Source organism: Xiphophorus couchianus, chromosome 18 (assembly GCF_001444195.1).
Source record: "Xiphophorus couchianus chromosome 18, X_couchianus-1.0, whole genome shotgun sequence".
NCBI lineage: Eukaryota > Metazoa > Chordata > Actinopteri > Cyprinodontiformes > Poeciliidae > Xiphophorus > Xiphophorus couchianus.
In genome coordinates this window covers 22,010,591-22,154,769 of record NC_040245.1, presented here as the reverse complement: position 1 = coordinate 22,154,769, position 144,179 = coordinate 22,010,591, and the positions used below count along the sequence as shown (strand labels likewise).

General features: G+C 39.9%; 3 protein-coding genes across 3 annotated transcripts; 2 read left to right on the top strand and 1 right to left on the bottom strand.

Moving 5' to 3' along the window:
* The first annotated feature begins 30,559 nt into the window (after positions 1–30,559).
* rab4b (RAB4B, member RAS oncogene family) lies at positions 30,560–42,122 on the top strand. The gene is made up of 8 exons (XM_028044626.1): positions 30,560–30,705; positions 33,920–34,000; positions 34,818–34,932; positions 35,609–35,671; positions 36,698–36,852; positions 38,517–38,612; positions 38,722–38,897; positions 39,026–42,122. Exons 1-7 carry the CDS (start codon positions 30,690–30,692, stop codon positions 38,835–38,837), a joined length of 642 nt encoding a protein of 213 aa, XP_027900427.1. The 5' UTR covers positions 30,560–30,689; the 3' UTR covers positions 38,838–38,897; positions 39,026–42,122.
* Positions 42,123–44,527: 2,405 nt separating this feature from the next.
* Positions 44,528–49,145, bottom strand: ap2s1 (adaptor related protein complex 2 subunit sigma 1). Its single transcript, XM_028044627.1, has 5 exons — positions 48,980–49,145; positions 48,403–48,552; positions 47,502–47,615; positions 45,984–46,043; positions 44,528–45,875 (listed from the first exon to the last, which is right to left on the bottom strand). The coding sequence occupies exons 1-5, from the start codon at positions 48,980–48,982 to the stop codon at positions 45,774–45,776; spliced, it is 429 nt and encodes a 142-aa protein (XP_027900428.1). The 5' UTR covers positions 48,983–49,145; the 3' UTR covers positions 44,528–45,773.
* A 4,479-nt stretch (positions 49,146–53,624) lies between these two features.
* Positions 53,625–130,357, top strand: arhgap35a (Rho GTPase activating protein 35a). Its single transcript, XM_028044611.1, has 7 exons — positions 53,625–54,403; positions 100,401–104,239; positions 110,032–110,176; positions 121,482–121,559; positions 123,127–123,255; positions 125,320–125,425; positions 126,823–130,357. Exons 2-7 carry the CDS (start codon positions 100,514–100,516, stop codon positions 127,295–127,297), a joined length of 4,659 nt encoding a protein of 1,552 aa, XP_027900412.1. The 5' UTR covers positions 53,625–54,403; positions 100,401–100,513; the 3' UTR covers positions 127,298–130,357.
* Positions 130,358–144,179: the final 13,822 nt, after the last annotated feature.

Genomic DNA, 144,179 nt, shown 5'->3' with positions numbered 1-144,179 from the left:
AGGCAGCTGACGCTCTTCATACTTACTAAGAAAATTAAATTTAAAACTCACCTTGAACTTCATCAGTTGTTTAATTTTCATCTATATATTGGAAATTCTTACTTAATTTTTTCTGTTTATCAACCTTTGCTCCAATTTTGGTTCTTATGCATTTTTTCCATTTAATATAAATACCTTCATTGATAGTTATATTTTAAATTACGTTTGATGTGTTTTAGATTTCCTCATAACTTTTTCCTTAGCTGACTGATGGAGATGCTTTACGTGATTCATTAACAGAAAACGCTCTGATTCAGTGTCATGTCTGCTTGGTCAGTACAAAGGTACAAACGTCGACAACAGCAGATTAACAAGGGAGTCTGCCATGGCACACGCCTCTGTGTGTGAAAAGGCCTTTTGTGGGTTTGTGCCTGTGAGCGGATGGAAAGTGGGCAGGATGTGATGAGTGCTACTTTACGGGCCGCTGATTGACACAAGCCCCGAGGCTGCAGAGACACAGAATGACATAACTGGGGGAGAGGAGCAGAAACAGTAAATGATGGGTACAATGGTGCAACTCCAGGCAAGAAACAGTGGAAGGGAGACAGAGGAGGATACAAGGGGGAGGAGGACAGGCAAAGAGGGGGCAGAGGGTAGAGATAAGGAAGAGGGAGGTGAGATAAAGTGAACAAAACAAACAAACAAAAAAATTGTAGAAACTTCTGTAAAGAGAGCTGAGAAAACAAAGTGGGGGCAAAGAGGGAAACAACATGATAAATCTTCTGTTAGTGAAAGAGTCAAAGGCTATAAAAACTGTCCTCTGAATCAGTTACTGTGAAATATGCTCCCCGGGCCTGTTGGTACTTTTGTAGCTTTGACTTCAAAACCTCTCAGTGAGAGTGAGAATAGTAAATATCAGGCCGGCTTTGGAGAAGGTTTGTGGGGATTAGGCCCAACAAAGGACACCTGCTTGCCGTAGCTGCTGCTGCAAAAAGGGTATTTACTGGAAGCCAGGCACATTCAAGCTGCCTTTGAAGGGTTGCTACAGAAAAAACTAGTGAACTTTGTTCTGTGGTGGAGCAGGCGAAGGCCCTTCCAGCCCTCCAGATAAGAGCGGGGCGGCCTTTGTGTCAGTGTGATCATGGGACCATGCAATAAAAACAGCTCTGGAATGCTTGTAGATGTCCATTTGTTTGTTTTAGCCCCCTTTAATACATGCACTGCACACCTGAACAACTCCAATACACCCTGACCTCTTGGACTCAACTGTGACTGAAATAATATGTTCAGTGTTTGGAAATTCAGAGAGTTGCGAGTTCAAACAAACTAAACACACTTTTTTTTTAATCTTTATGACACTTAAATCCAATTTGCATAATAATGTGGAACACAGTGTATTAAAAAAATATTGTTTTTACATATTTGTTAAAACTGTCACCATGCAGTGGCAGTATGTAATGAGTCATGTAATCTGTGAAATGATCAATCTCCTCCTCCTTCTCCCTGATTGTGACCGAAGAAATTCTCCGCTCCCGACTAGAAACAACCAATCAGAGCCGGGAGGAGGGTCTTAGAGCTGCCACTCAACGTGACATGCTCGCTGCTACGTGTGATTATGGCGGAGAAACAACTTGTTACAGGAAAACCGTTTATTCGTTATTATCGGCGGCTATGATAACTAGCCTAGCATTCACAATGATGAACACAATTCAGGAAGCAAAAAACTTTCATCAGCTGCTTTAAAATGTTTATAAAATTGAAATAGGCTTAATTTCGAACATGCTAGAACAAAAATAGGTATTCTGAATCTAAGTGTCCCCTTCATCACATTCTGCATATTTATGGTCACTGTCGACCTGAGTTGAAGGCTTTTTAAGATTACGTGGAGTAGGTCTTGAAATGTGGACAGTGTAAGGTGATATGGTCATATGTTGCAGCTGAAGTTAGTATCTGATTGAGAATTCCTTTAAACTAAAGAGACGTTTCCTACTACTCTTCTTTGTTGTTGTTAATGAGTCGGGAGAATATTTGATCATTTCTACTGGTCGCTGGTCAAACTTTAAGTTGTACACTAAGCAAACTTTTAAAAACCAAGTTGGACATTTATGTAGAAAAACATAGATTTCTGTTTTTATCTTTGCCCTCATGGTAACTTTAGATTTAGGCAGCAGTAAAAACCTGTATTCAAGCTCTTAAAGTCTGTTAACAGTGCTTGTGCGGGAGCTGCCACCGACTGAGGTGTGTTTTTGCAGAATGTTGTTGTTCCACACGCAGGCAAAAACATCTACTTAAGCCTTTTAACACGTTTCCCTTTAAAGTCCCAACTTCTCACTTTTATGTATTCCAGACATATATCTGCGCCTGCTGGATCAGAAAATAACACCATTAGTGGAAAACTGTTTTTCATGTGGCGCACAGTTTAACAACTGGGAGCGAGGGTTGATCAGTAATTGATAAAACATGTTGAGCAGCAGTGACAATACATTTTTGCACCATGAGTAAATTGCAAAGTAGTAAACAAGTTTTGGCAGTAGGATAATTAAACGAGACAGGCCCTCCACTGTTCTGGGTCACAATGTTATCTCGTTTATTTAGTCTCAACATGCAGACCATGAATGTGGGCATGATGCGAGTGCACAGGTCTGCATCGGTAAATGCAAAACTATCTATGCTGTGATCGCACAGAGCGTACTTAATTCTCTCTTTCACCAGCAATTGCTCAAGCACAGGCCATACTAAGGCTTCAACAAGTAAAAAGCTTTTTTTTCCCATATATGTAAAGAATGCGCAATGAAGTAGTTACTTTCTGTCCCATCGAAAGGATGCATTCATTGATATCCTTAAACCTCTCCGGAAATCTAAGTAGTAAAAGAACTTGCCTCCTTGGTCTGTAATGTTCATCCTCCAGTTTGTGTCATTCTCCGTTATTAACAAGCTGCTGTCCCAGCCAACTGGGTGGTGATAGTCTCCATTACTTCCGGTACTGCTTCAGGATTTAGGGTGGAGATGCACCACAGCGTCAGGACACGTTCTGCACCAAACCAGAACAAACGCTTTGTCGTCGAGACGAAAGGACATGCATCGGCAGAAATTAGCCATCTCTGTGCAAGGAGATTTATCTCTCTTTTATGGTAACCTGCTCCTGCGACTTTCTGTTTACTCCAGACAGAACTGACTACTGAAAACTACCCTACAGAACCCTAATTGGAAACATCCATGCTATCCCTTTTGGAGCTACCATAAAATCGGTTGCTTTGGATAAACACCTTAACACCAACTCGGCGTACCTAGAGTTGTTTTTTTTCCTACTCACTTACAGATTTTATATACGCCTTTGAGAAGACAAGTGAAAAGAGTAAGTCAAAAAGATGTTTACTCTCAACATAATTTAGTTTAAGCAAGCAGTGCAGCCAAGCATGAAACAGCAAGATTATGCGCCCCTGCTGGGGCATCAGGGCAAATAAATGACATGTTTCCCTGCTGAGAGCAGAGCCCCTTAAAGCTCAGTTTTAAAGGTTTAACTCAGAGCTCAGAGTGGTTGATCATGTAGAAATGATGCAAAATATTAGATTTAGAGCTTGCATCTCACTAAGCGCATTTAGCAGTATGTTTTGGCTACACGTTCTGATCTGAATAAAGCAACCTTCATCAACTAGCGGGATTTTTTTTCTCTTTCCAAATTTGCAAATTCTGACACTTAGAAGGGTTTATAGTGTTCTCCAAGCCCCAGATTAACTCAAAAATGTCCAGTTCACAAGCCTGGCTAAATATGTCGGCGTTGCTTTTGAAATATTTGACCTTCAGGTTTGTAATTGTTACATCCTGCTAGCAAACAGTCACAGATAAATTACTTGCTCTGTTTGGAAAACCAGGGATTTCATCACCACCTTCCTGTTTGCAACGTGACCGTCTTCCAGCACACACTGACTTGTCTCAGTTAGTGGAAATGCATAAACACAGGCACGTGGTGACGGCTGCACGCACAAACAGGAGGAAGGAACAGACGGATGCAAGAAGGGTAATTAAACGTTGGTATCCACGCAGCAGGCTGGGGCAGCGTGACTAAGCTTTGCTGTGTTTTTGGCCACCTATCGTCAGCGTTATGCAAGGTGTTTGAGCTTCTTGTTTCCGTCTTTATCATATTTTCCTGTCACTCCTGTTCAGCAAAATCTTTTTGACATTTTACACGTGTTCGAGCAAACTGTCGGCTCGTGAAGCTGACATCATGAGCCGTTAACGACAAATTCTGAAACCTCAACAGCAATTAAAGCCGTGAAGTTTGCATGAGTGTCACCTGACAGCTGGGGATCTCTGTGCCTTCTCTGTCAAATGTCAGGCCAGTGTGCAACATAGCCTAATATATACAAATATAAGACAAATATCTGTCAGACCATGTTTCCCCAGTCACTTGTTTTTGACCTTTGTCTTCGCAGAGAAAAGCAGAGCTCATCTCCGGTTACTCTCCGACATCTGCCACAACTGAAGGCCTCAGTGGTAAACATGTCCTCTTCTCTTTGGTCCACACACATTTATGAATTGTCTTTGCTCGTGTGAAGCCCCGTCTTCAGTTGTGAAATCAGAATCAGACTCTCTGGCCGGGTAAAAACAAAGATTGGGTCACTTTTCTGCTGTGAGTGGATTTCAGCTGTGTAACATTTTCGAAAGCTAAATAAGCATTGCACAAAGCATAAGGATGCTTTCAGAAACTAGTATTTTTCCCCCCAAAATTTTGTCAACTGATTGAGATGGTTTGTTTCCATAAAGATAAAGAAAAGTTAACCCTTTTTAATACTTTTAATACCTCAAGAGCTTTTTTTTTCTCTTTGTATCCATAAAATAATGATTTCTAAATACATTATCAAATACATATTATTGTAAACACAAATCACTCCATAGTGAAATTGTGTGTTTTTGATATTATAGAAATTATTACTTAGAAAATAAATAAAAATCAGCTCCACTGAGGGGGCCCCTTAGTGACCCTGAGGCCACTAAGGGGCTGCTTAGTTTGCTTATGCATTGGGTCGGCCCTGGCAATTGTAATTCATTTACTATATTTCATCTAGTTACGAAAAATATAGTAACCGATGCGAAAAATGAACTTAATGAAAAGTTCTAGAAGAACACAACCAGTACGACCAGTTTGAAACCACTGGATCAAACTTGTTTGTTGACTCGACTTGGCACATTTATTGGTTTATTTTGTCTCAGCTCGTGTCCGTCTCTTTAGCTCTCTCTGCTATCACCTCTTTGCACCCAAAGCACTTCGTCCAGACTTGTTTTGTTAACACGTCTATATTTGATAGCATGAGGACAAACGGACGTCACTGTTTTTGTGTTTGCTTTTGCGAAGAGTAGAGATAATGTCAATGTATCTTCTGAAGACCTTTAGGTGTCTGTAAACTTAGCCTCAGTTGTGTTGATATTACTGCAGCTTAGACTGAGTTGTATTTTGTTTATCATCATGTGCAAAGAAAGAGACTGATTTAGACATGAAAAAGTGATTCAGTTAAGTTAACGTTTCTTCCCCGAACCTTCATTTGACAAAATATAGAAAAGGCTAGGATAACAAACAAACATATAAAGGGATAAAATGTTATTTCCTTTGCTTGGAAGATGTAACCACATTTGATGAAATATGCTTTCCCGTCTCCAGTTGTTTGTCCTGGGTGGGATAGTTAAATGGGTTTATCTGTCTTTGTATGAGAAAGTCTAAAATAACTGAAAACAAAATTTTCCAAGCTCTCCTTTGTTTCTGCAGGAAAATCCCCTTCTGTCCTGATTCCTTAAAACAAACACAACCCCTTCCTTTAATTTAACGTAACCACAGGGACTCGAGTAACACGAACCATTAAATCATATCTTCACTACCACCTGTAACTACACACGAGGTGTTGTTGTTGGTTTTTTAAAACAAAGAACCTCACAATAGCTCCTCACGGGTTGTCTTCGCTTGTGATTCTTGCGAGATTTAAGAAAAGCTCATTTGAAAGCAACAAAATTAGACCATTTTACACTTTTACCCAAAACTTTAGAAGCACACAAGAGAAGTCAAACACTTGTGTTTGTTTTAAAACGCGACTGACAGAAGTCTGAAAGATTTCCTCCCTGCCTTATCTCCGCATCAATTAATCAGCAACTTGTGTCTTGTAAGAGGACATGCTCTCAGACCTGCATACTTGCATTCCTGCGCTGAGATGAATGGCGGCCATTGATGCGTCTCCCTTTGAGGCCCGCTGCCAGAGTGAGCGTTGTGCCGAGCAGGTAAGTGGTGGTGGGGTAAACTGATCTCCCCGTGCGCTCCCCTTTACCCCACCTCTCAACCCAATAGACACACATACACCCTCCTGGATTATTCCTCCGCCTTCATGTTTTTCCCTATATTCGCTGCTTCCTGGGCCTCATGTCTACCTGCCGGCACATTCTTGCTCCATCCATGTCAAACCATTTTGGTTTATTTTCTTTTTGTATTAGCACTCTTTGTTGTTTTGCTTCCTCTCTGTCACTTTGTCTTCATTACCTAGTTTGTCGAGCCGTCTCTAGCCATGTTACCCGTGTCTTATCCGTTGTGCTTGGGTGACCCGCCTCTCTCCACGATGACACAAGGTCAGGACGCTGAGACAGAAGCTGCACGCAGACTGTGAGAACATAAGAGAAACTGAACCAATAGTACAGTTTCTCTTGCATCGCTCTAATAAATAAAGTCTGTTGCAAACGCATTCATGCCCATTCATTTTTCACAGCTTGTCAAGGTCTCAGAGGTTTGTTAGTCGGCATTAGTGAACAAACAGCATCATGAAGACAACAGCAGGCAGGTCAGGGATGAAGCTCTTGAGAAGCAGGGCTAAGTTGTAAATCAATATCCAACAACAACCAACAGTCTCATGATTACCAACTCTGGAGGAGCATCAGAGACCCACAGCTCAGGTACAGGAAAATCTGTCAACACGTCAACTAAGAGTCAGACAATCCACAAATCTGATTCTTATGGAACATTGTTTATACAGCTTGTTCCATTGAGATTCAGGATTTTATTTACGAGAGAGACCTGTTTTGATCAAATAAAACCAACAAATTGCAAATAATATAAGCAATTAAGAAATCCGACTCAGTGAAATAAGACAATTTTGGCTTAATTTCAATTTAGATTCAAATAATGAACACATTATTCTCATTGCATAACATGGTTGTGGTAGCATCATTATGTGCGGAAGCTTTTTGTCTGCAGGAGCAGGTAGGCTGGTCAGGGACGATGGGAGTATTATTGGAACCTTTTTAAAGCTGTCAAATCAAATTTGACAGATTTTAATTTCTAAAAAAAAAACATAAAAGTTTTAGATCTTTAATCTGTTCAAATTCAAGCTGTGGAGGCCATAAGCTTGAATGGCCTCCCCCCGAGGCCATTCAAGCAAACTAAGGCATAAGCTTAGTTTGCTTATGCTTTGGGCCAGCTCTAAACTAAGACTCTGAATGTTTCAGATTTTTTACTTTTGTCATATTTTTAAAATCATGTAATCTTACATCTCACTTCTTTATGTGGGTCTGCCACATAAAGTCCCCAATCCACTAAGCAGGGGTGTCAAACTCCAGTCCTCGAGGGCCGCTGTCCTGCAACTTTTAGATGTGCCTCTGCAGCACCACACCTGAATAGAATAATTAGGTCATTAGCAAGGCTCTGGAGAACTGATCTACACAAGGAGGAGGTCATTAAACCATTTCATTCCAGGATTTTGTACCTGTGGCACATCTAAAAACTGTAGGACAGTGGCCCTCGAGGACTGGAGTTTGAGACCCCTGCACTAAGGCGTAACAAACTGTAAACTGATTGTAGTTTTGGTCAAACTCTGAAACATAACCATTAAACACTTTTCAGATGAGTAGGACTCCCTGCAGCCCTTGTTTTAATCTAACTACTATCAACCAATCCAACAGCTAGCAATAATAAACATATTTATCAACTGACTATCCAGAAGAATAAAAGACATTTCAGGGCTTGTTCCCCAAGAAATGGTATGTCATATTTTTCATGTCATTGATTGTAAGACATACATTATCCAGCAATGCATAACAGCAAAACTCCTAAACAGGTTTGTCCTTGCTTGTTTCCCCTTCTGTTTGAGGTTAAACATTAAGTCTTCTTAGTCTGTTGTGTGTTTTACTCCACCTTTTGAATGGGAATACTTGTTGAATGCTTTTCCTGCACAAACTGTCTGTGCTGTCATAAAATCGACCATATCTGTCGACCATGGTGGGACGCAGATGACGTTTATTTATTTATTTATTTATTTATTTATTTATTATTTTGACGCAGATGACCTTTACCGACTTGCACAGGAGACAATTTACGTCACGCCTGCTTCACACTCATGCAACAGAAACCGCAGTGCTTCTTGCATAGGCGTAAATCTCTAGACTTGGTAAAGTCTAGATTTGCCCCCCCGCCCCCAAAAAAGGTTTGAAGAAACATTTGCATTTAAATAATATCTATAGGAAAATGCAAAAGAAACAAATAACGAAATAAATCTGCCATTTATCTCAGAAATAAAAAAATAAGAATGAATTTTCAGGCCCCCCCACCATTTTTAGGACAATGGTTCAGTCCAAAGTGTGGGAGGAGCAACAGCAGCTGAGCCGCCGAATCAGGAGCTAGCTGTTAGCTGTTAGCTGTTAGCACGAATAAAAACCCCTCTAGTAAGTAAATACTTACTGCAAAAGACATGTAACGCCTTTTATTTACTTTTACTGCTCAGTGGGAAGAAACACATTAACAATAAAGATCAGACTGCAGTTCGTTATTTCATTACTTTGGCTGAATCATGATAAGCTGCCTCATTTGCAAAACTGCTACACTGCTTTCATAGACCTAAGCTTTTTTGTTAAAGGTAACAGACATCTAATTCATATTTAACTTTTAGTTAATTAGAAGAGTTTGAAACGGGAGGGAGGGGCTGAGCAAGTGGATCCAACTCTGTGTGTGGGAGCCGAGAACAGAGAAAAAAAAAGAAAGCTATGCTTTTATTTCTCACTGTCTTCAACGTAGAGCCTTTAAAACCACAAAATAAAATCTGAATACTTTTCTATATAAACCCTGGTGCTTTAAATGTTATGTTTAAGTTATAATACTCCCCAGATATGAATTTCTATCTACCTGCTGGTTCTCAGTCATCCAGGACATGCCAAAACTAAAAAAAAAAAAAGGATTAAAAATAAAGCAACTTAACAAGTTATAAGTTAAACAGCCCATAACTTGTATTGGGAGCTATTACGATAAATAAATGATTATGAGAAATGTTATTCAGAGGTGTTACTTATTAAAGCTTTTGTATTTAGAACCTTAAAGTTTTGTAAAAGTGTAGCAGAGATTAGATCAGTCAGACTGAACAAAACGTGCATAGAAGCAAAATTAGAATTTTAGTTTTATTTCTCAATAAGTTGCTTACTGAGAAAAACATGTTTGATGTGCATTACTAGTCATTTTTAGTCTTGCAGCTTGAATGTGGTTTAAAAACCTTTTAAACCACATTTTACGTTACATTTCACTGTAACTTTGCCGAGCCCCCCAAAATTGGTCTTAAGAAATTTTTCTGTTTGTGCCCCCCAATAATTAGAGGGGATTTGCGCCTTTGTCTTCTTGTGTACATGTCTGCAAAAAAAATCACTTTGTTTTTTTAGTGCTTTCTCTGCCTGCAATCAAGAAAGTGTGATGCAAATGCACATTTTTTTAAGTAAAGGGAACTCCAGGTGTTTGTGAAAATATTTCAAGTTTTCCTCTGTAAAGCCGTTGTGCATTACCATTCAACCATTCGACGAAGAGAGCACTAATCAGAGTAATGGCCAAAAGGATCTCTGGAGGAGTATCAGAAATCATGAGCTCAGGAGGGACAATCTGTTGAAATAAAAAAGTATTTCTTATAATCCAGTTATTCTTCTTTTGCCGGTACAGGAAAGCTGGTCAGAATTGATGTTGGAAAACATTAGACCGGTGAGGCTGTTCACCTTACAGCAAATACTTAGCAATTCCTCATACCTGAAAGAAAACAGTCTTCCTGTTGAAGTCCCGGTCCACGTTGGCATCTCAGTGAAATCTTTTCTTTTCTGAAATGGCTTCTAGATTCTAGGTAAGCTCAATCTGTCAGATCATTTAACACCCTGAATGCCTCCACTGTGGCTGAGTTCATGTTTTATGTCATCAGAAGACTGGAAAATCAATTTAAAACAACACAGTCTTCGAGAAAATCAATTTGTTTTATTTCATAGAGGTTCAGTCAAATAAAGCGTGTTTAACCCCTTCAGGTAGCAGCGGTGAAACCTGACAGGACTTAAACTGCCTTTGTCCTTTCCCCGGTTATTTACCAAAACACTGTTGAACTCAAGCCTCATTTGCCAAGTTTAAAGCCTCCTTCTGTTTTCCCCCCACTCTTTGTTAAACTGACCCCTCCAACTCCCCACCTACCATCAACAAATAGGTGTCTCTGATCTCGTTCCCCGTTCTTTAACCTGCAATAATGGCGTCCCCCTCAAGTCCTGACCCCACACCCCTCTCCCATACCATCCGCAGGGAGCCCCCTAAGAACTCCACTGGGTGGTCTCCTCCTCCCTCCTCCCCTAGTTACGAGTTTTTTAGGGGTCAGAAGTCAGAGGTGAGCCCCAACAGTGTGTGGGAAATGTGCTGCGCCGTGTGCTGTGTGCTGGGGTTAGGAGCAGGGGGAAAAGAACAAAAAAAAAAAAAAACCCAAAAAAGAGGAAGGAGTCCAGGCTACCCGGTTTCCTCCTTGGACTTTACTAAAGCTGCCTTAATGGGACCCAGCGGTGGTCAGCGGGACAGAGAAACACCAACAGTCTTGGTTACAGTTTTGATTTATCGGCTCAGTTTCTCCCCAAAACGTGAGTGTGTTTGGGTTGGTAGGGAGGCAGGGCAGACTGGTTTAGGCTGAGGGATCAGGAGAGACGCCGTACAGGATAATGGCCGGCGGGGCTCGTTCATGTGCCTATGTGTATAATTGTGTCTGATGTCTGTATATGCATGAGGCAACCTAGATCCCTTGCTGAGTGTGTGCTAACTTGGAAGTATTTATTAGGGACTGTCTAGCCAGCGCTGTGTCAAAGGAGCTTAAAGTGATTTATTGGAGGGGCCAGTAGAAGCTGGTTATTTTTCTGACAAATCTCTGTGTATTTTGGAGGTGATGGCCTTGATTTCTGTCCAGTGGGGGATAACAAGTCTGTTTGACAGCATTTGTGCTGTGCTGTGAAATCTTAAAATACACTTTGAAAAGTCCGTAATTTGTTTGAATTTTTTTTGCATTGCATTTGCCTTATTCTTTATTAGAAGTTATTGATTAAAAACCATCGCTAATTTGAAGACTCCTGGTGACTACGGTGTAATTTGAGGTTAACATATAATGACGCATTGGGAAACAAAAAAGTCCCCCCCACTCCCACTGCAGTGAATTCTGACTGTCTCAGTCTAATAAAATACTGTGAAAACTCTGGAGGAGATGGTTGTAATTTTTTTTAAAGTGGGGTTCTGTAGAGTGGTCAAGAGAAGTCAGTATCTTATTTCCAGAGATACATTTTCGCTGAGGTGCTGAGCTATTTGATAGTTTGATGAAGATTGTATTTCTGTGGTCTTGGTGAGTCAGAGTAGATGGAGAACATCTACTCTGACTTGACAAAGACTCCTAATTGGATTTAGTTCTGATTGCTATATTTGAACTCCAATTACTCCTTCTCATTGTCCTGCTCTTGCACACTGCAGGTTTTCTTTCAGGATTGCTGGACTCTATTCAGTAAAGAGGTGATTGTTAACAGAAATTGGTTGTGCTGGATTTTGTTTAGGCATACCAGAGTACATATTCCTGTAAACTTATATTTTAGATTTGCAAATCTAACAACGAGAATATTTCTAGAAATCAGCAGAAAGATTTGGTGTCAATACACTACTGAGCAACTATATGTCTCAGAAGAAAGGAAGAGAAGCTTTCTTTTTATTACTTCTTAATTGAAGTGAGCTACACTATCAGCCTGATTACAGATTGGAAAAAGTTCAACAATTAAAAAAAAAAAGTATTCCAGCAGAACTTAATCTAATCAATGCGACTTTCTTTGTTTAGTTGTTTAGATTAAGTTTAAAAGCATAAAACGACACCGACCTCCATAACACCAAGAGTTTATTTACACATCACTGTCCCACATTACATAGGACATTCGAAAACACAGGTCTTACTGTAGATGTGCAGACATCTACCGCTACTAATAATACGCTTAGAATGAAAACAGATAGCATGGAGCATGTGTTTGTCAATGCTCCAGCTATAATAACATGATCTGTTCTTGCGGTAAACCTTGGCACCCTGCTGCTTTTGTGTGTTTGTGTGCTTTGTGCCCTTCAGGCAGCAACTAAAACTTCAGGACATTGTGTCTTCATAAACGGATCTCCCTCCAACACAGAGGCTGCACACAGATTAACACTTTTATAGTCCACATTTGTAAGGTTTACCTATTTTATCTGTTGCACATGGACCTACCCTTGCCAAAAAATGTTGAAAAAAGATCCAGTTTGCACACTTTGCATTAGGATATTTCCCGACACATAATTATAAAACTGGCCTCTAAACAGAATAAAGTATTGTATTTACAAGGTGTCCAGGTTTTTTCTCGCTTAAAATTTGCTCAATTGTCCTGTTGAATGGGGTCCCAATAAAACACTGGAGACAGATACAATCCATGGAAGCCCAGAGTAAACTTCCTGAGTTTTTTTTCACTGTGCTCTTTGTCTCTATTGAAGGACACAACTACAAACACTTAAAAATAGAAAGACGTTACGAGACACTGCTGACAGCTCACCTCTGCTCTGACTTATTTTTTTATTTTTATTTTTGTTTTGTTTGAACACAGAGCCTTGCAAAAGATATTGGCTTTATATTTTCAGATTTTGCCAGCTCAAGACTGAGACGAGCTTTAGAACATTTCTTTTGGATTATATACAATCGACCAACACAAAGTCAGACGGTCGCTCAAAGGACTGGATGCATGGATTTAATTTGAAATGAAACTCTGAAAGTATGAAATGCAAATTAATTCAGTCTCTTATTTTTGTTTGATACATCTAAATAAAATCTACTGCAACCAATTACATACAGACGCCGCCAAAATGGTAAAAAGATCCACCTTTCTGTTTAAGCTGTTACATGACGGTGCCAGAGGATTGTTGGATAGAACCAACAGCAGGACTAATATAGCAAACAGGTCAAGGAGGAAACTTTAAAAGGAACAATGCAGAGAAAAAAGCAACAACTCTTGTTTGTACTTTTCCACAAGCCATGTAGGAGACACAGCAAGTATGTAGAGGGTGGTGGTGTGGTTAGATATGAGATCTAAATGGAAACTTTTTGGGAAAAACTACCACTGAACATACCATCCTCCATTTTAAAATATGGTGGCAGCATGATGCTGCGGGGGACAGAGGCGTTTTTCGGAGTTGAGAGCCATCTAAGTACAAGAAGACCATCAAGTACCTTACAAGACAAGATGGACATTTAACTTTACCGTTTACTGTGCTATGTGTTGGTCTGTCATGGCAAAGAACATGTCATATCTCAGACTTGCATAAGATCTACACACACACAAAAAAAAAATCATAAAAACATAAACATTTCAGTTCAGGTCATTCCCGTCTCCAACAGATGACCAAGAACCTTCATTCTGGCCTTTTTCAAGAGATCAAAGTTACAGTTCGGTGTTGTTTGCTTAAGTTCTGGACAGCGTCGCGTGTAGTGGATAATTCTCAGGACGATGGGGGAGGAATTTTGCATTGGGAAGTGACATCATGGAAAGTGACTGCTGTGCAAACTGAGGCTGCAGTCCCTCAGGTGGGCCCTATGATTAAGAGATTACAGAGGAAATGAAAGAGCTTCAGAAAACACACACCTATATGCCTGTGCAATAACTCAGTCAAGCCTCGGTGTGTGTGTGTGTGTGGGCGTGTGTGTGTGTGTATGAATGTCTGGAAAGTAAAGTGCGAGAGTCAGACAGACAGGCCTGGGTTGCCCCTTCCTGCCGAGGAGCCACCCACAGGTGATTCAGCGTAGATACAGGCGAGCAAATCCCAAATAAGCCTCCTTCATCCATTCTGGCGCACAAAAAAAGGAGTTGTCTCTATCCGGCGCTGAGATTACTTGCCTTTGATTTTTTTTTTTTTTTTTTGTGCTCCTCAGTTGAAATTTTGTATTTTTTTTTTGCCTCCAATCAAACATTCGTTACTAAGGTCTAATCAGTTTCACATGCTGTGTACTTTTACTATTAGATACATGTGTACAGATCAAAGAGAAGACCTTACTCACTTTCCACTGCAATCACACCAACCCGTTTTATAATCGATCCCACATTCACGTGGGCGAACAGTAATGTTTGCCTTTGCATGCGAGGCCAAAAAAAATAAATAAAAAAACAAAACCCAGGCATCTTGTGAGGTTCCAACATGTTGTCCATATGCTCTCGGATTGTTTACAGGAAGGTAAAGTCGCACTTTAGGAAGAGAAACAGCAAAAGGTTTTCACACTTTCGACATGGGAATTTGATCAGCACCTCCGACGCTTCCTGCTGAGAAATCCCAGCAGCAGAGGTTATTTGTTTGTGCCCTCGGGGCGAGTCGGAGGGGAGGGAGGGTGTTGGTGAGAGTGTGGTGGTGGGGAGGGGGGGGTGGTTCTCTGGGAAAACTGTCACAGCTTAAAGGCCTGCTTTTGTCCTCAGAGATGAACAGGTTAATTGGACCCCGACCCTGTGAAAATTCCCCTGCAGAAGAGTCGGAAAGCAGCTCAGAGTGCTCAACCCAAAGCAATGACTGAAGTGATTAAAGTGCGTCGCATGTTTACAGTAACTGGACAGATAGTTGCAGAAATTGCAGCTTTCCCATGCAGGTGACATCTTGTGACCCCTCCGCCTCAAAGTGAGTCACTTCTACAGAAGATAATGAACCCCGGGTCTTTAGTGCCTCGATTTAATCTCCTGGAAATGTACCATACAGATGTGAGTTAATCTCTAGTTTCTTCCAGTGCTACTATGGGACTAGGATTTACCTTTGTTAAATGAGTCACTTAAAGTCACCACTGAGATAGAGGTGGAAAAAAAGTGGTGAAATGTAATGAACCCGCCAGTGGTGGACTTACAATTTGAATAGAAAACCAGATTTCAGGGACAGCAAAGAAGATACCAAACTTTTTCAAGCTCCATCACACTGTGTATTATCTTACAGTGTATGTTGACATATTGAGAAATAATAATACATTCAAATGTTAAGCTATGAAGCAGGAGAACAAATCTTTCTTCAGGTTTAGTCTACAGAAGAATAATTACACTCGAACAACAACATGCTAGAGGCTGCAGTGTACAATGCAGCTTTTCTCTGTGGAAGGATTCTCAGCAGAAACAAGATGCACTTTTACTGATGAATTCCTGCGATATACAGTAATGTGTTGTCTGCATTGATTTTGTTGTTGCTGTTGTTTTTCCAGCAAGAACATGTTCATTTTGTTTTAGTGGTTGGAGATAGAAAAATATCATTTCTAGCCCTGCTCTGATGAAAATGCGTTTTTGTGAGCGCGCAGGAGGTGGAATTGGGGACGGAACGGTTAAGCCACGTTTGCGTCTATAGTTAAAGCAAGGTGACATGTCTTTGGCCAGTGTTTGCAGCAGGGACGTGAGGACACAATGAAGAGGTTGTTAAAGGACACACAGACTTACACACAGGCACACAGGTGCACTCCTGCTGGACATGAGATGCAGTTTTGTTTGTACTATCCCCATGATTTGAGGTGAGGAGCAATGGCAAGTGAGAGGAAGCAAAGACAAAGCTGCCTTTAAAATCTCAGGGCAAGCTTATCATTAAAATCTTACCGCAATATGGTGGTTTGCGTCCTCGGTTGGCCTGTAAAAGATGAGGAAAGAGGAAAACATAATTTCATCCAGCATGCAGAGCTGAGAACAAATCTTTGTCCCCTTGCTGATTTGTTCTGCTATTTTGTTTTTCTGTCCAACTTAAATGTTTCAGCTGGCGTGGTGTTGGTACAGGTGGACAGATTTACAGAGACGGTAACACAGTTCTCAATGCAGCTGCTCTCGGTTTGACTCTTGGTCATTTATGGCATCTTTCCTTTAGTTTCCTTGCACCCTTTCCATGTCGTGTTCCCGACAAATAAAGACGACTGCTTAATGAGCTGTATTTGAACTCTCGTTTTGTTTTCTTAGAAAGTCCGGTTCACTTAGGGAGGTGTGAATGCACAACTGAACTCTGATGTTGACCAAACAAGTGAACTGGACTCTGGTGCAGTTCAAACGCATATGTGGATGCCAATGAGACCAGAGACTGCTCCAAAAGCAGGAAGCAAACTATAGCGCAGAGCATTATGGGTAAATACAACAAAAACAAACATGCAACTGTAGCGCTAGCGAGAGAAAACGGCTCATTGTTTTTGCCAAAGACAAAAGAGAAATCCTGAAACCGAAAATAATTTGACGCCATTCCATTTTTGTTTACATTTTGTGAAAAAGGAAGTTAAACTCAATGTCTTCTTCAGAGGTTTTTGTGTCATTTCCTTCTGTGGTTCTCAACTACAGGTGATGGGTGAATAGGTTGTTGAAAAGGTTTGGTATGTGTGATGCAGTGCACTGTGGAAGCGAACTGCAGCAGCTTTTCAAAATACAATTGTTGCATTTTGGTCCTCAACCGAACCGAGTCTGCTGGACTATCAGGTGCAAAAACACCCTTAGCATATTGTAGCAATCAATTAGGTTCACTGCAATATTGTGTACAGCTGAATCTAGAGACATACTAACTCAGTACCGGGACCGTTGCATGAAAAGGAGATGAGGTAAAAAAAAAAAAAAAAGGAGCTGAGTGAGGTGGAGTTTGGGTTTTGTTTGAAGCTTTTCAGAGGGGATGTGGGCTGAGAGCGTAATTAGAGGAGCTTAAAGGAGGACAGAGGGAGGAGGCAGTATGGGCCTGACCCACACGCTCACCTGCACGAGTGGTCCAACCAGACCCCAGGTGCTGCACACCTGCACATCCCCACAAGCCACCCCATTTACACACCAACTCAGCTCAATGACTCTCACTGTGCTTACACACAGGGAGGACATTTTGTAAACTTCATTTAAGATCCATTAGTAGACAAATTTGTTAGGTTTAAAAAATGCTTGATTGTTTGTAAACCTGCTTCTTGTTGAACCTCAAAATTTGCCAAAACCCCAGAAAATAGTTATTTGGGGGTTGGGGGGTGGGTTCTGTTTTTGAGTGCTTAACAAAATACTTTAATCAAACACCTAAATCTTTTGTTAGTATAACGAAAGATTTATACTATTTATAGATTTATAAGAGTATAACGAAGAACAGTTGGTCACTGTTCAGGACCAACTGAACAGTGTTCAGTTGGTCCTGAACACTGTAGGTAGTTTGAGAGGATCCAAGAACAGAGCTGACATCTGGCACTGTAAAACAACTTTAATCTCAAAAATATCATATTGGCCTATGCTAACACCACGTTGTCAATCATCACCTCATTTGCATAGGAGATGTATTAATTTCCTGCGCTCCTACGATTACTTATACAGGAAATGGGGATAGGCGCTTAAATCAGAAGATAACTTCAGGCAAATTAGAAAGTAACTTTGGTGTTGTGTCTTGGTTTTTGAGCACAAAAAGAGGAATTGGGGGTAAAAGTTATGTGAATCATCTGCAGTTAAATGTGTGTCCTTTAACGACCTCTTCATTGTGTCCTCATGTCCCTATTGCAAACACTGGCCAAAGACATGTCACCTTGCTTTAGTTAAAGACGCTAAACTTGATTAAAAAAAAAAGATTTTTTTTAAAACTGACTAAAAGAATCTTGAAAACTGAATTTAAAAAGCCTGGATTTTGGAGGATTTCTTTGTGATTTGACTTGAATGCATGTAAGTGAAACAATGCTGGTTATAATAAACTCCTAGAACTTTACTTGAGAGGTAAAGGAAGCTACCCCTTTAAGAAAATGCAGTGTCTCTTCTTTGATTTGTGACCGTGTGGTTGCTGTGGTCAGTCGGGTCATCCATCAAGGCCTCCTGACATCATCGTTTTTGGGGCGACTGTTATCTCTCACTGACACATGCTGCAGGACAGGCCAGTATTAACTTGCAAGAACACAGAAGCAATCAACAACAAAAAAAAAGAAAAGAGAAGAAAAAAGAAACAATCACTAGTGGAAAACAACTATTCTTCTCCGACTGACTACTAAGATCTTCCACTGCAAGTGTCTCCAGTATTTTTCTTTTCCATCTCACCTCTACTTTTGGCAACTTTGTCTTACAATTAACCTCATGATTTCTCCTCCCGTTAAATTACCTTGCAAACAGACATTGCAGCAGAAGATTTAATAATCGTGGAATTACTCGTGTGCAGAACGGCTCAAGTCTTTTGGCAGATGTGTGAGGAAGGGGAAGGATAGAGTACGTTCATGCATTCATGCCTGGGGGTGAGGTATATAAAACTAAGAGCGCATGAGAAGACCAGAGACAACCTCTGAGACAGGAAACTGGTGACAAAAACGTAAATAAAGGAAGGAAAAGATTACCTCAATGTTTGAAATTGAGTAGCTAATAATTAGTTTGTAATGTTTTTGAGAGTTTTTCTCTAAGGGGAATGTATAGATGCAGCTCAGAGTGACAGATTGCAGGCAATGAGTCTTAAGGAGCAGGGATTTTTCTTCCCCTGTAGAGGTGCAGCATATAGGAGACTTTTCTTGGTGTGTTTATGTGAAGCTTAATATTCTCTGATGCGGTCTTTCTCTGGTTGAGGGCCTGTTGAAAAGAGATCTGACAATTACATCAGAGCAGAAAACCCATAAATTAGAAAATATGAATTCTTCTTCTTTTCGGGGCTTGAGAAAGGAAAACTGAACAAGCACAGACAGTCAAGAAGTGAGAGAAGATATTCCTCCCCCGACTCCGTCCCCCGGGAGAATCTGCATGAATTCCACACATTGGGAATGACATCATGCAAAGATTCCTTAACAAGTTGCATCCAGCATACGTGCATTGCACTCCGAGGCTGAGATTGATCATTTTAACAGGCCCAGAGAGAAGACAGCGGGGACACATCGGGGCATGTTTCTAATCGGGATGTCATGTGGTAATGTTTTAGCCCACCACAATTTCAGCAAAAAGCTCTGCGTGATGATTCCGAGGTTTGTCACATCTAACTGACGCAACGTGGAAAAGCAAGAATTTGTTCTTGGATATAATCGAGGTGAAGTTTGGAAATACGAAGATGTCAAAAGTGAGACCAATTAGCAGCATTATTCCCTTCCCTCTCCCCGGAGAGATAAATCTTTGGTCGCAACTGAAATCTCCCTCTGAGTCGGTCAATGCAATCTCATTTTTACTTATATTTGGATAAACCTTAATGGGAGTCGTAAAAATTACTCTCTCTTTTTTCTTTTATTTTGAAATTGAGCATAACCTTTCCGAAATTTTTGATATCCAGAACTTTTAAAGAGCATCGATACCACAAAGGGAATCGTATAGGGATCATACGTAAAACGATCACAAAGCAGTGCAGTTGCTAAGTGGAAGACATAGGATATAGGTAATTCAAAAAACCTTCAGACAAATACAAATCTGAAAAGTGTGGCGTGCCATTGCAATCAGCCCTCCTCAGTCCGTGTTTTTCCTGTATAGGACCTCCTTTTTCCACAGTTACATCTTTGTAGATCTGAATAGTCGACTGGAGACTGCAGCCCAAGATTAAGTCACAGACAGGAAAACTCCAAAGTGATTTTTGGAGGTAATAATTAAAACGTGTCTCTTTTGAGTCATACAAAAATGTTGAAAACAATCTTTTCCTCCCCATTCACAATTTCACCATTGATTGGTTACAGTTGCCGCTTCAATCCAAACCCCTTGCAGCCATGTTGTCTCCTTTAAACCCTGGACCAGAGTCCACCTCTGTTCCAGTGTGAAAGCCCCGCAGAGCAGAACTAGTAGAGAGAAGCAGAAGGCAGCTGACTATTTGTTTTAGTGGTTGATGCATGGGGAGTCGGTTTAGATAATAATCTGCCACTAAAGACGTAAACTGGATTCCCCCCCCCCCATTCTAGAACTTGACCTACGGCCTCTCCTTCCCACATTTTTACATTCGGCTGCCATTTCCTAAAATTACCTCTTTAAATGACAAAAACGTGAAGAAGCAATGATAAACTTTGGCTTAATTGCTTACGTGCATTTTAGCAATGCAACACTGCATAATTTCGGAGCATAACTTTTATGAGCCTGAGTAATTTTCTCTCCATGTTTTAATTTACTGCGGCAATTCTTGCATCTAATTTAAATGGATCATAAATCCTTCTTTCAGCCAGCCACCTCATATGGAATTGGTTTTGTGCAATTGCCATTAGTTTGTAAAGAGCTAATGTCTGTCTTCTACATCCAGACCTCATCGTTTCCTGCGGGGGTGAAACAGCCAGAGAAGAAATTTGGAGAAGGGTGATTAGTGTTCTAGCCAAGAGATCAACTCACCATGTTCATGTCAGTCCAAGTAGGAGAATCTGATCCTGATCTAATCCCATCTGAGCTTTTCTGCGCAGAGTAAAAGCTTGAGAGACGTCAAGGCTGGCCAAAACAAGCTTTCCATTTGAACAACAATTATACAGTTTGAAGCATAGCTAATGGTGCATTACACAGAAACTGTGCACTGTCGCTGAGGATCTATCAGTGATGAAGGATGCATGGAGCTGAAGTTGCCAACTTATACAGGGAAAATTATTTGGTGCCACTGGCATAAAAAGCCCTACAAAAGCAAGATATACATATATATTTGTATATACATACATATATAATATATTTTTTCATTATAAGAGACAAAATATCCCACATATTTTAGTTTTTTTTTTAGTGTATGATTATGCAGGAGAACATTCATTTATTTTTCACGTTTTGTTTTTTTGCACGTTTTAACAAACGGGTGCCACTTGACTATTTTTCGGGACTTTTTCACTCACTGTCCAGGCTGCTTAGAAAATTCCTTCTCAAATTCCTGTCGATGTGTGCATCAAATTCGGTGTGGTGATTCAAGCTGAATTCATGCTAGCGATGGTCTGACTATCCCTGCTTCTGACAGGATGGTACGTGTTGTCTCCATTTGATGGATTGGTCTCAGTTAAAATATAATTAGTCAGAGGTATTCAAGCCACCTACTCGACTTCTTAAGTTACACAATAAAACGCTCAGTGAATTAAAGAAAATGATGAAATACATTTCTCCTTACTGTTCAGCTACTGCATTCCTTGTAAAATCTAACTGGAAAGATTACTGTCCCGCCTCACACACAGACACCGTTATGCTAAAAGATCTCCAAAAGCAACACATGATGATGTAATATAAAGACATTTAAAAACAGATGAGAAACAAAGTCACTGACCACTTTCTGTCTACTAAGGTTTGCAAAGCCATTTCTGATGCTTTGGAACTGCAGTGAACCACAGTGAGGCCATTATCCACTAATGTAGAAAACATGGAACAGCGTTGTACCTTCTCAGAAGTAGTCGCCTTGCACAAATTACTAAAAGATCAACCACTTGCCCACGACGTCGCAAAAGACCCAAAACAACATCGGAAGCAGTTGTCCCTTGCGTCAGCTACAGTCCGTTTTCATAATTCGACTATAAGAAAGAGGCCAAGTAAAAATGACATCCATGTTTCAAGGGCAAAACCACCGATGAACAAACAGAATCCTAAGGAAAACGTCATCATGATCACCAAGACTATGACCAAAATTTAAAATGTTCTGTAAAATGATGAGAGGAAAGTGTCACTTTGCCAAAACTGTCTTATCTATCATTTGGCATAAAACTAAAGAAGATTTCAGAAAACAAGATCATATATTCTACAAGACTTTTTCAAGTCAATTCAAATTATCAAAAACTTTTTTTTTTTTTGCATTCCAGCATAATAAGCAAATGTTTTCTAATACACTTCTCATGACTTCTTCAAATTCAAAAACGTACAGTACATATATTATGATTATGTGCAACCAACCTTTTGACTGGTTAATAAATAACCTTTGAGTAAATTGGATACAGGTATATTCTATGTCAACACTTCAAACACGTTGATTCCTTGTGTGACATTATGGGGAAATCTAAAGAAATCTACGCTGGTTTTACACTGGTCAAGTTTCTTCATTTGTTTTAGTTTCCATATGTCTGAAGGTGCCACAATTATCTGTTAAACAGTTAAGAACAGTTCTATTCTGTTCTAGTTGAAAAGCAACAAAACAAAAACTACAGTAAGACTGTAAGGATACCAATGTTAGTACTGGAGACGTAGTTAAAACAAATGACCATATTCATGCGAGTCGTCCTGTTTTTCCACTTCTTGCTTGTTGACCCTTCCATAGTTTCTACCAAACACATTTAGGATATAGGAGAAGATGAAGACAAACTGTGGCAAACGACCAACACATTTCTTTAACCACACATTTCTGGCTAATTTGACAATGTTTGAAGTGTGAATTTTACTAGCATGAAACAAGGGAAAATGCTTTGTGTCTCCATTCAGGAGAAACAATAAAGTCAGGAATGCTACAACGTCTTTGTCAAAGCTTTGACATGAAAGAAAGAAAAACAAAATGCAAGTTGACTATTGGTAGTTGGTAGTTTGAAAAAAAAAACACTTTTTGAGCTAAAGCTTCTAGCTGCAGTTAAAAGATTTTGTAAACTGTCAAAAGAGTTGAGAAAACTGTGGCTTAGACGATTTTTGATGGGAATTTGCTATTTCTGTGACTTGATGCAAGGACATCCACACATTAACACTTTTAGAAGGGCCTTGTCTGCTAGTGCGGTGTTAAAAGATCCAGTAATTGTTGCTGCGCAGGGTTTTCTGGACCATTGAATGCACTGACATTATTCTTTTCTTGTATTCACCTCTGTAGGGGCATGCATTCATGGCCACCCACAAAGTCGGCTTAAATTTTCGGGGAAAGTTAACTTGTTGGCTCTGTGTCCATATTGTGCATACATGCAGAATTTTGACTGTTGTTTGGAATTTATTTTCATGACCACAGCATTATTTTAGACAGGTATTCTAAATCGTCAATATATATTTTTTTAGAGGGAATAATCTTTATTTGTTATTTTAACTTTAAAATGTTTAGTGTGTACCTACATTTTTTAAATGACATGTATAAGATGCACAAAGCACAACGGCACATGGAGGCATATAAAGTATCACGTTACTATAGTTTCTCCTCATTGTAACCAAGTAATTTATCAAATAGCCAGTAGTTCACTTTAGAAATGCTCCATTTTAATGCTGTTGTCTACTGCAGTTTTACTAAATTTTCTGTAAAATTTTATTAAAGATCAAAAACTTTAATTAAAGTAACATTTAATCGAACTGGGGGAAAAAATATATGCAAAATACTATAAGTACATTTGTATGGTTGAGCCAAACTTCTCCACAAAATATAATAAACCTAGAATTGAAATTTGAACAACAAATTACTCTGACCAGGTGAAGTGAAGTTTACTTACTCAACCAGTTAATAGTTAACTGACTCCAGTAATATAGACTGAAATCATTCAGTCCTACTTCAGTTCTACAAAAATACATTCAAGTATGACGTGTGTAAACCAAACCAGTAACTTGATTATGGATTTTTTATGTTACTGTATTGTTCTGAACTTGCATACTCCTTTTGCATTATATAGTTGGACCCCATGAACTGCAGAGGATGTCACTGATGTTAAGTCTGTGTACTTTTTGTTGTTTAAGTATGTTTGGATGGAGATTATGTATTATATTTTTGTTTATAAGGTTGTGCAAATGACCAATGTGCTCATCCAAAATGTTTCAATTTGGGCGAAAAAATAACGGATCTCTATTCATATTTTTGTCGATTTTCAACAGACTGTTTACAGTCTTCCTATGATTCTAATAATAAGAGGTCTGACTGCATATACCAAACCACAGATACGTGGTAAACAACACTGTTCTTTTTTTATTTTGGTACATTTTGTGCAATATTCACACATACTGAGGGAAACTGTTTGCACGGCCTGCCCCTGTGGCCCATTTTTATTCACGAAACCGCTCCAGTCGCTTTAACAACGGTTGTTCAAATGACCTCCAGTTCATGTTTTCCTGCCTGTGTGAGCCAACCTACTGCTGGAGCTTAACTGATATTGGCATCGCAAAATACAAATGGGCTTGAGGTAGAAATTAACGTGGGCGGCTTGGTGTACAAACAAACTGTTGCACAAGCAGTCCGGTGAAAAGTAGGTAAGCACATAAATACACCCCCTCAGACTGAGTCAGAGCTGTGTTCTTTGTTTTCCTCATCTCCTCTGTTTTTTTTTCTTTTAAGAATGTGTTCTTCAATAGTCACCTATACTATCTTCAGTTTTTCGAATCCCAAGCAACAACCATTAAATAAATGTGTCTGCAGCCTTTTTCAGTTTTTCATTTATGCTCGAGAGTTTCTATCAACTTCTTATTTGCATTTCTGTGTCCCACAGGTAAAAATATGATGTGACCCAGAGGCCTGTTTCTCTTTGCCACTCAACCAAATGGGAAAGAGAAGAGAGCGTTGAGTACAAATAAACCAGGTGAATCTCGTTCTGCATTAATCAGGACAGGGGTCTAAGAAAATAGCTGCAATCTAAATTTGCTACTGTCTACCATCAGAACAATAATAAAATCAAAGAAAACAGAGACAAGTTTATTTTGCCATCACACACAATGAGGACGATGATAAGAATTCTAAATAAAATATTCACTGTTGTCTCATTTTTGGTTTTCAGCAACAAACAGTTTTGGTATTTTGACCTGAAACAAAAAGAATGTGGGGGGGGGGGGGGGGGGGGGGGGAATCAATGTTAATGAAAATAATCTGAGACTGTGGGCCTGTTCATCTTACAAAGAGAATGGGAAAACGGTCACAGTGTATGACATCATGACCGCTTTAAGATACCAGGTGATTTAATAATGTAAAACATTTTTGCCAAATCAAAACAGAAATGGAAAAAAAGGACACTCCTTTTCTATTGCCATTTTAGATCTCAGACCAGCCCCATAGACACGTCTTTCCGTATGATAAAAATTTGCAAAATGTAACAGAAGACACTAAATGTTGTTTTTCTCAAAAGAGGGAGTTATACAAAGTATTGAAAGCATGGGTGGCAATAATTATTTCTGGTGATTCTGTAAATTAAATGTTTCTTCTAAATGTTTCTGCATGGAATTAATCTGTTGAAATAAATGATAATTTCTCTTAAGGCGTCTTAAAGAGGGGTACACGGAGATGTAGTTAGCGTTGCATGTGAATTGGACCTGCAGTCACCGGAGTCCATACTCGTGACGTTTTTTTGGCACAAAGCAATAATGTGTTGTCCCCCCACCCAAAATTCTCCCACATGTTTCAGCTCATTAACGCGTTCATACATTTCATCTGTTCACACCGTGTGGCATCTTAATAGGCCTTACTTCACAGCCATCGCACCTTTGTTCCCTCTACATAAAACAGCGGGTCATCAACAATCGCTTTATGTTATTGTATAGACCGGGAGTCGCAGCGTGACAAACATCTTTATTTCTACATTCATGTCCTCCAACAAACAGAGCTCACCTGTTTAAAGAGGTGATTCACTCAAATGATGCTCTCCAGAGAGCGACTGTGTTTGCTGTAAACACTGAAAACGGTTTTATGTGGGGTTTCCCTGGTATGCTCATGTGTTGTGATCGTGTACAAAGGTTGTTCTATGCTTCGAAGCATGACATGATGCGATTTCAGCTCCTAACTTCTTTTGCTTTTAATTTTCTTCACGTGTCTCTGGTGTTTGGCTTTCATCTGTTAATCTGAACTGTCAGTGAGTCAACAGACGACTCCCACAGATGCACACAAATGTCTTGTTTGCCACACCAGTCAAACAAATGTCTGCGCTGATGCAAGAAGACAAGACAGAAACAAGAGAAACAAAAACAGAACGAGCATCAAGAAACAAAGGAAAGCACCTAGCGGAAGCAAAATCCCCTCCTTGTTGCACACCTTTGTGGGCAGCCTTTCTTGTAGCCCACCTTAGAAAAACATCCGTGCCCCCACACGACGCTGAGCCTTGTGTTTCCTTCTGTCTTTAATCTTTGCGAAAAGAGCTTTTAACAAGGCCAGGGAGGATGAGTGAATCTGCCAAAGCAGAACAAAGGCAGGGAGGAACTCTGAGGGATAGCAGCAGAAAGGGAGGCTCTGTAATTTATCACCTGTTGCCCTTAGGCTGCCCGGCACTCGAAGCTCTGGGCTCTTTTTTTTTTTCTCTTCTGTTTGTGTGTCTGTGTGTATGAAAGCAGGCATTAAGAGGTGATGAATGGATACAGAAGGGGGACAAAAAGGACACAGTTAACTCGGTTTTCACACAAACAAACAAAAAAATATTCGGCCAAGGACACAACAGTTCTGCAGGCCTCTCTGTAGCACAGGAGGATCCTGAGGTATTTATGTGCTTGTTTTGGGGCCAACAAATGGAAATTAGGTCAAGTAAAGCAAACAGAAAAAAGTTTTCGGAAGAGACTAATATAAATACATTCTAAAAATGACACAAAGTGCTGTTTAAGAGTAATATTTTCTTGCGACATTATACGAAGAGGTCTGGACTATGAGGGGCCGTTTAGGACAAAATTTACGTTTTGTCTCTCACACACTACCAAAAACTCACGCATACTCCAAAAAAATAGCCACGCACACTCAAAAATTACTCACGCACATTCAAAAAATACTCAAATTGCGTATACACACACTACTAAAATGTCACACACACATTCACAAACGTTAACTTTCTCGCTCACATACACTGCTACCAGCTCGCGCACATACACTACTACCAGCTCGCGCACATACACTACTACCAGCTCGCGCACATACACTACTACCAGCTCGCACACACACAGACGTTTATCTCTCACATACACAAGACTAACGTTGAACACACACACAGTACTAAGACTCGTTTTATGTATGTGTGAGAGCGAGACTCTTTATGAATGAGTGAGAGCGAGACTCTTTATGAATGTGTGAGAGTTGTCACGGAAGAGGCGGGGCATAATTTTTGGATCAAACTGCGCATGCGTAGATCCTAAACTATAAGTTTCGATTGTTGACTCACTGTATGTTCTATTACTTAGTATATTTGTGCTTTTAAATATATATAGAACGTTTAACTTTCTTGTAGATTAAATGTGCTATAGAAATAAATGAATCTGATTGATTGATTAAAAATAGCAAAATTGCTGTAGTACAATCTGTCCACTGGGTGGCTAACTCTAATTCGAAACGAGAGAGAATTGGTCAGGCAGCTGCCATTTTAAACAATTAGAGTTAGCCATGTTCGGTATAGCAAACTCTTTCTTCTTCGGCACTAGTTGGCGCCGGTTAATAATTCCTGTAATACTGGCACCCAGTGGACATATTGTACTACAGCAATTTTGCTATTTTTAATCAATCAATCAGATTCATTTATTTCTATAGCACATTTAATCTACAAGAAAGTTAAACGTTCTATATATATTTAAAAGCACAAATATACTAAGTAATAGAACATACAGTGAGTCAACAATCGAAACTTATAGTTTAGGATCTACGCATGCGCAGTTTGATCCAAAAATTATGCCCCGCCTCTTCCGTGACAACTCTCACACATTCAAAAAGAGTCTCGCTCTCACACATTCAAAAAGAGTCTCGCTCTCACTCATTCATAAAGAGTCTCGCTCTCACTCATTCATAAAGAGTCTCGCTCTCACACATTCATAAAGAGTCTCGCTCTCACACATTCAAAAAGAGTCTCGCTCTCACTCATTCATAAAGAGTCTCGCTCTCACACATACATAAAACGAGTCTTAGTACTGTGTGTGTGTTCAACTTTAGTCTTGTGTATGTGAGAGATAAACGTCTGTGTGTGCGCGAGCTGTTAGCAGTGTATGTGAGCGAGAAAGTTAACGTTTGTGTGTATGTGCGCGAGCTGGTAGTAGTGTATGTGTGCGAGCTGTTAGCAGTGTATGTGCGCGAGCTAGTAGTAGTGTATGTGCGCGAGCTGTTAGCAGTGTATGTGCGCGAGCTGGTAGTAGTGTATGTGAGCGAGAAAGTTAACGTTTGTGTGTATGTGAGCGAGCTGGTAGTAGTGTATGTGAGCGAGCTGGTAGTAGTGTATGTGCGCGAGCTGTTAGCAGTGTATGTGCGCGAGCTGGTAGTAGTGTATGTGTGCGAGCTGTTAGCAGTGTATGTGCGCGAGCTGGTAGTAGTGTATGTGCGCGAGCTGGTAGTAGTGTATGTGCGCGAGCTGGTAGTAGTGTATGTGCGCGAGCTGGTAGTAGTGTATGTGAGCGAGAAAGTTAACGTTTGTGTGTATGTGAGCGAGCTGGTAGTAGTGTATGTGCGCGAGCTGGTAGTAGTGTATGTGCGCGAGCTGGTAGTAGTGTATGTGCGCGAGCTGGTAGTAGTGTATGTGAGCGAGAAAGTTAACGTTTGTGTGTATGTGAGCGAGCTGGTAGTAGTGTATGTGCGCGAGCTGGTAGTAGTGTATGTGAGCGAGAAAGTTAACGTTTGTGTGTATGTGAGCGAGCTGGTAGTAGTGTATGTGCGCGAGCTGGTAGTAGTGTATGTGCGCGAGCTGGTAGTAGTGTATGTGCGCGAGCTGGTAGTAGTGTATGTGAGCGAGAAAGTTAAAGTTTGTGTGTATGTGAGCGAGCTGGTAGTAGTGTATGTGCGCGAGCTGGTAGTAGTGTATGTGAGCGAGCTGGTAGTAGTGTATGTGAGCGAGAAAGTTAACGTTTGTGAATGTGTGTGTGACATTTTAGTAGTGTGTGTATACGCAATTTGAGTATTTTTTGAATGTGCGTGAGTAATTTTTGAGTGTGCGTGGCTATTTTTTTTGAGTATGCGTGAGTTTTTGGTAGTGTGTGAGAGACAAAATGTAATTTTTTTGAGTATGCGAGAGTTTTTGGTAGTGTGTGAGAGACAAAACGTAATTTTTTGGAGTGTGCGTGGCTATTTTTTTGGAGTATGCGAGACTTTTTGGTAGTGTGTGAGAGACAAAACGTAAATTTTGTCCTAAACGGCCCCTCATACTGGACTGTTGTCATGCTTATCAAACTAGGTTAATCTGCATTTTGCTGTCTCAAGAAAACTCTGGATGTTTCATTATGTTTTTCTGCCACCCAGTGGCTTAGATACGCACTCACAGAACTGCGTGTCTAAACACTTGTGTTTAGATATGTATTTCACAGTATAGTATTTTATGGTATTTTTTCATAAAAGTACTGAGAAATACCAGTCAGGCAAGCAAGGGTACAAACCAACTCCAAAACAAGTTTGTGTTTTACTTTTACATGCTGCATTTAAACTTGGTATTGTGTCTATTGTTGCATATTTGGCCTTTTTGTTTGCTATCTCACTTTATGATATTCGAGATTGCTCAGGGAGCATGGAGTGTCTGGTTCTATAATAATCAAACAGCAATGTCCCAATGTGGGCCCTGGCCTTTGTGTTTGTACAAATAAGCCATATCCTTTAGCATTTGATATCAAATATCAAAGTACAGTATGTTCTTTGATGCTGCTTTATAATATTGCAATCCATTTATAGTCTTTCACACATGGTACTGTACAACCTCTATTGTTAAACATGTACCTTTTATGTTTCAATTACGAAATTGCAAAGAAATTTAGTTAATGTTGGATTACATTGTAAATTATCTTGTAAAATATCACAACCCATTGGTTTCCCTACCAACTGAAGGTTAAATAAGTTTTTAATAGCAATGGAAAAATCTGGAAAGACAGTGACAGTCATCACATGTTGCATTTAAGATTTTAACATTAACATTAACTTTTCTAATTTCTAATTTCAGCTTGTTTAAGGGCAGTTAAAAGTTTTAAAAAGAAATAATTTTCAAGTCCAATTTTTTTATGTGTCTCATCTGATTTAGAAATGACAGAATGCGTTTTAGTTCACCCAACACATAGGACGTCAAAGGATAAATTAAACTTATAGAAAACCTTGCTTTTAACAAAGCTTGTGAAACTCGACTCCGACAATTCCGCGGAAATTTGAACGCCACGCAACTGGAACGCCGATGACGCAAGCGCGTAAACTGCAAGCGTTCGGTTGTGGTCAGAACAGAGGAAGCCAAGAAGGGGATCAAGGAAATTTATTAGATATTTTGAGGAAGAATTTGGGGAGTAAACACATACAAATAATTATTAAATATTTAAAGACAACTAAATTGTTTCACAGAATTTGATTATAGTAGGTGTGTTTGTGAATATGTGCATGATCTAGAGAGGTATAGTATAAAGTTAAGTATAAAAATGGATGAATGTGTGTGTATATATATATATATATATATGTGTATGATTTATTTATTTAGTTTATTCATTATTGTTATTTGTAGGAGTATATTTAAATTTATATAAATAGATAGTCCATCTCGAACCACACTCCATACCAGTAAGTGGCGGTAATGCTACTTAAAGTTTGTTGCCAACCGCCAAAAAACTCAAGAAGAAGAAGAAGAAGAAGGGGATCAAGGAAACCTCTAGCATCGTAGATAAACACCCCTGAAGAGGTGTGAACCCAGCGGTCACACAGCTGCAAATATACCAGAAAGAACCGTAAAAGGGTCCTTGACACAGCGAGGGTCAAGATGTCTGAGACATACGGTAGGTTTGTGTGTAAATTTAGTTGTTAAACGTCCATGGCTCTGTCCTGTACGTACTCCTATGTGACAGGTTGACTCTTAGCAACGCCGCTAGCTAGCTTGGTGTAAATATAGCCGATGAGACGCTTCATTGCGCTCATAGTGAGCATTTTAAGCTTATATCTACCATTTAACTGAATTACTTTGAGGCCTCTGCGTCTGTTAGCTAACACGCTTGTCCAGCAATGGAGGATTATGTTGCCCCGTTAAGCAGTCGGTGTAACGTGAGCAAACAGATGGAGAGACGTGGTGAGTGAAAGTTGACTAAACTTCTGACGAAATGCAACAGCAGCTCTTTGTCGGGCCGCAAAGATGGTTCTTGCGGAAAATCCGATAATCTGGTTGGTTGAATTTTAAGCCAGAGGAATCCATATTGGCTGCAATAACCTCGCCGCATTTTTTTGAGTGGTGATAGTTTAATAAGAAGTAGCCTTTCGTCCGAGGCCGAGAAAGAGGAAGCTCCGCGGAGCTGCGGTTCATGACGCCGCAGCTACCTGTAGATGTGCAGCAGCTAAACGTGTCGTGCATCAGTTCCCCATCCTGAATCAAAGCAACTGCAAAGTTCTCCTTTTCATAAAGCGGGAGATGCGTAAAAACCCAGCCGCTACTGTTTCAATTTCTTTACTTGTGCTAATATTTGTCAGTTTTCTGTTTACCTCGACTCTGTCTGATGCAAGCTCCAAGAGCACACCGATTCTCACATCACAGATGTTTTGAAATGCCACACCATCAGCACCCTCTCCTGTTGCACTCCCAGTCCCACTCTCGCCGTCTGTATCTACTTGAATTCCCCTCGCCGCCTCACTCCTTGTATGAAACTTTATCCATGGGGGTTGTATATTTGAGGAAAAGTGCCAGCTCTAATGGTAGCTATAATAGCCTTTCATCGATTTCTGCCTCAGTCTCCCTACACTGTCTCCATTGAAGCATCGGTTCTGCAAACAGCGAAAGCATCATGAAGCAGTAGTTGCATGTTAATCGGTTGCAGCTGGAATTTATTTAATATTTAATTTATGTTTGCATGTTACTGCAATGTTGTTGTTTGCCGTACTATTGTGACAACAATAAAAATGGCGATAGGAACTATTTATTACTTATATTTTAGGTAACTGTGTGGCTCTGACTGCATGACAGAGCAGTCATATCCCTGCAAACACAGATGCTGCTTTTGAAAACCATATCCGTCTGTAATACTCCTCTTTAGGACACCAGTCACATAAACAAGTGTGATTTGTACCACTAAGCTGCATGCAATCATATTGATATGTATTGATTCTATTATTGAACAGAAAATAGTAAAGGTAAATAGGTTGAGAAAATAGGAAAAAAATATACAATTTGACATATTTGGGGGGGTTCCAAACATCATTAATTGGACTTTATTGTGACAATGATAAATGAAAATTCCTATAAGAAAAGATAAATGGTGCAATACACGATAAATGCCCATCCCTATTCCTTCATTCCTATCTTCTTTTTTCCTCATCTCTTGCCGTACTTTTGCCTCCGACTATAAGCTCCAGAAATTTGAGTATGGATAAAGTATGGCATTTTAGCAAAGAGTTTTGTAGGAACCCCGGAAATACCTGCTTAGTGCCTTTGTTTAAAGCAGCAGTGTTAACAAATCTGTTTTTGCTTAAGCTATACAAAATGGTTCTGAAATCCAAAATATAGCGAAGATTGCAAATAATTGTGTGTGTGTGTGTTCTTGATCAGTTTTGCAATACTTATTGCTTAATTTAGGCAACATGTGTCATGATGCCAAATTTTATTCATCTCTAATTGAAAGCATTTCATGTACAACTTTCACCGTCTCTTTGACAACTTGACGGCTGTTTGCAGTTCTTATGAGGCAAGATATAAGGTATGATGTCTGAAAAGCTGTGGCAAGCTTTTCGAACGGAAATGTTGCCTTTTGAGTCAATTTTTATCTTATGGAAACTGTGTTTTGCAGCAAAACACTTCAATGCATTCACCACTGCTAATCAGGTGGAATAAATCTGACCTCTAGCTGGTGTTGTTAATGGAACCGCCCGCCTCAACAATGACGCACCATAAACTGAGTTGGTGAAGGTGGCTGCAAAACCACACAATAAGTAAATCTCACAGAAAGACAGAGTCTGCATTATACTGGTGAGCAGGAGCTGGGTAGCCTAAGTGGTCTGCCCTTGAGCCTGACAAGAAAACCTGGTGGAAGCTGCAAAATCATTGAGACTGGGTTTGGCGGGGTCATCTTTCCAGTGAGCGGCAACTCTGACATGATGAAGAGCTACAATTAAATGGTTTAATTCAAGGCTTTCTCAGGTGTTCGTATGGCCCAGTCAAAGTCCAGGCCCAAAGCCAACTGAAAACTTGTGGCAAGATTTTAAAAAGGTTGTTCACTGACACACTTTATCCAGGCAATTGAGTCTGAATTATTTTACAAAGAAAATGGGAGAAAATTTCTGGGCTAAACGGTATTAGAAGTGCTTATCATGCTATTATTGAATATTCCAAGGACAATTTTGTTAACAGTATTTTTTTTTTTTCATTAATACAATTTTAGTGACCATAGTCATCTCAGCCACTGAAACTTATTGATCATAAGTGGGCATCTAGGGCGATTAGACCATCCAACTGGATATATGTAATTGCTATGCTAATTGTGAATACTTGACTGTTTATACAAAATCATGTACTATCCAAGTAGTCCTTTCAGATTGTATTATTGCTAACTTTGATATGACATTTAGAGCTAAATTGAAACCTGACAGACTTTCAGTGAAAGGTGATTCAAGAAAATATTGACTCAATGGTTCAGGTTTTAATCAGCTAAATATTTTGGAAACCATTTATTATGTTTCCCCTTTGCTTCTGAGGTGGCAATTCCTCCGATCAATATCTTCAAAGTTTTTTTCTATGTCCAAGTTTTTTCACCGTGAGACATGAAAAGTTCGCTACACTAAAACCATTTTTAACCTCCGACAAACAACCGTAGCCTGTACAGCCTGAAAGATTACATTCAAGGTTTTCTGATTAGTGGGGTGACTGGAGTTTGGCGGATGCTGTGAAAGTAATGGCTTTAACAGGATTAGGAGTTTATCCGAGGCTCGTCTCTGGTGCAAAGAGCGACAGCCGATCTGCTGCCAACGTCGATGATTCACGTTCAGCTCTACTTCCTCTCATCTTTTCTGCAGACTTCCTGTTCAAGTTCCTAGTGATCGGCAGTGCTGGTGCGGGGAAATCCTGCCTCCTCCACCAGTTCATCGAGAACAAGTGTAAGTCTCAGTTAAAAGAGGTCAGCCGTCCTTCTTCTGAGGGGGAAAAAAAAAAGATTCGTTGACTCACGGGTGCGCAGAATGAAACCACAACAACAAAGTGTATGCCGGTCCTGTTTTCTGACATTTAGTGCAGGGTATTGCTAATTATACTGTACATATTGTGCTCTGCAGCTGAATGGCTTTAACTGTCTTTTACAGACAGTTTTCTACTTTTTAATTTTAGAGCATTTGATGAAAATTATACTTTATGTCATTCTGAAGGTCAACAGTGTCCTGAGTGAGTTTAAATCCCAAAGCTGTTTTGACAGAACTGAACATTATAGCTTCATAAAAGTCAACGTTGTTCAAGTGTATATAATAAACCTGTCATTCAGAGTGAAAGGGACATTTTGTAAAACAGTATTTAAACTGTTTGGACTTTTAAATTGTCAAGTTAATGTAATCAGGACTGTCAGCTGCAAGGATTACGCTTAAATAAAACGTTATATTGTAAATGTTTCAAGTTTTCACATAAATCTCTGGTTTAGTGAATGTTTGGTTTCAGTTTTTCCAGTGAGATCAGGAGAGATGCAGCAGTCTGAACAAGTATTTTTCCCACTTAAAGATTTCAGATGTTTGTCACACTTTTGGATCGGCAAATTTCAAACAAAGTTTGCCGATCCAAGAGTTCCAAACACACAACACAATAACGGCAGTTGATATCAGGATTAAAATGGTGGGAACGCCTATAAAGCTGTGTCCTTCTTTACTGCAGTGTAAACTACATAAATATGACATTTCTTCCTTTTGAAACTGTCCCATCACTCCTGTGCAGTCAAACAGGACTCCAACCACACCATCGGCGTGGAGTTTGGTTCCAGGGTGGTCAATGTCGGCGGGAAGACGGTCAAACTGCAGATCTGGGACACTGCCGGACAGGAGCGATTCCGGTAACGTCTCGTGAATTTTCCTGCCGAGGTTTCGGCAGTCTGTGAGCGAGATCAGGGGTTTTTTTTTTACCGAGCCCACATGCAGAGTGACAGTTAGACTCGTCACAATAGCAGATTGTGCTGGATGATAAATTGTCCCTGAAGTTATTGCGATAAACAATAATATTGTCATTTTGAGACCATTGTCAATTGGTGCAACAATAGGAATGGCATATTAATGTAAATACAAAGTGTTTCATTTTTAAAGAATATTTAGGACATTTAACATTTAAAAATCCAAAATAAATGAACAGAAATAGCTTACAAAGGATCTGTAACCAAAATTTTGTTTTTTCATAAAGTATTTATCTGTCAATGTAGACAGGCAAAAGTGTCAGGTAGGACTTTTGTAAAAATGAAAAAAAATAAAATAAAAAGTGAAACGAACCACATCGTTCTGGATGTCAAATGTTTGCAGCATTTTTCAAAATGTCGGTTCTTCAATGATATTAAAGTGGACCATCTCTTTGACAATTATTCAAACAGAAATGATTAAGCTAATTTCAATTCATCATGCGACTAATTGAATTATTGCTTATTGTGACAATTCGTTTGCTCTCTGAAATAATTTTAGTGTATTGAAGTCGAGTGTTTGCATGAAGAGGGCGTTTTTGTCTTACATTGTGTCTTTTCACAGTTCTGTGACGCGTAGCTACTACAGAGGAGCAGCTGGAGCCCTGTTGGTGTATGACATCACCAGGTAATCACTGCACTCATTAACCTCGCTTCCTGTTTTTTTATGTCCTCTTATACTTAAAATGATCTGTGTTTAAAAAGAAAAGCAAAAACAACTCCGTGATGGTAGCCGTCCAAAACCAAATCATTTTGATCTGTTGCACATACATACGCCCTTACGTATGTATGTGCAGTTGCATCTGGCTGGACTCAAAATTGAAATGTACTGTTGTCTGAAGCTCAACTGCAAATAGTTTTCTGCTTTACTCACTTTAGATCGATCTTCTCTCTGTCTGTTTTTGTAAAATATGAGTAATAGCCCATAACTGTTATAGAGTCCCCATAGTCGAATGACTAAGTAGATACAGTGAGACGTGAAGATGAAGAGTAACGTTTTGTGAAATTGAGGGAGGGGAATGAGGCAGAGAAGGAATGTGATCCAGTTTGGAGTTTCTGTAACCAAAGTGAGGTCTTATCTGTGGGCAGCAGGGAGGCAGTCAGCATTCTTGGATTAAGGGAAGGAGAAAGATCATGGGAAGCAGATTGAGGTCGAGTCGCCTCATTTCATCACTGTGCGGACAAGGAGTTACATCAGCCTGTGCTTGTCAGTGAAAACAGCTGTTAAACATTAATATACAGGCCTACACCCTGTTTTACCTCACTGACCTCATGTTGCCATAGACACCAAGGCACGCAACAGGCTGTTGTTGAGCAATATTATGTATATCACGTACCACTACGTATGTATGTGGTGATTGCCAACACGTCAACATGGGGAAAAGGCTTAGCTGGACCACCAGGTTTGCAGTTGGGCCACTCTAGGATCTTGTTTTCTAACCTTACACTGTTATAAGCTTCTCCACAACATTCCCTCTGTCCTGCCTGCTTTGTTTGTTGGTCTTCATGATGCCGTTTCTTCCCACTCATAGTCATTGTCAAGTTAAAAATGATAAAATGCAAGTTTGTACTTTTAATCGAACGAAATGTGAAAAATACCCTTTGTTCATTTCATATTCCACACTGAAACTTCATTCAACTTGTTGCGTTGCAGCCGTGAAACTTACAATGCGCTGACCAACTGGCTGACGGACGCACGGACACTAGCGAGCCCCAACATCGTCATCATCCTGTGCGGAAATAAGAAAGACCTGGACGCGGAGAGAGAAGTGACGTTTCTGGAAGCTTCGCGGTTTGCTCAGGAGAACGGTAACTAGCGTTGGGTTTATCTCGCAAACATTTCGCGGCTGTGTTTGACAGAGGTGTGACCAAGTCACTGTGTTGCAAGTCTCAAGTAAGTCTCAAGTCTCTGTCCTCAAGTCCGAGTCAAGTCTCAAGTAAAGACAGGCAAAAGTCGAGTCAAGTCTCAAGTCAGGAACCTTTAATTTCAAGTCATTTCGAGTCGTTTTTATTTTATTTTTTTTTTATAATTTGCAATTATACATAAAATTCAAATAATAGACCATTTGTTCTTTTTAAAATATGTATTTGAGGTTCATTTGTGATCCTCTTATTCATCTGGTATTCTTCAAATCTGTCAGAAGTAAACAGATGTCAGAAAATAAATTACAGCCTTTCATGAATTCCATTTACTTCATTTTACTCCTTCTATTCATAAATAAACATCAACACTACAACAATCATAGTTTTCAAAAAATGAAATAAGTATAAATGAAGTTATCACAAGTAAACTCAGGAAGGTCTGGTGCATTTATTTTTCTGCTTTTATTTCTAAGTATGTTAGTTTCAGTCCTCCGTAAGTATGGGACAGATATTCTAAACACAAAATTTATTTGGGACAGTCACTGTATTTGGTCTTTTTTTTTTTTTCCCAGCAAAGCTATACTACTTGGAAATGGGTTCTGTGCGACATGTGACAGTCACGCCGGTCAGTGCATTAAGTCAAAAACAGTTGACTTAATGCACTGACTGCAGTAAACAATATATTGTCAATATAATTTCCCAACGTAGATGTCTTCAAATACACCAACCATCCTTAGATGATACTAGACCCGGCTCATCATCATGATGGGACAGAGAGACTCTGTTCCCTGTGTTCAGGTCCAGAATCTGCTTTCTGTTCCGGCGCCCCGCTCACTATCCACCGGCTTCCTGAGCTAACACGGTGCACATTATTTGTGGAGGCATTTGAAGGACCGGATTTATGGTAAATAATCACCAATTTAACCCGGAGTACACATGCTAACACGAAGTTAGCTAAAGTCAACTATCTTACAGCAAAAGAAAAGCGCCACCTACCCATCTTTGTGAAGCTTCAAATGCCGGACAAAGTTGGACGTCGTGGCATCTCCATCCGATATTCTCTTCTTGCATGTTTTACAAGTTGCAGTTCGTTTTTTAGTCGAAAGTTCATAACCTACATAGCCAAAAGAAATTACTCGCGGAAGCATATTCGAGCGGTTATTTCGTATTTCGTTCCCTGAGCTCTGTAGCTTTGCCGCGTTTTTTTAAACGTCCAAATCCTGTTAATTTGATTGGTTGTGCTGCAGCTACGTACACATACATACATAAGGAGAGAGGAAAACCATAGTGACGGTCTGCGCATATTGATACGGAATGAGTGACATTAATTAATGACGCCACTTTATAAATAATGTGTTTTAAATTTTAAGACTTTGAGTAAAAAATATCAAGTCTTTTCAAGTAAACAGCTTCAAGTCGAGTCAAGTCCCAAGTCAATGGCATGAAAGTCAAAGTCAAGTCCGAGTCTTTGAGCATTTTTTCAAGTCAAGTCTCAAGTCGTGATTTTAACGACTCGAGTCTGACTCGAGTCCAAGTCATGTGACTCGAGTCCCCACCTCTGGTGTTTGACTCATGAAATTCTACCCGCACGTTTTTTGCCTTGTACACAGAACTAATGTTTCTGGAGACGAGCGCTCTGACGGGTGAAAACGTCGAGGAGGGATTCCTGAAATGTGCTCGCACTATCCTCAACAAGATAGATTCAGGTACGCTTTAAGTTGGTTTGGTAAAGACGGGGACCTCTGCCAGAGTTTGGATATATTTAATTTATTTTTTTATGGTGACATTTTCTTTCCTTTTGGTTCCTTTTTAAAGGGGAGTTGGACCCTGAGAGGATGGGCTCAGGGATCCAATATGGAGACGCCTCACTGAGGCAGCTGCGGCAGCCGAGAGGCACAACGACACAAAACAAGCAGCAGTGTAACTGCTAGGGGTCAGACTCCGACCTTACTTGAACCCGCTGGCCCATATGGAGAGACCGCCCCCTACAGGTAGCTACCTACCTGTAGGGGGCGGTCTCTCCATATGGGAGAGACCGTAGCAAGTCATCCACCGAGGCTGGATCACCTCACTGTTCAACACTCTGAAACTGATGAGACAACGTCCGTTTCTTCTGCAGCTCATCTCCAGGTGTTTTTGGGTGTGTGCGACTGCTGTCTCATGCACTTTAGACCACCTGGATCAATGTTGGTGGGTTGGGGGCACTACTTTGACCCCTGACCTCCAACCTCTGGTAAGCCTCCTTACCTGAGTGGTTCAGGTTTTCATCCCATATCTGGACAGCTTAACCCCCTCCCTCTCAGTGCGAAGACGGTACGATCACGAAGAAGGCACGAAGATGCCAGAGGAGGACAAGTCAAGGGTTGTTTGTTTTGAGCTTCTCTCCCGTCGTTTTCCGTCTTCGCTTTCCCACGCTGGTTTTAAGCAACCCTAAGATGTTTTCCTAAGTTTGCACTTCATTGACTGTAAATGATTGTGAAGCTCCTTCGAGCATTTTCATCACTCGGCCTTCGGCTGATTAGTTAATCGAAGCAAATCGTAACCGATAGTGACTCTGTGATAAACGGTCTAAATGTGTACTTTTAAAAGAGGTCATCTTCCTCCATAGTTTGGCTTAAAAATGTCGTATTCAGGTTTCTATCAGACGCAACGTCGGTGGTTTGTCATCTTGTGATACTTCTCATTTGATCAGAAAATTGAAGAGTAGTGGGGCTCAGGTGGAGCTCACTCAGTCCCAGAGTGTTCAATCATTGAGTGTTGAAGTGGAAAATGCTTGGTTTTTGTATTGCAAATGCACTGTAATGATGCAGAGCGATGGCTTTTAGGTTATGCTCCATACTTTAAATCCACAGTTTTGGTCAGAGGTTTGCATCCTTTCATCCACCACATTGATCCTGTTCTTTCTTCTTTTTTTTCCTGCAGTGATTATATACCATACAGTTGCAATGAGTTTTAGATGCAAGAATTGGGAGCACCAATGTGAATTGATTGCGGCTTTTTTAGTTGTTGTTGTAGTCCACACAGCGTCAAAATTACATATGAACCCTCAAATATAAACATACAGTAATATTTGCACAAATTTCTCTTTGCTAGCTGTAGAGAAACTACACGTCTTGTAGCCATAATAATAATTCTGCCTGGACGTTTTTGCCAGTCTTCTCAAATTTGTTTTGGGACGGCTCAAACTGTAGAGCAGAGTTTTCACATTTTCAGTAGGGTTCAGATCAGAGTATGTATATATATATACTGTATATACATATACTGTACGCACACATGTATTTACAATTTAACATCTTCACATGTGTTGTTTTCGAAGCAATTGAAGCTGTATGTTCTATAATAATTTTATACTCCAAAGAACACTTGAAACAACTAATTTCAGCCCAAATTAAAAGGTGACTATTCATTTAAATATCTGACCTAAACTGTGTTTTACTCCAAAGTTTCACTCCCCTCCACGTCAAAGAGGAAATTTGATTTCCAAAGTTTCCAACATGTAAATATTGAGCGATATTAAAAAGTTAAGGCAGTAGGACCTCTCTGTTGTCTAGTCCCAACTCACTGACAGATTAGGAGTCATTTGCCTTTTTATTAAAAACCAGTGTTTTGCTCCTCTTCCTGGGCTTTTCCTTCATGAACTCCCAATGACCCATGCTGCTCTCCAAGCTAATGCTGGTTCAGGAATCTGACAGCAAGTGCAGCTTCCTGCTTTTGGAAGCTTTCATGCTCCCTCAGATTCGTCTTCAAGCTGTGCGGTCAATTATTCATGTGTGGGGAAGTGATGATTCAGAAATCTGTTTGCAGCCTTAAAAGCAACTACTTAAGCACACAAACTATAAGGAAGTATTAGGGTCATTTGGAGGAAAACAAATGACCCTAATACTTATATTAGGGTAGATTTTTTTAATGTATTTTTTTTATTTCCCATTTGAGAATAACGTTGAAATGTCGAGAATAAAGTCGAAGGGGTTGGTAGGAGTGTCAAAAGTTTGATTTGAAAATAGTCAAAATATTGAAAGAAAAAAAACATTTTGGTAAGATTAGAACATTAGAGTTGGAACCGAAAAACCTTTTTCGAGAAAATGTGACGTGTTGAGAAAAGACCGTTTACTTTTTCAAATTGTGGAAAAAAAGTCAGAAAACATTGTCATAAAGAAAGAGAATGTCAAAAGAAAATTGGAATTATCAAAAATTGAGGTGAAATGTATTCTTGACACTATGACTCAATATTTCAACTTTAAAAAAAAATCTGTTTTGTTCTAGTTTGTTTTAGTGAGCCAACTCAGGTTATAAATTACTTTAGGAGGGAGGGGTGTTTCCTCTGTCCTTGGACAACTGGGGCAGACATTCTGGTGATGCTGGGGAGAATCGGGTTCCACTTCAGTACCTTTACAAACCCCCCACCACCACCACCTTTCTACTAAAGAGACAGGCACTGCTTGTGTGAATCGCCCATCCAATGGTTGATGAAAACAGCCAGCTAACGTTTATCTTTATCCTGAATTATGAGGTCTTGTCCCTCCAGGCTCGCTGTGGATATTTTAATCCAAGTGAGTCGGCACACTGACGGGAAACTGGGGAGGACTTTCTGGGTTTTTAGGGTATCAAGAGGGGTGAAAATGTGTTGCTTTACATTGTGTGAGTCTGTCATTTCTGAAAGTGCACTTTTACTTTTACAATTTTGTTTTCTGAATATGCTGTAACTATAGAGATGTAAATGTTATTTTACTTGAAAAGATATACTTTAATAAAGATTTTAATGTAGATGTTATCAGCTCTTATTGAATTACAACTGAGGTTCCTAATTTTGTTCTTCTTGTGTCTCGTTACCCTCTAGTGGAGCAAAATCATCTTGTTCGCTTTGTGAGAAAGCAGCTGATAATTTCTGTTTTATGCACATTTATTATTTAAAACGTTTCAGTTCTGCTGCCTCGCGGTTAAAGCGCATCAATATGTGTGCACAGGTTTAAACGGCAGTCATCAGAACACCAACACAAGCGTCGCTTCTTCACTTGTCTGGACTTCATCACTCGGGAAACGCAATCCTGACTCGGTTGTTTTGTAAATGATGTGATATATTCAGCCCAAATATTACTGTACATTTTAATTATAACCTATGTTGTAAATACAAATTGTCAATTGTCTTATTGAGGGTGAGTATTGCTCATTGTTTTAATTATGCAATTCCCAGTAAACTGCTTGTTTTTCATTTAAAAGGTTCTCTGTGTTTGTTTTCTTCTTTGGTAACACCAGAGGAGTCACTGACTGAGTATAAACCAACCCCTCCCTGCTGCTTCCTATGAGCAGCGACTACAATTCAGATTTATTGGTAGCTGCCTTGGTGGAGCCTGAAACTTCACGCCGGAATCTGCGCACTTGATTGATTTCCTCGTGCCGCCATTCTTCGGTCGAGTTGTTTCTTTTAAAGGCCGTCAGGTTGAGGTCAGGATACCAGAAGTCTCCCGCGGTAAATATAGCATGCGTCCTCTGCGTCCAGTTGTGTGAATTTATGCTCCCGGGTCGATGGAGTAACGACTCGAGGGGCGTAATGTTGCTGATGTGGACACATTGACTGACTGATCGCACGCCTGCTGTGGAGATGACCTCACAACGGAATAGTGGGGTTTACTGCGTGTGAGGTTTGGCCACTAGATGGTGCTAAATGTTAGCCAGAAAATGCTGGCTTACATTTTCTCCTAACGATTTTTAGGAGAAAATAAGGCTTCTCCTTAATTTTTTTGCCCGTATTTCTGTCTTGCCAAAAACAATACAAGTTTTAAGATCAGTGATTTTATGAGGTTTCAGTAGGATTTAATAGTTTATGTCGTGCCAAAGATTATTAATACATTTTATTTGTAAAGCACTTTTCTAAAAACTCAGTTTACAAAGAAAATTAAAAACGAAAAAAAAAACCCATTATGTTCTGGATCATTTTAAACTTGAATATTACTTTATTCTATTTAGGTGTAAGACGCACGAAGTAGAACCTCTGCCTTAGTCTTGGGTCATTTGTGTCTTTTAAATAGTTTTTTTTCCCCAGGTTTGCCCTCCCTTTATTCAGCCATCAACTTTGACCAGTTTTATTCCTTTCTACAGAAGAGCATCTCTGCAGCAGGATGATGCTGCACACCATGTTTCATGGTGGTGATGTGCAAATTTAGTTTTCCACACCACTCAGCATTTTATATGTCAGGCTCATCTGACCAGAGCACCAGCAAGTTCCTCTGGATTTCTTTTTGCCACTGTTCCATAAAAAACAGGATGTGACGTGCATGACTCACTGCGCTGCCAAACGAACCGAAGCTGTTAATCTCAGCAGCTCCTCCAGAGATACAGCAGACTGATTAATGCTCTTTCTGTTAGACCTGTCAGCTTAGGTGGACAGTCAAGTCACTGGTGGTGTGAACAGAACCTTTTATAATAATTTTTACAGCACATTTCAGCAACAAGGCAAGTCAAAGTGCTTTACACTGGAAAAACGCAATACAATGAACAAACAAAAACGAAACATTATAGGGCGTAGAGACTGGATGCTGATTCTCCATGTTTGGTTCTGTGGATACAGAGTAGACTAGAGCCAGAAGACCCAAGTGGTCTGGAAGGTTGACATAGCAACAGGACTTTCATGTATTTTGGTGCTGTGTCGGTCAGTGACTTATAAACTAAAATATTTTAAAGTCCATTCTCTCGGAGCCAGTGGAAGGACTTTAGAACTGGAGTGACGCACTCCATTTCCTAAAGTGTTAGTGAGAACGTGTGCAGCAGTGTTAACATTTTCAGATCCATCGTAGGCTCTGGTCGAGTGCAGCCCGGTACAGTCGCAAGAGGGATTGTCAATCCGTAAACTGTGGTAAACAAGGCACAAGCGATGTTGATGTTTTGGTCAATAATTTCAGCTAAGAACATTTCTCTTGCATGTTTTAGTGTTGAACGGTAGCTTCGCAGGCTCTCTTTATAGTTTTCATACTGAACTGAAGTTTTGCTCCATTTTCACTCAGCCCTTTGACAATGGCCTCCTTCACTTCTAACTAGTTGAGTACTTATCCACTGAGATTTCTTCCTACCAGACTCGACTTTCACTTTAATGGGAGCAATGGAATCAATGATGCTTGACATTTTAGAAAGTTATCTACCAACTCATCTACTGGATTACCTGCTGAAAGGGAGATGGCAAAGTAAACTTGAAGGTTTCAACTGTGCCGCCCTTAAAAAAAAAAAGGCAAACAGGTTTAACCAACACTGCTTTAAACTTCCCCACAACTGTAAACCCGTTATGCTTTTGTGATGCTGTTTGTTCATTGATTTTCTTTGAAGAACCCCTGAGCCCTTTTAAATATAAATATAGCTGTTCTCTGACTAAATTACACTCAGGTGGGCTATGTACGACCTAAGAGACTTGTCTTGGTAAACTGGGATCAATACAGATGTGCCTAACACGTTTTACATTTTTAATTATAAATGTTGACTGTTTTTAGATAAACACTACTTTATGTCTAAAATCCCTTTAAAAATCACTGAAGTATATAGCTTTAATTGTGACAAAGTGTAAAAAAGGTGCAGGTTAATGGATACTCCCTTGGCAGTCCCATCACTGACATCATAAGTCATACTAATAAAACAGTTTGGTCAACTTTTGTTTATTTACACAAAAAAAATGGGACATACAGGTATTGAACTGGAGACATCTCATAAGGTTCACAAGAAAGGAAGTGGCAGATTGTTCACTATTGTTCAATCGATAAAACATTTGTCAACATGTGAAATCAACTGTGCGACTGGATATGGTTAAAATTAGAATGACATTTTCAATTTCACAGGCGTTTAACTCCGGCAGAGACATGTATAAAAGCAGATCGTTTTGACTTCACGAGGGAGCTTAAAATTCAATTTCGCTTTATGGAGAGCCAAAGGAATGTACGACTCTGTATGACTTCATTTCATAATACTCAACAACAAGATGCACTGTATTTACACACACCGCACTGAGCAAACATCACATTACTGCCTCATGGAAAATACGCTGAATGTCCAAGTTTCGTCTCCATTTTAAGTGTTTTGAGAGGGACCCAACAAGCACCATTTGTTGAAATAAAAAAAAAATCAGTCAAAGATAATTTATCATGTCATCCACCACCCAGAAGGATGCCTGACACAGCACAGGTTAGCATAACATTGAAACTGTACTGCATTCGAGTAGGATGAACTCGCTGTGATGAGTTAATCGCTCTAAAATGAATTTCTACTTGTCGTCTGCTTGCAGCGAGAGTTGAATAAAAAATGCAAATGAGCCTTGAAGAATACTGTAATGTTTCCCAGGCTATTGCTTTTTGACTGCAAGGCTTTCATTACCATCTGTGATCCACATTTTGTTTGGGTGCTTGTTAGTTAAACGTAGTGCCATTAGATGAATGTATGGGTTAAAGAGCAACAAAAGGGGACAGGGGCTAACAGTTTTACACTGATTTTAACAGTGCACAGAGGTAAATGAGTTAATTTACTTGTTAATACACAGAATAACTAGTTTCCGCACCCGCTGGCTGAGAGAGAACACAAACATGACTGCGCCTTAATGAGGATTTCAAACAGTAACAAATACAAGTGTTTTTCTGTTCGCCTACTGACAACAATAGCTGTTCCACGTGTACAGAATATTGCAAAGTCTAATTTTTCAACGGCAAGCAGTTTAGTTTACCTCAAATATCAATATTTAGACAATATTGGCTATGTTCTCTAAACGCTGCTTCCTTGCGGCCATTGAAGAAGTGGCAGGAGAGAGACGTGGTTGCTTTTCAGAGCGATATAAAACACGGAGAAGCTAGGGTTGAATGCCAGGGGAAGCAGATAAGTGGGGAAAGAGGGATCAACTTCTACTCTAGTGACTGGAGCATAAGGAGCTGCTTGAGGACCTTGGTCTGACTGGTCTCCCTGATCTCTCCTGCCAGGAACATCTCGTCCACCACGGTGTACACCTTGAAACGCACACGGGAAGTAAGAAAAAAACGCACAAAGAGCTGTCATCTGTGCTGCATTTGGGTTCTAAAACAATCACAAAGTCTCGACATGAAAAGCAATCTCACCTTGTAAAAGTTGAACACAAGGTCCAGTTCACACACATTGTGAAAATATTCATTCAGCACCTTCAGAGAGAAGAAGCAGGAAAAAAATCAGGAGAAATCAATGTTCTGATTGAAACAAGCTAATTTAATAGCATGTTGAGCACAATAACGACTTCATAAATCTGCAAAAGTGTCAATTCTGTCTTCTACCGGCAGGAAGTAATTTTACATTAATATTGCTCATACACCGAACAGTGATGGAGAAGCTGCAGCACACTGAAAATATCGGCCACTTTTCACAAAACTGAACAGTGTGTCAAATGGGTGTAGAGCTGCAGTACATCATGTCAATATGACAAAGAAAACAGAATCATCCCAGAGGGATAAAAAAATAAATAAAAAAAACTAAAAAGGAGAGGCGGAAAACACATTTATAACATATTACATTTGCACGTTGAAGAGATTTTTATTTCAACCTGTTGTAATAATGTGACAGAACTCATTTGGTGTCTCTAACATCTTATTGCATTATTTAACTGTGCACGTCAGATAATGAGTAGTCTGTGGATATATAAGGAAAAGGGGGGGAAAGCTCCATTTTTCTCTCATTTGTCTGAATGGATTAAAGATAATGGAATTCTCGAGCCACAGCTATAACAACAAAAGAATGAATTTTAAAAAAAAAGGACAAAAACGAGTATCTTTTTTTCCTCTAGAAGTGGCCACATAGAACAAGACAGGGGGCTTTAAGATCCTGCATTGCTGTACATTAAATGCCTCTGTCAAGGTCAAACAGTAAATTAAAAGACCTTCACTCCTGAGCAGTCAAGACAAAAATGCTCAACTGTTTGTCTTAGTAAAAAAAATAATAAAACTGATTGGACTTTAAGCTTGAAATTTCAGAAGGGAGTTAACTAAATGATAGAGACACATAGCTTAAGACAAAAATATTGCAATATATTGCAAACATTTTACAAACTACATGTCGGGTTGTAAAACCAGTTACACTTCATTTCTACAGTAAGTAGTTTTTACAATGTTTTAAGACTTAATATATAAATTTGAATAACTGAACCATCATTTCAGTTTTGCTTTGCTTACATTGAAGCAATGGGGAAAAATTGTGTTACAAACTCAGCGAAAGCAAATCCCATGGGATGGCCTCTTTATTCAGTACATCATACTAGAGGTGTGCTGTAGCAAATTTTACCTTCAGAACTGCCTTAATTCTTTATGGCAAAGAGAGAACAAGTGCTTCTCAGAAATATTGGTCCATACAGACATGAAAGCATCAGGCAGTAACAGTAACATATTTGATGTGCTTACAGTGAGATAATACTTGAACTGACTGGAAAAATAATACAAGTTTGACATTTAGATGCAGCAAGTAAATAAACCAGAAAGCAAGCATTCTTTTAAAAAAAAACAATAAAAAGAACGAGAAACCCTCTGGAGACATTCCTGGAAACCAGCAGACCACAACAACTAAATCATCACAGTTCACATGCTCTGTCTACATGGTGTGTCTCAGTTACTTACCTCCACAAAGTTGTGGATGGCTTCGAGGTATGCCAGGTTGTTGTCGGTCACGTCCACACAGATGCAGAAGTAGAGGCCAGCGTAGCGCCGGTAAATGATCTTGAAGTTCCTGAACTGTGGGAGTAAAACAAAAGAAACACTCAGCATCTCGTTTCATAACATCGGCACTTTCACCAGCGCTCAATATCCACAGCTTTCCCATTAAAAAAAGTCGCATAAACGTATAAAATCCACAGGATGAAGAAGAAAAAAAAAAACAAGGTCCGATTTTTGTTTATATCTGATGGCTTGGAGCATCAGATGCATCGACTTTGAATTGAAGGTCGTACAATTCAAGGTTGTACAGAAACTCAGGTTCCTTTGAGTTTAATGACTCATATTTAAACAAAGGAAAATGACTTGAGTGAATGAAAATGAGTGAATTATCACTAATTTTAGCCTCTCCTCTCCTAAAAAATGCCAATGCCCTGTACAATAAGCTACAGGTAAATGATTCGCTTGATATGAAAATGGTTAGTGTAGGACCCCTACAAACATAAAAGCTTATATAATTTAAACCGAAATATTTCACATTTTAAGGAGTCTACATTTAAAGCGTTTTCAAAACACACACAAAAAAAAAAAGCTTTTCTTTTCAGCGGACACTTTCATTTTAAATAGTGATTGCAGATTTCATTTTGAGGGAAAACAACAGACGGCTTCCATGAGAATAGTCACATAGCATAGAGAGACTGCAGCTTTGCACCAACTAGTTGGAAAACAGCAATTATGTTAATCTAGACTCTTAGCAAGATCCTTTAACAATAAACACTCTTGGGAAAATGTTCAGGACCATCAATCTGCTGGAGAGAAAATTGCGCAAAGAATGAACCACGAGTTAAACATGAACAAATCCCCTTACCTCAACAAAGTTGGTATGCTTGGCGTCCCTGACAGTGACCACGGCATGCACTTCCTCGATCAGCTTCTGTTTCTCGTCGTCATCAAACTGCATGTACCATTTGGCCAGCCGCGTCTTCCCTGCTCGGTTCTGAATGAGGATGAAGCGGATCTTTACGAGGAAAAAGATAACAGAAAAATAAACATTAGTAAAGCTACAACAAAAATGATCACCTTAGTCAAAGCAATTTAATATGGGGAAACAAATATATATATATATTTAACGTTTTAAAGGGTAGGCAAAAACGCAGAAGTGTGGACAGGTTGGTAAAGAAGTCATTGTAGCTAATGTGAAATGACAACAGCTGTTTATTTAGCAACAGGACAGTTCAATTAGAAAGCCAGCCATATTTTTAAACTAGTTTGGGTCAATTGAATACATTTTGACTCTTTAGGTCAATAAATACATCGCTAGCGTGTTTTTTTTTTTTCCCCTGCTGACTGAATGTCGAGCTTATCAGTCCAACCCTCAAACGGTAGCAAACTCCAACTGACATTTAAAGTAAAGCCCAGCAACGCAAAAACAATGACATAGTTACCATTTTCGTTTTCCAAATAAAGTCTTTGCGAGCTTAAGAAAATACCGCGTTCCTGAGCAGAAAAAGCACCACTTCCACACTAACACATCAGTATTTCTTCTATCGACCGCTCGTCCGCTATCTTACCAAGCTAACCGAAAGTGCAAAGCTACGCTAAAGTACCGTTGCATGATGGGAATCGTGTTTCTGTTGCACTGGTAGGAACTCAGAGCTTTCATTTTTAGAACTACAAAACCCATAAATCCAGCATGACGATTTCTTAATGAGTTGCGTTAAAAGTCACATGAGTCCATCCGTTGGTCGCGATGCGGATACGGGAATTCCGGTATTTGTTTTTAGATCCGAAAGAAGTGGCTCAGATATTTAACAAGAACTGTTTGGATTCTCTCACACAATTCTTTGAGACATTAACAATTATTAAACAACCGCTCTGACATTTCATTAGTATATGTAGCTACGTCCACGAATATCAATACTGTTCAACTTCAGCTTTATTGCAAACTTTCAAATATTTTGAATACAGAAATGTCATTCTTGTTATGGACAAGGATATATGAAGCCAAACGATGCCACTCATTGCATTTAGGTACAGGAAAGCATGAGATTCTAACAATCCAATAACCATTACTGAACATGTCAGTAAAAATATAATATACTGTAACTAATTTTAAAACAGAAAAGTAACAATTATTTCAACCACTTCCAAAAACAAGTAATTAAACTAGCTGTGGCAGTTTTAATAATATTTTTCAATAACATGTATTTTTGTAATTTCTATTTAAATACACATACTTTGGTGAAAATATAGAATAGACACCTGCCACATTAGTATTTGTTCTTAAACAGTCCCATTCTTCGGAAAAATTAGATCTAAGTCTGGACTCTGGACTCCTATGTTAAATTCTTAATTGTCAACTGTCTAGCAGAAGGCTAAAGGTTTTGTACCAACACTGACTGGCCCAGAGAACTGTTCATGACTAAGCCATCAGTTATGCCTGGAGAAACCCAGCACAAAAAAGTCATGATGGCACCACCAGAGGGATTGGTGTTGTGCAGGTGTTTTGCTCCCAAAATACCTTCTAGAATTTTGGCCATGAAGTTCAACACTGTTTTCCTTAGATCACAATTTATCTTGCAAATGTGCTTTTGGTACACTTTGCTAAAGTTCTTTGAAAGAAATGGTCTATGCTGCCACCTTATCCCGTAGGTGTTATGGGGTGGGGTGACCAGTTTCTCTCTGTTCACTTGTGAAAACATATTCCTTCAATAGGATGATGACCATGATCCATGGTACATTTAAAGCCTCATTAATTTTTCTGTGTTTTTCTCTGACTGATGCCTCCTGGCAATGAAAATACTAGAAGCTGTTTGTAGACTGTGGATTTTGCTTTGAAATGTGGCCAAGAAAATGTGAGAAAAACTTTTTTGAAAACGCTGAAAGTTACTTAGGGCTAAGGAGACACACTTTCAAATAACGGCTCCAGTTTAACGTGAGCTTAAATGTGGTGGGTGTTAGTGAACACATCCTCAGTTTGTGTCCAACAGCACCCTCTTCTACCATATCATGTTCAATTCTTATTTCCTACCTTTCCCACTATGTTTTTGTCTTTCATTGCACAGGTCAGATTAAAAACAGAGAAAGTTCTAACACATCTGTTTTTCTAACAACACAGTGGCCTGTTATTACGCCAGTGGTGCTTAGATTTTTATGTCCACTGTATGTCTGTTGTGTTTTTAAAACAAGTTATTTGTGCTTCGCTCCTTCATCACCAGGGTTTGGTTTTTGTACACAGGTCAGGCGAGGCTGCCAGCTCACCAGAGAACATTGCCCAGACAGTTTGGACAGCTTGCCCTGTGAGCACTTTGGGCGAATAGGGAGTCAGAGGGAGAAGGGGAGGTGGTGGACTGTGATTGTCAGGGATTGCACAACTGCGAGGAAAGGAATGTGCTCGTCCTATGGGACCCAGAAATATGTCAGCTGCAAAATGCGGAGAAGAGTTGAGGTGGAACAGCAAAAGAAAGAAAGAAAACAAAAAAGATAACGGAAGCTTGCAAGTGGTTCAACAAAAGACGTTTTTCTTCCATGCAATGCCTGCGGCTGTGTTTTGGCATCAATGTGCCTGGCTTCATAAAAGCACCATTACTGTGGTAATCTTTAAGCAAGGATGAAATTGCTTAGATGGTATTTAGCGTTATAAAACAACATGAGAAGGGGAAAAAGAAGGAAAGGAAAGCAAATGGAGGAGAAAGGCCTTTGAAACAGAGACAGGTTGCTCAGTTGAAACTTTGACCCCTGCTAACCGTGCTTTGTGCAATCAGGATCATGCAAATATTGTTAAAAGCCTAGCAAGCAATGTGACGGTAGGTATGTTTTTGTTTTAGCACAAGTTGAACATTGCTTTGCCAGGAAGTCACATTTTATGCCATCAACGCTCGTACTCTCCTACCGATAACATAACAGCTCAATAAAGTTGGTTGTAAAGCCACATAAAGTATAGTTTAATATTAAACTGATTTTAGATCAAGAGTCTAAAAAGGCATATTTCAGGAAGTTCAAGAACTCACAGAGAATGAGGGAGAAAATATTCAGGAGAGGGTTCCAAGTAAGAGACATTAAACATCTGTTTGAGCTCTTGTGCGACTCTGCAGTCATTTCTCCAAAGTACAGCGCCACTGACATCCTCAGAACATTGAATTATTCATCATTCACTGGCTGAACTTATCAAAGTACCAGGCCCGTCACTGTAATTCTTTTATCAAGTGGAGGACTCTGAGCACAACTCAAGTAATTAGGACTAACCTTTGAGATGATTGATTTTCCAAGGAAGGAAATATTTCCCCTCTCTGCTGCCACTGAAGCTAAATCAGGCTTCAGGTCAGAGTTATCAGGTGAATCCTTTATTGGGTGAAGCCTAGGAGGGACGGTTGAATATGTCAGGGAAGGACTAATGTTTGACTTTTGTACGTGTGAATGTCTGCTGTAAAAGAACGGAAGTGGTATGTGTGACCCCTGGGGCTGGGGAGGGAAATGGAACAAAAATATACTCAGTTAGTCCTTTTCTAAACTGCAGATATATTGCTGTAACAAAGTGAAGGCTCAACCAGAAGCAATAACCCAAATCCTATTTGAATTATTACTCACAGAGACAAATGTGAAATTTATTTTGTGTGCTTCTGCACTTTAAATTTACATTAAAGTCAATTTATTACTTTATGGTGAAAGAAAAAGTTACTCAAACTTTGCTTTTTGGACATTTTTGCTGTTTCAGAACCAAGTCAACATGCTGTCATGCACAGAACAACGAACTCTGCTCTCTATCAGAAAAGTGGTCTGCAAGGTTAATGCATCAACAACAGATCTTTGATGTAATTTGGTGCTAAACCATTCAGTGATTTATAAACTAACAAAAGTATTTTAGAGTCTACTCTCTGAAGTGCTCTAACTTCCTAGTTTTAGCAGAAGCCTTTTGGATCATCTGAAGCTGTCTGATTGATTTCTTTGGGCAGACCTACGAAGACATTGTCGCAATATTTAAACTAAGTATAGAAGCATGGATTTGTTTTTCCAGATCATGCTGGGACATTAGTCCATCTTTCCTAGAAATGTTCTTTAGATGATAAAAGGGCAGTTTTGACATCCATGCCCTGATTTGTTCAATGCATATATTCAGTGCTTGGATGGGTTCATAGTGGTGACATCGTATTGTAGAGCTGCGTATCACCTGCATTATTACGGCAGCTTATCATTGTCATATTCTGAGCTACTGGGCGCATACATTATAGGGGCTAAAGATGGAGCCTTGGGAAATTCTGAATGGGATTTTTGTCGACTGCAAAGTTATCTATTGGCATAAAAAAGACAAAGAAAAGGGAATAGTGTTTTTGAAAAGAACCTCCACTGGCTCTGCATTAAATCCAGAATATAATTTAAGATTCTCCTTCTCACACACACACACACACACACACACACATATATAAAGCCCTTAATAATGAAACACCATCTTTCATGAGACACCATCTTCCTAACACGACACTTTGCTCTCAGATTGGGTCCCAGAATTTGAGGAAGATGTTTAAGGTTTTAGTGAGGCAGACACTCGATCTACTATAAAGACTAGCCTTAAAACTTTCCTTTTTGATAAAGCTTATGGCTAAAACAGCGATGTTGAATTGAAATTACTTCTTTTCTAAAATGCCTTGAGATGACATTTGTTGTGCACTACATATATAATCTGAATTGAACCAATGAGCACAAAACAATAACGATATAGGTGCAGATATGAGAGAGTGAACATCAGAGGGAAATAAATATTTCATCCCAAAATACAAAACCTGGCTAAGATTTGTGGCATAAAGCCAAAGTTATGTAAAGATACAATAAGATCAAATTTCCACGTAGGATTGAGATGACTCTATGGTTTTATTTTTATACGCTTTATTTAAATACCCAAATAACTCCACGGTCAGATATTATTTAAAATCATTCAGACATCATTAAATTAAAAATAAACCTCTATTTCTGGCCATTCTGGCCTAAAGTAAATGACATCCATAATGCTTTTTGTCACATATTGTTGTGTTGGGCTGTGCTGTTGTGCTGTAATTGTGGCATCAACCGCTGGGAGGGGAGAGACTCTCTCGGCTTTCTGTGAATCGGAGAGGAGAACGTCCGCCATTATTGGGGAAGCTGAGGGGGAAAAAAATCGGCTCGTACTCAACGTCACGCATTTATCCTGCGAGAGGGGCTTAACATGAGAAAGGAAAACACAGCGCCTCACAACGAGCTGTCCTTACTCTGAAAATAGCGTTGCTGTAAATGACGGCAGAGCTCCCAGTCGGCTTCCATACGGACTCTTTTGTTTTGTTTTGTTTCTTTTTTTTATTTTTTATTTCAGACACAACAAAGGAAACAATAATTGGTGAAAACAACGTGGTGGTGATCCAAGAAGGGGAAAACACACCGAAACAGCGCTTCCCAACGCCTTCCCCCTTCTTTTTCTCTCTCCTCGCCAGACATTTCCAGCCGATGTGAAAGGACGGGACTTTTTCCTTGTATTTTGGCAAGATTTTCTTTCTCTTTTTTTTTTTTTTTTTACTGCTGCTGCTTGTAATCAGAAACGAGTTCTGTTTTTTTCTCCTGAAAGAGAAAGTGCAAATGCTCATGTCTGAAAACTTCAGACTACAGCGGGGGGGGGGGGGGGGGGGGGGGGGGATGAGCTCTTAATGTAGGGGGGGGAATGGGCCAGACGGCGTGTTTACTAGAAAAGCGGAAAAAAATAATCGATACGAGTGTTTCTGGGGAGTGTTTTGTGTTTTTTTAAAATATATATTTAAGGAAAAGTCTTTCCCCGGCCGTGAGTCGCAGAGGAGCGACCTAGAGGAAGAACGGAGTGGACGAGAGCTGGGAAGACAGGATTGCTTGTGGTATGTAGACTCCTCTTTTCCATACATTATCATAGCAATTTAATAAGCCGATATTTTAGGGTGTTTATCGTGTTCTGAGCAGTGCAGCTCGTGTTGGGCTGAGCTCCTGCGAATAAGAAGAGAACTGGGAGTCAACCCCATTCCCCCCCACACACACAGGGCTGGCACGATTTGAAGTCCTTAGTTGTAGCAATAATGATTTCTTTTTTCTAATGATGATATATGGCTTCATGAAATTTATATTCAGAGCCTCTCTAAGGTATGCTGGTTGGTATGGAATAGGAAGATTGTACAAATGTGTACCTCAAGCCTTTAAATAGTTTGAATGATTTTGCCAGGCCTGGAGAAACTCTACAACATCATGCATTCATTAAAGGGCAGGACATGATAGCTACAGAGGCATATGTTTGCTACCTAATCTGCACTATCAGGTCTTATTAAATAAAGTGGACTGGGTGTATTTCTGTTCCAAAATCGAATGTTCTTGTAGTACTATAGAGATTGGGAGTAAGCTCCAAGTTGACTTACCGAGATGCATGAAATGGATAGAAATAGCAACTGTCTGATTTATCCTCAATTGACTCCGATCGAGTGGCAGGTTAAAAACTGACATTTCTATTTGTTCCCCTCCTGGTTCTAAATACATCAAAATGAAGAACTCCCACCATTTATAGTCTGTAAGCTCATTGACCAGCAGCCTGTCCTTTGATGGACTTTTTTTGACTTGAATAAGGCCGATCTGTGCTAGGGACGGATGCTTTTGAGAATAAGTTAGGTAACTCTTACAGGTCCGTAATTGTCTGTAGGATTCAAAGCTACAACCACTACAAATGAACCTTACATACTTTTTTCACCTTGCTGTATCAGGTGAAAAAAAGATAATTGTTTCGGCCGGTAAAAGCTGATCGGTGCATTTCTATATTTTCCCTTTTCTGTAGGAGAAATTGCTTTAGTCTTTTCAGATGGCAAACACCAATTATGCCTTTTCTAATATTAGGATTGACTAGAACGGAGTCAAGTTAGGAATGATTGCTGTCACAAGCATTTTCTCTTGTATTGCGAGATCATTCACTGATGTGTCACAGTTTTATTTCAACGCAGACTGGTCATCGCTTCTGCAGCCACTCCCTTTCTCTTCGAGTCCCTCTGCTGGACTTGAGTGCTTTTCTTTTTACAAGTGGATGCTGGCTGTGAAATATTCCCCACAGGGTGAGATAACTGTGGCCTGTTTTCAGCATGCAGGGGGACTTTGAGTTGTAGCTGCAGCTACTGCTGTGTCATTGCTTGATAAATGAGGCATTTGGAAAAAAACAGGAACTTTGTCATTTGATTGTCTTTTGTCTGGTGCGATGTGTTGTGGATGGGGCGGCTTGTTCCAGCAAATCTAGTGACTCATTATCCCACATTTGCCCGGCGTGTTTTGACTGAGTACATTTGATAAGTCTTTTTTTTATAGATTTAATCCAGGCTTTATTAGGATGACCAAGCAGACTGAGTAAACACATGCGTATATAGATTTTCCCAGAAATATGCTGGGTTTTTTTTTCTTTTTTACTCACAGGTAAATGCATTAGCAGCTGTCAGCTCTCCTGTGCTGTGCTTGATTGGGCCCTTTGCAATGCAGTCACACCTCTCTGGGAAGTCTGTCTTACTCTAATAGTTGTGCCATTTGTTCAGGCAGCGGGCTAGCTAGCCGCATTCACCCCTGACATTCTGCCTCAGGGCTGTGGATTGAGATGGGAGGCTTTGGGTTTTGACCGTGTTCCTGAGATTAGAGGATGCAGACTTGGCTCATCGGGATGTAGGCCAGGGATGCAGATACATTTTTTTTCTGTTTTGTTTTGCTGAGGTCACTGGATGATAGATCCTGATCTCAACAGGGTGTGGCATTAAATAACAAATTCTCTCTATTTCTTAATATCAGAGTAAGAAAGGTGATTTGTAAAGATGTACAGACTCAAGTTTAGTCAGTTTTCCCAGAATCTGCACTGACTGGTGATTAGCTGGTCAATTGATTTAAAAAAAACCCAATATATACACAATAGATACACAATATATCGGCACTAACATCGGTACCAGTCGATATTAGTAATTTTTTGACATATCGGTATCGGTCTGACTAATAAAACTGGGCTGATATTAACAATCAGTAGTTATTTTCATATCGTTGCTATTTGATTCTTGAGAGAGAAGAGAGGAGGATGTTCATATGTCGTTTGTTTAGTCATGTGTCATAGTGATGCTGCGAAGGAATTTTGGGAGTTTAACCGAAGCAGATAAGAAGTGGTGAAGTCAGCAGTGTGGTCATTTTTTCAAGGTGTCAAAATATATATAATATAACATATATTGTATCGGTAGATATCTGTCATCGGACATAACCGGATGTAGATATCGGCCCAGGTTTTCCTATCGGTGCAAAAAACCCCACTTTTTCTGTTATTATCAAATCAGAGATCAAAAAATCTGACATTAGGTTTGCTGAATTTATTTGATCAAAGAGTAAGAGAGTTATAATAAACCTCACAGTCACTACTTCCCTGTGTGACTTATCATATTTTGACCACATTAACCCCCAGCTTTTGTTTACCAGTGCACTGCTGGGTAAATCGCAGGCCACTTACCTGCTCATTTGCAAATTTCACAACTGTTCCACCTGTCAGCATGAGCTGACTCCATACACCCAGCATGGCAATTTTCCCCACTTGTGAAATTGTGCTTTCATTAATTTTTTTCCCCCACTGGTAGTTCAAAAGAGTGGATTTTATTATTATTATTATTATTATTATTATTATTATTATTATTATTATTATTATTATTTCCTGAAAGTCTGTGTTTGCTGCATAAAAGAAGCCAATTATAGCGGCCAGCTTTGGAGTTCACTGGACCAGATTGCAGTCACTCTCTCCTCTCAATGACCGCCTTGTTTTAGTGTCCGATTATTAGGCAGAGAGAAGTGCATTCTGGGATGATTGTATCTGAATTTCCATTAGAAAGTGTGCCTGCGTCAGTCGAACTGAGGCCTCCTCTGTCCCCGCTGTTTCTGTTCTGTAGCTCATTACAAATTTGCAGATGATTTATAGGACTTCACACAGTTCTCTGCATTAGTCCTTTAAATTAAATGACCGTGAAAATAATTCAAAATTAAACCAGTGATCCAAGTAGATTGGTTTCACTTTGTAACTCAAACTCACCTTACAATCACAACACGTGTATTATATTTTAGCACAAATACATTTTTATTGTGCTGTATACTGTAAATATTTTCTATGTAGTTCTGAAGAAATGCTTTAGTTATTATCCAGACGTTTTTTGTAAAATCAGACTTGGTTTAGATGTTGTTTGCCCCCTGTAGAACAGCATGTCATAGTCAGTTCTTCGATTTGCAAGTTTTCCAAAGCAAGCACACTTACTTCTGGTGACTTGACATAACTTAAGGTAACTGATCTGAGTTCTTTTGAATAAATCTGGGTTTTTTAAATTATTGTTGTCAATGCAATACCTCCTTTTTAAGGTGTAAACAAGTGTTTTGTACAGCTGCAACAAATGATTGAGCTGTGCAATGGGACACATATTTGTGCCAGTTAAAGGTCTGAAGACAGTCTTTGCCATTGTTGATGTCGACATCTTCAGTAGCATCCATAGGTTAGGAGTTGTCAGTGGTAAACTTAGGCTCAAATGCAACTTAAACATTTATGTTGGAATATGACAAAAGTTGATTATCTCCTTGATTCTTAAACGTGTTGGGATGTCACCAAACCAAGGAGACACAATGCTGAATTAGCATTTTGTTTCTGCAAGAACATTTCAGAAACTTTGGTTTGTAAAATAAATCCTACTGTGGAAATCCACACTTTGTTACATAGTTTTATTTTTATTGGGAGTGTACATTTGTTGCAGTGGAGGGGGGGGAAAAAAGCACAGCGCTGCATACTATCTTTTATTTTATCTTTAAGTCACATTTAAATAAGAAAACAACAGTAACAGCATTTGGACTTAGTGTGACCATAGAGATAAAGAACCAGGATGTGAGCCGCAGAGGAATGGTAACCTCTGGAAACGAGCGGCCGTTGTTTTGCCATTTCAGCTCCAATTACACAACAGAGGAACAAGGGGCTGTGGTAATGTGGAAGAGCCATGGAGAGCCTGGGTGCAGGGAATTCTGGGAAGAGCAAGAAAAAGTAAAAGAGTGACACAACAAAGTCGGCTGTCAGTTCGGAGGCAACAAGAGTGAAACAAAGCGCGAGCGAACTGCTGCCAGTTTCTGCTTCAGGCTGTGTCTCTGGTATGCGCCCTTTTGGTGTTTGTGCTCATGGATCGACCAATCAATGTCGGCCATAAGTAACCCTGCTGCTCAGCTATGGCCCAGCCGAATTCCATGAGTCAGCACGTCCGTAGATAAGATGTTATGATTGAGTCTCTGGCAGTGAAATTAGGCCACTGCTCAGAGGTCAAAAGGTTGGACTTGTGCTGCTGTAGTCGCTCACACAACGTTTGTTTTACCTGCATGCAGCTCCAGCATGTTCTGCAGGTTTAAAGTTCAACCAGGTTGGCAGGTTGCCTTGGGAACTAACTTAAAAAAAGACTTGATACGCTTAAACACACCCTCCATTACACATAATGGGTGTAATAGTGTCTGATTATTTTTGGGATGAGTCAGTGTTGCTGCTTACGGCTTGATATGGTGATAGACTGTACAGAGTGGAGTTCCCACTGAAATTCACCTACGCAAACATTTAAAGATAAATGTGACGATGTCTATAATCTTCAATAACACTGATCTGATTATTATTTTTTTGTTAACCTGATGTTCAGACCCGCTCTTTTTCTGTCAAATTCGGGGCTGATGCTAGCAGAAGGGGGACTCCATGATTTCTTGTTTAACTTTCTCACTGGAGATTCTCGCTGTTGGCGCCCCTGGGCTTCCTGTAGGAAGTCCACCTATGATGCGTGGCTGCGTGGGAGGGAAGAGGTGGGCCAGAAGAAGTGGAGAGCACAGGGTCAAAGGTGAGGAGAGGAGCTGGAAAGGGGCAGTGGTCTGTTTTATTATTCATTCATGTTAGGCCAAAGGGGGGATACTTTTGGGTCATCTGATTCTTGTAAAAGCGATAACTCTTGAATGCCCCAAGTGTCTGCCTTTAATACTGGTGCAACTGATAACTTGGATCCTGTAATTGGCAAGATAGAGGGAAGTGCTAAATTATAAGAAATAAATGCTGTCATAAAAAAGTTGTAGGTAGTAATTAATTATGACACAAATGACTGGTGTTAAGTGATGACCTTTTTAAGCTAAAAGCCTGTCTGCGCTCCGTTCCTCGTTATTATCTCAAGCAGTTTTTGATACTTTTCAACAGATAGAAAAAGGCTGAGCTTCTAAGACTGGAAGTTCATTTAAAGATGTGCCAATAAGAGTTCTGTGGCCAATCTCTGCTTTTTGTAAAACTTTAATTTGATTCTATTCAATTTTCTATTCGAGAACCATAATAAAAGATGCAATGACAGCATTTAAAACTTTATTCCTTTGCCTCTGCTGGAAGTGGGGTTGTTTTATATGTATACTAGACACAGAGGCAATGTCAAGGCGCTTTGTGAGAGAGCTATTTTTTTTATTATATGGTTTTGCCAGACCGAATGATTCTAACCTCCACTGTTATGAATTGTCTTAAAAAGCCACAACAAAAAGAGAGGCACTCCATGTATAGGAGTTTCCTGAAGTATACATTTATTCAACAAAAACTAAGGTTAAAATCAAAGTTTCCAATATGGAATGTGAAAGTCAGTGAGATCAGTGGTATCAGGTGTGGACGAGGGGCCTGTATACGTGGAAGTGGAAGTGTTGTAATGTGCAATCAAAATAATCTAGAAAGCAAAAGGCAGCAGCACACCTAAGGAGGAGATCAGAGAGAAGTAAGGAGAAATAGTTTAAATGACTGAAGGCTTAGCAGGCCCTTGGGTGTCCCAAATCAGTAATCAGTGTTACATCCAACCTAACTACAAGGAGTTAGTATGAAAAAGACATCTCTCCATGTGTTTGTCTTACTGGTGAAAGTCTTGCTCTTGCTCTCTCTATCGCAGCATGAATGAATTGTTGGTATATCATGATTTTGATAAAGCAGATTTTTTTTCCCTCTCATTTTTTCAGTTACTAAAAGATTTCTTGTAGCTTCTGCATTGTTCTCTCATCTGACCTTGCTCACCTGACGTCAATCAATGGTTGTCATCGTTACTGAGCACAAAGTCCTTTTGGGATTAAACTGTTCTACTGCATCGTGTCGCAGCAAGACATGTGAACTGTCACCTTGACATTTATCTTTTTTAATGCTAACATCAAGTATGGTGAAAACTTGATTTTAAAACTTGACTGTGGTGTGAACGCACAGATGTTGCTCGTGTGACTGCCAACACGCCCAGCATGCGGCTTAATCTCAAAAGACACCAGACGTACTGATTGCCAAAAAAATTGGGGAGGAAATAGCAGCAGGTTTAATTAGAACTAAACAAAAGCAATTTTCAAGTTGCATAAAGTGACAAGAGCGAGGAATTGTCCAAAATATGTCCAACACTTCAAGTGTGACTAAAAACTTCAGTAAGCCGAATCTTTAGTTTACATTAGTTTAGTTTAAATGACAACAGTTTATTTTAATTCAAATGAAGCACTAAAAAAAAACCATTTTTATTCCGAGCAGCAATTCAAGTTAAATATTGTAAATTTTTGCCAAATAAGAGAACAGAATAGAAATAGCTTTTATTGTTCCAGAGAGGGGAAATTCAGGTGTACTACTGGTGTACTACTAAGTCATTTAATATCTCTTTTCAGAGAGATTACAGCCATTTTTTATTTCAGTCTATCATGGTCATCTATGATGCAATTCCTTATTGTTCAGTTTTTATATGACTTTGATGCAATGTTTTCCAAGTCAGATTTGGATCTGAGTATTTGAAGGATTGAGCAACATGTTACACCTTGCCCAAAAGTAGACGGAGAAAAAAGAAAACAGCTTAAAAACAACTTATTGTTGTTTATCAGGTTCACAAATCAAGGTTAAAAATAAGATCACACACATATGGTGGGTTAAGTTACCACATTGTCAGTGTACCAGATCAGTGGTCCGATGAACAAGACTACTGAATGCTTGTCAACAAGACAATTACTGTCTTGCTGACAAGGACTCGGTAGACAAGTTATATTCCTACTACTGGCATGTCGGTCTGGAAAAATTTAATGCCCACAAGAATGTTAGGAAATTATGTTTTACAGCATAATATTGCCTCAAGATGAGATGATTAAAACTGTTTGATGTCGCGTCGTTTTACGACATCTAAACCGAAGAACTAAAAGCTAACTTTAACTTCTGGTGACATACTTATGCGTGCAAAGACATCAATATGATTTATCATGTTTGTGAACCACAGCCTTGTCTTTGACCAGAATCAGCTTTTGTGGTACACCATAAATACACTTGACTATTAAGAGTGTTGATATACTTGGATGTAATCTCAAACCTGATTTATTGGCAGAGGCATAAAGCAACGGGACAGTAATGCTTGTTTCTTTCTGTAATGAGGACAGTTGGACAACAGCCTGCCTGTTTATAACCACCCTGATCAGGAAAGAAATGTGCCTCATCGACAGGAATGGAGTCTTCTAAGTTGCTGGTAGTCAGTCAGTCAGTAAATTACTTTCTGTTTACTAAACACTTTGTGCATGCTTGCTGCTCTGAATCATGTCAGGTGAGCACACACCTTATTTCCGCTTTCATAGATCTAGTTGTAGTTATGTTTTGGCATCCGACCTACCGCTTCAGTAAGGTTCAATGCCTATTGTTTTCTGTAAGCAGAAAGTCACATATCTGTGGTTTTATTATTGTGTATATATAAGCAAGCAAAAGTTTGAGATTATCTTAACATTTGTGAAAATGGCGAAAAGAGACTTCTAAACAACAGCTTGGGTGTGTCTTTCTGACACACCCAAGCTGTGGTGTTGGACAGCCTGTAAGCTGTTTGTCCAGTATAATGGTTTGTATTTGAACAAACAAAACTGAGATATTCACCTATTCTCAAATCTGCTTGGTAAAAATCATAACTGACAGCAACAATGTCAAACAGAGCTGCTGTTTGGCTCCAAAATGCAGCGTAAATATTAGAAACCACAGTCAGATTAAAACATGGTACAGCATTTGTCAAATAATCAACAAAACATATTTTAAGGTGATATGTTTACTGGTTGTTATAGTAAGATATGCACATTGGGTGGTATGAGTTTGTCATAGTATTGGAACATTATGTAAAATAATATCATACGTTTCTGGGTATAATGTCAGACTAAAACAATAGATCTACCAGATTATTAGGTAAGATAAAATATGAGAACGCTAAATATACTTTAGCAATATTTCTGGGAAAATGGACAATTCCCACTTATAAGCATTTTAAGTTGGTCCTCGTGCCAAAAGAAAAGAAAGCATTGAAAATGCTCACTTTTGTATTTATTCAGAACAGTTTTACAAACATAAAGCTTTCCACCCTAATCAGCCAGACCAGTCTGTCATCCGGTCTGCACGGCGTTCTCCAGCTTGGTCGCACGTGGTTGTGGAATATTCTCCTACCAGCATTTGTTACAAATCTGTCAATCTAGCAACCTTGGTCTCTCTGACGTGAACAGCACACCCAGGCTGATGCCACGAGGGTTCAGTAGGGCTCGGGTCGGGCTTTGACCTTTTGGAGGATAGTTTGCACTACAAGAGTGGAGATATGGGATTTCCACTTATGGCAGAATCTCGTTGTTTTGTCTCCCTGCTCTGAGATTGTCTCCAGTGATTACAATCCTTGTTTTTCCAGTGAGGGAGATGCTATACGATATTATCACATTGTCCCCCGCAAAAAAAACCCCCAAACAAAAACAGTTTGGCATTGAAAGAGTGAATTTGATATGGTTTTTATGGGTGAGGATCAAATATTTGTATAACATTGGCCTCATTTTAGTGTAAATAAATAGACTTTCAGATGGTATAAGTTTTATTGCAAAGAATAACTCCAACATTATCAACCAATGCATAAACATTTGTATGTTGTCATGTCATGCAATGTCCGATACTGATCTAAAATATTTTTTTGGTCCTTTCCTGTGGATAATTTTTTTGTGGCTTTTAAAATTAAACCGGTTATAAGAACAGTATTCGATACTTTTGTTAATATTGACACTGTTTGCGCTTGAAGTTTACTTGTCCTTTGTCTTGATTGTTTATTAGTCTGTCCCTCCGTGGATTTTGACTCTGTCATTGGACGTGTACTCGCTCACCTGCAACGTTCAGATGGAGAAGGGAGAGGCGGAGACTGTGAGGCACAGGGGTGTTCTGCTTCAAACGTATTCTAATTAAAGTTGGCAGCTTTAATCACAGAGCGATTTGCATCCGAGAAAAGGGGGAGACAACAGAAGTGGAGCGGAAAGGGATAGAGAAAAGGTTCTGTGGGCACAACTGCAAGCTCCTCTTGAGAGTAGAGCTTCTGACTTCTCCTGAACTTCCCACCAACTTCATTGATCACTTAGTCTCACCCCTGTGCCTGTTTTCCTCTTCGCATGTTGTTTATCTGTCACTTAATTTTTATTTTTTTTCGGTTCACTTCTGTTCCCAGCTTCAGTTTGTTTTTTGTTGGGGGTTTTTTTGTTGTCCTTGTGGAGCAGGGCTGAGCCGAGTTGTCTTTAAGGATGTAGGAAGGGCACCACCTTGTCATTAGATGTTAGCTTCACATGCTGCTGGAGGGGGATCTGCCCACCTGTTTGGCATCTCCCCAGCGAACAGGTGCTGACACAGTCTCTTTTATTTTAGGACGCGGTTTACAACTTTTGGATTAGGTATTCCTCAGTCGTAGCTTGCTGCAGGCATTCTGACACGAGGTTGTGGTTATCTAGCTGCTAGTGTTTAGTATTCCAGTTAGCTGTAACTCGACTTTGGACGTTTGAGAATTGATGCAGGACGTGGTTTGTTGTCGTGTTCAGTCATGAGGGCAGAAATAATCGGTGTTAAAGATTATGGCTCCTCAATACACGAGCAATGTAGGCATCCTCATAACTGTCAAGAGCCGTTCTGCGTTGTTGGCAGCTGTGTGACAGTGGGCGTCATTACCCCTTTGAGGTGAGACGATAAGGTGGCTGTTCATAGCCGTTTGTTATCACAGGCAGCGGGCTCCTGACACCTTCACGTCCCTTATCTGGCTTCGTCCCAGCATCTGGTCCGAGCTCTGGCTCCGGGGCTGATGAGTAAGCGGTGCTCCACCAGCGGCCGGGCCAGGGCCCATGCTGTTATCGATCGCGGTGCTGGCGCTTGTCATCCAGCCACCACTTAGCTAATGATGTCCAAGCCATTGTCTCACAGCTTGGAAAATGGCCACAAAAAAGAAAGCGGTGGGTGTTTGACGCGGTGGCACGAGAGGGAAAGATGGATATGAAAGATAACGGTGAGACACCTAAAGTAGACTGGGCTTTGTAAAACCTTTTTACTGCAGTCATCCATTTATTGTTAATATTATTATTATTACTTTTACAGTTTCTGTACTTTCAGTTTCCGGGTTACCTCACAGTTTTTTTTTAAAATGCGCAAAATAATGTCATTTTCTGGGTTCTTTTTACGTGTCTGAATATGTTTTAAAAATTCTAGGATATTGTCTAAAGATACATTTTTATATTATCTTCAAATAACTTGTCCAAACAAGTAGTACTTTTTAAATTGAACTTCTACATCAAACCTGTAGTGAAATACTTTTGCTATCAGAAATGTTACTAAATAATTCACTCAGTTTTATGTGTAATTGGGGACATAGTCCGGGTTTTGCATACAGAGTAAATGCTGAACAAGGTTAAAATATGTATTGTAAATTCCCAGGTCAATTCTGTGTTGACACATTAAGACATTCCCTGGATGTGATCATTTGAGTCCAGCACAGTATGGAGTTTTAAAATGGCAGACCTGCTGCCTCCTCCCGTTTTTGTTGTGCTTTGGCTGTGTTTGTTGTGCTGCCGTCTGGTCCATCTGTATGCTAGAAAGATGGATCACTGTTTCGGCCTGTCTCTGTGATAGCCATATCCTGACCTTGTTACTGTAATTATTAGTACTGCTGGGCAAATACAATCTTTGTTTATGCTAAAAAAAAAAAGCTTCTTAGTCACGAATTGGCTGGAATGCAGACTGTAGGAAAATAAAGGGTTTCATCATTTATAGTGCTGTGAAAAATGTTGAGGAATCTTAGATGGATTTAAAAAAAACATCTCTTTGGTCCAGATTTTTGTCTGTATAATGTTTAAACCAAGCTTTAAAAAGCACCAGTTACATTTTTGTGTCATGGCATGCAGAGACTCAACCATCAGGCTTTTCCTGGCTGATGCCAATTATTTGTTTTCTCTGAGGTCAGATCTGCTGATTTGGATTTTGACCAAACCCATTTTCCCCCCCATATTTACAAGGACAATACCATATAAGACAAACTATGTGTTGTGGGTCATTTGACAGAGGAAAACAGAGGATTTGATAGAAAAAAAGAAAGCATTACATCATCATTTCCATTTGTGCCTCAAAAGTCTTTGTCGAACCAAAAAACGGTGCATGATGTGCTTAAGGGCCCCAAAATGGGAGGTGGTTTGGTTGTGATGCAATTGATGAACATGAAAAAATTTACATTTTCAATATTATATCTGTCCATCAGATCCCATTCTGGAAAAAATGGTTGGTTTCAGATAATTTTTTTTGGCTTTTGGGATTTTTATTTTGACTATTGGAAGCCATTTTGTACATACAAGTTTTAAGTAAACAAAGTTTTTTAGAAAATGCTGCATATTTCTGCCATGCCTTTTTTGAGGACTGTAAATATGTTTTTCTGGCTTTCATTTTGGCTCAGGGGAGGGATGTGGGTATTTTTTATTTTTTAAATTTTTTATTTTTTTTACTTTCTCAGTGCCAGAGTTTTCCAGGATGCTGTCGTGGCCCCAAGGTCGATAGCACTTATGTCAGAGTTCATTTCCTGTTGCAGTGTTCCAGCCGCTCCTGAGGATCCACCATTTCCTAATCTCTCCTGATGAGGAGTGAAATGCGTAAATTTAAAACTCTGAATCCATCTGCGATGGGGGTTGGTATCAGCTGACTCAAGCAGAGCTGTAGAATAAGATGAAACTTGCAAATAAAAAAAAATTCCCAGAAATTCCCCAGAGATATGAAACTCTGCGATCCAGGAATTTTCACAATGAGTAAACTTTCCTCTTAGTCAAGGTTACAGCCTGCAAGACACGGCACAAGTTTGCTGCTGTAATGGTTCATGAGTCAGAGCAATGACATAGCTCAAACTTCAAAATGGGGAAAAGTTTGACGTCTTGCTCATGTTTGTCTTTCTAATAGTACTCTGACCAACCCACTGTTGGTTGCTAAACTCCACAAATACCACAACCCTGAGTCTGCACAAGTCCAGGCTCTCCCTTTTTTGTATCTTTGCTGACTTCCATTTATGCCCTAACTCCAGAAGATAAAATTAAGGAAAACACAGGCTAAAAAAATGTAAACATTGCTCGGAACTGTTTTTTGGTTGGAAGGTTATTCAGAGAGACGACGACCTCACCACGCCGCGGCTCGTATTAGTCACAGCCGTTGGAGATATTTGAATGCAGCTCTTTTTACCCAATGAGGGAAAAGGTCGCTGGGAATGCAGTCTGTCAGGTCAGGATGAACTGAGTTTGCCTCATCTTAACCACATGTGATGACTACAAAAAGAACAAAGACTGTGAAAGGTGAGCTTTTAGCTAAGCACATCTTTAAACCTTGAACATCAAGACGCTAATAAAAATACAGTAAAATGTGTGCTAAAGGAGATTTAGCGAAGAGAGTTCAGTGTATGCTTTAAGACGTAGAGTTTACATTTTACATGCAAAGTTGGAGTGCAAATTTTGAAATAAATCAAATATTTTGTTTATATTTTTGAGCAGAAGTAGATATGCTGTGTTTATATATATATAAAAAAAGAAGCTCTCAAGGCAGCTGCAGTTCTAGACAAAAATTACCAGAGGTCTGAAAGGCACCAGTTTTGCTTTTCGTGGAGGCACAAAACAAAAGACTGCAGCATAAAAACCAAAACCAAAAACAGGCAATATTTCATTGTTTAAGATATATTAAGTGAGCCAATGAGCCACAGGCAGGCTGCAGATCCATGAACTTTAGCATTGGAAACTATTAGCATTGGAAACTACTGTATGAGCCTGTATCAATATGACTGAAGCTAAAAGTTTAACACGTCGATTTTTAATTCACTGTTAAAATAAAACTGTGAGGGTAAAAAATGCAAGGGACTGATTACTTACGGTTTCTGTACAAGTTAAGCATGTGCTACCATAATAATAAGGAAATTCTTAGAAATGGACAATAAACCAAAAGGACTCAGTTTTTATGCTATAATGACTGAAACTATTTCAATTCTGTTTTTGTAGACTGCAGACAGATACTAATATACTAACTGACTCACATTAAATGTGCACACAGAAAAATATAGGCTTTATCATCCAATTGTAATCCATTATTCTTAGATTTTAAAAAAAGTAATTATGATTAATACAAAGTTTTGCATTGGTTCCTTTGCAGTTGTCTTCATTTTATAATAATTTTAGTCGTAGTAGTCCGTGTTTTCATTCAGTATTTGCATTACACAACATTTTCAATAAATTTATTTTAAAATGAACATAAATATGGAGAGGTTGTTCAGGTTAAGAGAGGAAATGACCTTTGAAAAGTCTGTAGAAATCTCCTAGAGACACAGTTTACTTGATTTAACAAGGCGAAAACAAAACAATAAATCCATATGGTTTTATTTTGCTTTCAGCCTATATTTTTTGATATATTCTGTTCCAGTAAGTAAGCTTTTGATAGAAATCTTCACGTTTACCATTTTAATTCTTGAATGTTTGTTGTATGCCGCACATACTGATAACACTGGAAAATCCTCTACACCAGAAAACAACAGCATTTGTGATACTGTGCAGAACTCACTGTATTATTTTTTTTTCTGATAACTTTTTGAGCAAAACCAGACATGATTTCAAGACATGGGTAGGACATTTGATTGCTGTGAAGTTTTTCAAAGCCATCCTTTGTAGAAGTCCGTCATGAAAGAGCTTGCCATTAGTATTCGCTGTATGGGTTTACTGTGAGCAGCAGCTCTACATTGATACTAAAACATCCCTACAGGCTATTAACTCCTGTTATTTCTACCTCCTGCTATGTCTATCCAAATAGTGAAAATGCTGGTGTGTAAGATCAAATGTCTCCAAGTTATTTAAGGTTATAAACAATGTAGTTTGTTAGAAAATATGCATAATAAAGTAAGAATCACCAACATAGTTGTTGGTGTAATGCTATCAGTTCGGTTGTCTCTTTTTATTGACGATATTTCTTGTACGTGTTCTGGTGTGTAAAATAAGCGTAAGAAGTGTCAGAGAGTAGCATAGCCTGCTCCAGAACCAGAACTCAAGGTAAAACACTCGAACATGCTTACTGTCAGACTTTAAGCAACTCTGTTTCAACATACTTGTACAATATTTCAGCGTATGCCACTGAACTATGTAAATATCTCCCTCCCTCTGGTTCCAGGGTGAGTGTTTGACCATAGAGAATCAGGTTCTAGGAAATTGTGCAATCCTAGGAGTATTCAGCTTTTCGACCACAGAGTGGAGCCTTCAACCATGGCCTCGCCTCTTCCTATCTCCCTTGCTGTAGGGCTGTTCCTGCTTGGAGGACAAAGTTGATAGGAGACATGGGTCAGTGATGTCATCCCACTCCTCAGAGGATTTAGAGAGTCATTGTAGATCGTGCAAGGTTATGCTGATATGCAGGTCCCTCTTGAAAAATAATTTGTAGAGGTTTTTATCTGGTTAAATGAAGGTTATTGTTATCATGTGTCTTTTTCAAACTGGGAAACGGTTGCAATTGTGGCAGAGAGCGAAGGAATGACTTGAAGTTGTTCTGTTTTTTTTTTGTTTTTGTCTTACGTCACTCTGATAGTGGGAGACACCGGATGTCGATGGTTAGGACATACGCATAAATCATCGGGACAATCTGGTAAGCCGCAAGCATGGCAGGTTTAAATTTAGATTATGATTCATTTCTTTTTCTACAGTAATTCTGGAAAGTTTCTGTTTTTGCTACATAGTCATGTAGAATTTGAAATGTTTTAATTCCCAAGAAGGCTTTGGTCTACGCTGGGCGGGAAGAGGGTGTGAAATGCTAAGAGTTACTGAAGAGCAAAGGGAGGAGCAGACACTTTATGAACTGGTTTGTTTTGATCACAGCTATGGAATAACATCACTTTATATACATGTTGCAGTTTATGATATGACCCTCCCTTCAGTGTGTTTTGAATATTAGCTGGCAAACCTTAGTTTATTTACCCTCACAAATCAAATGTGTCTCCTAACTTGTACTTATTGTATTTCGTCTTTCTCGTTTTCTTTCTTTCCTGGTTTTAAAATCATTTGGGAAACATGGCTGGTATTAAGACCGTTAAAAAAATATAGGCATTGATTTTGAGTAGCTTTAGATGCCATTTGAAATGAGGTTTGTATATTAAAGTATTGAAGAACAGTAAAAGAGAAAGATTACAACATCACATGGTAAAAAACGAGCGCTGTAGTGGTACATACATGTCTGTTCAGTATAAATTTGGCTCAACAGAAAAACAAAACAAAACAAACGACAAATTTGAGATATCTTTTCTCTTATCATAATCAGGAAGTATCCCTCTCTATAGGGAAGCTCCAACAGATTATGTGTAGCAGGGTAGAAATGTTCTACAGGTGACTTTGTTTTATTTTTATTTTTATTTATATTTATCTAATGTAAACTAAACACTGCCCCATAGGTTTGGCATATTTTTTATAGTGAAAATAGTTGAATTGTTGGAGTTTGTTGGAAAGAATTTAGACTTAATACATCATCTGAGGCAATACAGTATTGCCTCACATGAATAACGTATTCATGTGAGGCTGAATAACGTCTCCTTTAGATCAGGACTTTTTTGTCTTTGATCCGTTTAAGAATAGAAGCATTACAGGATCTTGTATGGGTGAAAACCTGATAGTTTTAAGGTAAAGAAAAGGCTGAATTTCTAATGTTTCTCAAGAAGCGCATTTTGGATTCTGCAACTTTAGGTTTTCTTAGTGGATATATTTTATCCCAACTAGAGCACTCACTTTCAGTTTTTGGCCTGCTGCTTTGCAATTATGTTGTTGGTTTAACCCAAGTAGAAACCTCACTGGTTCTGGGTCTTTAAACATGGAAGTCACTAAAGTTTAATCACCATGGCCTGAAAGATTGTTCATTCTCAACCAGTAGTAGCACCAGTTTTAATTTCCTTGACCCTGTCTCTTAGCAGGTTACGGCTTTTGGTCAAGGGCTATAGCCATTTTTATTGGAGGGGCTACAAATTGAGTTTTGCACAAGTGTGGGTTGTTACTTGTGGGGCTCCCTGTCAGTGCACCCCGGTGGACGGTTCACACTGCTTGCACAGCTGTGGCACACACTCTGACTCTACAGTGTGGAAAGTGAGATGTATGCAGGCAGAGAAAGTGGGCTTGGAGAATGATTGAACCAGCAGAACAGAGGAATGCTGCAATGGCCTTTGGGGTAGAAAAGCAACTGCAACACAGAAAAGAAGGACAAGCAAGTGCAGAGGAAACGAGCAGAAAACCGATTATAAAAGACAAATCCCCGGCTCTTCCAACCAGACGGAGTTAGCCGCTGTATCCTGAGGGCGAGAAATCACAACAGCATTAGCTCCGGCTCGAATCGGATCTCTTCCATGTTTTCTATGCACACGTGAGTGAGTGTCTTGGTGCATGCGCTCGCCTTAAATTCACAAGACAGGGAATTTTTCCTTCTGGCCTCCTCCTTCCTCTCTTCGTTCTTCACCCCGTTCACGCCGCTTGCCGCTGATTGGCTGGAGGGAAAGCAAGGGATGAGGTTTTGTCGTCTAATCTGGCAGCAGATCACTACTGATGGGCCTCTGTAGAATGGCTTTAGTAAATTACTGTTCCAGGGCTGGATAAATCCCCTCTATCAGATAGCAGCTCTGCCTTCACTCTGTTTCTGGTCCGACTGTCTTTCTGTTCAACACGTCGCTCAGGCGCTGACTTTATCTATTTATCGCTTCTCCTCTACAAAGATTGACCACATCGGTTTCTTATGCGTTTTACAATCTGAATACCTCGAGCTGTCCTCATTTGTATTTCTGCAGATTATGCTTGTGTTTCTTTGCCTGTGGACCTTTACACCTGAAGTAAATTAGATGAGCTTCTGTCCGAAAGAGGGAGAAAGTGGATTTCTATCCTAAGGCGATTGACATCAGCAGATTACGGTCTCTGTGAGAACAGTTTCCCCCCCTCATCTCCTGCCGTGTTTGCGGTTCTGAGCGAGGCCATCTTGCCTCTGAAATCGCACATGAGATAATTCTCTACATCCTGCCTTAATACCTAGAAAAGGTTGTTTGTGGATTAGCTGGAATTGTTTGACGCATAGTACTAGTCTTAGTTGACAGCGTGCTGCTGTCACAGAGGCGATAACAGGAACGCAGAAGACGCTGGATGGAGACATGGGAGTGTTTTTTCTTTTTCTTTTTTTTTTTTATAACTTACTTCAAAGTAACCCACTGTGTGGGTGCAATTTTGCCTGAGGTAGAGTCATGCTGGTTTGCTTACAAAATCAAGTCGATCCAAACTCCATCTGACCTCCTGTGTCTTACTGCAACTCCCTGTGTCTCCACCTCGAACTTCCAGTGTTGTGGCTTCGCGTTGACATATGGCAGCCAGGCTTGTCTGATGTCAAACAATGCTGCTATTCTGGACAAATAACAGGTGGTGTATATGAAGAGGAAGTGGCCAGGTCACACTGGGTATTTTTAAATGATGTAAGGGGTTGCCTATCAAAAGCAGGCAATAAGATTTGTTGGTTTAAGGTTTGTGCGAGCCTGGGCATTTGCAAAGAACAAAAAAAGCTTTTATTTAGAACCTGTAGCTGAGAAATAATCCTGCTGCTTTGGCTGTTTTACCACCAGCCCAATTGCCAAAACTGTGTGCTAACAGGGATCTTTGAAAAGGAACAAAAAGAGAAGCCATTTAGATTTACGCAGTTGATCCAAACTTTGGGGCTGACGTCAGTGAGATGGCGCCTTAAATTCAGATGTATGATTAAATGGAAACACATCTCTGGTTCTGGTTCTGATAAATCTGTTTTAAAAGTGTAGTTTACTCATAAAATAATAAGTCTGTAAATTAAGATTTCATCCGACTACTAGTTTGTACTATTTCTTTGTCCAAAAATAACAAATTTCACATGTTAGATTCAGGTTTTGGTGCAACTTATTGTCTGCGCTGTTAATTAAAAGTTACCCCCTGTAATTACCTTGACCTTTTTGGTGTAACCTGGATGTCCAGCTTAGGGATCTGAATTAGGCCTGCTGTTGTTGGCTGGTTAATTATATCATCTGACTCTCTGACAGGCTGCGTGGTCCACATATGGCAGTTGTAATGTTAACACTAATTTAATTGAACATTTCAGGAGGAGTTCTGTGTGTTGAGCCCCACCCTTTGTTGTCAACCCCTTGCATCCTGCGATGAAGCATCTGCCTGCATTTCTCCCTGCCAGACATGCTCACTGCTAATGTTGCAGTTGCCTTCTATCCAGCTCACGCTGATGTCAAATCCTCTAATCTCCCCAGCATAAAGGCCATGCGAGGGAATTTATGTTAGCCTGCCACGGCAATAAAAGGAGGAGCGGAGAATCGTTTGAGCAGGTTGACAGATAAGGCTCTTGTGCTTTCTGTGTGGTGCATTTTAAGCCATGTTAAGCTGCTTAATTAGACATAATCTACAGACCCCAGACTGAGGCAGAACTAATGAAGTTAAAAGACTCAAATCCCATCCTACCATCACACTCTCCTCCATGCCACACCATCACTCGTGCCTCTCCGTCTTATCACCGCGCCTGCCACGGCACTCACTCCTCCTCACAGCACACTTTGAACTTACCATCCCACTCTTTCCTTTTAGCGCCGCTAATGTCTCTCATCACACCCAAACAGTCGGCCGGGCCAACATGACAACCTCAAAGGGCGAGGCGGAATTTTCTCAATCTGTATATTCATCAGTTTAGTAGCCACCCTTTTGTTGAAAGTGGGTTCTTTTTTTAGAGCGGTGAGTTGTTTGAGGCAGCACAGAGAAGGTTGAAGTTGCAACAGAGGTCTTGGTAGGTTCTTGATGTGCATTAAAAATTGTCATGTCACAGAGCGGTTAATTGTGAGCATTATCTCTGTGTTTCAGGGACTTGTAGTCCTAGCTGGAGGCTAGATATTTTAAAAGAACAACATGCCCAAGACAAAGGATTGTGGAAGTACTGCCCGGTCCTCGTTGTAATCTAATTTAGATACTCTCTAGATGCTTCGGGTGTGCTGGCTTCTTTCAAACTGCAGCAGGGCTTCTTGCTTTAAGCAATATAAGAAAAAAAGGCAAATTTGCTACAAAACGATAAAGAAAATCAATTGTTGAAATGCTTAAATGTCTTTAATTCGCGCGGTAGTTCAAATTAAAATCAACGAATGCATGAGTTTGCTCTATTTGATTAAATAAAGGCTTTAAGCTGCACAATTGCCATATCAGTGCCTATAAGATCGCAATCACAGGTGTCTCCATGGATTCAAAATTTGGTAGAAAACTATATTTTAAGTGCAGTACATGTAATACTAAATACTAAACTTTTCTTGTTAAATAGACATCAAGGAAACCTTGATGAGACACTTTTTGTATATATTCTCAGTGGCTGAGATGCAAAAGCTCAGAGATTCATGAGGATAATGAGAAAAAGAAACCGAAATAAAAATGTGGGTTTGGCATAATTGATGGTGTCACAATAGTATTTAGCAATTTTCTCATTTATGTTTTTGAGACATGAGTTTGCAGTATTTCTACCGGGAAAAGAGTTGAATTAGTAATCTTCACCTCTAAACAGATGGAGTGTGATCAACAATGACATGTAAAGCTTTGTGAATCAAAAACAGTTTTTTAAAAGCATTTTGTATAGTTATTCAGTCCAGGTTTAACATAAGTACAAAACATCGCTAAAATGTTATCCGATTAGCAACCATTGTTCAGTCTATAAACATACATTAATGTGCAGTCATTAGTGAAAATAAGAATCTGATGAGTAAAACACATTAGCAGTAATTGATTCTGCTGAGTAACTCAGACAGCCCTGCTCTGCACATGTCAGACTTCAGCTTGAATGAATCCTAAAAATATATATATATTCGGATAAAACTGTTGCTCTTAGTGTGTTTCCACATGCCGAGCATTAGCCGATTTTGATGACTAGTGAATTTTTTCGTCTCAGCTGCTGTAGGAACCAGGTTTCATTCAAGACAGTCCTGTGAAGCGAGGAGCTTCTTCTCAGGGTTACAAACTCAATATTTCTTAGCCACTCTGTCCGAGACAGGACTTCAACACCGATTCAACTGTTCGGCGAAGTTAATCAAAAGCAGCATGGGTTCCCGAACTTGGGGCTGTATTGCTTGCTTTGGAGCAAAATTGAGATGCTGGGAGTTTGACTGAGAAACCAGGGAGAGTTCTGCAAGCTCTGCAGCACTTCTTCTTCCACACCTCTCCCTGCCCTTGTTTTTGTTTGCCTTCCTACTTTTTCAGATCAAACAGAATTTTTCTCATTTTAATAACGGTAGCTCCCTTTTCTTTTCTATTATGGTGCAAATATCGACTCCTGCCTTGCATTTGAATATTTACAGTGCTGTGAAGAAGTCAGATATTACAGATGTTTTTGCCGTGGCTACTTTGAAAAGATATTTTTAATTTTTGTGGAAATTGCTTGATTAAATAAAGGCTTAATAAACATTTTAAAACCTGACCATATATGAAAAATAATTTCTCCCTAAACCAGTGGTTCCCAACCCTGATCCTCAGACTGTCCTGTCCTACATGTTGTCTATGTTCAAATGATTACATGACTTCCTCTGCAGACATCAATTATGTGTACAAGACAGTTATACAGTATTATTATTAACATTGTCGTGGAAAAAATACTATTTCCAAGCACTACAAGTAATTTTTCCATCACAACATTTACTCTTCTTTTATTTTATTTTTTTTTTTACATATTTTTGAAAAACAGCTGTTGTGTGAACCTATATATCTGATGCTGCTACTACAGTAATACATTGGGTGGTATTGTGTCGCTTGGTGGGAGGCAGTACAGCGGAGCTAGCCTCATATCCCTGGAGAAAGCAATAGGAGTGTGGCCGTTCACATAGTCTCTGAACAAAGAAGACGTAAAAACAAAAATATAAACAGAGCTGTCAGGAAGAAAGTCAGCTCTGTTGTGAACAATAGAATAGGGAGCACAGAAACACACAACACATCTAAAAACAAACGAATAAAAAAACGAGAAAAATTCAGGAATTAGCACAGGAGTCACAACTTCCAAATAAAAATCAGCTTTTGTCTCATCAGACCAAATAAGATTTTCCAAAAGATGTGGGATCATCCTGATGTTTGATTTAGACTTTGTAAGTCTTTCCTGGCTGATGGATGTCGGTGACTTTGTCATCTGTCCTTGAATTTCCTCATATTTGGGCCTCATCTTTTAGCCTACGTCATGCTGCTTTAGACATATGATTCAAAAAAAAAATGAATAGAATTTACAACCTTATTTTCAGTTCAATAAAATTATATTTTAAAAACTTCATTATTAATTTTTTTTTTACCATTGTCTACTATAGAACATGTAAATGTGACAAAAAAGAAAATAAATCTATAAGGTTTTATTGCTGCTTCAAAGCTTGGTGTAGGTAGAAGAGAGCTGCAGCTCTAGACGAGCCCCCCTGTGGCTTCCTTGGTGGGCTTACATATGCCTTGTATCTGTGCATCTTACACTACCACTATCTTTGATCTATTTTTTTTTATCTTTGTTTTTTTTCTTTGCTTCACAGAGGGGAGGCTCGCACGCTGTCTGGTAAACTTACATTTTCCTCACAGGACAAGATTGCAGTTGACCAGTGTTTGGTTTCATCATCGTCGGAAAAGCAATGCCTTAATGTTGATAGGCTGTCGGAGAATTTTCTCCACTGCATCATCTTTGTCCTTTGCTGTTTGCTCTTGTTTAGCTTCTTGGTCCCACCTCATTTTAACCTGTAGCGCTTCCAGCCTGTCGGACTGTCCGCTTCATCCTTCACACCACGTCTTGCGTGTGCCAGAGTATATTTATGCCAATTTAGATTAAATGCTAATGCAGACATGGGCCGAACCCCCCGGATGGGAGCAGCATTTAGTGAGGATCACATTGTCTCGTGCAGTGTTTTATTCTCTCTCTCTCTGAGGCAAAGTCACCCGGGTCTTCTGGCTGCCCGGTATCATGGTTGCTGTTGAGTGGATCTGAGGACTGCTGCATTCTGGTTTTGCTTGATTAGCCAGTGTGTGATGCTGTAGGCAGCTTTGTTTAGTTGCTGAATGGACTGTTCCGCTGAGAGCACAGGAGACGACAAGGAGCGGAGGAAGGGGGAGATGGAGAGGAGTAGGGTGGAGTGGAAAAGCAGGAAAGTGCCGAAAAAAATTATTTAAAAAAAAGAAAAAAAAAAGCTAAAGGGGGAAGGATATAAAAGGAGGTTGCAAGTGGATAAATGAGATCGGGGAGAAAAAGCCGAAGCGGGGTGGTGTGGGGACGAGCAGAAATGAGGAGAGGATGGTGATGAGGAGGAGAAAAGAAGAAAGGAATGACCTCTCCTCCTGTGGAGAGGGAAGATAACTGTGAGTGTTTAGAAATGCTGAGGTGGACAGAAGCCATATCTTCCTCTAACACAGCACCTGCTCGTCTACCATTCACCCGCTGACTTTCTATTGTGCCTATGTGTGCACTTAAGTGTGGCTCGCAGCTCGTAAAGGAGTGTGTATCTGCAAACACACGTTCAAACGGTCGAGGCACCATTTTTGTTTCAGCCATGGGAGAAAAAAAAACGATATAAAAACCCTGACATGACAAATCCCAGAGTCCCTGCGATGCACTGCTTTAATACATCCACGGAGGGCATTAACAGCTTTTTCTTCTGAAACATGCAGGATTTATTTATTAAAAAAAATGTTTTTACATAGTTTTGCTATCAGCATTTGCACGTACACACACACACACACCCCAACACACTGCATACTTCCTTCCTGTAAACCTGTGGGATTCAGGTGCATTAAGTACTTTCAGACGTCAGTTTAAGTAGCCTGTTAGTGGACCGCTTAGAGACGGGAGTGGTCGCTGAGGAGCCCAAGGAGAAACAATGCAAAACAAATACTCCATATTGTGATTACCACTGAAGATAATTATTTCTCTAAATTGGACTTTTTCTTTGTGCTTCTGTTCTGCTGTGAGCTGCTCCCCGCTGTGGTTGTTTTAACTATGATTTTGACTGACTGAAAGGATAAACAGTTTCAGGTGTGAACAGGCACATAATGAAATGTGATTTGTATCACGAAGCTGCACACAGTAACTGCATTTATTCATGTTTTCAAATGATTTGCTACTCATTGCTCTCATTGAACAAACAGTGGAGAAAATTGTAAAACTAACATTCTCGACAATTCACACAGTTCCGTGGGGTTTTAAACATCGTTAATTGAATTTTTTGGGGGGGACAACAATAATCCAAATTCTTATAGGAATCGCATCACGATAAACGATAAGATACAATGAATGTCTGACCCTGTGGCACGATGCATTGATTGCACTGACCCTGTGTTTTACTGTTATATTCCAGTGCCTTGCAAAAGCCCTCCGAATGCAAATAAACTGCTTGGCCAATTGGATGGACATCAACTTGCATATTTTTGTAAAGCCTGGTTCAAAGTGTGGCCTGTATGAAGTCTGTTAATTATTCAGTTTACCAGAGAGTGTCTAGAATTACTCATATTTATGTCTGGTGCTCCGGTAGTCAGCATACAAAGCTAAATGATTAGCACAAACACGTAGCTTCAATCCGATGGATTGATTTCAGTTTCACAGTCTTACGCTAACATCAACAAACATGTTGTCCAACAAGTGGAAAATCCCCAAGCTCAAATCTCCTTTTTTTTTTTTAAGTCAAGCATTCATCTTTCACTAGTTCATTTATCTCACAGTTTTTATTTTTAATTTTTTAACATTATTATTTGAACTGAATGTCGTTTCTTCAGCCTTGTTGCTCCTGTAAACAAAGACACGTTGTGACGCACCTGCATCACCAACAGGAGCGTTTTAAATGCAAATCTCCACTTGTAATTTTAACTCGCTTCATTTCTTCTTTTCCCCCGCTGCCCGTCTAATGACGCCGTTGTATGCCATCAGGTTCAGATGGAGGATGATGGGAGAGCCAGGAAATGTGGGTTATTTTTCACAGCAGCATGATAAACACTATTTTCTGTGCTTCCTTGGTGCATTTTTCCTCCAGTTTATTCTAGGCTAGACTACTTTTGTAGTACCTGTGCTGCCATGTGTGTTTGTTTTCTTGAAGAGGTGGAATAAAGCCTGCTGTGCTTGTTGACAGCGTTGGCTTGTTGGTGCATATATATTCTGTGCTCTGTGGGACTGAATGTAAGGGAAGCTGAACATCACAGGAGACTTTTCTACTTCAATTTAGAGTTTTCTGAGTTTTTCAACCAAAAAGTGAGATATGACAAAGATAAGCCCCCCCCATTCCACATCTGCTTCACTTTCTCCTCTTCCTTCTGATAAGTGATTCCTCTTTGATTGCCTTCACTTTCCTACAACCCTTTAACTTCTCTTCATTACATCTCTGTTTCCGCTCCTGCCTTTTTTTTTTTAACAAATGGACCATTTTATAGATGATTGGATGAACACACTCCTCGACACGTTCGATGAATATTTGAAATAAAGAAGCTCCTTATCTCTCCTAGCAGAGACGCCGTCATGTGCTCGCATGCAGATGAATAATATAGCACACAAGTAGCCCCATTCGACTGGTTGGCGAGGCTCACACGGGCCGTTGTGCGCTGATTGTGGCACAGCTGCGTTTGTGTGCCCGCTCGCTCGCCTCGGTGAAGGGATGTAAAGTCTCTAGGGGCCGCGGCGATGAATGGAAGTGTTGTCACTAGTCAGGTCCAGCTGCTTTAGTGCCATCTTCATGCTGCATGTTCTCCTATTATACCGCGAGCTCTGCATGTTTGCTGCGTCTGCCAGAGACGGAGAGTCTGTGGGTGGGTTTTTAGTTCGTGTGGCTTGCATAAAACGGTTCCTTTTGTTAGGGTGGCAAGCCGTTCACACGTGAGTGTGTGACGACAAGGTGTTAATACGCTGGCATGTTAGTGATGTTTTGAAGCTGTTTGTGAAAAGTGTGGATGTGCATATTTGCTTGGCTGTAGCCACACACCCTTGCATCTAATAAAGCAGTTGAGCTGCCTTCATCTGCTCAGGTAATTACCTGAAAATGCATGCGTTTTTGGCCCGTCGATGGTAAAAGGGAGGGGATTCTCCCATGTAAGTATGCATATGCTCTGATTTGTGAGGACTGGGCTCTGAGATGAAAATGCTGCTGAAGCAAAAACTAAATCATTTGCCTACAGACATTTTTTGTGACATGCATGCATAAATCTGTTTCCAGCAGACTGGCTGGTGTGGTATACATAAAATATGAGTGGTTTCAGAAAGTCCAGAATTCCCATAATGCATAATGAAGCTCGTCCGAGTACGAGCTCTCTGTGTGATGTACCACACAAAGTTTGAGACAATTTATACTTCTTTCAGCTCTGTATAGTTTTGACAATTTACTCTTTTCTTTAAGAACTGAAATTTACTGAAATAGTTTGTGGCCTTTCCCAAAAACTAAAGAGAAATCGTACAGCCACTAAAATCTGATGCCCAACTCCTTTTGTGTCTCAAAGAAAGAAGTTGCCCTCATGTCTTCAGAAGTCTTTGTGTTGTTTTCTTCAGTGGTTCTTGGTGTAGCGCCCCTGCAGGCGAGTGCGTAAACAGATTGCTCAAAGTGTTTGCAGCGTTTGTCACATTCTGCAGTATGAATGTGAACTGCACCAGCTGAAAAAGTAACAAATGTTGCAATTTTGGACTCCAATCGAACCAAAGTACCCTTTGAGGTTGAAAGACCCCTTTGCCAACAGGCTAACCTTTAGCTGCATCTTCACATTAAAGTCAAGTCGCCTGTGCCTCTTTAAAAATGTTGAAATTGCTTCCAGACAGAAGAATCATGTTGACAAAAAAATAAATAAATAAATAAACGTTGAATATAGTTGACTAAATCTGCCAGCGGCGTTTCTTCGCGGTGTGTGCTTTGTCTTCATGTAAAAAGCCTTTAGCGGTAGCAATGACAATAACAAAGCTACAGCAGCCAGCCTGCATTGTTAAGACTCCAGGACACTTGCACACTCACCTCCTTCTTCTCCTTCAGGGATCTAAATGGGAATCTGACTGGAGGTAAACATGCCATTGCTTAAAGCGGTCCAGCAAACAGTCTGCCTGACAGACCAGTTAATGGGGAGATGAAGGGATAGGGTTTAATAAGCAGTGCTTCAGAAAACGCTAGAATATATTCAAACAAGGTAACATTTACCATTCGGTAGGAAATGTCAGATTGTGTTTAAATTGGACTTATTTTTCCTTTCGGCATCTTTTGTCTTTAAAGTGTTCTTCAGCTACAATCCGGCGGATGTGCCAGGATTTCTTTTTGTTTTATTTTGTCGCCCATAACACTGAGTGAGGTGAGGGTTTCAGTTGAAACATGTAACACCAGAGTGGATTGTGGGATTGGGGCCAGAAGCGTGACAGTCACTGAAAAAGCCACTGAAAAAATCAGAAGGTTATTGGACTCAAGGAGCAGCTGCAGTTGCAGAAATCAATGTCAGCGGTGTTTTCCTGGCTGCTTTAATCTAAATGAAGCTGTTTCTGTGACAGAATTTGTTTTGCTGTAGTACAACCTTCAGCAAATGACTCGGCTTTTTGAAACTTTTTTTTCCTTTTAGGCTCCTGCCATGACTGCAAGTCTCCTGAGTGCAATAAAAACAAGGCTTTATCTGGCTTAATTAGTTTATTCCTCTTTTTTACCCCCCCTCCACCGTCCCAGTAGATTTTTATCAACTTCAGTTGTTTGCTCGTGCCTCTCTGGTGTGTAGGCTGGCATTATGAATGAGCCCACTGAAGGCCATTCAGTCAGCGCGCTTTTCGAGGCTTTGTACACACAGCTTGCACATGTATTTTATCTCACAAATGGTGGAAAAAAAAAAAAAAAAGGAACGTGTCACAATCTCGCACCTTATCCCTTCTTTTCTTTCCTTCTTCTCTACTCAAATCCCCATGGAGACGAGCACTAGAGGCAAAGTGAGCTTTCAGAGATTGAAAGAGAAAAGGAAGAGATAAAGACTAAAAAGAGAGCTTTAAGTCCCTTGTTGTTTGAGTGGATAGTGTCAAAATAATCCCTCCTTAGCCGTACATGGCAGACCCATTTATTGCCTTACCCTGAGCTCATCAGTTGAGTTGGCATTGTCAGAAGGCGAGTGTGTGATTCTCTCATTTATTTGTCTGGGTTCAGGGAGGTATTCACACATCTAGGATTAGGAGGCTCTTAATGTTCATCACCTTTCCAGCTGTAGGATAACTGTTTTCCAAGATGGCTTTAGCTCTGCAAAGAGGGAGGATTTGCAGTAAAGATACACCAGTTCTTCACTGGTTGACTTGAATAGGCCACTTTTCAACTTGACCAGCACCCATAACGTGGAGAAACAACATCATAGGAAACACAACATCATTTACACCAGACATGTCAGTAATATTTATGGCCAGATGGACAGACTTTACTTTATTGCTACATAAATAAATGAAAACTTGATGCAGATTTTATCTGCTGTAAGATGCTGATGCTTCAGGACAATAGGCAGAAGTAGTCATTATCCAGTAATGCATGTAGTGGGAAGATGTTTGAAGTGTTTATCTAAAGAAAATAATGCTTTAAAACACAATTTTTAACGTTATGGTTCCAAAAGTGGCTAAATTGTCTGTAATGGTTTAGCTTTTTTTTTTTTTAGATGGTAGTGAAAGTGCTGGAGCGACTGGACTCTTCTCAAGCTGGTTAAGTTAATTATTTCAGCAATATGCTTCCCCCTGTCTGCTGCTGTGCATTTCTGGTCAGCTGGCTGAAAGGAGGCTTTGGGTTAAGAAAAATACAGATAGAGATGGACTAAATGAATAAGCACCACCTGTCATTATCATTAAGATGACATCACTACATCAAGCTACAGTCACCAGCAGCAAGCTAGCTCCGACAAGCAAATATCCTGATTAATTAATCTTTCACAGGCCTTGCATTAAACATTAAAAGATGTCTGAAATTCTATCTTATAATAAAGACATACTAATCATTCTTTTCTTTTTGGTTCTGTTTAATGTCCAGACATTTTGCACTGGGGCAAAATTAGCCAAATTTAAGCTACCGACAGGCCAAAAGTACATTAAATAGAAAAAACAAGAATTTGTTTATTGTGATTTTTTTTTTTTTTTTTGCTTTGTTTTCTTTTACCTCCTCAACAATGAAATGTTTTGGGGGTTTTTTTTTTATAAAATCTGAATGTCATTAAAGATATAAAATATAAAAAGGTGCTTTTAGTTGTTATCTTAAAAGAAAAAACAGTTTCCACATTTTTTGGGTCATCGACTGTTTTCTATTTTTTGGCCAAATTATTACCATTCTTGACTTGTGTTCAGGGACCAAACTAAATATTTTCGAGAGCCACAAATGGCACACCACGTTTAGTATTTACATTAATACCAAAAACACGAATCGGTTCCAGACGCACAAAGGTCCAGTCACTTTTACATTTCAGCGTAGATCTTGTAACTAGCCGGTGGGCTGGAGTTCTTTTAATGGTGTGTGACCATTGAGAAGAGCCATTAAACAATACGAAACCAGACTATTTAAAGCTTTGAAGGTTAATAATAAAACTCCAAATCAATCTGGAAGCAGACAGAGACCAGAGGAGAGACAAGAGGACAGCAGGAAAGCGTTCACCTTTTATAGCATGAAAACAAACATGAGCTGCAGTAAACAATGGAGGTGAGTGATACATGCCCACATACAGAGCATTACAGTAGTCGTGATGTAACAAAAAGATAAAAAAAATGTTGTAGACCTTTAATTCAGTCGTAGAAAGCCCTGTGTTGGGTCATCATACCTTGAATTCATAACTCAGTTCAGCCCCCGCTCTTTTAGTAAGTATCCCCTTTAGTTTGATGTACATTTCTTGTACACACAAAGGTACACTAGAGTATTATGCTCTTAAAATGTTTAACAGACCCCCTGGGGTCTCTGAGCATCACTTTCATACTCGCTGTGCATCATGTACATCGTGGATGGTTGTACCGAGCCACTTTGGATAATTAGCAGATTGTATTCTCTTGTTTTAGCTAATTAGCTCAGCTGTCCGAATATGTAAAAACGCCTTTAATTAGATGCTTCTCTCACAAGATGACAAACCCTGCCTTTTTTTTCTAATTTTATTTTAAATATATCTGGAGCGTAACTAGGCTGATTTAAACTCTAAAATGCACTTTAGCTATAAACTTTTAATTTGTGGCTGAAATACTTTACCGTAGAAGTTCAACTCAACTCTTTGACATTTGAGCTCCAAAGAATAATAATAATAAAAAAAATGTCAAAACAAAACACGGAGAGCTCCAAACTTTTCTTTTTCATTCCGCAAGAGGATTTCAGAGAAACTTTGCAAGCTCACGGCCAGCGCTATTGGCCGGCGGGTTCATACGAGAACCCTGGGACATGAGGTAGTGCAGAGCAACTTTGCCAATGAGAGGAGAGAGACAGGATGGGTGGGGCACAGAGGAGGGGATAGCGAAAGGAAGTCTTGGCATCACCGCTAAGAACAGGAATTTTATGAGGAGTGAGTGTGTGTTCATGAGGTGGGAGGTAGAGCTTGAGGCTTGGGTTAGAGCCAGGAGGACTGCTATAAAATCCAACCTGCTTCTTTTTCTGTTTCAGCAGAGACCCGGCTGATTCTGAACCCCCCAGAGAGATGTTGTCTTGCTCTGAGGCTTGGAAAGTTAACAGCAGACACTAGTCTGTGTACAAAAACTAGTTTGAAAGTGAATAATTAAGACAATACTCCTGTAACTGGTTGAATTGTGGAGGAGGAGGATGTCAGCAGGGGTCAGTATTGATTGTATCTGGCCTTGCCTGTGGTCCGCCATTATATTTATCACATACTACATCTTTCAGATTCACACTTCTCCTTTTAGTGTGCTGCTATTTAGACGCCAATTTGTACCGGCGCTTAAGTAAACATCTATTTCACATTACCGCACTTGGCGCTGCTGAATTGTAGCCACCAGTGCTACAATTCAGCAGACAAATAGGCTGGAGGAAGGGGATGCAGTGGATTAGAGATGCATTTTAACCTGCCAGTCACAGTTTTAGTTGATTCAAATTTCTCTTTAGCAGCTGTAATATTTACAGTCGTCCTGCTATGAGCAGCTATGCATTGGGAGCAGAGGTGATGACAGCACAGGGGAAGAGAACAGTGGTGTTGACAGTTTGAACTGGACTTAGCATTTCATTGTTTGTGATTAGAAAGGTCATTGTGGCTCGTTTCGCAATAGAGAGTGTTGGTTCTTCTTGCCTCTAAAATATCCAGCATTTCCAAATCAAGTACGTTCAGAGGAAACGAATTGAAGGGATAAACCATAGCAACTTTAAATCTATTGAAACTTCCTGTTAACTTCCTGTTGTCTCTCTCTTTCTCTTACTATTGCTGTATAAATTGTGTCCCTTTTCAATAGCTTCCCTCATCTTCTCCTCTTCTTTCACTTTCAAACACCTCCCCGATGATGAAAATAGCTAACTTTTAGCATTCTGCACTCACTAACCTCTTCAGAATATCGCTAGCATGACTTGCGTGGTATTGTGCGTACAACTTGCCAAGTCGCGATGCATATTTAAAAGTATTAACAGAAATACAATTTAAAGTTGTTTTTTTTCCTGCCACCTCTGGGATAAGCAGCTGGGTTTCACAGTGAAAGGTGAACGATTTTAATTCACTGGGAAGCGTGTCAGTGCATTGCAGTCTGCGTAGTGAGCCGTGGCACACAGAAGTTGTCCTTGGGCTTTAATACTCTGCTGCTCCAGGCACATCGGTGCGAAATGGCAAAGCCATGCGCTTTAATGCAACACTTGCATCTGCTTTGCTGACTGATTCAAATTGGGTGCCCTGCACAGCAACCTCTGAAGCTCCCAATTTTCCTTCACATAAACTGCAAATGGGACAGTGTTCACACAAACACTGCTGTAACACTAAGGACTTTATTATGCATTGTCATCTTCATTCTTAGAAAGAGTAAGTGGCTTTGTACTTAGGGTAATTCCTTAAAAGACGTATATTTCCTCCACAACCACAGTCACACCCTCAATGTTTTTCATACACCTGAGAGTTTTTATTACTGGTTATGAAGACAAAATAAATTATTTTCTACTCTGGGTTTGTCGAAGCACTTATTCAGTTTAATTGCCGGCTTTTTTGTGCACGTTCATAATTTACTGGCACAGAAGCAGAGCTCGAAGCTCCCAGAGGAAAAGGGAAAAAAAAGGTGTGAAATGAAGAGAGCGAGAGAGACGAGGGGGAAGAAATGTTTGATAGAGAGAAACAAAACACCTCTGCAACCATCTGCCTCTGTGCCAACAGTTGGTTACTACAGCAACGAGTAAAAAGTCATTATCTTTAATTGACTCTGTGGCAGGTTCAGGTGTTTTCAATTGTATCTTGTGTTTTCTACCCCCTCTCTCTCTTCAGTGACTCACCCATCTTTGGCAGCAAACCTGCGCTTCATTCTAGCGCTCCTTGTTTTCCCCCTGTGTCATCCTTTCTCTAAGCTCACTATGTACCTTTTTCCCCCAGCTGCCTCGCAGGACAATTTACGGTCTGGGAGTGTTTCACGCCGTCATCTCCCTCAGTAAGGTTATCCTGCTCCGTGGGGCTTGCGGAGTAATGCCGCTGTGACTTTAGATCAGCATAAAGCATCGAAAGATCAGTTGATGTTGGGCGTAGTAAAAAGTGATGACGAGGAAGATTAGCCACCGGTGCTTTTAGCTGTGCTGTAGATTCATCTGCGGGGAACATGTGAGGTACAGGAATGTGGAAAGTGTCTGTCTATACTTTTCTATGAGGGTTATGACTTTGCAGCAACACAAAATACAGAGAAGAGATTGTAGAGTCGTAGAGTCGCCCTGACTGTGTACCATTAACCTACCGCAAGCACTAAGCACTTACCAAAACCTCCTTGTGTTAACTTCCTCCTTCCTCCCACAACAATAAAGCTGGGTTCAGACTGTCTACTTGTTCACTTTTCAGCCCGCTCTACAGTGAGTCAGCCATTTTTGTAGTAGCATGAACTGAAGTAAAACTTCAAAGGTGTTATTTTTCATCCACTACACGATGCCGTATTCATCATGGGATGCAGTGAAAGCAGCGTATAGAGATTATACACTGATGTCGTCAAAATAGATCTTCTAGCGATGGACGCGTTGGTGATTGGCGACACCTTAGCATTTCCAACAAACAAAACTCTGTTGTAGCTTTATCCCTGGATCTGATTTCTGAGACTAATATATTGCAAAATACAGACAATCCAATAACTTTAGCACGCTAACTTTACATTCACTGCCAACTGTTTCAATGTTAAATGCCAAAGAACTCCATAAACATCTAATCACCTCCTTAGTTTAAGCATAAGGATGTTACAAATGATTAAAAAAATATATAACAAAGAACAGAGCAGATTGGCTTAATTTTATTTTTTAACTGTGTTTTCATCAAGATTGTTTTTGTGCACATTTTGAGGTATCACATTAGAAATATTTGATGGAAACAAAAAAATTCAAAACAATTTCCTCAATTTAAATATACTCATACTGTATATGTGTGCATGAGGCGGTTTTTGGCTTTTCCAAAAAAAAGAGTAAATGTGCTAAAGGAGGAGAGGGAAACCAAAAGCTCTCATCCACTAGTGGGTTGGTGCTGTACTAGAGGCACAAATCTCAGAAAACTTTAAGTCCAGTCCTCTAGCAGAAAGGGGAGAACTGTCAGCCTGGAGTGGCCGGCGAGAGGCTGTCCTGTCTGGGATGGGAATGGTGGGAGATCCCATCCACTGTTGGGTCTGTTTTCAATGTTCCAGCCACATTGTCAAAGAAAATTGTAGTTTCACTTTACAATGAATTATTTTGAAAATGACTGACAGCATACTGCAGGATTTCCCAGCAGACCTTCACTGGAGGACGGTTCTAAAACATTCAACTCGCACAGTAACTCGAAACAGAAGTGGCCAGGTGACGTCTCATCATCTGAGAATTATTTTGTGCAACAAATGTAATGAATATGTTCAGTATAGCCCATAGACATATCCTAACTTACTCAAGGAAGAAGATTAAGTTCCCTTTAACGACTAATTTTCTCTTCTCTGGTTTGTTCGTACTTAAATGTCATATCTCTCTTTCTCGTAAAATTGCATTGCTTCAATTATGACTTCATTCACTCCTGAATGCCTCTTGGAGTATACCCACTTTAAGCCAACTTCATTTTGTTGCTCTTGTCTTACTTCTGTTTTTTTTTTTTTTTTTTCAATTTCGAGACACCCAGATTCTTTAAAGGCTGCATTTACTGGTGGAAAATTACTTCTTTTCTCAAAACGAAAAAATACAATTTAGCTGAGGAATCGATGAGAGCTTTAACAAAACATTTGTAGTTTTCTAATCCATTGTTTTTTGTTTTTTTTTCTTCACAATAAGCAATTTGTCGCCCGTCAATAGCTCAATCATTTGGCAAAGCACTAAAAAGGCCCAAGTCAATGCGGAAAAAATAATTACACATACAAAGCCGGTATTGGGATGTTCTTTCTCCAGTTGTTTGAGACAGAGCTGTGCCTTTAATTACAGAAAGCCTGTCAGAAGCAGCTTGCAGCGCTGTGTCCAGGCATACCTTTTTATTACTTCTGGCTGCTTTATTAGCCTTTCCCTGAGCAGAGATGGACAAGCAGGATTGACTGGAGATGCAATTGGAAGTGACGCTTATTGACTAGTTTCTTGTTTTGCTGCTGGCAGGGCACGATGATGCTACAAAGATGCTCCCAACCAGGCCTAGCCATTAGCACCTCAACTCCCCACGCGAGAGCATGATGAGAGCGGACCACATACTGCTGGGCATGCACAGTTCCTCAGTGATGTCCCTCTTCTGGCATCTTTGACATTTTTCTTCTTTTTTTTTATGGTTGCAGTCGACAGAGAATTTTGTAGAAACCTCTCGACGGCGTCTTCTTCTACTTCCCTATCAAGTCACACTTGTGCATTTTTGTCATTTTCAGTTTTAATTGGTCTCAGGATTTGCTGGTGCATGAATATTTCTCTCGGTGGAGACCAGATTAAACCTTTCTATTTAAACTTTGACAATTTAAGCAGAGAGCAGATGAGTGAGAGGGCATGTGTGCTGTATCTTTGTTGGAACATATGGTGTAGGTGTTAGGTGCTAGATTTTGTGTGTGTGTGTGTGAACCACATCTGTCACTTGGTAACAGTTGGAGTTGATCTCTGGTTGATGTAAGATCTCCCTGCAGGCATCTTGTCACATAATTACATACAAAGGCTGCAGGTTATTATTCCAGACGGAAAGAGTTTTTCAGCACTAACCTTATACGCTTAATTTTAATAAGGAGTGAACATTATTGTGGTGCTTTAACATTAATTTCCTCTAATATATGGCAGATGCTAAGCTTCAGATCATTAATGGTTATGTAGACAGCATTAAACAGACTGTGTTGCTGGCATTAAAGCTAATGATGCTTAATCAAGAACTTATTCTTAGAGGCGTTTCTGAAAGCAGCGAAACACTCTTCCTACTGTGTAGCACAGCATCTGTGAAGCACAATTATGATGTAGGTATACCGTGGATAGGCCTGTCACAATAGCAAATTTTGCCGGATGATAAATTGTTCCAGAATTTATCGCAATAAACGATAATATTATTGTTTTGAGAATATTTTCAAGTAGTACAGCAGTAATGGCATAATAATGCAAGAAAATCCTCTTAAAGTTCATCAGACATTAAAGTCCAATGAACATTTAACACTGGAACTGGAAGATATATCCAAAATATAAACGAAGCAACAGAAATGACAAATAAAATAAATTATGAAATCGGTTAATAAAATTTACTGAAAAAAGGGCTAGTTTAGACCGATGCACCAGACTGAAGACTTTTGGCATCCAGTTTTTGGTAGAAAGAGAGAGAAAAGCGAAACGATGAGTCATGCAAATGACAATTATTGAGCTCATTTTAATTTTTCATGCGATTAATTGATTTATTGTCTATCGTGACAGACCTAACTGTGGATCTTTAAAGTCCCCACACATTAAAATCCCAGGACACCTGGACATTTCTCCAAATTAGATGTAAATTAATAATCTAGGCTGCCAACAAGTCAGCAGCAACAGATAAATAAGTTGCAGGAATTTCCAGCATATTTGACACAAAACAGTGGTACACCTGGTTTTAGTGGCTTCATAATAAGGAGGCTATGCAAGATGGAACAGTGTTCTTCGTTTTAGGTGGATGAAGCCATGAACAGTTCCAGATACCGTCCAGATTCAACCTGTATGCTAGGAAGCTGAAGAGCAGTGATTTTATTTTTCAGTGTCTCAGTGAGTCCGAGGATATTTCCAAACCAGCAAAAGGCTTTACGGAAAGAAAACTAAAGGTAATGTGCAGAACTGAGTATGCCAGAATATATTTGAAGTCATCTGAAGAGAGCCGTGGACAAGAAATCTCCTCAAAGATTGATTTGATCAATTTTGCTTGACAGAATGAGAACCATTACCAAGGTTCTGACACGGCATGCTTGTAAATTTCGAATAAATAAAACTGGATTTTTTAAAATCTATTTCAACATTGTAGCTTTTGTGGCTTATTCCCCCCCCAAAAATTTATTTTCTTTGCATTTTCTTACTGAATTGTACATGATGTTTTACATACAAAAGTAGTTTTGAATGTATTTTACTTCACAATTTTGAAGTTTACTTGTTCAGACTGAAAAATAAAAAAGAGCCTTTTTACCAGAAGAAAACATTTTAATAGCTACAACATTTAATTGCACGGCAATAATTTTTGTCTTTACGTCATCTCATGCCACCAACCATTTTCTTAGCTTCCTTCTCTTTCCTCTAGCAGGAAGGAAACAATGCAAAAGATTTGTACGAGCTACGCGGCTCACATTATAATCATACAATGGAACAGCCAAGTCTGTGTGGACGTTTCAATCAAGACGCTGCTGCGGTTTTCATCTGGCAGTCAGTTTATCTTCCCAGCAGCAGATAAAGTGATGAAAATTAAACTCTGATGGCATCAGAATTGGTTCTAAGTGTGCACAGCTTTCCTGTCTTGTTCACCATCTGGATAACACACCCAGTATGTCTATTAGACATTCACTACAGCTAAGGATGAGTGCTTTTGTGGAAATGGGTTAATAACGACGATTTAATTGAATGTAATGGCAGCATGTGACCCGCTATTGAGATTTGACTTCAGATGGACGGTGCTTTAAATTGTCTGTGGAAAACTGTAGTTCTGGGGAGATGCAACTCACACATATTCAACACTTAGTTACTGTTAGAGATGTATTTGAAGGATTTTTCGTTATTATTGTCAATAAATATGTTTTTCTTTCATTTCTGGAGCATAATCTCTCACATGGAGAATAACCGGGAGAAAAATTGAGATTTAAAGAAAAAAATCTGGCTGCTTCTACCAGAAAATATAAAAAATTTGCTATTTTTGGGTGCTTTAGCGAGATAGCGTGAATCAAAAACATTTGACAAAATCAACAGAGGTTTGGCTCATCAGCCACAAAGTTGACCTTCTACTGTAATCATAAATCCCAAAAATAGTTTCACAAAAACCCACAGGCTGACTTTGTGGAATCTCTGGATTGCACAAAGTCCTGGATTCGTTCTTCTGGACTGGTCAATAATCCCACTCTCTGTGTGATCCAACCTTGTGAAATGGTCTAGGGAAAGACTAAGTCCTTTCCTATTTGCAAGCAGGAGCAGCACAAAGAATAAATGGTGCCAAAAAGAAAAGATTAATTCATTTTGAGGCTCTTAAAACGTCTTTCTTTTACAACAGTGTCAATAAGTGCGGACAGCATTGTCGGGGCTTGTTACGCCTTCAAAACATTTCTTAGAAATCTTTTTCATCAAACTGAAATTTCGTACACTGGCTACAAAGGGATGGAAATGGCAACCAGCAATATTCAGGCAGAGTACGGAGTTTAAATGATACTGAAATAGACCGCTGTACCCTGTCTGCCTCACCTTTCAATGTATTGTACTATCAGCAGTAAAGTTCTGCATACCTTTGTGTAATGGTTGGCATTTATCTTGAACCAGTCGGCTCATTGTCCTCTGGAATATATGTGTAAGAGATACTTGTATGGGAAAAATCCCTCAAGCACAGTTAGGAAGTGTATCTAATAAAGTAACCAGTGAGTTTATGTTAAATAAAGCCACGTTTTTTAAACCGCTGCACTGTTTTAAACTGGTGCCATAATATTATCACCAGGACAGTGAGGATGCAGTGGAAAGCTGAAATGCTTACACACACCATTGCTGTTAAATCAGGTCAACAAGCAATCAAAACTGGAGTGAGAGTCAGTAGGAATATTGCGAGCCAAGGTGAAACCCTCACCTGCCGCCGCCCCTGTGCAGAATGCCATTATATGGCCCCAAAATGCTGGCTGTGCAGGATTTGTCCACGCACATTACTCTAGCTTGTCCCCTGTGCACCTTTTCATACAACCTGATGAGGGTGTTTGGCAGATTTGCATGTACCCGTGTGTCATATTACCGTTTGTTTGTGCTGTTGTATCGGATTTTTGCTCCGGGGACGGGAAAGCTACACTGGATGGCTGAACGTGTGTATACAGTTGTGCTGATGTAGACAAGCCTAACAGCACAGATCAGATGTATGCAAATATAACCAGCACAAGACTGTCTTGTTGCTCTGACAGGAGCCTTGCTGCAAGGTTGGGTATTAACGCAGCAGGAGGAGACAGAGGTGTAAAATAAAGACGAAGCACGGCAGCGATGTGCGTGGACAAAGATAGAAAGAAATGACGGCGGAATTACGCAAAAGGCTGGTAGCATTGAAAGAAATTAGCAGAAAGACAGCTCATGCCTGGCAGAGAGAATTAAGAAGTAGGGAAAGAGAGAGAGTGGGTCCACAGATGAGCTTTTGTGCCAGAGAAAAGCACAGGCTTGTTTTTCTTTCTGAACATGCAAGACAACAGTTGTATTTGTTTATATAGCATGGCCTGATGAACTGGTAAAGCCGGAGCAAGTGTTTCCATGTGCAGCACTATATCTGGGATGTACACAGATGGTGAAGGTTGCTACCGAAAATCCGACATCTTTAGGTCAGATTTTTGTCATCTCTGTGGTAAGTCTACACATCGAGCTGGCATAAAAAAGAAAAAATGGAAAAATACTTCCAGCTGTCAAAATTTGTGTGCTTCTGTCGCAGTTTGCAGCGATTCGGTCAGTTTCATTTGACTTACTGTCAGATTGGGGAGAAATGGCCTTTTAACAAGAAGCTACCACAACATGAATGGTTGTGCACCTCAGCCATGTGTTTGTACCGGTTTTCAACATGGATTTTTTTTTTCTTTAGCAGTAGTTTGAATATATAATGCACGTCATCATTCATGTTTCTAGCACAATATTGAACCGTGCTGTCAGAAACATGTTCTGTTGTATTTAGTTCTTCTTCTTTCGCTGCTTGAGCTCTCCACAAAGTCTATCCTTTCTCTCAGAATAGCTTTATTATTCAACTTAAACTTTGCCCTTTCATCCTTTTTCTATTTTATGTTTCAGTTTTAGTTTTAGTCTTTGTGAAATACGGACAGGATTATGAATACAGTTTTATCTGCAATGTCGTTTTTATATCTTGCTATTTCAGTGAGTTTATTTCTTGCTGACCTGGTCCCGCTTGTATTTGTTTTGTGCTGCTATCCTGTATTTTTCCTTGATCTCTATTCCTATACTTCTCTTGTTGGTTGGGGGTGCTGATCCTTTGAATCTGCAGTTCTTGTCAAAGGACACTGGACATGTAGCTGGGGGTATGGTGCAGCGCTAGATCACTGTGCTGACTTAAAGCTACAGTGGATATAAAAAAGTCTACGTTCCCCTGTTAAAATGCTTTGTTCAGCTGTTCCAATAGACGTTCCTTGATATTTTCTCAGTGGCATCTAAGTCAGAGTCGGCAGAAAGATTCTAAAGCATCAGAAATGTCTCATTGTCAAAATGTATAAATCCGGAGAACGATAGCAGAATAACTTCTAAGAGATTGCAAAAGAGTATGTATGAAACGGGTGCAAGAGAGAAAGTAAGCATTTGGAGTTGTTTATGTCTGTGGAAAGGGTTCTTGTTTAGATCATTATTGCAAATTTGCACCACAAATAAGTAGCCATAGCGATTTTTTTTTCTCCAATTGCTTTCTCATCATATTATCATCTCAGCTGCACTTCTGACTCTCCAAATGGAAAGATGTAAATAGCATCAACTAATCTACAGCCTGTCTATAATCACAGTAACCAGCTCAATAGGAAATAGGACAACAGGTTGATTGGAGATTATAATATTATTTTTACTGATTTTGTGCATTACTTTTTTCATTTTATGCACTTTTACATCTATTTACTTTTATTTCGAACATTGTGTTTAGACAAGTGTCTGTATATATTACCCACAGTATAATGGTCTTGACTTAATATTACATGATGTTGCATTACCTTATTTACACTGAAATATAAAAACACAAATGAAGATGTTTATTTTTAAGAGAACCAATATTTATTCTTACTGCTGCTAAAATAATACAAGCTACTACTTATTGTAATAAGGCCTACTTTCTAGTTATTGTAATTGTAATTCACACACTTAAGCTAATATATTAGAAAAAAACACAATGCTAAATATAGTACATTTGAAGTGCTTTGTACAACATATGACACCTTTTGTCTCTGTGCTCTTCATGTAGTAGCACAAGCTTGACAAACTGATATTATCTGTGAAATTATTCAGACTAATATCTCAGGTAGAGGCAACATGTCACGTGTGCATGGAAAAATAAAGCAGGCCTTTTCCAGCGAGCAGGCTGGCAGTGTTCAGCAACAAGTGGGGGAAGGGAAAGTGCTGTATTACTTTATGCTTTATGCAGCTAGAAAAAAACAAACTCCCTGTAGCACTTTCTCTGGCTTTTCATGAAAATGCCTAAACTGCAGAAATGGTTAGAAGGTGTTTGTGTGTGTGTTTTTTTTTTTTAGACCATTATTCTTTAAAAACGTGAGGACACCCTTGATATTGATAACTAGTCCATGCCTAATTTTGTGCAGTCCATGTGAATTTGGCTTTCCAGGAGTTTTGTAGTCATATTTCAGTATAAAAATGTCGCAATTTGATATGCCCGTGTGGTTTGTTTGGTTTATTTTGTTTTGCCCAGCCACATGTGAAACGCGTTAGCAGCCGTTAGATTTTTAGTGTTTATTTTTCTTCTCCTGATGAGTTTTTACAAGAAATGGAAATGGGGAGGAAATTTGTACTTCCTGTTTGGTGAGTGGCGTTATAGATGTGCAGCATTTGCGGAAAAGATAAATAACTGAAGGGACTACACTCCACAGAGGACTGCTGCAAGTCATTTCTGTGTAACAAACATGTCTTCGCTCTTTTCTAAGAGTCCAGGTTGTGTTTTTCATCCCTTCTTTATTTTTCTGTTCATCTGCTCGTCCAGTGGGAGATCTCAGTCTGAGCAGGAAGTGGTATCAGTTTAAAAAAAAAAAAAAAAAAAAAAACACAACCCCACCCACCCAGAGCCCCAATGCCTTGCTTAGGACCCTCTTGTCTTACTAATGGACTGCAAGTCTCCAGAGAGAAGGGGGAAAAAGGGGCATGCAAGTAGAGATGAGTAAGAATGGAGCAGGGGGGGGAGCTTAAACATGGGGATGGGAAATCCATATGATGAGGATAATGTTTGTAAAATAATAAGGGGGAGCAGAATGGATGTACAATTGACTAAGGACTTACATCATGCAGTGGGGGAGGTGATTATTTTTTAACACAAACAAAGAGGGCTGGTCACTCTTGTTTCTCACTAGGAATAAAGACAGATTTTCTTCCTACGCTGACATCATTAATACTCTGGATTCCTACCGGGACCTTTGTTTTTGTACAAAAATTTGTTTCTACAAAATAAGACACTTTTCTGGCATAAAGGGTGCTGAAAAGCTCTGTCTATGGAGCTAAATTAGTCTCAGAAAGATTCAAAAAGCATTCCATAAGATCTGTATCTTATCAAATGCTTATATTTGTGAACATGATTCACAAGTGTGTGTAAAACAACGTATAAATGCGCATCTCAACATTCACATACATGTAAGCAGATTCTCAAAATTATGCTTTTCAAATGGCAGAAGTCGTAATACACTACTCGTGTACGAATCCCAAACTGCAGACAGATCATCCTGCCTGTGCTTTCAACTTTTGAGACTTTCATCCTGCATGGGATGATGCGTTCAAGGCTGGTAAAAAGCTGGAATATCTGAGAATTAGAATTGCAATGCTGCGTTCAAGACAGAATTCACGTTTATGTAAAATTTCGGTTAATAGAGAAAGCATTATTTTCAGAGGCATAACATTATAAATATGTATAAATACGACTTCTAGCAATGGATGATTATCCAAACCGATGGCCTCAGTCCTATAGTGTTTTTTTTAATACACTAACCTGTATTTAAGTTATTTAAGACACTACTGGCTTCCTTTTGAACCACTATACTTAACGTGGGTTTTCTTTACCTTTGATATCATGACTCTCTCATCCAGTCAGCTGTCAGAGCAACACAATAAAAGCTCAAAATCAAGACTGCCCCTGATTTCAACCTTCTGTGCAACACGCCTTTGCTAACTCTTAAAACTCTGTAATAAGAGGAATTCAGCTACCCCACGAGGGCTGCCTGTTCTCTCCTATGGGCAGTGAAAACAGTCTCGTTTCCTGCTGCCCTTTGTAGCACGTGTAATGATGAACTTCACGCCCTGCCAGCCAAGCGTTAGCTCCAGGCTGCACTCAAACACCCCACAGATGCATTCTGTCTTCCTTGGCTACTCTTATCCTTGAGAAAGCCAATGACCTAGAAAGGGGCTTCGATGATAGGCTCAGATTTTTGATTTACCCGTTTGAAACAGACTGTTTTGTAAAATTGTGGTAGGGGAAAGACTAGACTAAAATCAGGTGGGGCGTTTGGCCTGCAATGCCGTTCACTATTTGACAAACGCTGGCTGAAGAGAACTCATCCAGCACTTCGCCACACCCTGCCCATCTTCCCTCAGGGGAACTCCAGTACGCAGCTCGCCTGACCCAGACCACCGACCTCTCTCACCTTCCTCCATATCCATTCTTCTCCGTACCCCCATCCTCTCGGTGTTTGCCCTGACTTCCCACCCTGTGTTGACTTTACCAATGCCTTCCTCTCTTTCCTGCAGTTCTTCCTCTTTCCCCTCCCCGTCTCTCTTTCTCCTTTTGTGCTTGCCGACATGTTTCATAGTCAGAGGTAGACTTGGAGTCCCAATCTAGCCCTACCTCCTCTCCTATACACTCCAAGGCCCGAAGACACCGGTATGTGGCTGCACACCCGTGCCAGACACCAGACTTCAGGGCGAACTGTGAGACAGTTTGCGTGGATGTGACATGACTGCTGCATTAGCTACGCACATTCTGTGTCATTTTTATGAGGAAGAGAATGTTTTTCCCAGACGAATTAGTCTATGAAATGCTGCACTCAGACTTCCAGTGGCTATTCTGTTGAATAAAGCCATCTAATACAGTCCTTTTATATTCTCTGATTCCATCCATTTAGCTCCGCTGTGGCATTTAATGAGGCATTTCATATCATTTTATTATTTGTTGCTGATGTTTTCTAAACCATTGAGTCCTAAAATCACTTATGATTGAATTCTGTCTTGAGGGCTGCCTGTTGATAACTTTCCTTGGTGTAAACCGTGAAGGGAATGCATAGTTAGGCTAGAGAAGCAGTTGGTTAGAGTGCTTGACAATGTTTTAATTAGGAGAGTCTCACAGCAAGGTAAAAGCACAATCTATTGTATACATTAACCCAGCACAACCTTGTCCGTGTGTAATGTGATGTATATTGTGTGTCGTTCAAGAGAAAATAAACAAATGTGTGAAGAAACGCTGCTATTATCTGCTATAATTTTCATAAATGTGTATTTCTAAAACTAACACATTGTTGAAACTCTTTGCACACCTCCCATCAGTCGGTGAGTCTGAGTAAAATGTAATGAAGTTACAATTTTACCCACAAAAGCACCAGTCAATAGAAGGTACAAAAAAAATCCACAATATTGCCATTTAACAGTGAGAAATAATAGATATGGGACGACTGACTTCACAAAAAATTAGGCATTTTTCCAAACTTAATTAAAAGATGTGACTAAAACCTCAAGGCTACAGAGAGGCTGAAGGTATCACTGAGGGAACTGCAGGAATTACTTCCTGTATTCTCCATGTTGTTACATTAGTTAGTAGGTTTGCAAGAAACAAAATATCTCAAAAGAGAGATGGGGACACTGTGAAATATCCAGATTAAACACAAATTAAATTTACAACATTATTGCCACCATTCTTTACCCACAATGAGCTATGTTGGTGGTAATGCTACAATCTGGGGAGGCTTTTTGTCAGATGGAACTAACTGTGATTTTTGTGAAGATGGTTGGAATAATTCCATATAGTTTCTGTTTTGGCCAAAAGAGAAAGAGAAAAGTTGGAGATTAAACAACTTTTAATTTCCAAGCAGTCAAAGATTACACCCAAATCAAACAAAACATTTTTTATTCTGAGAGTTAAAGCATTTAAATGATTCAGGACTAAATTTGATGGAAAATCATTGATCTAGAGAATGTTTGCTTTGTAGATTTGGCAAATATTGTCCAATAAGTGATGCTGATGAAATAAAGAACAATTATTAGCAGGCTAAATTCATGCCCTGCTAAGGTGGTAGACTATATTCAAAGGTCATGTTTTATCTTTAGTATAAGTTATGTCGAGGCCATCTGCTTTGTAATGTGAACAAGTCTGGGTCAGGACACAGGTGCACTTTTAAGCTGCTGATGCCAGCGCTGGATTCTGTGATGTTATTTCACGCTCTGGATGGAAACGAATAAAGACCAGGGATGGGGTGCTTTAAAAAAAACTTTCAGCTTTGAACCTTGATAAGCACCTGTTCAAATTAGATTCAAAAAATGAATATACAGAATGTTCAGCTGGCGAATTACAGTAGGTCTCTCACTGTTTGATCTCATCCTGTAGAGCATTACTTGCTTCGGCTATGGCAGTTACTTCCATTGTTTTCCCATCTGCATTAGATGTGTTGGATTTTGAAGTTCATCTTTGAAAATTCACAATGTTCTTACTGTTTGGCTAACAGCAAGAACATTTAGTTTTTATCTGTGTTGCCTTTTATAAGTAATGTTAGTTTTTATATCGATTGGTGGGGTTTCATGTCTGCCTTACAGCTAAGGAAAAGTTTTAATTGTTCCCTTAATGGAGAGTCTGTCAATTAACTTAATCCCCGAACCTTAACGCTTAATTTCTTTTTAGATATGATCTATAATAAATTTTCTTCAGTTTTCCCTCACAGCAGGCCTCTGTGTACAGTCTGGCTAATATATGCCTTTTCTTGCTTGCCATACATCAGTTTACTTACTCAAATTGAGATAAATATGTTATTCAGCTCTGATCTATTGGATAAGAAACATGGGAAAATATGTTTTTGATGAAGACATGTGAACCAATAGGCAATGCTGCCTTTTAAAATGCAGATGGCTCTCCCTAGTTGGCCAATTAGTAACTTTAGCACTGGAACACTTATCTGCTTTCATCTTCTTGTGTGCGTGTGTGTGTGTCTTTCATTTTGGGGTGCAGGCAGCTTAGTTTGCCTGTTTCCACAAGTGTGTAGGGGCCTTTGTGCACATTCATGTCTGTCTGCTGCAAGAGTACTAAACCGTACATACATTTACTGATTCACCTTATACTATGCTATACTCATTCACTGGCAGTGAGATGGCCAACCATGCTGTTCGTTGTGTCCTAACACACATACTACACACAAACACAACTAGCTCATCAACGTCCTAGTATCCATTCGGATTGTGGGAATTTGTCAGGAGAAATGTAGGCAAATGTTCGACTATAAAATCTCAACTGTCTGCAGGTCAGTGCAAACGGGAAGGGGTCTGCACGGTTCACAGTATGACTCAGTATGTTTCACCACCGTTCACCCAAAACTGCTTAAGAATAAAAAAGAGGATGTTGGAATAAAAGGAGAAAATGAGTATTAAACCGTACATACAGTTAAAGAGGAAGTTGTGGATTAAAGAGAAAAGGTCGTATCACCAGTTTGATAGTATTTTAGATATTTAAAGCAAACTCTAAATTGATCATTTTTGATATTGACCGATATAAAATGTTTATATTCTGGCACTTTTTTCAGCCATATCAGCCAGGCTTTTGAGAAAGCCCTGCAGTCTGTGGAGTTTCAAAATTGAATGAGTAAAACTGGTGGGAAAGTGTCTTTCACTGAACTAAAGCTTGGCAAAATAATGTGCTGCATTCCACCAGCTTTGCCACTGACCTCAATCTTTTCAGGAAACATTTACAGAGAAAATAGGATCAGAGATTAAACATTAATATCAAAATTTAGGCACATAATGGGAATTTAAATGAGACACACACTGGATTGCCAATAATGAATGTTCTTGATTTTGTTTTATATAGAGACTAAGTTTCTGTATTTCTTTTGTCTTTCTTCATATCTAACAGATCATGACCAGAGTTTATTGAGCTCCATTTTGCATGGAAACCCTGCTTCCCTGGCAGCCCCCTCCTCTCCCTGAAGCTTGCAGCCAGCATGGCAGGATGAGCTTCTGCCAGCGATGATGATGGCTAAAAAACAAGATGCCCGGGCTCCCATCTACAACCTGGTCGTGGTGGGGTTGTCCGGCACAGAAAAGGAAAAAGGCCAGTGTGGCGTGGGCAAGTCCTGCCTGTGCAACCGCTTTGTTCGGCCGAGTGCAGATGACTTCTACCTGGATCACACCTCCGTTTTGAGCACCAGTGACTTTGGAGGTCGTGTGGTGAATAATGACCATTTTCTATACTGGGGAGAAGCTGGTAGGACGATAGAAGAGGGGCAAGAGTGCCGCATGAATGTGGTGGAGCAGACAGAGTTTATTGATGATCAGACATTCCAGCCACACCGTAGCACCGCACTCCAGCCGTACATCAAGAGGGCAGCTTCCACCAAGTTGGCTTCAGCTGAAAAACTGATGTACTTTTGCACAGATCAGTTGGGCCTAGAGCAGGACTTTGAGCAAAAGCAAATGCCTGAAGGCAAGCTTATAGTGGATGGCTTCTTACTCAGTGTTGATGTAAGCAGGGGTATGAACCGTAGTTTTGAGGATCAGATGAAGTTTGTTGGCAATCTGTATAATCAACTAGCCAAAACGAAGAAACCAGTGATATTGGCTCTCACCAAATGTGATGAAGGAGTTGAGCGCTACATTAAAGACTCTCATGCTTTTGCCCTTGCCAAGAAGAACCTACAGGTGGTTGAAACTTCAGCCCGCTCTAATGTCAATGTTGACCTGGCATTCCTTACTCTGGTTCAGCTCATAGATAAGAGCAGGGGAAAGCCCAAGATTATACCATACTTTGAGGCTCTGAAACAGCAGAGCCAACAGATTGCCTTAGCAAAAGACCGTTATGAGTGGCTGGTCACCCGAATTGCGAACAACCACAATGAAACATGGCCTGTTGTCAGTCGTCGCATGCAGACAGCTCCTGAGTACAAGGACTATGTTTTTCTTGAGGGAACGCCGAAGGCCAAGAAGCTTTTCCAACAGCATGTTCACAGACTAAAACAAGAGCACATAGAGAAACGCAGGAAGGCCTATCTAAATACTCTACCACAGGCCCTATCTGTGCTAATACCAGAGTTGGATGAGATAGACCACTTGAGTTGGTCTGGAGTTCAGAAGGTCTTGGAGACGAAGAGAGATTTCTCTCAGTGGTTTGTAGTTTTGGATGACACACCTTGGGAGACGACACCGCACATTGATAAAATGGATGATGATCGAGTCCCCCAGGACCTGCTGGAGACCCCAGCAGCTGAAACCATCTATGAAACCCACTTGGATCAGTTAAGGAAGGAGCGCAAACGGGCAGAGATGAGATGGGAATTCAAAGAAAAGCTAAGTGTTTCTCCTTTCATCACACCAGGGAAACCGTGGGAAGAGGCTCGAAGTTTTATCATGAATGAGGATTTCTACCAGTGGCTGGATGAAGCTGAATATTTAGACATCTACAAAAAACATCAGAAGGAAATCATTGACCGGGCCAAAGAAGACTTTCAGGAACTGCTTCTTGAATACTCTGAGCTCTTTTATGAGTTAGAAGTGGATGCAAAACCAAGTAAAGAGAAAATGGGAGCCATTCAGGAGGTGTTGGGCGAGGAGCAGCGATTCAAAGCACTACAAAAGCTACAGGCAGAAAGGGATGCTCTAGTACTGAAACACATACACTTTGTTTACCATCCTACAAAAGATACTTGCCCCAACAGCCCCCACTGTGTTGACAGTAAGATTGAGCAGATACTGGCTTCCAGATTTCCTACCAGATACGCATCATCAGACAGTGCTAGACTGGAAGGTGGAAGGGCGGAACGGATAAATCTTGTCATCCTAGGGAAAGATGGACTAGCCAGAGAAATGGCTAATGAGATCAGGGCATTATGTACTAGTGATGACAGGTATGTAGTAGATGGCAAGATATATGAGTTAACACTTCGTCCCATAGAAGGCAACATACGTCTGCCCGTCAACTCATTCCACACACCTACCTTCACACCACATGGATGCCTTTGTTTGTACAATTCAAAGGAATCCCTCTCTTATGTTGTTGAGAGTTTAGAAAAGCTTAGAGAGTCAACCATAGGCAGAAGAGAAAGGGAAAACAGCTTAGCTCAACTCCCACTTTCCCTACTTCTGGTCACTAAGCGTGGTGTTGGTTCCATTGGGGATATCGGAGGAGAAACGGCTCAGACTCTAATACAACAAGGGCAGCAGGTAGCTGCAAAGCTACAATGCGCCTACCTAGACCCAGCCTCCCCAGGTAAGGGTTATGGCCGCAATGTCAGTGAGAAACAGCTTAACCAGATGCTAAGAGGCCTCTTAGAAACTCGGAGAAACATTGGGACCAGCTCCCCTACATTACCTCCTTTATCCCCTGCTTACAGAGACTCTCAGTCTCAGCAAGGTAATGAGGCAGACCTCCGAATAGTTATGTGCCTGATGTGTGGGGACACATATGATTTAGATCAACTACTGGCACCTTTCCTTTTGCCCCAGCATTGTCGTCCTACATCAAGCCATAGCAGCGGCACATCCGTTCTCTTGGATCTTATTATTGGGGGTCATAGACAGAATGTTGAACTGTCTTTGCTCTCTTTCCACTCCTCGTTTTCGCTCCGAAAAACAGGCCTGGTCCACGGCTACATTGCAGTTTACTCTGCCCGCCGTAAAGCCTCCATGGAGACAATGTGTGCTTTCCTTTGTGAGGTCCAAGACATTGTCCCGGTCCAGTTGCTAGCAGTAGGGGAGAGTCAGATGGAGTTGTCAGACTCTGATTCAGCTAAGGAGCAAATCTGTCAGGGAGAGGACCTGGCCCATGAAATCGGTGCCAGATTTAGCACAATAATATGCGGACATGGTGGGGTAGTAGGAGGACTTCATAAGATAGATCTTTTCCACACCTTCTTACAGGAGGTGATGGAGAAGCGCACTGTTGTTGAGGCCGCACACATGTATGATAATACAGCTGAGGCATGTACCAATGAGAGCTGTGGGTCCCCTAGTCCAGTTCACATTCATGTTGACTCAGAGGATGATATTGATCCATCACCACCTTACCCTACACTTAGGGAGGGTGGTAGTCTAAGTTCCCAACTGGGAAGTTTCAAGCTGCAAGACCTGGAATCAAGTGATACATTTTCTGTCATTTCTGATATTGGTACGTTTGAAAGCAAGCTAAATAACAAGGTGCCTCCACAAGTAAAGCCCAAGCCTGTGCGTAAAGTAAATCTCGGACCCTACGTTGATCAGCAAGGCACCTCCAACAGACCCGTCTTGCCCCAAACTGTCACCTGGGCTCCAGGGAGCGACGGAGGCTACGACCCCTCGGACTACGCAGAGCCTATGGATGCTGTGTGCAAACCTCGACCTACTGAAGAGGAGAATATTTACTCTGTTCCTATTGACAGCACGCAGGGGAAGATTGTCACCATCCGCAACGCCAACAAAGGTCATGCCAATGGAAGCGCTGCGGGAAACGGTTCTGACAGTGAAGCTGACAGCAGCTCGCTGGAGCGCAGGAGGAAGCTGTCCGTTTTTGGTGAAAAGCCCAAGCTTTACAGAGACAGGTCCCAACGGCTTGGAAAATTCAGCAGTTTTAGGACAAGCTTCTCTCTTGGCAGTGATGATGAGACGGGTGGTCCACCAAAGACAAGCCAGGACGACGGAGGACCTCAGAAGGACAACTCCATCGATGAGAGTGATGATCACAAAACAATAAAGATTCTCCGGGGTCTCCGCAGAAATACAAAGGTTAGTAACTGTGTAACCAAATGTTGTATGAGTAAATATGATTATATATCCAACCAATGGGAAGTGCATTCATTATTCCAGTAAATTTAAAAATGTTTTAAGAAAGAGATTTCTTATCTTTGAGCAACCTGGTACAACATTAATTTTAAGCAAACCTATCAATCTTATGTCGTGATTAAATTTAGAGTAGATAATATGGAAAGTATAAACATTTGCACAGAAAAGCAGAAAATCACCCCATCGTAATTATTTTTTGGCTAAGACCCAGTACTGTTAGCTTTGGTGGATAATTGTTTGTTACTGAAGTTAAGAAAAAGCAGGGTTCAGAATCACCTCTCTGCTGTTTAAAACTGAACCCAGAGCAAACATGCCATGCTGTAGGGACTTCTCTGAAAGCACGCCATATTTGTTTCTTGACCACTCAGCGGGAGTCCCCTAAACTAGCCAGATCACCAGTGGGAAAGAAATCTGACAGAATCTTCTTCATACCAGAATCCAAAATGTCTTAATGAATGGGAACAGAGCCCTATTTATTTTGTTTTGTGCATATACTGTATGTCTAATGCATACGGTCAGCTCTTCTCCATGATAAAAAAGTAATGAAATCACATGAAAAGTAAGAATAAAATCTGAGCATGGAAGGTTGTTTTTTTTATTCCCAAAATTAAAACTTTTCTGGTGGAAAAAAATAAGTATTGGGCAATTAATGATTTCACTATTTTTTTCTAATGTGCCTCTTGGCATGAATGTCATTCCAGATGTGTGTGAACCCAAATAATTCACCCACAAATAAATCAGCTCATATAAGTCCATAAATGAAGTTGTGTGAAATGATGTGTAATTACTTTGATCACATTCACTAAAATTTAAGTATCTTGTCAAAGTAAGAGCTTCTAAATTTCTTTTGCAGACAGAAAGCATGCATTGCTCAGGTGTGACTTTAAACAGCACACAGATTCATTGGTGTTCCTGGGGTTTCATCCATGCTCTTTGATCTTCATAGATTTTCATTTAAATTCAAGTCCAGTTTGCTATTCTAGTAGCTTTGTATTCTTTCCCTGATGCCAGTTGAGTGTTGATTATAAGCATTATAAGTTGATTCTTTTGCAGTATGTTGGTAATAAGTGACTAAACCCACTGATATTAATTTGCACATAATTGCTTCTAAATATTGTCAGATTCCACTTATTTTCTTGGCTTTCTATGCTTTTCGCAGGTTATGTTTTTTCATTTATTCAGTCCCCATTTCCTATAATATTCCACTTTATTACACATAATTTATGGACTTATTTATTTACATTTCCAGGCATGGATTACTTGGGTTACCACTGACAAATAAAGTTAGTTTCATCTGAATAGAACCAGAATAGAACAACACTCCCTGTTGCATAATTTGCTAAATTCCACATTTACTTTTTCCCTACCCTACTTTTTTTCACAAAGTTGCCATCAAACAAGAGGCTGTGATGGACACTAGTGCTATTTCTTAGCTGAGGCATCACTGCTTACTGTTCGCTTTTTGTTGTCACTGCAGTGTAGTATATGCCAAAGCCTGTCAGCTTTCTTTAAAGACTCACGATTCTTCCCAGCGACAGTTTGGCTTTCTTTACTTCCTTCCTTTCATTATTTGCCACTCCGTTTGTTTGTCTTTGCATCTTGCTGATTCATACATTCTGCTTCTCACATTCTCATCATACTTATTGTCTGTTCATTTCACACCTCCTTTTTGCTTCGCTTGTCTTTGCAGCTTATTTTATTTTTTGTTATTTTTAAAGACTGGTGTCTCCTTGTCACACCATGTCCTGTTCCCTTCCCACCCTTGATACTTTTGACCTCTTACACTAGGCTTATCGGCCCTGGTATGCTGCTTATTCGCGCACATGGTGTGGCGCTGAAGTGCCAGCTGAAGCAGGAGTTGCAGCTGTGCATGTTGTGCTTGTATATCTGTGATAATTGCCGTGGCTGTCAGGAGGGTGGAGAAGGAGGCGGATGATGAATGTTTTTAGACACTCAGCTGGGATGTACCTGCACGGAGGTTGTCGTCTCGCATTATTCAGCTGCCTGGACTACATTCTGCAGTGCTTGAGGCCATATGTCTGTCAGAAAAAAGTACGAACAACTCAGTCACGAGAAGACATCTGGGTTTGCAATCTGCGTCTGATGCAAATTGTCACATTGGACGTTAAAAATCAACATGTACAGAGAAATCCCTGAAAAAGCCGCAGCCAGTAGAGTGTGGATCTGTCATCGTTGTTATTCTTTTAAGTGCCTCTGATTTGTGGCATGCAGCTGGTCTGGGAACTTGATGGCCACATTACAAGCTATTATGGATTTATTATGGTTACAACAAAGGATTAAATTTCTTCACCTATTTTATAAGCAGCTGTCGCTCAAGTAATAGGCCATTTACAGTCTGCTGCAGCTCGAAATCCCTTTCAGATTACATTTTATCGAGTTCATTTTTCATATTCAGGAGACATGCTGCAGCAGTTGGTGCAGGCTTGTATAAAATGTCCTGTCCCCATTTTTGTGCCAGTTAAACTAAAGCTAGATTTTTTATTTTTTTTAAGTTATTCTCATGGTAAGGATTTGGGTTCACATGCTGCAGCATAAACACTTTCCTGGGTGGAGCTTTAGGGTACCGTCTACCACTCTGAGTCATGATGAGTTAAAAGAAATATTCAAAAGGACTTTGAGCCCATTTAAAAAAAAACAAAAAACTTTTACGTCAGGCATTGACCAAGTCTGTCCGCCCTGATCTCCCTCCCTCACTGAGACACAGGAAACATTTCCTCTCTCTCTCCTGCAGCTTTTTGTTGAAATCTCCTCAGGCAGCGAGAGGAATGTTTGAAATTCTTCAGATACCTAGTTCGTCTGGTGTCTTCATTCAAGCAAAAAAAAAAAAGAAAAGAAGGAAAAAGAGTTCAAGATATTGCAGAAACGGGAAACAAATTCATGTCAAAACTCCAGAAGTGAGTCGTGTTTTGGTGTCCTACAGTATGCAGTGTGTGTATGCGCAAACTCTCCCCTTGATGTCTGTATACGGATGTGATTTGTTTCGTTTTGGTTGTGTGGAGGGCTGCTTTGTCTTCTTAGAGCTGGAGACATATCCTGTCTCAGTTAGCAGCAGAAAGGAGAGGCCAGAAGGCAAAACTGCAGGGGGAGAAGACAGCCAGAAAGAGTAAGAGAGAAGAAGTATGTGGGTACAGAGACAGTCTGCTAAAATGAGACGGCAACACAGTTACTGTGATGGAAGTGAAATAAATTAGATGCTGCCAAACTGAACCCAGCACATCTCTGCACTCTTGCAGTCTAGTTATTACAACCTTTTTTAATCCAAACACGGACATGTGTAGTTATTTCTTGTACTTCTGTGTAAATATATACAACTTGTACTTCTTTAATACATTAGCTCAGAGTTTACATTTGACTGCAGAATGTGAATGTAGATATCAGGAATGTTTGGACAGATTGGACTAGTTGTAGGGACAGATAGCAGGCAGTGAATGACATGCAGACATTTTTAGGGCTAGATGTTAGTAATCTAATGCTCTGTTGTGGCGACAACAGAAACCTAACTAAGTATCAGCTGTAAAAAGGGGAGCTTAGAAATTTTAAACACTGCCTACAGTCTACCTTTTTTTAAAAAAAAATCCTTAGACTACAGTGGCAAACGTATTTTCTTGTCATCTTTCACACACATAAGAACTTGAGTGACATCCCACTCTTAATCCAAAGGGTTTAATAAAATGTCACACAATCCTTGGCGGCTATCACAGCTTGAGCTCTATTGGGAAGGTTATCCACAAGATCACAGAGTATGTTTAAGGTCATTTTTAACCTTCCCTCAGAAGCTTATTTGTGATATCCTCCTGTCAAGTTATTTAAACTGCACTGCCCCAATTGAAACGGATGGACGTCTACACAGATACTTCAACTCCAATGAATGCTGCAACAGTCGTCTTTTCTTTCCTCCTTCATTTATTTTCAGGCAGGAATTGACAGATATTTTTCCAGTTCTTTGATTTCAGTCATTTTTCAGGTGAAACCCCTTAAATAATAGAAAGATTAAAATATAGAATCGTTTAAGGGATTCTCATGGTTGTTGTTTAAATAACTTAATCTGTTTATGACTAAACAACCATTAACTTGAATAAATAATTTAATCAACAGAATTAAACTTTAAACAAATTATGGCTAAATTCAAAATCTGTCAATTATTTCATAATACTCTTTTTTTTTTTTTTTTTTCTTTACGTCACGTGTCAAACTCAAGGCCAGAGGGCCAAATCCGGCCCGCCATTACTTTCTATGCGGCCCTTTAGACTCAATATAGACACATAAATAGAACCTTCAAGGTAATAGTTGTATGCTTAAATAAGATTTTATCAGGAAAATCATAGCAGTTTTCATCTGTATGCTGCCAAATTACATCAATATGAAAAGCTGTTTAATATCATTTAACTCTCAGAAGTACTCATTTATTGCAGAGACAGCTATTTATTCATATTTTAATGGTTTGTTTACTGGTTTTATAAATGCATTCTGCCACAAACGGCCCCTTTGAGTACGTTCATAATCTTGACCTGGCCCAAAATGAACATGAGTTTTACACAGAAACTCTGATACAAACTGCCACACGTTGTGTTTTCAGCGAGCCAGTAGGACAAATTGTAGACATGGCTTTTAAAATCCTGAACTGTCCCTTTAGGATTAAGTGCACAAGTCGTCTCCAAATGTAAAACTGATATTTTGTTTTTATGGGTTTTTTTTTAAATACACAAAAACAAATTTCACTTGTGTTGGTTTTCGGTCCTGCCGGTTGTGGAAAATGAAACAAAAACAAGCTGTAATGACTTCTCTCTCTCTGCTTTCTCTGCTTGAGCACTGCTGTGAGAGTAAATGTGTCCATAAATGAGATCAAAAATGTTCGGCGGAGTGAAGTGAGGCCGGTATCCGGAGCAGAGGGCACATTGGTGCTCCTTCTCTCTAATGAGCACTACTCCAGCTCCTTTCCTGTTGTCTGTCCGTCTATCCGTAGTGCTGCACTGCACCCGCAATCTGTGTGTCCAGCCAACCATACACCTCTGCTTCACCCCCACCCCAGCCTGCCAGGGCAGTGCTTCTGGGGTTGCTGACAGAGTTACTGCAGATCCAGGCCTCAGAGGTTGGGTAGGGGCGGGGGGGCTTGAAAATATTCCCACTGATCGCTTTAATGGCGATCAGTGGGATCGCACAATTACTGCTGTTGCCCTCGGCTGTTTGCGGGAACAGGCAGAAAGTGTTGCGGGAGTGTGTAAGAGGGCTCTTAACAGGAAAATAAAGGAGGTTGAAAAGTAATTAACCGCTGAATAAGAGTTTGATTATACGAGAGCTGCAATGCAGTGGAGGGAGAAATTCAAAACGCCAAAAGGAGAAGGGTAAGCATGAAGAGATGAAAGAGCGATAACGGCGATGTATATCTGACTGATGGAAACGTCAGGGCTTAAGATAGGAATGTATGATTTTCTTATCAGCTTAGCCTTCAGAAGGTATGTGTGAGAGAGGGGTGTGCACATGTACGCTTGCCCTTTTTGTACAATAAGCATGAATATGCAGTAACTTTCCAAAAAAGAAAAAGGTCATGGCCTTTGTGGCTTTTGTGCTATGGTGGATTTAAAAAAAAAAAAAACAAGTCTAAAATTTGCCCAGTTGTCCCAATCACAGTTGGTGTCACATAATGTTGGATTTTCTGTCTGATTTCACCAAGCAAGCTGTGCTATTTGTTGTTTGTTTTTTTCCCTTTTTGGTAGAAACAAACTCGGTCCAAGCCCCGGCATTCCAACTCCAAACCTGTTGAGAGCAACTACTTCGGCATGCCGCTGGCTGCGGTGGTCACTCTTGAGCGACCGATCCCTGTTTTCATTGAGAAATGCATCCGCTTCATAGAGACCACAGGTAAGAATCTGCTCAACTTGTCTTTGACGCATCACAGTCAGACCTTTTCTTTCAGTGTCTCTTGTTACGCATCTGCACAAAAGTTTGTCATTACCCCTTCACATTTTGTCACGTCAGCACCCTTGATCTTTGAAGTGTTTTATTTGGATTGCATGTGATGGTCCGACGCAGAACTCGGCACCGTTGTGATGTGTTAAGAATAGGATGAATTGTCTTGAAATTTTTTAAAATTTTTTTTGCAAATGATCTAATAATGGATAAAATAATGCAATTACAGCTACAAGTCCTTTGGAGTAAGAGAATTTTACATTTATTCTTTTGCAAATCAGCTCAGATTCAGTCGGACGTCACGTAGTCCTGCCACGCATCCTCACTTGTATTTAGGTCTTGACTTTGACTGGACATCCTTTTAGCAACCAACGGTGGGGATGGTGTATTCAGGGTGATATGCAGTGTTAGTTTTCCGCCTCACAGCACGTTGAACTGTGGTCCCATCTCACCTTTCGGGTGATAGTTTAAACGGTTCTCTGAGAGACGTTCAAAGCTTGGGATATTGTTTATCCGCCGGTGTGTGCTGTTTGCTCACTTCTCTAAAATCTCTGAGCTCGTTACAGAGCCAATGGGTTTATTCACAGATTATTACACACACGTAGTAGGCTCTTCTTTTCAACTTTCTGAAATGGACTTTATCTAAAAATATCAGAGGAAGCTGGACCAAACATAAATGCATGCCACTTATGTTGGCATAAGTGGCAACATATGCCAACATAAGTGGAATATGTTATGTTGGCGTAACATATGCCACTTATGTTATGTTGGCATATGTTGCTTTTAAAAAGATTGAACAAGTATAATTGACCCTCAACTTGATCATTATGCTGCTTTGTGTCACATAAATGAACGGGGTGTGCATAATTTTGCACGACACAGATTGCAAATATTTTCTTTTCATTTTCCGCTGCTTTTTTTCCCCCCTCATCGCCTCAGTTGTGGAGCCGAACAGAAAAGAACCCGGTGGGACGGACCATTGTCTTACTTTATTTTCCTTGAATGCAATTACGTTGCCCTTCAAAGCACATAAAGCACCCTCAAGCCACATTCCCCCATCACAGCGATTTTTAAGCCAACCAAATGGATTCAACAAATAACGTTAGACCTGAAAGACTCATGCTCAGGTTAATGTTGTGTTTCAGTGTTTAGGTTACAGGTCATTAGTCTGGTGTCAGCAACAATCTATACATCCAGTTTTTTTCTCTCTCTCCTCTCTTGGAGCACAGATGTGCACAGACAGCCTCTTGTAGCTTTTCCACCCCGCTGCCCAGATGCCAGGCTCTCTGCCAGGCGGCTCCGATGCCACACTGCCCCGGCTGTGCCAGCTTACTCTGCCACCAGCTGTTAACCTAAACCAGAGGGTGAGCTGCGATGCTGATCTCTCGGTTCTTCTCTGGATCACGATTTCACATGCTCCGTCCTCCCGCCCTCCCCCTCCCATTAGTTGCAATTAATTTCCCTCCATCTGCACACCCTAAGCGATGTGCCTGATAAATTTACTTTATTACCTTTAGTTGCATTTAATTTTGCTGTCTGAGTGAAAATGATGCTCTTATTGCTGACGGACATTCCAGTGCTTTCCAGTTTAATCTCTGGCCTGATTAAAAGCCTGTGCGTTTGTGGATTACCGTCTTACAAAACAGCCACCTCCTTCCTGCATGCTGGAGCGTATAGGGGCATAGCCCCGGATAACAAGGCATCATCTTTGATTTTGCCTCTCCCTGCTCAGATGTTAACTGAAGCAGTCACAGCAGTTACTGCAGGATAAAGGAGAAAAACTAGTTGAATAGGTATTTACATGCTCTGCTGTACGCTCACGGAGCTGCGTTTGCAGCTCACTCTCAGGTATTCGCTGCCTTTTATCTTCACCTTTTTACCTTTAGTATTCCTCCTAATCCTCTCCTCTTTCAGCTCCCAGGTGTGTCTATTTTTTTTTCCTCTCCTTACTGAATACTTACACCTGTCATATTTGGTTTCTTTCATTCCTTCTCAAAATGCTCTTTTTATTTCTTCCTCTGCTCCTTTGTTCACCCTCTGACTCCAGCTATTCTCTTTATCTGCTTACTTCCTGTTCAGTGCTTCTTCTCCCTTCTTTCACCAACGTGCTGAGTCTGCATGTGTCAGGATGTGTTTTTTTTTTTGTTTTTTTTTCCTCTCAGGGACCTTCCAGGTAATGTTCTGCCCCACAGCTCCCTCTGTCCGTTTAACAAGATCAGGAAGGGGACGGATGTTTGTGCTTTGCTGTTTCCGAGTTTGTTTAGCTCGTTCAGGTTTATTTATCTAGAAGGAGGGAAGGAGTTGCACCAGTTTTTACTAACCATTAAGGTTTACAGTTAAATAATAGGGATCAGGTGTCATTAAGGTCAGACGTGACTGAGTAAAAAGGAGTGCGTTATCAAATCCTTTTTTGAAATCACTACATTTATAGCCGTAGCATAAACACACTCATTGTTTCCCCTCAAATAAATGACAGATTTGAATGCCACTGAATTAGGAGTCACCAAAGCAGTCATACTGACTCGAATCTCACAACTGTGTTCAGTTATTGTGGGAGGAAAGGGAGTTTATAGTTTGTCACCTATGAAACAGAAACCCATAGTCAGTTTTTGAAATTATTTTTGCGATTTTATTGTAAACAGTCATTCAGGAGGGTTAAGATTTACCCACCATCAAACCTCAGCACTTTTTGTTCATTAATTGAAGACATTCCAGGGTTCAGACACCTGAAACCAGATGTTTAACACAAAACCTTTTTACCTTACTGCCTGACATTGGAAGACTAAACACTTCCTACTTTAGATCAGCTGTGATTATCATTCTTATTTACTAAATGCCAGAATAATTAGGTTTTTTTTACACTTTCTTCAAATTTGTTTGTTAAATATGCTATGATTATCATGCATTTAAACAACATGATAAAACCCACATAGTGATCTAATAGGTTTGTAAGTTTATTTTAGGTTAGTGCACAATATCTGAGTTAATTGGATGTATTCTTTTTTAGTAAATGCAGAATAATTTATAAGAAACTTTGAAAATATCTTTACTTTTATTCGTCATGCAGTCTGTGAAGTACACAACATGCATTATTTTCACATTTCAGAGTTTTGCTTAAGTCATCTGAGTTTTTTCTTTTGTAATTGGATGTATTTTAACACCATAAACATGCCTTTTCCTTGTGTGATACTATAGAAATGTACATCCATCCATTTTCTAACACCCTTGTCCCTAATGGGATCGGGAGGGTTGCTGGTTTCTATCTCCAGCTAACGTTCCGGGCGAGAGGTGGGGGTCACCCTGGACAGGTCGCCAGTCTGTCGCAATTATAGAAATGTGTGGGGGAGAAAAGAAAACTCATTATTTCCAAATCAGCAACATATTTCTGACTACATATGCTGTTTGGCTGAGTTGTAGTTTCTTGATGGCTTTATCAGAACATCCTTCCGCCGTCTTCAAATATTTTTACCTACGTTCAACACTAATTTATTGTTTGTTTGTTTTTTACTGATGCAGAAAGCCAGAACTCCTGACACAAGTTGCTAATTTAGTTCCGGGAATTGTTTGGGAAATTTAGATTTCACACAGGAATAGTAAACTCGCAGGATGTCGAGCCGCCCCTGACATAATAGATCAGAGTCTCTCAGAAATGTTACCAACGCCATGAGGAAACTATGCCACAAAGAATTCATCCAAAATCTAGATTTGCCAGTGAGAGCATGAGCCAAGTCTGGCGAGAAAATGAAAACATGAGGTGCTTCAAAACTTCTGGGAATGTCTCTGACTTTGTACAGTGAACCATCATTTTTAGTTCCTACGGGACCTCAGTCCAGAGGTGTGACCAAGTCACTGTGTTGCAAGTCTCAAGTAAGTCTCAAGTCTTTGTCCTCAAGTCCGAGTCAAGTCTCAAGTAAAGACAGGCAAAAGTCGAGTCAAGTCTCAAGTCAGGAACCTTTAATTTCAAGTCATTTCGAGTCGTTTTTATTTTATTTTATTTTTTTTTATTTGCAATTATACATAAAATTCAAATAATAGACCATTTGTTCGTTTTAAAATATGTATTTATCTCAAATGATAGAACATGTGTAGCTGAACACAAAGTATAAAAAACATTTTTAAATTGGACCACTTTATTGCCCAGTTCTGTTAAACTTGATATTCAATAAAAAAAGAGGAAAATGCTGACATTTCCACAGCACAATACAAAGAACCATAACAGCAGTTTTTTCCTCTTTTCTCTGACCTGTCAAAACAATATATTGTCAATATAATTTCCCAACGTAGATGTCTTCAAACACACCAACCATCCTTAGATGATACTAGACCCGGCTCATCATCATGATGGGACAGAGAGACTCTGTTCCCTGTGTTCAGGTCCAGAATCTGCTTTCTGTTCCGGAGCCCCGCTCACTATCCACCGGCTTCCTGAGCTAACACGGTGCACATTATTTGTGGAGCCATTTGAAGGACCGGATTTATGGTAAATAATCACCAATTTAACCCGGAGTACACATGCTAACACGAAGTTAGCTAAAGTCAGCTATCTTACAGCAAAAGAAAAGCGCCACCTACCGATCTTTGTGAAGCTTCAAATGCCGGACAAAGTTGGACGTCGTGGCATCTCCATCCGATATTCTCTTCTTGCATGTTTTACAAGTTGCAGTTCGTTTTTTAGTCGAAAGTTCATAACCTACGTAGCCAAAAGAAATTACTCGCGGAAGCATATTCGAGCGGTTATTTCGTATTTCGTTCCCTGAGCTCTGCAGCTTTGCCGCGTTTTTTTAAACGTCCAAATCCTGTTAATTTGATTGGTTGTGCTGCAGCTACGTACACATACATACATAAGGAGAGAGAAAAACCATAGTGACGGTCTGCGCATATTGATACGGAATGAGTGACATTAATTAATGACGCCACTTTATAAATAATGTGTTTTAAATTTTAAGACTTTGAGTAAAAAATATCAAGTCTTTTCAAGTAAACAGCTTCAAGTCGAGTCAAGTCCCAAGTCAATGGCATGAAAGTCAAAGTCAAGTCCGAGTCTTTCAGCATTTTTTCAAGTCAAGTCTCAAGTCGTGATTTTAACGACTCGAGTCTGACTCGAGTCCAAGTCATGTGACTCGAGTCCCCACCTCTGCCTCAGTCTATTTTCTGCCTGACTACTTATCCTCCAGACTCCTGGCACATTGATTTCCTAATGAAAATTACAAAATACTTTAACCTGAAAACAGGACTTTGGACTACGGGCCAGCAGTCTGGTCCCTTTTTGTCCTTAGCTCATATGAAGCTCTTCTGATTTTGGTTTTATAATCAGATGAAGGCTGAAGTTATCCCTTGGAAGATTTTTTTTCTTCCACTCAGCTTTCCATTAATATTCATGCATTCTATGTGGAACCGGCTTATTTTAGTAATGACCTTTTGTAGCTTACCTTCCTTGACCAAATCTTACACTTACTATTATTCAACTGACGTAAATGTTGAGTTTTGAAGAAGGGATGTGATTAAACAAGTAGGCATTACTTCCCAACCCTTTTTGGATATCAAAAATAAATCGATATCCAGATCAGGTTGTACTGTTGCATATCTTGCTTTATTGCTTTGATTTATTTCTTTTTTTTTCTTTTGGCCAGTCATAGTTAAGATTTCCATGTAAAAGAGATTCTTAATCTCATTGGGATTTTTCTGGTGAAATAAAGGTTAATAATAAAACATTATTTGTACCCCGAATACTTTATGTATGTGGTTTATCGTATGAAATAAATTAAAGTAAAAAAAAATTTAAAAGTTGAATTTTGGATTGTGTGGGCCATGAATACGGCCATAGCAGAACATTTTTGTATTAAGCATTACCAGAAATAAACACTTGAAATATATCTCTCTGAATGGAATGAGTTTATATTACATAAGTTATTTTTGTTTACATTTAATCAATTGTTGGATTATATTCTAACTAGAGTTGAAACGATTAAAGAGATTAATCGCAATGCGTCGATTATTGAAATAATTATCAACTAATTTAGAATTGATTAGCTATTAGCAGACTCAAAAATGCCATTTGCTGAAAGAGCAACACCCTCAGAGCAGGAATTAAGAAACTGTTATATGTATTTCACATTGTTATCACATTTTAGGCAATAAAAGGTTTATTCTTTTAGTTATGAAAGGAATTACATAATTTTTTTCATATTTTAATATACTTCTAATATTATATTTAAGTGGTTACATGAAAAGTCTGCAGAATGTGCCAATTTTTTTGTCAGATTAATCGGCAGAATTATTGAAGTAATTGTTAGTTGCAGCCATATTTCCAAATGATTTGGAGATCTCTAATTGATGTTCACGTCCATAATTTAGGGTTTGGTTGGTTTTAATAGTGACTCTTTGAAACGCAATGACTTCATTTTTTGTCCTTTTTTTGTTGTCTCATCTGTCTCCCTTATTTTGTTCCTCATAGCTACTTTCCTTTTGTCCTTGAGAATAATTGGAGTTGATGTGGTATTTTGTTTTTTTTCTGAGGCATTCTGAGTTTGCAGAAAAGCAGTCGTATAAAATCAATCCATTGTGACTGCTGTTATCTCCTCTCAGCTCAAGCTTTTCTCGCGGTGCGGTAGTCTCCGGGTGCTCTGCTCATCTCGGGCACCCCAGGTGATGAATGTGCTGCGGCGGGCACAGGCATATCTGCTGGTGGTGGGGACCACCATAGCGACGAAAAGGGCAGCACCCAGTGACTGCCTGTCTCCATGGTGAACTATGAAATCGGCCTCCGGGGCTGGTGGACCCTCCTCCCTACGCTCCTCCCCGAGGAAACGAGGCCGGGACTGATGAGGGATCAGCTGGTGTCGTGTCAGTCTGCGGCACAAGCGGAAATGCAGCCGCTAACCATGAAGACTTTTTATTGCTGTTTGTCAAAGTCTGCAGGTCCTCGGGCGTCTTTCTGTTCACTTGAGCGCTAGTAGACGCTCTGACAGTCACCACAGAGCATGGTGTCGTCAGGCTTTTGTTGTGTTTACTTTATGTTAAGTTGGGGGAATGAACTTTGAACCTCTAGAAACGAGACTCTGTACAGACAATCAAAGTTTAAAAAAATGACAGACCACAACTCCTAACCCATTTTTTATTCTCCAGCTGTTTCCACTGTTGTAATCTTCCTTTTCCTCGTCATTCCAATTTGATCCTATCTTCCACTCTCCCACTGCGACACGACTCCTTCCCACTATCTGTCCTCCCATCCCTGTTTTCCCCACGTCTGGCTTGCAGAGCTTTTGTGGGGAATTGATTGGCAGAAGGCACAGATCGATGCTGTATGCCTTAACAGAGAGCCCTCTCATTTCCTCCCTGCCTCTCCCATTATTTCATCTTCTCTTTCTGACTCTGCCCTATATACCTCACTCCCTTTGGAATACCCCTCGTCTCTCCGAGTTGCCCCCAAAGTGTGAGTGAGGGAGTGTAATTCAAGACACAGAACTGAAACCATATCTTTTTTTATGGCAATTTGGTGGAAAATATTGATGAGATAAAATGCGATGAGGTATCTGCATATCTGCTTTCTGTCCTGCTTTGACTTAGTTCCTTGTGTTTTTATCGATTTGGGGAGAAAATAATCATCAATTATTCAACATTTTTTTAGTGACCCGTAGCTTCTTAGTCTGGCGAGTGAAAATTAAGATCACGAGTGCAAAACAGTTTAAATCTGATCTGTTTTGTCTGGAAATCACATTGGATTCTTGATACTTTTTCACCGTAGCTGCGGTCTGTCGGGCTGCAGGCTATTCTGGATATGAACTTGAATTTCTTAAATCACCAGAGCACGTGACAACAAATTGTAAATGATTACAACAACCTCAGTGTTCCACAAAACTGCCGAAGGAAAAAAAAAATATATTGATAAAACTAGTTTAATAATAATAAGTTAACTCAGCTTTAAGACATTACATTTACAACATTGTATTCTCTATAAAGTTTATCAAGCAATAGCACAATCATTTAAATTATCTTACAAGGTTAGATTACTGGAATGGATAGCAACATTTACTCACATTTCTGTAATGCAGCAAAAATGCTTTTTCTTTTATACTTTTTAAAGTAGATTTTATATGCAAATTAACTTGAACATATTTTTGAGACAATTGAAGTTGCCTTTCTTACCGAGTTAACAAAAAATGTGAACAATGCAAGGGGACAATCTCAGGGTGTGTGCATGGTTATTTGTCCTTTTCGTCTCTGTGTTGCCCCTAAATGGACTAACTCCCTACCCTGGTTGTCCTCTGCCTCCTGTAAAGATTTTAGTCTTTTAATCCTTGAGATGTGTTATTTAATTCAACTGTAATAGGCACACACATAAACCTGTATCAAAACATCTTATCTGTGTTTTTTTTTACATAAATTTGTTGACAACTCTTAAACTTTTTTGTTTAAAATTATGTTGCTAATTTTCTGAGTCTATGAAAGCAAAAGCTGTTTGTAATTGTAACTGTAAGGAGCAACTTTGAGATTTAGTTTAATTGCTTTCTCAGTTCTCAGTACTCTTGCTTTTGTAATTATGAACTTGTGGTTTTTTACTTACTTAAAGATCAATTTATGGTTAATATCTAATTTATTGTCTACACCTCACCACTGTTGAAAAATTAACCTTCATTCAAAGTGCTAAAAATGTATTTTAAATCAGGTACTTTTATCCCACACTCTTGACTTTACTTTTTATTTTATCAGCACATCAATTTTGACCTGTTTCCACCTCAGGTAATTTGTTTTGAAGAAAGTCTAATCTTAGTCCTTCATTGCTAGGGAACACACTCAATACTGCAAGAATGGCACTTCTCACTGAAAAAAAACTAAAGGCAATTCATTATATATATATATGAACAAAAGCAACAAAAGTAGCATCAAAAATGCCTATTAAAAAAGTTGATTTAGTTGCTTCTTGGCATGAATCATTTCTCCTTCTGTTATGTTCAATAAACTGTTGCTGCAGGTTTCCACCTGCTTTTACTCATCGCCTCTCTGAACAGATATAGATATTTTGGGGCTTTTAAACTCCTGAAGTACCGTATTTTCCGCATTATAAGGCGCACCTTCAATGAATGGCCTATTTTAAAACTTTTTTCATATATAAGGCGCACCGCATTATAAGGCGCATAGAATAGACGCTACAGTAGAGGCTGGGGTTACGTTATGCATCCGTTAGATGGAACTGCGATAAAGGGAATGTCGACAAAATAGTCAGATAGGTCAGTCAAACTTTATTAATAGATTACAAACCAGCGTTCTGAAAACTCTGTTCATTCCCAAAATGAACAGCTGTTGCTTCCTCCACTTCCGCACCATTGATTGTTCATGTTAAATTCTCTCGCTGCTGCTTTATGGGCTCTTTGCACCTCAGCTTAATGATGTACATCGAGCCGAAGCCCCGACAAGTAGCTGGAGAAAGGTTTTAACATGTTCGCCTCGTTATACACAGATACGAAGGTGAGTTTTACTTTCTTTAAACTTTGTGGCTAACATTAGCTTTAGCTTATGCCGGACATTTTTCTTGTAAAAATGTGCTATTTAAGTATCTAAACATTTTTCATCATTCATTAACGGACAATGTTTTTACCTTATGTTCAAGTATATTACGTGGTTTATTGTCGTTAGTGTCAGAGACCAAGTAACGGGGAATTTACGGTTCAGGCTTTTTGCTTCTGAAGCACAACGAGCCCATAGCTTAACATTAGCTCTGGTGTCGGAGTTCTAGTTCAGCTGACTGTTCAGGTTCAGAGTTGTTGCTTTTAGAAAAATATAGCCGTGTTCCTTAAGGTCTCCGTGTTATTTCACTTTATTAGTTTTGCATGTTTCTTGTGAAGCAGGACGGTGTTTACAGCGGTGTGTACAGGCGGATCAGTAGCTCGGCTGTCTGGCTCTGGTCTGCTCTCTCGTTCCGTAAACTCTTTCAGGCTGAATACAGAAGTGTTTCCATGGAAATAACACAGAAAGCTCCTTTACCGTCTTCTTTAAGCTGAAGAAGTTGATCCGGAGTGAAGTGAAGGCTGTAAACTTTGCTGTGCGGCCTTAGCTTTAACTGGTAGCACGAATATTTACAAGCCACCGTCTTCTTAATTCAGGATCGTTTGGAAATCCATGAAAACTTAAAAGCCCATTATATTAGGAAGACAGCAATGTTCATAGTATTGTTTTATTTGCGTCTGAAATAAGACTTTGTCTTTTCTAGCTGTCATGGTAACTCACAGCGAAAAAAGAGAGCCGCATTTGCGCATGTGGTTGTGACGTCAGCGCGGCAGGTGCAAAGAGCCCATTCCCGGGTTCTACTGTGTGACTGATCGCCTTGAGCTTAAACTCTGTGTTGTAAGCGTGACTCTTAATAGGAGCCATTTTGGGGTCTTTACACAAAACCCAGCTTGGACCGCTGGCTGCATCGGCGTCTGCTTTCCCGTTTCTTCTTCCACTGGGGAAAATGAAGTCGGCGGCTGCTTACCGTAGTTGCGAGACCTGTTGTGGCTCAATATTGGTCCATATATAAGGCGCACCGGATTATAAGGCGCACTGTCGGCTTTTGAGAAAATTGAAGGTTTTTAGGTGCGCCTTATAGTGCGGAAAATACGGTACATGGAAGTGTCACAAAACCATTTTTCCCCCTCATTTTGTAAATCAAGACATTTTATGTTGCTGTGGCACTAAAGCAGTCTATATTTTTCACACTGCGCCTGAGCCTGTCGCAATAATCAATTAATTGCGTAATAAATGAAAATAATTTCCATTCTGATGATTAACATTTTTTTAAAGGGCAATTTTGTTTAAAGACTTCGTAACTCATTTTATTTACGATTTCAGTTGTGTACAGTGTTTATTTCCTGTTTATTTATTATTTTTTCGGTTGTGCCGTTTAATTTTGGATATTTTAAATGTTTTCCAGTACCGTGTTGTGTACAAAATTAAAGTTTATTAGTCTTTGAGAGTGTGAACTTGCATTATTATGCCATTACCAATTTATTTCTTGAAAGTGGTCTCAAATCAACAATAATGTCATTTATCCCTATAAATTCTGGGACAATTTGTCCATCAGAATCTGTTATCATGACTTATCTACCTGCACCAGTGATTCCTGCAGTGGTGTGTCATAATCAATTGCTTTAGAACTGTGATAGGAAAAAAGAGTCTGTACCTGTGTGCTGCACACCAGCCTTTGGAGGCAACCTGCCATAAAATATTTTTACAAATGAACCCTGAGTTGAAAGCATTTCTCTCTGTCTGTCGCCTCCAGGTCTGAGCACAGAGGGAATCTACAGGGTCAGCGGCAACAAGGCGGAGATCGAGGGCATGCAGCGGCAGTTCGAACAAGGTGGGCACTTCCCTCTTAGAGCCTACCGCACGCTTTAAAGTGCAAACAAAATGCGATAAAGATGCATGTGTTTCTCCCTCTGAAACAGGGGTATCCTGCATGTTTTAGTTCCCTCCCTGGTGGTAGTTTCTACTTCCTCAGCATGTCAATGTTCTGCTAACAAGCCATCATTTGATCCAGGTGTGTTGAACTGGGGGCGAGAACTAAAATAAGCAGGAAACCGGGACTCGAGGACCGACTTTGGACACCCCTGCTCTGAAAGCACCCTGCTTCTCCCTTCATTGAGCAGGATGTATTAATTGGCCTTCAGTTCCTCTCAGACTGCAGAGCTGCCCCTCATTAATCGTCTACCTGCGCCGGTGTGCATCATCGCACGAGTACAAGCGCTCTGAATGCGTGTCTGTCTGCTGAGGGCATTTAATTGCCTCCAGATTGGTTTGGTTAATGAAGCATGTTGCTGTCGTGATGGATAGCAGACCAAGATGGCCTATGGGTCTGTATCTGTGTGTGGGTGTGTGTGTGTGTGTCCACGCTTGGCTGGGGTTAAATTCAACTCAGGTAACCAGAGTTGAAAACCTGCACTGAATCATTCGAAGTCTTTCGCCCAATGGAGCGAGTCAATTAAAGGTGAAACCTTCAGCGCAGGTGGTGCAGAGCTGCACTGAAGTCGGCCCTTCATCGGCTCCCTGAAGGTGTTTCAAACTTTTTGCAGGTGGAAGTAGTTGCAGAAGAAACTAAGTTTGAAAATGTAGCTCTTTTTCAAACGCATGCTGACTTGCGTTGTTAAAAACGGATCATTGAATTACTCCTACTCCTCTGGTTTTGCTCTGTTACTTTTCTCTTTACTTTAATATTCCCAAAAATGTATTTAAACTAAGCTCCCGTCTTTTAATCATGTTTTTAATTAAAAAATCATCTTCAAGTCAGGTTTATCTTAGAAATAATTTAAATTCAAGTTAACTACACCTGGATGTAACTGCGTTGCTCATTACATAAATTTGGTAACAATTGTAGTTGACTTGTAGCAAACCATGGGCCGTTCCATGCAGATGCTATTGTGATTTGAGTCAGTGTTTCCCAACCCTGGTCCTCCAGACTCACTGCCCTGCATGTTTTAGGTATTTCCTTGCTTCAGTCCAGCTGATTTCAATTGATGACTGATTAACAGGCGTTTGTTGAACTGCAATCAGTTGAATCAGGCACATTAAAGCAGGGAAACCTCTAAAACATGTAGGACAGTGGAAGTCATACAACAAACGGTTATTATTTATTTTCTTAGGTCTTTTTTTAATTTAAATACACAACTTTTGAATTCAACTTTTGATTTTTAAATTTAACTTTCCCTAACCCACAAAGGCTCAAAACTATGCATACACGGCTGCAGTCTCAATTTTTTGTAGATCTAAAATTCTCTGTCTGAGTAAGTTGAACTTTGTGGCAGAAACGTCGTCCCAATAAATCCTTAAAAAAAAAACACACAACGTACTGAGACGTTCCCTCGCAGAATGAGTTTCTACACTTTTGCCCAGAACTTTAACTTTCTTTCTGTGCCGTTTGTCTTCCACAGACCACAACCTGGACCTGGAGAAAGACTTGAGCATCAACACAGTTGCAGGAGCCATGAAGGCCTTTTTCTCAGAGCTCCCTGAGCCTCTGGTGCCCTACAGCATGCAGACGGAGCTGGTCGAGGCCTTCAGTAAGTCCCCGAAGCTTGGAGACGGGGAGGGTGGCTGTGTGGAGAACCGGATTCGGCACTTGTGTTGGACTTTAGTCTGAAATCCGTTTCCCTTTATTGTAACATTTCTCCAGCCTAACAAGCAAAAAAAAACAAAAAAAACCCTGCAATCCAAATCCATCCAAAAGGAGAATTAGATTTACCACTCGCTTGTGAAAGCGGAGGAGAGAAGGAGGTGAAGGGGAGAATATTTAAAGCTTTTGAGAAGGACGGCGCGGTGGCGATGGAGGGATCTGAATGAAGTCATTAGAAAACGGTCGTGTGGTAGATAAACGAGGCAGCATTTTCGCTTTGTGTCCCTGTAATCTGTCAGAGTGGAGATTTAAAGCGCAGCTTAGTCTTGCGTAGCGCCAGAGAGATTTACCCGCGGGCCACACGGCTGCTGTCAGTCACAGAGCTCGACGCGCGCGCATGTGTTTCCCATCGAGACCCTTCAGCCGTGACAGACCTGATAAACCTCCTGCCGACACAGAGCAGGTGAGGAGGAGGAACCAAAGCCTTCATTCTGCAGCAGAAACATCACAAACAAGGTCTCACAAAGCCCAGGACCAGAGTTTATTTGAAACGACGCCACAAAGGGGCGGAGAGAAGGCGTCCAGGACCTGGTGTGCGAGCGGAGAGGAGTGGGTTTAGTTGGATCTCATCACAGTGACATTACTTTGAATAAACTGAAGGAAGTTGCGTTTTAATCTCTGGTGATGGATCTGCAGCAGGAGGGGAACCGTTGCTCTGTAAATTGATCCCGCTTTAAATCTGTTTTTGATCTGAGCTGACCTCATTGTGGGAATACAAACTCCGATTCTCTGCCTGTAAATCACGCCGCCTATGCCAGAGAGGAACATCTGCTCACTCTGCCTCGCTCGCTCTCGATCACACGCAGGATGGGACTGTGTGAGCTGGTGACGTCGTTTTCTCTGACTCATTCCCGCTTGTCGTCAGGCCCAGCACACCCTGTGTGTGGGTGTGGGCGTGTGTGTGAGAGGGAGAGAGCTTGTGTGTGATTTGCTGTAATCTGCAGAAGACTGTACTGGGTGGATTTAGGCCGTTTCTGCTCTGGAACATGTGTGGTCTTTTGTCTTGACTCTTTTTTTTTCTTTTTCTTCCATTTGTAGTTTGAGGTCTTTTTCAATCGTTAGTATAGGAACGCATTTTTTCCTCCATTAACGTTTTTATGGTATTTTTCACATTATAACTGTAAACTTCCATTTCATCTGTATTTTTCAGTGATGGACGAAATGTTCTTATCATCTGTACTCAGTCCCTTTATGATAGCCCTTAAAGCTGAAATATGCAACTTTTACAAACTGTATGTTATATTTTTGCTAAAACTATAACAATGTAATATGAGACGGATAATCTGTGAAAAGACCAAGTTCTTTCCAATGCTCCTATTCACATCTACAGAAATGCATTTCTCCCAGTGAGAAACAGCCAATCAGATCCAGCAGGAGGGTCTTTGTGCTGTCAGTCCTGCTCGTGTACACGCTTCTAAATGGGCTAGAGGTGGAGAAACAATTTACCGTTCCAGAAAAACTGTTTATTCACCATCATCGGTGGCCATGCTAAGTATCGCGAGCATTCCTGGTAGACTGTATTGGGAACTAGCTATAGCTTAGCAGAGAGAAAAGGGGAGGGTGTGAGAGGCGCGTACACAGGTGTAATTGACAGCGCTAAGGCCCTAATCCTGGCTCTGATTGGTTGTTTCAGAAGGCAACTGGGAGAAGGCAGCCCAACTCTTTCAGATTATCTGTCTCATCCCATACTGCCACGAAATAGTGGCAGTTTGAACAATTCTGTAAAAAACATTTTTTTTAATTTTTAAAAAAAGTTTCATACTGCAACTTTTAAAAGATAAAATGTGCAGATACTATTAATGCTGAAGCCCATTGCTTGTGAATGTCTTGTTCTCCCTGTTCATCTCTCTAAATCCCCAGACATCTTCTCCTCAAATTCCTCTAATCTTTTCTCTCGGCCGCTCGCGCTCCTTCCTCTGTAACCTCTCGTCTCCCTGTGCCGATTATTCAGAAATCAACGACAGGGAGCAGCGCTTTCAGACGATGAAGGATGTCCTGCGACGTTTTCCCCGGGAGAATTACGAGGTCTTCAAATATGTCATCAGCCATTTGAACAAGTGAGTGATGGGCAGGGGCAGAGATGGCCCCTGGCAGCTGTGCTGACTCCACAGCTGGTCACCCAGTCAGGTGACCTGCAGGTGATGTCACTGGAACAGCCGCACTGATTGTATTAGACAGCTGTTGTTTTTTTGTTTGTTTGTTTTATTCACTCAGGCTGTGTGTTCTGCACATCAGCACTGTTTCAGCGTATGCATTTAATTATAGGTATTCCTAAAATTCAACGCAAATTTCACAGAGATGCGATGCAGTCTTTATTGTAAGGAGTGTTTTTATTCCTTTGGCAATATTCAGATGTATGAAGACCTGAAACTACAACAAGCTGTTAGCAACTAGCATTTTTGTTAGAACTATTTGACCTACAAACAATATAATCTACACAACTGTCAGTTAAGGACCAAGTTATGACACTATCATGATGTTATTGCTGCGTAATTTGAGTAATTATGGGTGTAGCCGCTCTCCAAACCAAAGGCTCTCTGTATTGAGGTCAACTTCAGCTCTATCTGTACAAACATTACTTCTCATAGCCAATAAAATATTATTTTTCATAATATTGTGACGAAGATAGGCCCCTGATCTATATTTTTCAACTTTTTCTCTTTCAAACCAACTCATGTTGCACTGTAAACATCGGCTGGTATGCAATACAGCATCTTCTATTATTATATTAATGGCTCGAAAATGTAAGAATCTTTCATTTTTTTCAATTATTACCGTCATTTTGATGTCACAGTTTATTGCAATGGAAACTGATGTGATATCAATCATTTATAAATATTTAAATATTAATGAAGAAATTTCTTTTTTTCTAAACTGGTTTCTATTAAAGCTCCAGTGAGCCAGCAGGCCACCCTTAAATTGTCTTTTTCCATAAAACAGATGAGGGAGAAATAGAAAATCTAAAGAAAAATGTGCAATAAACACCAGATTTAGAAGCAATTCTATAATCAATGCACTTATTGTGCTAAATATTTTTTTGTGTCTTTATAATCTAATATTGGGAACCTAATAACCTGATGTTAGCTTTGTAACGCATCAGGTTAGCTGCACAGGTAGGCTCCTAGCATATACCGTTTAATTTAATTTAACAGACTTCGGCTCTGGACATTGGCATTGTTTTTAATCGAACTGCAATTTTGTAGCTGTAAACAAACCATCTCCGACTTATACCATCTTGAATTACGTCATTTTTTTTGTTGTAATTGAGTATTGTTATTCATTATGAAGCTGAATTGTCAAAGAATCGTTTCTTGCTTTGTCTAAATGCAAAAACATGCTGCAGTTCCATATCGTCTTTATTCTTAGGAAAATCTTCATACATTTCAGGCCGATTTGGTCACACTTCATTCTGTCTTCATTTTTTTAAATTTAATGATGTATGTCCATTTCCCAGGGTGAGTCAGAACAGCAAGTCTAACCTGATGACGAGTGAGAACCTGTCCATCTGCTTCTGGCCCACGCTGATGAGACCTGACTTCACCACCATGGACGCTCTAACCGCCACCCGTACCTACCAGACAATCATCGAGAGCTTCATCCACCAGTGCGCGTTCTTCTTCTACAATCAGCCCCTCTCGAACGGCCTGACCGGCTCCCCCACCTCCACGCTGTCCGGGGGCAGCGGGACCTCGGCCTACTCCTGCATGGCCGGAGGCTACTCCTCCTCGTCGGCTCCGTCCCCCGCTGCCTACGTCTTCCCCGCCACCCCTCCTGTCATTCCTCACTACGGCCCTCCCCTCCACCAGCACCACCATCAACACAGATCCCCTTCCCATTCCCCACCGCCCAATCCCCAGTCCACGATCCCAGCCCTGCTGCCGCCCTCTCTGCACCCCCTTCACCCCCCGGCTGAGCAACACACGCTGTGAACCAAGGCATCAAGGGGACGGGAAAAGGAAGAAAATCAAGAGAGATAGCAGATGAAGACGGACAAAGCGTGAAGAATTCAAAGTAAAACTGGTCAAAGTTTGAAGGATTTGGAGATGTAATCTAAGATGGAAGTCGAAGTTGGGAGAGTATGAGTGAGATGCAGTATGTACAGGGTGGAACAGACACATTTGGGGGAAAAGGTCGGAGGCGTTTTCAGCCTCCTCTGGTTTCAGAAGACGAAACAAATGAACTGAACTGACTGAATGAACTTTACTCTCTCTTTGACACTTTATCCCCTTTGTCTCTCTGTCTCACTTCACTAGTTCCATCCTCACTGCCTTTTAGCGAATCTACACCAGATTGTAGATTCTAGTGTGGTGAAGAGTGAGGAAAAGCTGTCCAAGCGACTCTGGCGGGGCTCGCTCCACAAACACATGCACACAAACGACAGTAAAATCCTCAATCCGGGAGCAGACGCGCTGCAACACACGAGCCCACCTGCTGTAACAAACCACCCCCAGAGGCTGCGGCTGCCACAAGCTGGAGGACTGAACATGTGTTGGTTTATTCCACCGTTTTGCAGAGGACTTGCACAAGGAAACACGTGCTAAAGCTCACCCGGCAGAATGTTCAGACCAAAGAGGCTGAGAAATTCCTATCTGTCAGCCACTCACACACACACACACACCTTGAAAGAGAGGTAAAATCCGGTTTAATCATAAAAGTATGCCAGGCAGAGTTTAAAAAAAGAAAAGAAAAAAGTCCCAACCAACTGGATCTGCTGGTGAGGATTATAGGTGCTGTAGCGACCTTTGAATTCTCTGAAGAAAGCTCCTCCCTGTTTCCTGGACTTCTTTATAAGATCTAAAGTTCTCAATGTGAAATTTTCTGATTGGTCCAAATCCCTGTTGAAGTACCTGCAGCTTTGCCTTTTTATTCAGTTTCTTAACCTGAATTTCCCTCTGCTCGACACTTAGCGGAAATAATTCCAGAGTTAGACCATTACCTGTCATGTTTCTTTTCACGCTGTGGTGGTTTTTACAACCAAGCCTCTGTTGCTGCAATTTTTCATAGCGAGGACCTTAATCAAAAGAAAGAAGAAAAAAAAAGAGGGAGAGAAAAAAAAGCACTTTTCTGAGGCACAGTTTCAATCCAGGGGCTGCCATGAAGTGACTGTTTTTGTTGTTTGTCCACTTTATCTCTGGGAACACAACACTGACATCTAGAGGAGGACTTGGGTATCACTGCCACATGAGCATGGGCGTAGCACCTTCCTTTTGCTGTGGTTTCTGTAGCATCTGGTGCAGTTGTCAAAATCCTGTGAAATCAGCTTCAATTACGTGGAAATAGATGTTCTAGTGTAGACTTAAACATAGACGATTTTAACTCAAATGCAAGTAAATAAAGATTATATGAAATCCGAAGGTGTAGCCGCAAAAATTCAGTTGCGTTTCAGTTTTCTCCTTTGCTACGAGCTCAAACCTTGACAAAGGAGCCCTGTTCTCTTTCAGACATCGTGTTTTAGTAAAAAGCAGACACAAAGCGAGATAAAATCAGAGCTTGAAGGTATTTTATGCTTGAAAATAATTGTTAGCCACTTCTCCAGGCATCAGCAGTGGACACAGCTTAAGGCTCTCTGGAATTAAATATCTTATCTGGTGCTCTTGGTGGGCAAGAAATGAATTATAACCACTCCACCAGGAGCTCAATCTCTCTGTGCGCCTCTGAATCCCCTATCAGAAACAGACAGCAGAGAGAGAACAGACAGTCCATTCATCTGAGCGCACGACCCAAGCAGAGCATTGCTGGATTCCTCAGGCCGAGCCCACCGTTACTGTAGAAACCGGCCGATGCAGCTGGAGGAGAATCGCTGAGATCCGATTGAAGAAGGTTTAGGGTGTCCCTGCAAGTGTGTGGTTTTTTGTTTTTTGTTTTGTTTTGTTTTGGTTCCATGAGCCAGACAAAAAGACTACAACATATTTCTAACTCAACCAGTCAGTGAACAGTGAAGGAGATTTGATCAGCTTATTCGCTCACTTTGCGTGTGTGTGCGGGGCGTGTGACACGAGATCCGGCCGAACGTAACTGGAAGGAATGTGGTTCTGCTTTTGGTCACTTGCACCGCCGTGTAACCCTGTTAGCTCGTCCCGATTACACGCACTGATTCACAGAAGACGACGACTGAACGGGGGAGCGGACATGGGAGGGGTGTGTGAATGGGATCATTATCTGGGAGACGGAGGGGTGGGGGGAAGAGGGAGCGACCACTGGTACTTGTGTGAGAACGCCGGCCGGTGGTGTTCCCTTTGTACATCAACCTGTTAATACTGAACTGACTGTGAGGGCAGCCAAAGACTGTGGAAGGGAGTAAAAGGGGATGGGAAGGGCGGAAGCAAAGTGACAATTTAATGAAGAGTTGCAAACTTTGGTTCAGTGATGAAATTTATTGTGGCTGCATTATTATTATTATTATTATTATTGTTATTATTATTATTTTGTTTATATTGCAACAATTGTGACATATGTCTAAGTTAAATCCAGAAACAAGCAAAACTATATTCAAATTGTTCTCGTTAGGGTATGGGGGTGGGGGATCTAACACTTTGCCCTTTAGTCAGAGGGTTCATAGAAACACTTTCTTTTTCTTTTCATGTTTAATTTTAAGATTTTAAAATTAAAAAAAAATATTGTTTGTCTTTTTTTTTTGCAATTTCTTTGTGAGCAACAGAGACCAGCCCAGTATAAGGCATGATTTCTTCCCAAGAGAAAGGAAGAGGGCTTCAACACTCTCTATTTAAGTGGTGGTGGTGGTGATGGTGATGATGATGATGATATAAAATAACAATAAAAAAAGAAATAAATGGGAGCTGAGGGAAGTTGATGGTGAGAGTGATTTAAAAAAAATATATAAGTGAAATACTGTAAAGTGAAAAGATGACGTCACACACAAAAAAACTGTCTTTATTTGCTGAGTATGGTAATTTGTCTCAGTGGGAATGGTGTATACAGCAAGGCCTTATGTGACCTGTATCATAGTTAATAAATCAAATCTTGTTAAACTCGTCGTTTCTTGTCTGTTTTTAACAGCTGGCATGTAAAGAAAAACAAAAAGTCTTTACTGAGAAAATGTAAGCAATCTAGAACAGGTCAAATTATTTTACATAACATTAATGAAAAATTATCATTTTGTTGAAACCCTTTCAATTTAAATGTATTAAATCAGAATTCAACTCAATTTTCAAACCTGTTTGTCAAAGGTGAACTTAGAGCTGCAGATTATTGACAGTAGATGTTGAGATAATGTTCTTATGGTTTATATTACCGAAAAGTGGTGGGGAAACATGATATAACTTCTGATAAGAGGACAGCTTGAAATTTCTATTTAAATAACTGACTAAAAAGCTGAAAAGGGATTTTTTTTTTCAGCTAGAGTCTTTAAAGGATGGGAGCAGAAAGAAAATCGGTAGCCACCTGAAATATTTAAAGAACTACTGAAGCAAAAACTACTTCTTCAACCTGTTCACTTCATTTATTTACTTTATCTAATGTTCCCAGTGATTACCCAGAATGCACAGGCAGAACGTGGAACTTCAGGATTTAAACCCAGAAGCTTCTTGCTGGAAGGCAACGTTGCTAACCAGCACCACGCAGTCACATGGTAATTAATCATGTCAACGTCAAACAGGAATTTAGATACTAGAACAGATCATCATTATCTCACTCATTTCAGCCTCAGTCCCCATGTTTACATCTGTCAGGGATTAGCAAAGTCATATCTGGCTGAAACAAGATATGACTTTACTGAACTGCTTCCAATGGGAAGACTTTCTCAGAGTCCCTCTGAAACTTAGATCTGCTTAAGCTAATCTTGCAAATCTTGTACCGTCCATCTGCCAAAATACCTGCTTTGTTTTGTTTTGCGTACTTTTTAACAAACTTTGTTCTTCAGTGAAATTCTGTTTCGTAAATGTGCCAACATTTACATCCAGTAGAATAGTTCTTTCAGCAGGTTTACAATGCTGAAAAGTTGATGTTAGAAACCTAAAAACAAAACTACTGTGCATTAAAAACAATGCACATTACTGTCTTTGCTGTAGTTAGAAAAATATTGACTCTGATCTGTGCTGAAACACAAATTGTTGTAATCAGTTTAAAAAGCAATAAACAAAGCAGCCATAGCAAAAAGAACACACCTTTTCTCAATTTTAGGCTTTTAACAAATAAATTCAGTCATTCATGAGATTCTAACAATGAACAATGAAGCTGGATTAACAATCCATCCAGAAAGTTTTTTCATGTTGTCATAATTGGGAAATATGTAGAATTTTGGATGTGTTGCATATCCAACTTCAACAGTGAACCTGGATATACATAGATGTGACTAAAACAGGATTTCTCTAGAATACACAGAGCTTTTGCTTATTCCATCTTTTTTTCTTTTTAAAATTATTTTCACCGTAAATTCACAAACAATAATAAAAAAAATTCCAGCCAGCCACAAGGGGGAGCTGTTGCCTCTCTCCAGCGGTCGTTGAGAAAGAGGCGGGTTGCACACGGACAGGCCAAAAATCCATCACAATCCATACAGCAATGCATGCACACTTACCCGTCAGAGGCATAAAACATAAACAAAAAAGAATTACAACAGTTGCAAAACGCACAATACTCTTGATATTTGTTGTAACATTTGATAAATGGCTGAATTTTACTCTAAAAGGGAAAACATTTTAAAAATGTCTTTGCATCTTGCATTAAAAACTGGCTCCCAATAATGAACGTTGAGAAAATCTTGATCAAATGGGCATTAACAACATTTTTTTAAAAAACAGTTTTATTTTATACGTGATGCTAATTGCGTTGTTCTTTGTTCATGTGTTGCACATTGATGAGGGACACTAAAGTTCCTCTGGGAGACCAGATGGGTTCACAGCAGCCCAAACCTGTGAGGACGGTCCTGGGGGAGATCCCCAAGTGGGGGCTCAGCCTATGCCATTTCAGGGTGATGTAAGGACTGTGATCCTAAGAGGGTAGCGTGAAGGCCTCGCTGCCATTTCATGGTGCCCTCAGCTGACCTTTTCATAGAGTCAAACCAAAGGAAATCCATGTCTATGACCTTTGTGGAGCATCTCTTCATGCTGGCACTGGAAGAGGGGGGGGGAAAATTAGCTTCCGATTGGGGATGAAAAGGGCAGGCCTCTTTACACACAGGAAGGCGACCCTTAAACTCTAACCTTTAGAGCGACGTGGTGGAGAGAGCACAGCCTGGGGGTTGATTGCAAATCAAACATGGGGAATTCAACGTTGTTTAGCAGGCCAGTCCGGTCATATTATGTCACAGTGCAACCACAAATTTGAATTGTTTTGGCATTTTATAAGCCTGAGTGGGGCATAAGTGATGAGAATGAAAATGTATGTTGTTCCTGCAACATAATTTGTAGGTAAACAAAATTTCCTACAACTTTTTTTAGATACTACAATTTGAAAACAGTTGGCTAATTCAGCTATTTGATACAGGTCTGTTGGACCAGGGATGCATTTAAAAGTTGCAGAGCAAACAGGCCTTGACACCTGGATTTCAAAACCCCTGGTTTAGATAGAACAATGTTTTTTTTTAGAAAATAAAAAAAGAACACTTTTTTTTTTAAGTGTTCTTTTTTGTTTTTGTTTTTTTTCCTTCTCATTAACTTATTTTATTATTGTTCTTGTACAGCAGTTTGGTGCCGTTTTACACCTGTTTTTAAAGTGCCATATAAATAAATTTGAGTTTGACATTGACAAAACAAGGGACAACACTTGAAAATCGCCATGCACCGAAAGAGAAATAGTCAGTCTCTAACTGTGCAAAATTAGAGAAATATTCTTAAAGACCACCAACTGTAATTTAAGTGAAAAGTGGCTCCACAAAGTATTCAGTTTCAGATTTTTATTTGTTAAAAAGTAAAACTCTTCCTTTTTGTTCCGCATCGTTTGACATGCTACCTTGTGTTGGTCTCTCACCTACAATCCCAATAAAAGAGGATGAAGTTTGCGGTTGTAACGTCAGAAAATGCAAACAAGAAAAGTTCAAACTAAACTGAGCCACACTCGTTTAGCATTAAAGTTTTTCTTTCAAGAAAAGCCTCTCCATTCTCTGCTTTTTGTGTGTGCGTGGGGATGTGCGTGCGTGTGTGTGTGTATGCACCGACGCGCCACTAGGGGGCGACCTTGTCTCGCGCTGGTCCCCCTGCAGCCCTGCTGGATTTTCAGAGCATGGACCTAATTGATCGGGTCAAGTCTTGGATGTCAGGCCGGGATGACACCTTAATCCGGCGCTCTCAATGAGGGGAATACGAGAAAGCAGCTTCTGAAGACTTTCCCTCCCGATCCTGATCTCCTCTTCCCCTCTCAGTTTGAAGTTAGAGGAGGACAGGGGGTTTGACTAAACTCCAGAGATAATGTGGGCGAGGAAGTACGGAGAGCTGCGGAATAAAGACAAAAGAACTTAATTACGGGACGTGTCTGCTCAGTATTAAAAGTGTAATGTTTAGGTCTTAAAGTTCTGCGGAACAACAGAGGAGGAGGAGAAGGAGGAAGGGGAAGAAGGAAGGGAACATATATATAAGGAGAAGTGGAGAAAGAGAAAGAGAGAGAGAGAGAGAGAGAGAGACTGGTCTGATGATGAGTCGAGGCACGTATCTCCGCTCAACCGTGTCTCCTTTCTGCGCTCCAAGCTCGCAGCTGCGGCGGCGGGTATTGAATTCAGATGCGACCTGTCTCTCCGCTCCGCTCCGGCCGCTACAGGTGGAAATGCTCTTATCAATACAGACTGTCCGAGCCTGACTCCGGCCTGATCCGGCTCATTGATGATTTTAGGCGCTCCTGGCCTCCCCTCCCCTTCTCCGTCTCCTCCCAGAGGAGCCCTGATTGATTCATGTCTGGGTCACAGTGGTATTTTCATATTGATACCACGATTGATGAAGGCGCTTCAGCGCCGAGCCTTTATTGACCTGCAGAAAAGTGACACGTTTCAAGCTGTTTGTGGGATGTAGTTTGGAATAATGGCTCACAGAGATAGGGATACTAGAACAACAGAACTGGGTTTGGATTTGGGTGCAAATAAATGTGTGAAAACCTTCATGAAGTGTCTCTAGATTCTTCTAGAGGCGTTGCTGTGGTTCTATCATAAATGATGCCCTGGGCGAAGAATCCATGTCTCCTTTTTATTTTTACAACTAAAGATTTTACAGAGCAACAAGTAAATGGTAAATGGACTGAATTTGTAGCTCATCTAGTCTGACTTCTCAAGGCGTTTACATTAGGTGTGATCAATCTGGGTCATTAACTAAATGATTGTATTGCCATACCGACTACTTCATTAACCGAACCGCATTCACAACACAAAAATACACCGATACACAATTTGAGTGGAAGTGCCTTGCCCAAGGACACACCAACACGTAGTGGTAGAGTCAAATACTAAACGTACCAAAACCTAAGACAGCTACACTCCCGTGAAAACTCTTTAACAAACACTTGCGGTGTGGTTTCAGGAATTAGTTTTGTTGGGTACACAACTAACAAACTAACATTAATGTAAGTGGTGAGACATTACCAGTTTAAGACAAGTTTCTGATTGACTCCTAGAGACTATATAAATTGAACTAAACGGTCCTTTTCATTTCTCAAATCTCCCCTCCAATGGACTTGCACAATTGCAGGTGATGTGGATAAACACTACATGTGGAATATTTTTTAAAGGCTTGATGATGGTTGTATTTTTTACCTCACCAGGCATTTTAAAAGATGTGTGAACACTTTCTGGGTAGCATATGAGTTATTTGTTTTGATGCAAAGTTATTAAGTACAAAAATGCTCTTTTCGCTCTCTTGGATTGGCTGATGTCTGATTTCTATATGTAACCCGCAATTAGTCAAGGACTTTTATTTTTGCGGGCCCACTTCCTGTGTGGCCCCAAACTCTGCTGGCTTATTTAAAGCCCCGCCTCCAGCGCGCACTTTGAACATCCTCACCTGTTTCCACTGTGATTGTGGCTTGCTGTTGGCGTCTTCCTCACAAATTCATCCAAATCGTTGAACCTACTGATTTTGATTACCTGTTGAGTTTGTTACCTGACAGCAGTGTTGCTTTTACACGTGAAACTTCTGCTCGATTGCTCTCTGGAGCTTTGTTTTATTAGAGTCATTGGCGCTGCTTACCTGGACGGTCTCCGGGATTCTGTCGCAGCTGATTGTGGGTAAGTGAGCCCCACTCTCTTTGAGAAGGTAACTTGTTTGCTGAATTTTGCGCGTGTTCTGACACGTTTACATCGATGCTGAGGCAGCGAAGTTTAAAATGAAATTGATCAAAACAGAATGTAGCTACACTTAAGTTTGATGCCGCGCAGTTTATTTATTTAATTTTTTCTCTCTAGCTCACTCTGTTTGAGTATTTGACAATTAATTTATTTAATTTTTCTTGATTGATATTTTGAAAGTGCACTTTAACTTTAAATTGATAACTTTAAATTGATTAGCGTGAAATATGATACTCTTTTTTTTAAAATTTTTTTTTACTTTATTTAAATTATGGTAAATTTAACCTGATTATTGAAATGTTTGTCTAATTAGGAATCTAATTATTACTTTTGCAATTAATATGCATAAACAAATGCTCAAATTTAATATTTATTTCCTTTGTATGTTTGTACATAATTGTTGTTTTTTTTAATAAAACACTTAACGAGTTTTCTGACCTTTTAGGTCGGGCTTTTTCCCCCCTGTTGGATCAGATCCATATCTGGATCTGAAGATGGCGAGCTAGAAAAAGGACTATGGACTTTATGATTTTGGAATTAATTTATTCTGAGTCAATTATTTTGTCTCTCATCATGCTGCTGTAATTGTCTGTTTTTATTCAAATCACTTAATATATATATACACCAAAACTAAAAGCACTGCCTCCTGTTTTTCATTGAGCCTCCTTAAAAGGACACTCTTCTGATGCTGCTTTTGTAGCCATAGTTGGCTGCCTAGCCCATAAGTTTTACATATACTGTAGGTTTGTAAGTGTTCAGTTTCTTTCTTTTTTTACTTTTTTGTCACATTTAACTGTGGCAGATCTCCAGACTAGTTTTACCTTAGAGAAGCGTAACTTGTGTAAATACAAAAAGCTGTTTTCAAATGATAATTTCATATATAATGGAAAAAAATGTCTATTCAATTTCCTCCCAACCCCCTGCATCCCAGCACGAGGTTAAGAAATTGATCAAACCTTAACATTGCACATAGCCAAGCAAAAATGTGTCATCAAATGTGACCTCCAAAACTGTGTACTGTAAAGTCTAACATAATTCAAACACCAACCAAGAAGGGTATTTCTGATAAGAAATTGACAGGCATCCATCCAAACATAATAAAAGGAGCATCAATATTGAATAATTTTCCTGGTGTAATTTACATATTAATAACAAATTGCATGTTTGAAAATTATTCATACCCTTCTCAATAATCAATGGAAAAATCTTTATTGACATCACAGCAATCAAACTCCTCTTGTAGTTGCTGACCAGCTTTTTGCATGTTTCCTCTGGTAATTTTTGACTTTTTGAGGTGGGATTGATAACTACTATTCACTTGTTTAATTTTCTTAGGTTCAACCCTCATTTATAGGCAAATAAGTAGTTCACCTTGGAATTATTCAATAAAACATTAACAGCATTGCAAATACTTTTTCACAAATGGGTGTCCGTTATATGAATATTTCAACTCGAATATTAAAGGACCAAGACAGAAAGAAAGGTTAGCATGACATGGATTATAATTTGGAGATTAATAAGTTGTCACTAAGGGTTCTCCTAAATGAGATGCAAAAGGGAAACCTACATGGATCCACATCCAGCCGAAAAGCAATTTAAAAAATTGAAAAACTGGATTTTAGAAGAATAAAATTAAACTTTCAAGTGTTCAGAAAACTGCACAATGTGGAATCAGAAAAATGAAGATGTGAGAGAACAAGATTTAAAACATCTTGGTAACAACCCAACACATTTGAGTATTCTTCATGGGTTTATTTACAACATCAATACTTTGAACAGCTAAACGAAACTGATGTCTCTAAAACTACACAGACGTTTTGTTTTTCAGTTGTCTTCCGGTGTCTCTGCACCATTGTTTGACAAAACAGATCTGGCATCACAAACTGAATTGATTATATTCTGATTAAGCGATCTTATCTTTGGTAGTAGTCTGTTTCTCAGACCGAATAGCAATGCCAAGGTTCTGAATTTATGCTCCCTGGTAGATTGAAGGGTGTGGAGGTGAACTGAGTTTTTTGACACTTTTTGGAACCCAAGAGACTTTTGCCGGTCCCTGTACAAACCTCCCATTGGGAAACAGGAGGGCGACCTACAGCGGAGGACTGTACGTGCTGCCACGGCTACAAACAGGCATTTGGATCACCTGATTTATAAAATTAGTGTTACCTGGTCTTATTGTTCCCAGGAGAAAACACTGTAAAAAAAAAAAATATAGAACTGTCCAGACTTAATCATCTTTTTGTCCCTTTACATCATTTGTTTGGTGGATTTGATGTAACGCTTTCTAATTGTATTTTTATTTGTGGTCCACTGTACTGCATAGAAAAGCACTTTTAAAGGTGTCTGCAGAATTTGCGATATGGATACCAAGGAATGAGCTTCACACAGAAGATGCTAGTTTTTTTTACTTCAGAGACGTTCAAAGTTGCCCAAATTTGTGACGTTTTTCCAAGTCGACAAAGTATAGACGTTTTTGCAAGCAAGTGTAACATTAATGATGTCTTGTGTTCAGTTGATGAAGGATGCATTGGTTTTTGACTCTGATTTTTTTATCATTTCACAATGTGCAGTAAAAGGTATATGCAAACTTTAATGCTCTGTCCTAGTGGCTTCTTCCTAACTCGGTGACCTCTCAGCTTACAGTGGTTTTTGACCTGTTATATTCTTACCAGCTTCAGTCAGCATCAGCACAAAGTCGTTTGTTTTTGTTCTGCAGGGGTGGCTGATATTTACATTTCACACCAACACATGTTCATCCCTGAGGCACAGCACTGTGTTTGAGGTGTTGCCTTAAAATATATCCACAAGTATAGCCTAACTCAAATGTTGTGAAGTTTTGAGATGAGAGCAGATGTCATTTTTTGTTGTCACTCACACAGATTTCACAAGAACATTTAAAGTTTGGCAGTTTGGCTCATTTTCGATCTGGAAAGCCAAAGTAGGCTTGAAAGAATCTTAGTGTATTTGTGTTTGTGTGTAACTTTCAGTATGTAAAGAAAGTAATGAAAATAATTAATCCAGCATTTTGCAAGTAGAAACAATTTTGGTAATCCTGACATGACAATGTGTATCTTTTTTTTTACATTATTATAATAAAAAAAAAACATCTAGTTTCAGCTGAAAGTGTATTTCATCTTTGATGTTTAAACTCTCTACATGTTTGCAATGATTATTTTGTTGTTGTTGTGAAATTCCTTTCCGAGGTGAAAATGTAATCCTTCAACTTTGCTTAAGACAGCACTCCCTGCTTTGTAATCTGTGCTTTTAGGATATTCATACAGTACCTGTCTAAGAGGAAGCCAGTTTTTCCATTCTTTGAGTCTAATGCGCTCGCTGTATAATGCAGAACAACTCCGCAGAGACTCTGACTTGTGAACCCAATTTTACAGACGCCTCGATTTAAAAGAGGGGCATGCAACAATGTGATTCTCTGGACTTGTTTTGTGTTTGCCGCAAAGATTACTTCAGAGGCTGAAGGCGTTGTGAAGTTAGAAAAACACTAAACGCACAGGAGAGATGATGTTACTTTACAAATGTTGGGTCAGCAATCTAAATGGGCGCCCGGCCTTCAGGTCTTTGTGACAAGTATCACAAGTCTCTCAGTGTGTACATGCTGATTACATCTCCTGAAGTGGAAAAAAATGCAAATAATAAATGTATGAGCAACGTGCTTGTTTTCTTTTTTTTTTTCCCTTCTTCTTCTTCTTCTTTGCTTGATTAATTATGCCGTTTAATTCTAGATCCACCACGCTGCTCCGCCGTATAATTTCCCAGTGGTTTTGGTTGTTCTCTCATATGTGCTCTCTTCTTTTTCTTTTTTTTTTCCTCTTTGCAAAATGAATCGTGGATCCAATCGCCCGCACCCGGGGGAAAGCGGAGAGCCGGCGAATGGGCTGACCAATCATGAGCATCAGAGGCAGACGGAGGCAGCCTTTTGTTGCGCGTGGCGCTCATCAAGTTAGAGGACAACCACCAATTTGCCCTGAAGAAAATTAAAAGATTGAGTACAGGGAGACACAAACAGTCAACTTCAGCTTGTTTGTTGATCTGCTTTTATGTTCGGTCTTGTTACAAATCCCATCCTGTCCCCTCGACTGCTTTATCTGAGTGGGTGGCACAGATTCAGTGCCATTCATAATGTGAACTGGGACCCTGGCTGCTCCTTTATTCCCAGCCTGGCCTGCTCTTCTCTCAGCCTCTTGACAGCTCCAGGTTAGCTCTCTTTTCCCTCTTCCCTTCCCTCCAGCGTTCCTCCCCAACTCTCCCAGAGGCCCCACTGAGAATACTGCTCAGATCCAGGCCTCTGAGCCCCCAAAGCCGGTCCTAATCCTCTTCATCGATCGTCCTGAGATTTTTCTCCCCAGCACAGCAGGCCCGGCTCCCCCGATGCCTCACGCTGCTCGACCCTGAGCAGCCAGCGCCTTTCAGTTACAGCGAAACACAGGCGCAGGAACATTACCTGCATCTTCTCAACAGATGGGTCTGGCTAATGCGATGTTTGTTATTAGGTGCTGAAGGCAGCCGGCAGAAATCTCCCGAGACCTGTCGTGTTCCTGCTTTTCCAAATTCATTCTCTTTTCCGACTAACAGGAGAATTCAGAATAAATAGATTAATTTCTGCCAGAGTAATGTTCACCCACTAACACGGTTGGTGCTTCGGCGAATGAACATTTAGGAACACTGCAGTGTAGTTTCTTCATTTTTTAATTTTAAAAACTTGCACGAAGCAGTTAAAATAGACCCCCTTTTTAGCAAATACCCTACAAAAACATGTGAATGTTTTCACAGGGTATTTTGTAACCTGTCTGAATATGTAACAGAAACATGCAAAAATAAAGTGGTGTCAAATCAATGGAGCTTAGTAGAACTTTAAAACTAGTACCTTACTAATTCATTGAGATCGTCTTCCTCAACGGCAAATGTGGGTTAGGAAATATTCCAAACTTTCTGTGTGTAAAAATGCCTGGTCAAAAAAATAGCCAAGCTCCTTAAAATTGTTTTTGGCAAATCCTACCTCTCTTTTCCAGACAGAATCAACAAGTTGTTGCTGCTCTTACCTTTGATACTCTTTTTGTTTTTTCTCTCTCCTATTAAAGCTACATCTACCAGCATTTTAACAATGTCTCCTTCTTAGCTGGAGCTACTAGCAATGCCTTTGCTGCCGTTTCTCCTGTAGATTTGTGTTTTACAAGGAAACACCTGGTTGAACTGTGACTGCTGAATTCATCAAACAAGCTATTACTCTAACGCTCCTAAGAAAAGTTGTAAATGGCACAATGGAAAGGCATTGTAGTGATAAAGTGCTGAAGGTGGAGCAGGAGCTTCCTAAAGATCCAGAGGCCAATTTTAAGACATCAAATTGCAAAGTAAAATTTTTTCAATGTTTGATGCAAGATTTTTATAACCACTGAAGGTAACATAGTTAATAAATTGTGCTACAAAATGGCACTGTGTGCCAGCTGGAAAGTAGTAAGAGCATCCCTTTAGCAAAACACTTGCAAATGGGGTATTGTAGGCAAGCTAAGGGTGCCAGTAATGCACTCACAATAAAAAAAGGGCAAGAAAAATTAAGACTTATATTTCATATAATTTCCTTCTATTACAGATGGCATGGTATCTTCTCTGCATAGCAAATTATATGAAATAATACATCTAAAAATACTGACATTTAGCTCATCCTTACTAGTTGGTTTGTTCTTGCATCCAACGCGCCCTCTGACCTGCCCTCACTGCTCAGGTGTGGCTCGACAGTGACGTTACGCACCTGAAGTCGGTGTGCCATCCGCCATTAAAATACCGAAGACGACAACGACGTCGTAGCGAGTGTGGGGGGGAAATAGGTGAGGAGAGTTTTGTACCGTGAGTTAACCATTGAAAGCGTCATTTGCCTGCTGCCCAAGGAAGCAACATAAGAAAAAAAGAAGAGGGAAAATGTGACAGAGACTGAGGTAGAGTAAAACTAATGTGATGAAAATGCCTTATAATGCCTTAGTTATTTAGCATAGTGTAGCGTTAACTCGCGGCGGTTACCAGCTAGGCTAGCTAGCTGCGGTGCTAATCGATTTATGACCGTTTCCCTTATTTCGTATTTAGTTGCTTATTTCTTTGTTGTTCAGTGGATGTTGCAATTACAACACCACGACTTGTCATAGGTTTATGTTGTTAGCCAATGTTTTGCTGTTAAAAGTTTATAAATGTGTGTGTACAACAGAGGTAGAAAGAGTACACACGTAATGTACAGTTATTTTGATAACATCTTAATTAAGTATAAGTCATGGTACCAGTGTGAAATGTTACTCAAGTGAAAGTAAATAAAGTACCTCATTAAAATTTCAAGTAAAAGATCATTTTTACTTAAAAGAAAATTCCAATCATGGATTTCGCGAAGGAAAAGATAACATATTGAGCTCAAACTGTTTTGAATTAAAGGATCGCATTTATAAATAAAAGTTAAATACAAACTCAAACATGTTGACACATGAAGGATATTTCAGAGATATTGTGTTCAGTTTTATAGCCGCAGTATGTAAATTTTATTAAAAATTTTAACATTTGTTGAAACTGTTTTTTTGTTGTGACAGTTTAGTGTGAAACAGATAATATGCCTTATTTTTTATTTTTACTCAACAGATATGATTTCAAATGTAAATGAGTAAAATAAGTCACTGAAAACAAACTGAAGTAACAGTAATAGGTCAGGTTTTGTAAACAGCTCATTGCGTTTCCATACTATTGAAGTTTATTGCTTCATTGAGTTAATTGCACCTCACTGTGATCATTTTAATCAAATTTAATTTGCATCTCATAAAATTTATTGTGTAATTTACATGTACGGTATAGTGAACATAACACATCTCTTATGTTTTCTTACTCATATTTCTGGAATCATGCTCCTCTTTTTTTCTTCAGATTTAATATTGACATATTGAGATTTAATTCCCACCTCTGGGCCTTCTGCAGCTCCACAAAGTCCTCCTGCTGTTGCCTCCACCTCACAGGAGCTGATTCACGCATCAGAAATGAAGGCTGCACCAGTAGATCCAGCTGACTGGCCATATCATCTAACAGATCAGGTCAGAACATAGTTAGTTTGCTTGTTTTCTATTGCTTTTAGAATTTAGATTCTTTCGGTGCGTATGTTATTTATATTGTGTCTCAATATTTGCCATTTGGGATGCGAAGGCGCCACATAAAATCTCGCACTGGTCGCCAGGATGGCTAGGGTTGGCCCTGAAATAGCAAAAAAGTATGTTCAGTCTACTTTCAATCAGTCAGCTGGGATTTCTTAGACTGATAACTTTTAAAAAGTCGACATCGGACTCTAAAATAAAATATCAAAATGGAACATTTTGGAACCAAATGTCATGTAACTTCATCTTTACATATTGTAATCAAACATCTAAGTGAAAAAGTGAAAGTTAAGTTTGTGTCGATTTGTTTTATGTACAACTTCCCGACCTCCTAAAAGCTGTGAAATGGAATCAGGTATTTTGCAGTCAAAAATGGCCAGAAAATGAGCATTTTCCAAAAACAGAGACAGTATCACCCAAAATCAGAAACACTAGACTTTTCTCTAACATACTTTAAAGAACTTACAGAAAACATCCAAATACTTGAGTGAATGCCCCATTCATCTGTTTGCAACATGGTTGTATGATGACATATTTTTTGGATTCTTTTTTTATTTTAACAAGAAAATAACAATGACTGGCGATGTTACATCAGCTCAGTAAAGATGGAAGGCAGCAACAACAACACAAAAACAGTTTCAGAGCACTGTTCTAGATAAGTTGGAAATATGTGTTAAGCACTACAAAATGAAACATGATAAGACATCTAAAGCATAAGGACAGGTCATGCTTTCATCCAGAGATGAAAATGAAGTGATGGAATGCAATAAATGCAACACGGCTCTGCTGGAAGATGAGAAAGGATCATTACTGCAGCTCTCATGAGAAAGCTACCAAACACCAGTGCATTCTGCACAACATGCTTGTTCATGATTTATTTACATGCCGAGCTTTCGCTTGGACTCTGCTGTGTGTCTTTTACTGCAAGCGTGGAGGTTTTCAAGAGGTATTTTCCTCTATTTCTGTCTGCCTGTGAGCTAGAGGAGCACGGCTGTGTATCCAGTAAAACAGCGGATGATTAAACCTCATACTTTATTAACAAGCTTTCCATGTGGTTGCCTTCTTAACTCCGTTCCGATCGTAAATGAGAAGGGGAAAAGCGGACATTTGGGCTCGTCGGAATGTAGTTGTAGAATCTGAGTCTGTGTTGGTATTTGCAGCAAGGACAGATGGTAATGTAGCAATACTGTTTAGATGAGGCTCACTGCCACATTTGTGAATCTGCTCCAGAGATTTATTTGGCGCCGTTTGGTTGTGGTTCTTTCTTTGGAAAAAAATTATTTGAAGTTATTGTGAATTTTTTTTCCCATATTCACATGATAGTGCAGATGCATCTTTAATCTGCAACTAGATTTTATCATTGATGATAAATTTACATTGGTCTTTTAACCCTCTTCTTAAGGTTCATTCAGTGTTTTTTGTTTTTTTGGGGATCAGTTCGTCACACTCAGTTTTTAC

Excerpts from the sequence above, each read along its gene's own strand:
- rab4b (XM_028044626.1), top strand. Across the intron at positions 36,853-38,516 it reads GCGGTTTGCTCAGGAGAACG|AACTAATGTTTCTGGAGACG; the intron begins GTAACTAGCGTT and ends CCTTGTACACAG. Across the intron at positions 38,613-38,721 it reads CCTCAACAAGATAGATTCAG|GGGAGTTGGACCCTGAGAGG; the intron begins GTACGCTTTAAG and ends TCCTTTTTAAAG.
- ap2s1 (XM_028044627.1), bottom strand. Across the intron at positions 47,616-48,402 it reads AGCATACCAACTTTGTTGAG|TTCAGGAACTTCAAGATCAT; the intron begins GTAAGGGGATTT and ends TTACTCCCACAG. Across the intron at positions 46,044-47,501 it reads CCATCCACAACTTTGTGGAG|GTGCTGAATGAATATTTTCA; the intron begins GTAAGTAACTGA and ends TTCTCTCTGAAG.
- arhgap35a (XM_028044611.1), top strand. The coding sequence starts at position 100,514 with ATGATGATGGCTAAAAAACAAGATGCCCGGGCTCCCATCTACAACCTG. Across the intron at positions 104,240-110,031 it reads GTCTCCGCAGAAATACAAAG|AAACAAACTCGGTCCAAGCC; the intron begins GTTAGTAACTGT and ends CCTTTTTGGTAG. Across the intron at positions 123,256-125,319 it reads GGAGCTGGTCGAGGCCTTCA|AAATCAACGACAGGGAGCAG; the intron begins GTAAGTCCCCGA and ends CCGATTATTCAG.